The sequence below is a fragment of the Callospermophilus lateralis genome, chromosome 9 (assembly GCF_048772815.1).
Source record: "Callospermophilus lateralis isolate mCalLat2 chromosome 9, mCalLat2.hap1, whole genome shotgun sequence".
NCBI classification, from domain to species: domain Eukaryota; kingdom Metazoa; phylum Chordata; class Mammalia; order Rodentia; family Sciuridae; genus Callospermophilus; species Callospermophilus lateralis.
Genome location: NC_135313.1, coordinates 102,005,569 through 102,114,744, shown reverse-complemented (window position 1 = coordinate 102,114,744; position 109,176 = coordinate 102,005,569). Strand labels below are relative to the sequence as shown.

Genomic DNA, 109,176 nt, shown 5'->3' with positions numbered 1-109,176 from the left:
GAGCCACCATCTTGCACTTTTGAACCACATGCACTACATCCCCTGGGTGCCCTGGGCCCATCAGAACAGAGGTCCTCTCTTTAGAGACCACCCACTTGTCACTCAGGCCTTTCTGTGGAAGTCACTAGATAGTCTCATTGTAGACAGAGGAAAAGAAGAAACCCACAGGCAGAAGCCTGTCTTATATCTAAAACCCATTTCCAACAACAACCAAAAACTGGTTTCTCCATCTTGAGTCCATGGTATGTGCTATCTACAGAAAGAGCCTTGTCCGGAGAATAACTTCCCTTAAAAAATGTTCAAGGTGAAAGCAATCTCATGCTTGGGGCTTTGCTCTTCTACTCTCTGTCCCCCCCCCACCCTTAATGCTGGGAGAGTGATGTTGGCTAAGAAGTAGTAAAATCTGTGGGAAGTACCCACTACTCAGAGAGCTCACACGAGAACTAAGGATTGTCCACAATGCTCCCCTCAGTTGGAAAGGGAGGTACCGTTGGGCTATTGGGCAAGTGGAAACTTTTCCTAGAACAGTGGAGTTGGCCCTTGGGAGTGCAGCTTTCTGGTGTTGGGCTGCTTCCCTGGTCTCTGTATTAAGAGTAAGTTGTTACCACCAAAGCACAAATTCTCAATTCCAACAGACCAGCTCTGGGCTTTTCTAACAAACATTGAAAATTCCTGCTTACTCAGCTGGAGTGAGAAATATAAATTACAGAAATAATATAACTTAGCTGTACATATGATTTTTAATCCAAAGATCTAAAACATAAGCTAGGAATAAAGTTGATTTATACTAAAATATGCCTTTAAAATAGTAGTAGCAACTATTATATGGAACAATAATCTTACAGTAAGTTGATTTTAAGATGAATACTATGATATTCAACTAAACATTGTTGATCAACCTAGAGGAAGAAAGTTAGGTTTGGGGGGGCATGCCCTTAAAGAATACTATTAAGATCTCAGCCCCTTCCAGTCACCCCCCCCCCATTTCCTGGCTGCCATGAGGTGAACAGCCCTCTCTGCCACCATGATGCCCTATGTTAGCACAGGCCCAAAAGCAATAGAGTCAACTGGCCATGGACTGAAACCATGAGCCAAAATAAATTTTCCTCCTTATAAATGAATGACCTCAGGTATTTTGTCACAGTGACAGAAAGCTAACAACCCTCTTGCTCTATAACTGAAACTTTAAGATAAAGGGTAAAGAAACGTGTGTGTGCGTGCGCGTGTGTGTGTGCGTGTGTGTGTGCGTGCGTGTGTGTTGAAAGTTATGAAGAAGTCAAGTAGAGCAAAACCCAATCAATATCATCTGGATTTGGAAATACGAAAACTTAATGGCACAGATTTCAATAGATCATTGGTGGTAAAATTTCAGATTGAAAATGAGTATTAAGAAGCAAAGAAATGAAGACAGGAATTCTGGACACCTCTTTTGAAACTTGGCTAGAAAGAAGGGGAAAGAGAAAAGATGGTAACAGGAAAGATAGAGGGGCGTTGAAGGAGGGTTGGTTATGTTTTCCATGGTTCTAACCTGAACACGTTTGAAATGTTTCTGGAACATACTATGAAACAGGAGTGGTTGAAGACCTAAGAGACAGAAACAAAGAATGAGAGAACATCGAAGTCCTAGAGGCCACCGGAAAGGCTGAGAGCCAGAGCACAGGTGACGTGTATGTTGTGTGGCAGGTGGGGGTGACAGCTTGTCCTCTAAAACTAGGAAAGAAGGAGGAAAGGGGAGGTGTCAATGGGGGGAGGACTGACTTTGACTATGGCAGTTCCCTTCCAATGACATTTCTATCTTTTATGGAAAAATAAGCAATGTATCTACTGAGACTGACAGGGAAAGAAGGCTGGGCTTCAAGGGTTTAGAGGTTAAAGATAATTGTTGGAGAAAGTGAAAAGGGAGTTGATAAGAGACACCTAGTAGGGTTTTAAAAAAACCTGATTTTAGGTTTTGTTCATCTTTCTTTTTTGTTGTTGTATTGGTTTGGTTTTTTGGTTTTATGTTTTTGGTTTTTGGTTTGTTTTTTGGTCTAAAGAGAAAGGCATCTAATTGTGTTTCCTGGGAAGTGTGCAAAATGGATTTTGTTCAGTTAAATTGTTTTCTCCCACAAATTACCATAATTCCAGAGAGTTTATTTTTTCTGGGTTTAGTCTCTAATAGTTACTCAAAAACACTTTGGCTGTGTTCTTGTTTTCCTAGATCAGAAGTGAACAATCACAAATGGACCCTTTGATGCACTAAGCAACCCAGTCCTCCACTGCCAGCCCTCCCGTGAAGTCAGCCATCAACCCCGTGTTTACTGAGTGTCATATTATTTATGGGACCAGAAATCTACCTTATTTCTATAATTCCCATCCTGTGCAGAACCTACTCTTGAAAATTTAATTTTAGTCACTGGTGAAAACTTTTCCCTGACCAAAGAACTCATTAGGGCTTCCACTTTCTGAAGGGTCTTCCTGCTGCAAAACAGCTATAGTTTCTGAACAAAAGACATATTTAGAAAGCGCTGCTGAACTCTCAGGAGGTAAGAGAAATCACCAGGGCAGAAAGCGAACGGGAACACACAGATAAACAAACAAGACAAAGCTCTCTTTGGCTCATGGCAGGAGCAAATTCAAGTCCTTTCTGGTGAAAAACAACCTGGGTTCATGCCAACTAAAGAGGAACTTGGCATCTATGATCAACAAACCGTTGGTGATAATCCACAGAAACCACCACTGAGGACTTCAAAGGAAAACTGTCAAATTGAAAATGATGATATATTAACTACCTAAAGAACTAGAGTCTTGAAAAATAAGTATCGATAAGACACTATGAAGAACCAGGCATGATGAAAAATAAAACCTTCAGAAATGAAGAATTGTTGGAAACAACCCAAATTTGTTGACTGGAAGAAATTAGTACATTCAAAAATGGAGCTGAATCCGGGCACAGTAGCGCTCACCCGTAATCCTAGTGGCTTGGGAGGCTGAGGCAGGACGAGTTCAAAGCCAGCCTCAGCAACAGCAAGGTGCTAAGCAACGCAGTGAGACCCTGTCTCTAAATAAAATACAAAATGGGTCTGGGGATATGGCTCAGTAGCCCTGATATGGCTCAGTGCCCCTGAGTTCAATCCCCGGTATCACCCCTCCCCACCCCCACAAAATGGAGCTGAATAAATGACGTAGAATACAAAAAAGGACAAATATATTGAAAATATAAAAAGAAAGTTAAAAGAAAGAGCTATTAAAATGAAATAGTCTAACATAATAATAACTGGAGTTCCAAAAGGAAGAATAGGGATACAGGCAAACTTTAAAGAGACAAAAACTTAGGATTTTTTAAAGCCAACAAAAGACTGGATTCAAAAATGTAGAAAGCCCAACATATACCACAAGGTGGAAAAGTGAATTTAAAAGTAAAGCCACACTTAGACATACTGAAAAGCTCTTAGAGGCAGCCAGCAAATTAATGAGATTGCCTGGTGCAGTGGTGCACGCCTGTAATCCCAGCTGCTCTGGAGGCTGAGGCAGGAGGATTATAAGTTTGAGGCCAACCTGTGCAATTTAGTGGGATCCTGTCTCAAAATAAAAAATAAAAAGGGCTGGGGATGTGGCTCAGAAGAGCACCCCTGGGTTCGATCTCTGTACTGCAAAGAAAATAAAATCTCAATTTCAAATAGTTGAGGATGCAGCCAGAATTCTACTTAGAAGGAAATCAGTAGGCTTGCTAGGAATCAAGGCACAAAGAATCCAACCCATAGAATGTAAATAGAAAGATATACTAAATATAAGAGCAGAAATTAGTGACATAGGAAACAAAGATAGAGAAGATGGCAAAGTCACAGGTTGGATTTTAGATAACTGATGGATGACTCTTTGATAAGACTGACCAAGAAAATAAAAGAGAGAAGAGGCTCAAATAAATAATTTTAGGTATAAGACAAAGGTAAAATGATAGAATAAACAGAAATTTAAAAGATAATGAGAATATTACACATGAGGTTATTAAAATAAGTTTGAAAATTCAGATGGAATAGACAAATATATAACTTACCAAAACTGTCTCAGGAAAACAGAAAGCTTTAATATTCCCTGAAATCACTAAAAAACTTAAATCAGGAATTTAAAATCCCCACTAAGGCCCAGATGATTGTGCAGCAATCTAAACTTTCAGGAATTGAGTACTTCTATCTTTATAATTTCTTCCAAAAACTATTTTCTTATTCTAATATTCTAATATTTCTTATTCTAAGAGGCTATGAGAGATAATAAAACTAGACAAGAAAAATATGATAAAGGAAAAATCACAGGCCAAAGTCACTCCTTACATAAATCCAAAAATCCTAAACAAAGGTATTAGCAAATTTAATCTTGTGATAAATATAAAGGATCACAAGTTATGACTCAGTTTGAGTTTTATTACAGGAAAGCAAGTGTGGTTTCCCATAAACTCTATGAATATCACATTAAAATTTTTGATTGTTTCAATAGCTAGAAGAGAATAAAATTCAACAACCCTTTTGCTAAAGGTTTTCATGATTTGAAGGTGTCTTCCAAGGGTGCAGGTGTTGGAATTGGTTCCAAATATGGCACTATTAAGGAGAGGTGCAGAAGGGCATGGTGGCACATGCCTGTCATTCCAGCAACTCTGGAGGTTGAGGGGGAAGATTACAACTTTGAAGCCAGCCTGGGCAACTTATCAAGGTCCTAAGCAATTTAGTGAGACTCTGTCTCAAAAATACAAAGTAAGCCGGGCACGTTGGCGCACGCCTGTAATCCCAGCGGCTCGGGAGGCTAAGGCAGGAGGATCCTGAGTTCAAAGTCAGCCTCAGCAAAAGTGAGGTACTAAGCAACTCAGTGAGACCCTGTCTCTAAATAAAATACAAAATAGGGCTGGGTGTGTGGCTCAGTGGTCAAGTGCTCCTGAGTTCAATCCCCAGTACCACACCCCCCACCTTCAAAAAAACAAACAAAAAAAGAAAGAAAGAAAAAGTAAAAAGGAGTGGGGATATGACTAAATGGTAAAGTGACCCTGGGTTAAATTGCTGGTACCAAGAAAAAAATGGTGCGGCTTGTTAGAGGAGAGGCCTGGTGGAAGGTGGTTGTATCATCACTTGGAGAATTCCTCTTGGAAGGAACTAATGTAGTTCTTGCCCCATTAGTTTCTATAAGAACAGGTTATAAAAAGAGCCCCCTGACCCCTTCCAGGTCTCTGGTTTCCAGTCTGACCATGGGATTCTTCTCTCTACACATGTTCCTGCCACTGTGATGCCATCCACCATGAGCCAAAATTGATGGAGCTGCCTGATCATGGACTCTCAGCCTCTGAAACTGTGAGCTGAACAGCCCTTTCTTATTTGTAAATTACTGAGCCATGAGTATTTTATTATAGCAACAGAAAATAGACTAAGACACAATCGTGATTTTTTTTTTTAAGCTTCTTAACAAATGGGAAATAGAAGGCAACTTCCTTGATCTGACAGAGGTCATCTATTAAAAACTTAAATAGCAAATACAATTCAATTGGTGAAATATTAGTAGCAGCTCACCTAAAATAAGGATTGAGGACTGAGGATATAGCTCAGAGAGATAAAGAGCTTGCTTAGGCAGTGAGAGGCCCTGGTTTGATACTCAGCAGCGCCACAATAAAAACTACAACAAAAATCAAGAACAAGACGAGGATGTCACTATCACCATTTCTACTTAATTATACCAGAGGTCCTAGCCAATGCAAAAGAATGAACTAATAAAAAAAAAAAAAAAAAAACAAAAGATAGATAGAACAGGAGAGGAAGTTATAAAACTGTCATTATTTACTGATAACCTGATTACCTGCGCTGAAAACCCAAAAGAATATAAACCTTATTGGAAGTAAAAGGAGAATTAAGACAGGTAGCTGCTTTAAATGCATATGAAAATATATTGAATTCTCATACACCAGCAACAATTGGTAAGAAAACATTAAAAATAAATGCCCGCTGAGTATAGTGACACACACCTGTAATCCCAGCAGCTCGGGAGGTTGTGGCAGGAGGATCACAAGTTCAAAGCCAGTCTCAGTAACTTAGCAAAACCCTAAGCAACTTAGCAAGACCCTTTCTCGAATTAATTTTTTTTTTTTTTAAAGGGAGGATGTGGTTAAGTGCCCCTGGATTCAATTCTCTAAAAAAAATAAATAATTAGAGTAATTAATTAACCAAACAACTTTTATAATATGATAAAAATATAATTCCTAGAATAAATCTCATACATCTATGGGAGGACCATAATGAGAAAATTATAAAATTATATAAGTTATATAGTTTTATTATAAACAGTAAAGAAGAGCAAGATATATACCATGTTCCTGGAAATGAAAACTTGGTACTTTAAAGTTCTCAGTTTTTACTAAAGTGATCTATAGATTTAATACAATAAAAATCCAATAAGCTGTGTGTGTGTGTGTGTGTGTGTGTGTGTGTTTTGCTGGGGTTGAACCCAGGACCTTGTGCTTGTAAGGCAAGCACTCTACCAACTGAGCTATATTCCCAGCCCTCCAGTGAGCTTTTTTTAAAAAAAATCTGGTAAGCTATTTTAACAGGCTTATTCATTATTTAGGTACAGCACAGCCAATAGAACAAGAGAACTGCTGTTTTTATCCTCACAGAATCCCAGGGGGCCCTTGGAGAAGCACTGGGGTGGGTCGGGAGATCATGGAATGAGAGGGATGTGGACAAGTGCCCTCACTCTGGTTTCTGTGGGATGGAACAGGCAAGGCAAGGCAAGCAGGTTCAGGATTGCAGAAGGGTCTGGGGCACAGGGGCTGTCTCTAGTTGTCTGGTACCTGGCCTAAGGTGAGTAGAGTAGTTGTTCAGAGCCCTGAACTGTGAGAGGCCCAAAGAAAGAGTATCTGGGGGTACACACTTTTAAATGTGTTTTAAAAATGTACCCCCAAGAAGAGAAGTCCTCCCAAGGGACAGGTGACAGAAAGGCAGGGGGCCAGGGCAAGGTGACTCAGTCATAATATCAGGTTGTCCAGAATTAGGTGTATCGGTCATGAGTGTGTAGGACAGATATGACAGTTTTGGGTTTATACAAGCTAGAAACATGGCTAAGGCATAAACTTATCCCAAAATTTCTGTGGAAAAGTGAAATTCCAAACAAGCTAAGGTAAACTCATGATGAATAAGATGTGGAAACTTGCCCTACCAAATATCAAGATGCATTTTAAAGTTATACTAATTAACACAATGTGGTAGAAGCCCAGGAATAGATAGAACAGAGAACCTAAAAACAGACCTGCATGACATGGAAACTCGAGACACCATATTTTATTGATTTTTAAGACACACATTTTGCATATTTTAATTTCTCTGAAATTGGAATGCCACTTACAATTGATAGCATCTATCATCACTACTGGCCAGGGAGCAGATGCTTCATTGTTATGACCCCACAAATACTCAAACTAGACTTTGATTCCCATTGACTTACTTGATCTTTCAGCCAACAAATGATTTAAAGAATATTAGAAAAAGAAGTATGAGTCCTGGTGGTTTTTATAGCTACCTTCTGGTAAAACTGAGAAAGTATTTTTACTACAGCCTTCAGAATAGGTATCGGCAACATGGAAGACAATTCCAGAAAAAGACACTGCAAGCACTCTTCTAAAAAGTCCTGCATTATAAAAAAAAAATGGACTATTAATACACAACAGCAGCTTTTGTGGTTCATCCACAAAAACTTCATGCTGATGCAAAAAAAAAAAAAAAAGCCAGATATAAAAAAAGTACATATTGTGAATCCATTCATATAAAATTCTTGAACAGGTAAGTTTAACCTATATGTAGTAAAATGTTAAGGGAATAGAACTCAATGGGGAGAGAAATCAGAAGGGAGGACAGCTCTGGGAATAGAGATTGACTGGGAATGTGCTCAAGGGATCTTTCTGGGGTGAAGGAAATGTTCTGAATATTGATTCGACTGTGTGCTATGTGGGGGTGTACAATTGTAGAGCATCAACAAATCATAGATTTCATATCTGTACTTTTCAGCTGTATGCTTATTAATGCTTTAAAAATAAGTTTGAAAATATGTATCAACAATGTTCTTGATGGTTCAAAGTTTCATATTCTGTGGAAAAACACGGAATCAGTTACTCCAAGGAGTGTCCGGGAAATGGTGGATAAGGACCTCTGAAATTCTCTCTCCATAAAAGCCAGGGGATATGAGCAAATGTGGTCAGAATCAACATTTTCTGGACTCTAGAAATTAACCAAAGGCTTACAACAATCTAGGGAATATTTATTCTTGGAAATTGCTGGATCTCAGTGAGAACAGAGAGCTGTGTGGTATTTGGACTTGTCTTCCTCCCATCCCTGACACTCCAACATTGCACTTGAGAGTCAGCAGCCCACAACCACACTGAAACCAGCGCCCGGCAGCCACTGGAGAGCCCAGAAGAGGAGTAGAGCTCCTTCAAAGCCACATTTCTGGAGAGCAGTCAGGAACGTGATGAAGACTTCTAGACAGCAAGACTGCCTTTATTTGACCTGACTCCAAGTGCACTCCGTGAAAAAAAGCTCTTCCCGGGCATTTGTTGAAATGACTACAGGCAATTATTTAACTTTGTGGCTGCCTGAGAAGTTGGATAACAGTTGCAGGGAAAAAGACACAAATCAAAAAGCTTAGACGGAATGGTTCTGCAACTGATGTGATTCTGCAATCTGTATATGGGGTAAAAATGGGAGCTCATATCCCACTTGAATCAAAGTGTGAAATATGATATATCAAGAACTATGTAATGTTTTGAACAACCTACAATAAAAATTAATTTAAAAAAAAAAAAAAAAGCTTAGACGGGGCCAGGCATGGTGTCTCAGCCCTGTAATCCCAGCAATTTGGGAGGCTAAGGCAGGAAGATCGTGAGTTCAAAGTCAGCCTCAGCAAAAGCGAGGCATTAAGCAACTCAGTGAGAAGCCGTCTCTAAATAAAATACAAAAAGAGCTGGGGCTATACAAATATTTAGGAAAGAACTGATGGACCTTAAAGCACTGTGCAAGAGTGAAGCAAGGGTCAAGACTGGGCTATGTGACTGGGAGACTTATTGGTTCCAGACATTTAAGCTATTCCCTGTCCAATCATTAGCTGACAACTAAGCTAACCAAGCAGAGACTTCACGTGCAACAAAGGATGTAGTCTTCACTGAGTTAAATCAGATGGATCACCAAGCAAACAACAAGGAGAAATAGCAACCATAATAAACTATAGGTAAGGGGAAGAATCCTGTCCGTCTATTTGTGCTACTATAACAAATAACAGAGACTGGGTGACACACACCTGCAATCCCTGGGACTCAGGAGGCTGAGGCAGGAGGATTGCAAGTTCCAAGGCCAGCCTCAGCAAAAGTGAAGTGCTAAACCACTCAGTGAGATCCTGTCTCTAAACAAAATACCAAATAGGGTTGGGGATGTGGCTCAGTGGTCAAGGGCCCCTGGGTTCATCCCATTACTTGCCCCCCACCACCAAAAAAAAAAAAAAGAGAGAGAGAGAGAGAGAGAGAGAGAGAGAGAGAGAGAAAAGAAATGTATTTCTCACAGTTCTGGATGCTAGGAAGTCCAAGATCAAGATGCCTGCAGAGTCTGCTTCCAAGATGGTGCCTTATTGCTGCATCCTCCAGAGGGAAAGAACACCACATCTTCACACGGCAGAAGGCAGAAGGGAATTTGGGCTGAATGCTACGTGAAGCCTCTTTCCTAAGGGTCTCAATCCCACTCACGAGGGAAGAGCCCTCCTGTCTAGTCACCACTTGAAGGTTCCACCCTTCAGTACCACCACACTGCCCATGAAGTGTTAACACTGGATTTAGAAGTGGACACATTCAAACCAGAGCAAAGTTGGCTTACAGAGTTGACACATTATATTATTTAAAATATGGAATCTTTGAGAAAAAAAAATTATGAGACACATTAAGAAATGAGAAAGTATAACCCACATTGTGGGGGCAGGGAGGCAATGAATGGAAGCAGTGTTTGAGGAAGCCCAGGCATTGGACTTAATGGACAAGACGCTCCCCATCCCCCCTCCCAGTGCTGGAGGCGGAATCCCATGCCTGCTGGGAAAGCATTCTACCATTAAGCTACATCCCCAGTGCAGAGACAAAGACTTTAAATCAACTATTTCTAATAACAAAGAACTAAAAGAAAAAGTTTTGGTTATTAAAATAACTCTGCACACAAATGTGTGCACAGTGTGTAAAACAAAATGAAAGGTTAATGAAATTAAAAGATGAATGCCTTTAAATGCTCTCATGGAAAGGAAACCATCCCTGACCCCATAAGCCTGCCACCTCCCCTTCCCAAACACAAGCTCTCTTCTCCACCAGGAGTCACCTCTAGCCTGGCCGTAGTGTCAGATGCCTCATTTCTAAGCAGTTGTGCCCTCCTTTTCTAAATACTACCGTTTTATCCTTCCTGTCCTCGCTTTTCTGTCCTCCCCTGTCATCTCCTATCCATCTCCCCTCCCCGCCCCTTGCCATTCCACAGTGTTCTGAGCAGTATTGTTCATAATTGCTCCAGACTGGAAACAAGATTCCATCAGAAGGGGCTGTGTGAATAAATGGTACTATTCAGAGGATGCCCCATTTTGTAGCAAGGAGAATAAATGACCTGTGGCTTGAAACCTATGAGCTGAAGCAAAACTTAGAAACATGGCGTGGCACGGGGAAAAAGCAACATGAAACGATTGTTATAAACCTCAGACACCAAGCAAAAACTGAGCAATATCTTGCATACGGATAATATTTTTTAATTTTTGTTTGTTTTTTGATTGGTTGGTTGGTTGGTACCAGGGATTGAACTCAGGGCACTTAAACACTAAGCCACATTCCCAGCCTTTTTTTGTTTTTGTTTTTTTAATGATTTTTTTTTCTTTTGCTTTCTTCTTTCTCTTCCCCCTCCTCCTCCTCCTTCTACTTCTTCTTCTATATTTTTTAGACAGGATCTTGTTAAGTTGCTTAGGTCCTCATTAAGCTGCTGAGGCTGGCTTTGAACTCATGATCCTCCTGCCCCAGCCTCCCAAGTCACTGGGAGGAGTACACCACAGAGCCCAGCTTTTAAAATTATTTTTAGAACTATATTTTAAGGAAGCAAAACTGGTAAGCACAAAATTTAGGATAGATAATATACTGATGATTCTCTTTTTATAATGATATTAGAAACAAGAAAAAACTAATATTGTTTAGGAATATGCATATGTGGTTTTTTTAAACTATATACAAGTAAGGGAATGTCAGACTCAAAATTGAAGACAGTTTTTATTTCTAGAGAAGCAAGGAATATATAATAGGAGAGCTACACGCAAGGTTGTTTTTCTTAAGTCATAGGCTGGGTTCACAGCACATTTTTTATTATTGTGTTTCAGAATTTACAAATGTTTTATATGAAGAGCTTATTGGATCTGCACACAAATCATAAAAATTAAATTCCCCTTTTCACCAACCATTCAGTTACTCACAAACAGCTCTTGTGAGCCAGGCACTGTGCTGGGTTCTAGGGGCAGGTAACAAAACAGATACCACTGTTGCCCTCCCACAGGGGACAGCCCCCTGGACTTACTGCTGGAGAGGGGGTGCTGAGCATGAGGGAGCTTTTTAAAAGTAAGAGCCAGGACAATTGATAATCAGAACCATCAGTTTCAGGAGACTTAGGAGATGCCTTCTTGGTATCACTTGAAGGAGGTGATTTTAAAATTAAGATAATTAAGGCAGCCAAAAGGAGATAGCAGAAACAGTAGACAAGCACTCTAAGGAGTTCCCAGACACTGCCGATTCACTTCCATGAAGAAGTCTTAATTTGTCTAAGGTATTTATTTACCAAGATGGGATCTTGCTGTGTTGCTCAGAACAGCCCACAAACTTATGGGCTCAAAGGATCCTCTGAACTCAGCCTCCCTTGGAGCTGAAACTACAGGTGTGTGCCACTGGGCGTGGCTTTCTTTGTCTTAAGCAACATGAGATCCATGCATATATATATACACACATACACACACACACACACACACACACAATTCCATGTTTACAGTCTCCCTCTGTGTCCCTTCATTGATGCATTAATAGTAGCAATAGGTGGTTGCTTTAGGAAAGCAGAGTTTGTTTTTACTGTCCTTACCTCCTAGAGTGCATGTGATGGAATTCCTCAACAAAGCAGGGGTTAGGATTGGGCCTGGTGGCAGGTGCTTGGGTCATGGGGGCGGAGCATTCTCCAGGAATGGTGGGTGTGGCAGGAGTTCCGACCCCTTCTCTAGCCCAGGCCCACTTGCCCTTTCGCTTTTAATCAATGGGGCTCTCGGTAAAAGCTATGCATATGTATCCACCTGATCTTGAACTCTTCGGCTATCAGAAACCTGAGCTCGATAAATGTCTTTTCTTCATGATTCCCTAGTGTCAGGATTTCTGTTACAGTAAAAGCAAATAGTAAGACACTTAGTAAATCAAAGAGGGAAACCCAAAGTTCTGATTTAAATTCTTGAGTATTTAAACCCCAAAGTCTGAGAAGCATGGCCCAAAGTCATGCTAAGACCCAACACTTTCTATTTTGAGAGAGAATACTGGAAACCCGAGTTCTCTTTCTAAGAGTCACTGAACAATGGGTAAGATCTCCCTTGTCTCCCAGCCCAGCACCACCCCTGTCAGGGGCCAGTCCCAGACAAGTCCTGCAGCTCAGCTCTGCCCAGCTTCCTGACCTGCAGGGGGGATGAGAACCAGCCCATCCGCTTTCATGAAGACTGACAGAGGCCACTATGCTGTCTGGCTCAGTTCCTGGTACATAGTAAAAGAAGCAGTGTATGTGTGTGAGTGTGTCTGTGGCTGGCATGTGTGTGTAGGCACGTACAGATTATTACCAATATGGTGACTCCTACCAGACGTCTCCACAGCAGACTCCGCTGCAGGAAGGTTTATCTGAAGCTCCAAGGACCCTTTTGGGAGTGTGCTGTGGCTGAGGTCAGTTGCTCAGTCCCATCCACGTTCCTGTTAGTCTGTGTCCACAATATCTGCCATTGCCACCTGGTGCTTTCCCTTGTTTTCTTAATATCAGTGATCCCTCAAACAACTCACTTCCCCCCTTTCCTGCAGAGAGGCAGGTGGCAGGGTCAGAGGTACAGAACACACAGCCTGGAGCTGCGCTGCCTCTGCCAGAGATTCTGTGTGGCTTCCGCCCCTTCCCAGCCCGATCTCACCCCCAGCTACCTCAGTTTCCCCATCTAGAAAATGAGGGTGACTACAGTTCTCACTGCAGAGACTTGTTATTAGCATATGAGAATCACAATTTCTTTTTTGGAAAACATTTAAAACAGACCATTCCCAGAGTAAGTGCTGTAATGTAAATGGAAACCATATACTTTGCCACAAGACTTGGAAAGAAATACAATCTTAAAATGAATTTTTAAAAATTATTTGAGTCTGCCAGGCATGGTGGCGCACACCTGTAATCCTACCACCTTGGGAGGATGAAGCAGGAGGATCACAAGTTTAAGTCCAGTCTCAGCAATTTAGCCAGACCTTTAGGAACTTACCAAGACCCTGTGTCAAAATAAAATTTAAAAATAAAATAAAAATTTTTATAAAGGACTGGGGAATGTAGCTCAGTGGTAAAGTACCCCTGGGTTCAATTCCCAGCACCCACTCACCCCAAAAAAGTTATTTTAATTTCTTGAGAATTAAATTCTAGCTAAGTATTTACCTTCTTGGGGATGGGGGTCCCCCTTGAAGACCTTTTGTCTCTTTTAAAAAATAAAACAGAAAGTAGAAGTCTAGCAAGTCTAAAGATTTGCCTTGCCAGCACCAAACTGTGAGATGGCCTTTTCCCTCAACAGGAAAACCTGCAAGAGAATCAGCAAGAGTAACTTTTGCATTATACCACCACCCAAATCACCCCCAGACCCACTAGGAGTGGGTAGTACATGTTCTGGAAAATTCTAGAAAAGCCATTAAGATGTAAAAAGTTGCTGAAGTGAAAGGTGTCCTAGAGTAGCCCATATAAATGAAAAATGAAAGCAGCCATCCCGTGTCGATCTATTTATCACAAACATCCCCGAGTTGAGAGTGAAGTATCTTGCACCGGGAGGTTGAATCTGTTTTCACTTTGAATTTGAAGCTGTGTTGTCCTAGGCACCGCCAGGGTGGGACTGTCACTCACCAAGCCTCCTTTCTGTCCTTGATCTGGGGTGACTCAGCGCTTCCGGGAGGTGATTCCAGGTGACAGCCTACAGCCAACTTGCCTTCTCTTCTCTTTCACAGACAGAAGAGAAGGCTCTTCATTTCCATGCATTTATTCTTTAGCCACCTGAGACAATGGCTAGAGGGGTGGGAGGCAGATTCGGGATCTTGGCCCCTCCAAGCCTCCTGTCTGGCATGATCCAGGTTACAAGCACCTGTAACGCGTCAGTCTTGGTGCACCCTGACGGACAGGGTGAGCACCCCGGTGCATCTTCCCTCCTTAAGAGGATTAAGGGGGATGTTTCAAAAGCAGAGCTCCATCCCTGGAGGGCAGGTGCCATGGAGCCATCAACACACAGTTCTGCATAATCAGTTCAACACCAGAACAACAAAATGGGATGGGAAGATTAAAAAATAATCCAGATTTCATAGCACTGAGGGGTATGATGAAATGGGGAATCGGTGGGAGCATTAAACCCAGAATCCCAAAGCACCCTCATTTCACTCTCTTAAAACCTCAAAGCTGAGATTGGAAACAGCACGCTTGCCCTTGAGAGACTCCTTCTCAGTCCCTCCTGAAACAAAGAAGGTCCACTCCTGAGGTTCTCTCTGAGGATGAACACAGGAAAAGCCCCGAAAATCCAGTTACCTTGAAAGGGTGTCAGAAAAGATCAGTTGGACCGTTTTCAGTGAGGCAGGGTCCTACTTAGTCCCCTTCCCCAGGAAGTTTCTCCACTTCCCTTTGTGAGATACTCAGGTACCTGAAAGGCACCACCTCCTTTGAAGTTTTGTCTAGGGGCCAGAGGGGACTCCAGGGAGCTGCTTGAGAGCCAGGGCACACAGAGAGCTCAGCCTGCTGGCCTCCTCTTGCCCTCCTGCTCTGTGGTTTATGTAATGTGCTTGGCCCAGGAAGCATGGAGCCCGCCCCCCAGCGCTGCAACCTCCCCACGATCCTGGGCATTCAGCCCAGGGTCTGCCTCGGTTCCAACTTTCTCCCCGCTCCATCATCCTTCTTGAATTCTTTTCTCCTGCTCTCATGGCTCCTTCTTCCTCTTCCCCGTGTCCATTTCTATTTTATGAAGTCTACATACCCAGACTTCTACATTCTTCCACAACCAGATCCAAAAACCAGAAATGGGGCTTTGGCATCAGGTCTGAAGTCTGGCCACTGGGTCTGCCCAGAAAGTCCACGTCCCAGCTGGCCCTCAGTGAGTACGTGATGAAGGGAGCCCTGCCGGGATCTTCCGTGTTGGCTTCCTGGCAGAATCTGGATTTCATCCTGCTCATTTGTGAGAGGAAAGCAGTTTCAGACACCAGGTCTCTAAGCCACATCCTTTTCTTCCCCTCCAAACACTGAGGTTCCAGAAGCTTCCATGATTATTAGCCCGCACCAACAGCTGCACGTCCTCAGTCTTCACAGCCAGGAGAGTGGACCTCGTTAACCACGAAGGGTGCGATCCTGCCATGACAAGAGCTCCCGTCCTTGGCGGGGACACGCGATGGACAGGAACAGTGCCAAGTGCTTGACAGACATCCCAGCATTCAATCCCGACACCCCAGAAAGTAGGAACTAGTAGCTTAATTTCACCAATGATGAAAACGGGGCTCCAACTCAATTACCCACAGTCATACAGCTCGTTAAGGGCAGAAAACATTTCCACAGCAGGTCTCTGGTGACCCAGGGCCTCTGCCCTTAATTACGGCACCACCGTGTCATTGTGCACATAGGATCCCCAGGAGGCCCTGATGGATCACTGGGCTGGGGTAATTTTGATTTAGGTATATATAGCCAAATTACCTCCACCCCTAAAATATTGTTCCAGGTTTCCTCACACTATTGCTGAATAGAAATACTGATATAAATCAGTCTGTGTCTATTTTGTATTCTCATATTCTCTCTCTCTCTCTCTCTCTCTCTCTCTCTCTCTCTCTCTCTCTCTCTCTCTCTCTCTCTCTCCCCCTGACTCTTGTCCTCTCTTTTGCCACCTATCAGCCACAATATTTTTCATGTTTAAAACAGAAATATACATGCATGGGTAAAAACAGTTTTAAAACAAATATATCACAGATATTTGCCAACTGGCTGATAATTTTCTAAAGAATTTAACCCATAATTTCATGTGAGTGGATTTAGATTTGAATATCTATAGGTGGCATGTTGCGGAAAACCTAAAATTTGAACTCATACTCTGTGGCATGGGGCTATGGAAGGGACCTTCGGCAGATTAACCTGAGTTTTGGTTTTCTTACCTGCTAGGAGGGGACATAGTATCTATGGAGATCAGACAAGGACATAGACAAAAAGCCCATCAGGGTTCCTCACCGAGCATCATTACTCTTCTCAGGTCCTTTTCAGGTTTCCTTAAGTAGGGAATACAGACTTATTTATATGCTCTTACTAAATTCTTAAAAATTGAAAATGTGGTCCAATCCAAATTATACAAATATATAGAAGATAAAATTATCTACCGTGCATAAAATCCTTTGAAAAGAATGACACAATAACTATCAACTGACATTTTATTTAACATGATATAGTGCTGTGGCCTCAGTATAAAGTGACCTTAACTGCTTCCAATTCCTTCCTTATTTTTACTGCAACAAATCATATGGTGAAGGAAGACCTTCATCAGGGTCACACAAGAGCTTCTTGGAGATGTGTTTGGGCATCTCTGGGGATGGTGGAGGAAAGCCTCGTTAATTGACTTTAATGAGGCTCCTCCCCCCACAGGATCTGTCCTGTCTCCCTTCTGACATGTCAGATCCTCCATAGCTGTGACATTTCCTCTGTCTTTTGTATCCTTCCCCCAAAACCCAGCCAACCCCAATCAAATAAACTATAAACAGGTAGCTCATACCCGATACTATATCATGGCACACAGAGAATAAAAGAGCAGCAATTGCAGTTCTACCTGGAGGGACAGATAATCCTGTCAAGCACTCCGGGCAGAGGCTGAGCCTGGATATGATTGCTGGTATCTGAATTTTTCAATATAAGTTCTGCAAAGCCCAGAAACTTTTAGAAGACTACATAATGCAGCAGGAGGAGCCAATCCACTCACTCGTCCACAAATAGAGCTGTACATTTATTAATTTCCTGTATGTGTCAGGGAGTGGAGAGACAGCAGCAAACAAGGCTTGATCCCCTGACTCAGGGAAAGCCCCATGGGAAGAGAGGAAAGCAAGGTCACAACCTATTACAAGTGCCATGACAGATGGCCCAGAGCATGAGGAGGACCCAAAAGGGAGCAGAATTCAGGCTACAGGCCATGAGCTAGAGGGAAGGATGGAGTAGGAAAGGCCTTAGGGGCAAGATGATTCTTGGTAGTGTCTCCCAAGATAAACTTGAATCTGAAGGGACATGACAGAAGGATAAGTCCAAGGGATGTGATGGCCCTGTGCGTCCAGAGGGGACAGTAGAGAACTATGGGAGGCAGGAGAGGAGTGCTAAATCACAGAGCAGGAGAAAAAGTCAGGTGTGGTGCTTGACTGTAGTCCCAGCTGTAGGGGAGGATGAGGCGGGAGGATGGTGAGACCCGTCTCTCTCTCTCTCTCTCTCTCTCTCTCTCTCTCACACACACACACACACACACACACACACACACACACAGGCAGAGGAAAGGGGGGAGATCTGACTACAGATTAAGTCAAGCAAGTGCCCAAACCCTGTGTGCACTTATCCAGAAGGAAGCAGGGATGGTCAGACGGTATTCAACAGAGCTGGACAGTTGGAGTCGCATTTTTAAAAGATGGCTGGCGCTGTGGCAGCAAGCATGAAGGATGGACTGGCCAGAGTCTGCAGGGAAGGAAACCAGACAGGAGCCTGTCTCCGAGGTCAAGATGAGGAATGAGAATCCCCAACCAGGACAGGGGAGAAGGAAAGAGAAGGGGAGGGCGCTCTCGGGAGACAGACGTTAATCCCGGCAGGCAGGTAGCAGCAGGTAGTGAAAGGCGAAGGACAGGGCAGTGGTTCTGGTACCCTTGAAGTCCCTCCCGATAGCTGGTCATGAACAAGTCTCAGTGGCTGGGTAACCTTGCACAGGTGCTCACCTTGCAGTGCCGGCCCTGCATCTGTGAGATGGAGATAGTGTCCAACAGAGCCCACCTCACTGGGTGGTGTGAGCACCAGTGAGCATGCGCTGTCAGCCCTGTCCGCAGGCTGCGCATCGCTGGATTCCATCAACCACAGATAGAAAACTATTTCTTTTTAAAATTGTGTCTTTATCAAATATATACAGACTTTTCCCCTTGCCATTAGTCCCTAAAATGATACAGTATGACAATTATTTGCATAGTATTTACATTGTATCAGCTAGCGATGAATCAGAGGGAGGATGTGTGTAGGTTATGTGCAGGTACTACACCATCTTGTAAAGGGACTTGAGCAGCCACAGATTTTGGTATGGGGTGTGGGGGGCGGGCAGGGGTGGTCCTGGAACCAATTCCCCTGGCCTCCAAGGGACAACTGTATGCGCAAGGGCTTTAGCAAGGCTGAGCCTAGGAAGCACTCCATAAATGCTGCATGTTTTACCTCAGTCTCTCTTCCAATAGCTTAGCCTGTTAGGGCTTGCTGATCTTCATTGTGGGACAGATATTAGGAATTTTTAAATACATCTTTTTTCAGTCTCGGAAGGCCTGTCCAAGGAAGTCCCCCAGAAGGGAAGAGAATCTCAACTCAGCCCGGCAGGTTCTTATGCCACAAAAAGGAATTTCAGGACCCATCGGAAGAGGCACTAAAGTTTATTTAGGAAGGCAAAGCTATTTATTCAGAAAAGCAACAGGGCAGGATATGCACTCAAAGGGAGGAGTGCAGGCCCTGAAGAGTGACAGGCACTCTCGGGGTCACAGGCTCTTCTTTGTAAAGGCAGCTTTGTGGACAGTGAACCTGGGAAGCACACAGGGTGACCTCAGACTGCTGAGCTCAACTCTCCTGCCTGCAGAGCACAGGGCAGCCACAGAGGTCTGTTCTTTCAGGATCTCTAGGTTGACGTCATCCAGGCAATAGACAATGTTTGGAATACACCTATATTATGAGTCTCTAATGATACTTTCCCTTGGCCTTATTAAGAAAATACATTGCATGAACTAGCAATGTGTGTAGGCATCAATCATCTGGACTCACAGTAAGATTCAAGGGCTTTTTATAACTTGGGGAATAAAGGTGGGGTGTTCCTGGAGCTTTTTAGATTTAAAGGTTCAGCTTCTTTTCTCTTCCCTTTAGTCTCCTTTCTAGATATCTTTATTTCTCTGTCCTACCTCAGGTCTACAGGAACCTGGTAAGTGGGACACCTAGGTCCTCAACAGGTTGACAGTTCTGGTTCTGTCTCATGACCAAAGATCTACTCTCCTCAGGGGGGACCTGTACTCACATTGCCCAGACCGTCCACACAGTGCAGATGGTGATTTGAAGGGAAGGCTAATAATGTGGGGGGTTTATATATATATATATATATGAGGTCAGACATACATCTTCCCTCTGGGTTCAATCTTCCCCCACCCCACCCCCAGAAATTGAACCCAGAGGTGCTCCACCACTGAGCTATGCCCCAGACTTTGATACAATTTGTGAAGAATGAAAGTGATAAGAGGAATCCGAATTGATGGAGCAGAGAGAGCTCCCGCTACAGGGCTGACAGAAAGCCACTCCTGCCTGAAGCCCGCCTTGTGCCCTCAGAATCCCAGGAGCTTCAGGCCTTGCCTGGGTTGGAGCCTGGGTATTCTCTGTAATCCAGGATTGAAGCATATTAGAGAAAAGGGGTAAATCCTATGCCAATTCCCTGACCCTGCTCTCAGAGGGTAAATAGATAAATAGGATTGTTCTGAGGAGAAACTGATTAATGGCTGAAAAAAGTCTCCAGAAATGAACATTAAAAGTCTATAAGTTGATCATATATTAGTCAGAGTAGTCTTAGCTATGCTGTGATCACAGATTAATTTTCAAATCTCAATGGCTTAATCATCAGATGCATTCCGTGAAAGCAGAGGTCTCCTCTCTGCAGCAGCTGTCCTTGTCCATGTGGGGCCTCAGGAATTCAGGCTGTTCCATCTCCTGGCTCTGTCATTTTGTATGCCACTTCCAGGATGGACAGAAGACAGAACTGCACTCATTGGCTTGTAATTGTTGCACTGGGTAGAGCCCAGTCATGTCCCGCCCAGCCATGGTCCGCCCACCAGCAGGGAGGTGGAGAAAGGGGGGAAGCCAGGGGAGCATGTGGACATGCTGATGGTTACCATCCCCGGTGAAAGTGTCCTAGCCCCAAGTGCCCTGCAGCACACCTGCCCTGCAGCAGCCCACCCCTCGCTTCCTAGTGCATACGCAGACCAAGTTCAAGCAACATTTGAGAAAAACCCTCCAGTACAACAAAAGACGTGACCAAAAAAGAAGGAAAGGAGAACCAGAAGAATAAAGGTAATGCAGGAGGCAGATGAAAATAAAAACAAATAATATAATCTGCAGGTCCTTAAGGAGCATTTAGTAATTTAAGCTTAAATATAAAGAGACAGACATTTGAGAATTACCTCTACCACATAACAAAAAAGCCAAAGTAAGCAACTGGGAAAAGGAACCCAGAGGAAACAGAGAAAACACAAGGAGCAGAATAAGATGTTTTAATAAAACAACATCCTTAGTAAAGAGATTATAGCCAGGTGTAGTGGTGCATGCTTATAATCCCAGCCGCTGGGGAGGCTGAGGCAGGAGGATTTGGAGTTCAAAGCCAGTCCCAACAACTTAGGAAGGCCCTTAACACCTCATTGAGATCCTGTAACTAAAACAAAATAAAAATTTAGAAAAAGAAGAAAGAAAGAAATTACACCTATAAAATAAGCTTATTATTATTATTATTATTATTATTATTATTTGGTAGTGGTACTAGGGATTGAACTCAGGGACATTCTACTACTGAACTACATCCCCAGTCCTTTTTTGTTTTTATTTGGAGATAGGCTCTCATTAAGTTGCCCAGGCTGGCCTTGGAACTTGCAATCCTCCTGCCTTAGCCTCCTGAGTCACCGGGATTACAAGTGTATGCCACTGTGCCCAGCAAAACAAATGGTACTTTAAAAATTTGAGAACTAGAAATAAATTGAAAACATAAAAGCAGAAATATTTACCAATCAATGGAAAAATAGGAAAATAAAATTCAGTAAATTTCCTAGACAAAAAGGAATACCAGAAGACAAAATTAAAAGTTCTACAGGATAAAATAAAGATGTTGTATCCACTGAAAACTAAAAAATAAATATTAAAAAATTCTCTCTCTCTCTCTCTCTCTCTCTCTCTCTCTCTCTCTCTCTCTCTCTCTCAAAGAAAAAAAAAAAAAAAAAAGTTCTACAGGAACAATCCAGGAAGTCCAACCTCTGGCTAACAGGAATGTTTATTACAGAGAAGAAAAAAATCATCAAAGAACCTCAACAAGAAAATTTCCTCAAACTGAAAGCCCTGTTTCCAGAGTGAAAGGGATCACTAAATATTAAGTTCAAAGCCTGAAAACACCCCCTTACTGAAGTATACTTCAGTACCCAGGAAAAAGAGAATATCCTAAAAGTTTTTAGGGAGAAAAACTTGTTTATATACAAGGAAATGAAACTAGAATAGCTGTGGCTACCTCAGCTGCTTCCTGTAAGCAATGGGCCAGGGCTTCCACCTCAAATTCAACACTCACCAAAAGTTTCCAAGAGGAACACACATTTCAAATATGTAGCTTCCATGTGTTCATTCTTAGGAAACAACTAGAAACTAGATTACAGTGAGTCAGTGAAACAAGGCAGCCAAAAATGTAAGACTCTGGAAACCAGAAGCAAACAAGGAAGAGAAGCCCCAGGATAAGGGCAACACAAAGTCCCAGGGTAGCTTGGTCCTCCAGCAGACCAAAGGACCAACCCATCCAAATGGGAACACACAGATGTTTCAGAAAAGGGGGTAGGTGGTGTCTGACAGGCTTCAATAGCTGGGGATGGGGATGGGGGTAACAAAAGTCTTATGACCAGTCTCCTGGGACAAGCTTACTGTAAGTACAGTGACAACTATGCAAGTGAGGGGGAAAGCTTATTTTTTAAATGTCCAAGAAAAGGCACAACCATAACCTGTAAACACTGACTGTTAACTGAAAACCTTCACAATGTAGGGTGAGAGCAGGGGACAGGCCTATGAAGAGTGTGGGCTAAATCTTCACCCACCATAACAGGAAGTCAACAGGTTCCTCCTGGAATGGACAAGTCAAGCAATGGGAAAGGATCAGGTAAAATATGGAGAAAGCAGAAGAAACTGCTAAGAGAAGTATAAAATAGTTGCTTTGGAGCCCTGAGACCAGGGAAAGGAGTTAAGTTAGTATTATTATTTTTGTAGTGCTAGGGAAGGAACCCAGGGCCTGGCACATGCTAGACAAGCACTCTACAGCTGAGCTATATACCCAGCCCCAGGAAAACCATTATATGAGACTTTCAGTCCTATTAGATTTTTAATTGGGTAAAAATGAAAAAGGTATATATTTTTTAATTCTTAAAAAAGGGAGATAGATCCTCTTGATAATTTGGAAGTAGAAATTTGTACTACTCACCATTTTTATTAAATTATTCTTTTTGTTCAAAAGTGAATCCATGTGTTTGTGTTACATTGCCCTCCCTTAACTACTAGGTTAGGCCAACTAGTACCTTGTATGTGAATTTGCAATTATAAACACATGTATGAAAGAAAATTCGCATTTTTTTTAAAAAAAATCTGATTCCAAATTCCCATCTAATTTGTAATTCAATATGGGACATAATTGGCCTTCCCTATCCACCTGTACCTCCCCATTATACAAAGATCCTGGGGCAAAGTACTCCAGGGGACTCCTAGTGTTCAGTTCAGTTTCCCAGAGATGTCTGTCATCTCAATCCATAGGCTGCGCCCATGCTGAGCAGAGGCCTGGAGTTTTGGTCTGAGTGGGAGCAGCATAGGGGCAAATATTAAACCCCTCTGATGTTGGTCCACTTCCCCAGAATGCAGACACCCACCAACGGTGGACCCCACAGGCCTCCATCCCCTCCCAGCCTAGGGGAACTACTCCAGCTCCCATCCCTCCTGTCCCTCCCCTGTACCTCAAGTCACTCAACAAAATCTCCCTGACTGGCTAAGACTTTCAGGCAAGACTGAATTTGCCTTCAAGCTGCTTTAGCTTTCAACCCTACAAGTACTCCTGGGCTAGGACACCAAAGAGCCTAACTTCTTGCAAAGACAGGAAGAGAGAAGGCAGAAAACCACATGCAAATTGTTGTCTCGTAAGCTACTCTGCCCCCATGAACTGGGGACCCAGAAGATCAGTACCAGGAACTTGCCCAGCAGGTCCCAATACATTCCTGCCAAATACTGGGAACTTGAGACTGTAGAATGTGTACTAGGTAAGGGGAGTCCTCTTCAACCCAGGACGGTAAGAATTTGGAAGACAGGGACCTGGGAGGAGTTTGCATGCTGTGTTCTGCACCTACCACAAATAAGCCTTCTGTGATTCTCCTTTTTAGCTTCCATGTTTTGTTTTACACTTAACCTTGTTTTCTCCCCAGCATCTTAATCTAGAAGCATCTGTAGCTGTGGAGCATGCATTAAAGAGCTTCATGGCATTGCCAGGACTGGGACTGAAGATAGATACCAAAGGACCCTCCAAAACTGTAATGAGACCCTGCCACCTCAGGCTTATTCTCAGGTTCTGCTCCTAGCCTCAACTCAATCCTCTACCTATAATAGTTCTATATCATGCCCAGAGTCAAGCAGAACCAGGAAGAAAACCTAGGGAGGCACTATTTTGTACTCTGACAGATTAGTTTTTACTGTGTTCATGACCTAAAATGAAATTGCTTGATTTTTACATCAAGAAACAGACACAAAGTCTTATGTACTTATGTACTATGCAAAGAGTTAATGGCATTGCCTGATCTCACATGAAAGTGTCCAGTCTTCAGGAGAAAGAGGAACATCTCCTCCTGCAGAGTAAGTTCTATGTCCCTGCAGTGGGAGTCACTCTGCTCCCAAAGCTCTGGCCACTGCTTGAAGGCTTACTTTGCTTGTACAAAAAGACAGCTCCCAAGACCCTCTGCCACTGCGCGGAATACATTCTGCAATTGGTTTGGGACAGAATTTATTTAAGCATCTCACCCCGGCCAAACAAAGCAAGCTGCATATAATGCAGTGTATTTGGAAGCATTTAGCAAAAGATCTATTAAAATTTGCTCACTGCCTTTCAATCCTCAGCTTTAAAAAATAATCCTCAACAAATAAGCAGGGGCATTGTCTGAAGTGTTAACACGTTATTGGTATTCTACAAATAAGTAAGACGATAGAGATACAATGACTACAGTAAGGTATTGGATTTGAAGTAATTAGGCACTGACTTAAATAAGATTTTAGGCAGTAGCAATCTGCGATGGCTTTAGAGCACTAGTACAACATGTCACACCATTTATAAGCTGAAGGCTTTGACTTTTAGCTTAAGGACTGACTTGCAAGTGGACAAATCTACCCTACCATGCACTGTCATGAACAAATGACTCACCATCTCTGCCACCCTGTCCTCCAGACCTCGGCAGACTCTGCTGCCACCTGGTGGTTGAAGTTGGAACAAGAGGGTGAGTCCAGAGCGGATTTCACTCCACCTGACCTCATTAACTGGACTCTATTCTACAAAGAATATTGGCTAAAACGACAGGAAAGTTGTCATATTGGAGGAACAGCCAATTTACACTATCTGTAGGTTAAAAGCTAAGCATTTGTTGGCTGGTGCTTGGGCAGGTATCTGGAAAATTCAGGCTGCAAAACCAGTCTTTGCAAGACTTTTTTTCCCAAAGAGTCTATCTGGACTCCTCGGCACCCATTCATTCCTCCACTATACTCCATAGTGGTTGAAGCAATATATGCCCAAAAATAAAGGGGTAGCGGGGCTCGGTGGTGCATGCATACAATCTCAGTGACTAGGGAGGCTGAGGCAGGAGTTCAAAGTCAGCCTCAGAAATTTCGTGAGGTCCTAAAGCAATTCAGTGAGAAACTGTCTCCAAATAAAATATTTAAAAGGTCTGGAAATATGGCTCTGTGGTTAAGCACCACTGGGTTCAAACCCTGGCACCAAAATAAATAAATAAAGAGGTGACTTTATTTTTACAAAAAGGACATTTAATTTTTCTGCTGTTGTTAATGAGCCCATTAGTCCTAACTGGGAAACATTCCTAGCAGAAGAAGGGACATGTAAGAGAATCACTTGACAGGTAGCATGCTCCTGGTTATCCTCATCCAATAACAAGCCACCTCGGCAAAAGAAGGGGGAAGGGAAGGATTCTTGGAAAACAAAATAAGTCCTTCCCTGGGTCCCAAGAACATTGCTGGGCTATGTGGCAAAGCTGACAGGTAGATGAGAAAGAACTATCAGGCAGCAGAATGCACCTGCCTGGTAGCAGAAGGCCTGTCTCCACTACAAATATTCAATGTGAGCTATAGCATCTCACTCAGCATCTAAATTTTCTGTGTGATGGGATTAATATTCTTTCTAAGCAACCTATCATTGTAGGAGGATGGCAAGTTCAATGCCAGTCTCAGCAACTTAGCAAGACCATACCTCAAAATAAAAAATAAGGAGGATTTGAGGATGTAGCTCAGTGGTAGAACATGCCTGGGTTCAATCCCAAGTACCAAAATAAAAGTTTAAAAGGCCTTTCATTGTGATAGAAACTGTCCCCAAAATAGAGTACACACATGATAGGCACCATGCTAAGTCATTTTGCTGTAGCCTCAGAGCAACTTTGTGAGGTCACTGTTATCCCCATTTAATGGAGTAAGAAACCGAGTCTTGGAGAGGCTGGGCTGCCTGCCCAAGGTCAGACCTCTAAGCTAGCGACAGTGTGTGCAGGCTTCCAACCAGGGCTGTCTGATTCAGAGCCAGGGTTCTTTCCTCCTCATCACGCCTGCCTAAAGCAAACACACTAAGATAAATAATTCCAACCCATGCAAAAGCACACCATTTGCCTTTTCCAATTTGTATAATTTTAAATGTCACCGCAAGTTCACTTCTAGGTCACTTTTAAAACAAGCAACTTTGCTTTAAGGCAAGTGGGGAAAAATATTCTGCTGTAATTTGTACAGTTGTAGAATCCACTGTTCAGTTTTCTACTCAGCTTTCCAGGGACAGTTCAAACAGAAACAAATGACAATGTAGGACACTTATCTTGCCTATTGTGAATAACCGCCATGGCGGGGATTTTTAGATTTTTTTTTTCTTTTTTTTTTTTTTTACTAGCTGGTTAAAAAAAAAAAAAAGTCTTCACAAAGCCAGGATTGCCTCTGGGCATACACAGGAACTCAGCAGCAGAGAAGCAGTCAGACACGTGAAAGTGCAGGTGCCAGAGTACAACTGGATTCAGAACAATACAAACTAGCTTTTAACATGATTTTTAAATCTTATTTCCTTAACTCTGAAACACAGGGCTGCTAACCCATTTATTCCAGAGCCCAGTCTACATCAGTTTGCAAATCCAATGATTATAAATTAATCCAATGTACTCAGATCTACTGCATGTACTGGGCTATGCCATGAGCTTCAAGAATCTGTAAAGTTTTTTGCTTTAAAATTCAAATACAGCTGGTTACTGTGGTGCATGCCTGTAATCCCAGTGACTCAGGAGGCTGAGGCAGGAGGGTTATAAGTTCCAGACCAGCCTGGGGGAATTTAGTGAGACCCTGTTTCAAAATAAAAATTAAAAGGGATGGAGATGTAGCTTAGTGGTAGAGTGCCCCTAGGTTCAACCCCCAGTGCCTCCCCCCACACACACACAAATTAAATTCAATATCAAAATACAATAGGCCAGCATTCATCTAAGAGATGAACACTGGGAATGTTGTAATAGCAGAAGTCACAGCAGAAAAAGATTTTTTTTTTTAATACTGGGAATTGAACCCAGGGATACTTGACCACTGAACTATATCTCCAGCTCTTTTAAAAAATATTTTATTTAGAGGCAGGGTCTTGCTAAGTTGCTTACGGCCTCAATAAATTGCTGAGGTTGGCTTTGAACTCATAATCCTTCTGTCTCAGTCCCCCTATCCACTGGGATTATAGGCGTGCACCACTGCACCCAGCCAAGAAAGACATTTTTAAAGAGTAACACAGAGTTAAAAGACCAGGAAATCCTGCAGGATGTGGGTGTTAGCTATTTTATATAAGGTGAGCAGGGAAGGTCTTTTTGATGGCATTTGAGCAGAGAAATGAGATGACAACTCATGTACATAGATGTAGAAAAGGCCTCACAAGCAGAGAGAAAAGCAAGTGCAAAGACCCCAAGGCGTGAGTGTTTAGTGTATACTGGGAGAAGACGAAGGCCGAGGTGCCCACTGTAGGGCAAGGGGAGGTGCTAGGAGATGAGGTCAGAGAGGTGGCAAGAGCCGGTCACCTAGGACCTTGTAAGCCTCAGCAAGAAACTGGCCTTGACCCTGGGTGAGAGTTTTGAGTGGAGGCAGGATGGGATCTGACTCATGTTCTGGAAGAAACACTCTGAGGGATGAGGGAGAATTGTAGTGGCTAGGGGTGGAATGAAGAAGCCCAGTTAGAAAGCAAGCTTGACCATAACCCAGAGTGGGATGGTGGAGCCTCAGGCCAGGTAGTAATAGTGTCAAGGCTGGACACTGGGTAGACTTTGACAGTGGAGCCAATAGGTCTGGCTCATGGACTGGATGCGGCTCTAAGGTTTGGGGTCTGAACAGATGGAGGACTGCAGGTCATTTCCCTTCATAGGAAAGACTGAGGAAGGACCAGAGGTGGGTGTGGATGTTCAGCAGCTCAGTATTAGTGGATACTTAACAGCCACCTTCACAGAGACTTAGCGTAGCCAGAGGGACACAGGGGAGAAATCTGGGCTCTGGTATAAAACAGGAGTCCACAGCATCTGGTTATTATTCAAGGATGGAAGACTACATGAGGCCATCTAAGGGGTAGATTCAGTTACAGGAGTCAGAGGATTTGGGGGTGGTCCAGTGTTTAAAAGTTAAAGAGATGAGAAAGAACCAGCAGGGGAAGTGAGGACTGGCCGGCGAAGCCAAGTGAAGAAAAGTCTTTGCAAGAGGAAGGGTATCTTGGTTTTCTGCTGCTGTAACAAAATACCCAAGACTGGGTAATTTATAAAGAATAGAGGCTTATTTGGTTCATAGTTCCAAGGATAGCTAGTCCAAGAACATGGCCCCAGAATCTGCTTGGCATCTGGTGAGGGGCATTTTGCTGCATCACAACATGGAAGAAGGTAGCACACAGCAAGACAGAGCAAGCATGCTAGCGTAGGTCTCTCTTCTTCTTAGAAAGCCACTAATGCCATCATGGGGACACACCCTCATGATCCCACTTAACCCTAGTTACCTCCTGAAGACCCCACCTCCAAAAAAACATCAACATGATGGCTTTGGAGATTAAGTTTCCAACACATAAACTTTTGGGAGACACATTCAAGCCATAGCAAAGAGTATCCACTGATTCGGTCAAAAGTTGCTCAGGGGTGAAATACTTGAAGCATGTTCCTGTGACAACATGGGTGACTTTGGCAAGAGCTGTTTCAGTAGAGGGCTGGGGACGGAAGCCCAAATGGGGAGTTCAAGAGATCATGGAGGAGAAAATGGAACTAGGAATGTGAGGTTTACTCTGCTAGGGACCTCTGCTGGGGAGAGGGGCACGTGTCATGGGGGATTAGGATAGAAGATGCTGCCTTGCATGTGCACACTGGGGAGAGGGTCAGGGAGGGGAAGCCCTCCATGCAGGAGAGCTGGAGTGGTGCTCATGCGTATGCAAGAGGTGGAGGCCTCTGTGCACACATCAAGGCTAGATTTATAAACAAGCACAACTTGATTCACCCAGTGGCTCAGGAAGGCAGACAGGGCACACAGGTGCCACCGCAGGAGGGGACACAGTGTTAGAGTAGGTACGTGACATCTCCTGATAGCCTATACATACTCAGTGAAATAGGATGCAAGGATAATAGCTCAGAGTGAGAAGCAGAGGGCTGGTAGACGAAGGCCCAGGAGAACCCAGGACAGGGAGACAGAACCAAGGAAAGACAGCGCCATTGGGTGGCATCAGGAACCCCCTGGGGCTTAGTGGTTGCAACTGGAAGCACCAGTTCAGCATCTTGGCCGGCTGATGTGTCCTTCTCCAGTCACATGCAACTCCTCCAGGGTGGGCGTAAGGAAGATGGAGAGCAGCAGAGGTGATCCTGGGGCAAGGGGAGGTCAGGAAGTGAGGTTCTACACAAAGGAATGACAAAGGACCAGAGACTCAGTTAGGTTAGGGGGAAGGAGAGTGAGAGGACAAACGGATGTGAGGAACCACTGGAGGAGGGCCCGGAGATGGAGGAAGGGGGAGATGGAGGCAGCGGGAGGAGAAGAGGCCTGATGCTGAGGCCATGCTGTGGATGCAGGTGTGGTCAAGGGAGGTGACCTAGGGAGCAGATGGCCAAGACGGAGGAGACAAGATGTCACAGTTGTCAGTGACCCAAGAGGTCCCAAGACACAATAAGGCCTGTCTATGTCCACCCTGAATTACAGCAGGAGTCTTGTCGAAGAGAGTGACAGAACCATCATCAAGTCCTAGGGAGGTGCCAGAAGAGTCTACAACAGTGTGGCGGATGGGTGGGACGAGGTGTGTGGCATGATGATAGCCTAAGACTCAAAGCCAAGGCTTAGAACAGGAGGAAGGGGCAAAATCAGGATATCAAGTGAGGGGGTGATTTCTGCCAAACAGAATTCAAACTGGCAGAATTGAGGATGACTGTCCCTGTCTTCCCAGCTCTACCACGTCAGAAACGAGGGGAAGAAGCCCACCTCCTCCACACCCACGCCACTGGAGATGCTGGAAGCGCACAGTCCTCATCCCTGCCATGCCTCAGCTCCACGAAAGAATCAGAGCCTTCGCCAGGCGTGGTGGCTCACACCTGTAATCCCAGTGACTTGGGAGACGGAGGCAGGAGGATTGCAAGTTTGAGGCCAGCCTGAACAAAATTGAGACCCTGTTTCAAAATTCAAAAAATAAGTCACTAAAAGAGCCGAGGATGTAGCTCAGTGGTTGAACACTCCTGGGTTCAATCTCCACTACTAAAAATTAAAATAAAATAAATCAGAGCCTTTAGAGTACTCTGGTCACTGCTGTGATCGACGGGATTTGACTGATCACAGAATATCATCACCAGCGGTGGCGTTTTCCCTGTGTATTGAACTGAGTAGGAAGAAGGCCAAAATCAAAAGTGTGAGTCTCTCAGGTGGCAGTCCCCAAACAGTCTGCCTCTACTTATTTCAAAGGAGTCACACGACACCCTTGGAGACACGAGATGGATTTCTCTTAACTTAAATCTTGCAGCCTATGAATGGCTGATCATTTACTGAATCCTCACAGGGAGTGCCACCAGAGCGGGACAGAGAAGGGTGGCTGCCCTTTAAAAAAATACCTTGTAACAGCAGCATGACACACCTCCTGGATGTTTCTTTTAAGTCATTACACGTTATATGATCCTCTCACTGAGTAATGATCAAAAAATGAGTCTCCAAAGGCCATTATCTAAACTCTCATGTCCGTATTCTAACCCAAAATGCACATTTGGGGATGGGAGGGATGGATCTCAGGTCTGCTTCATTGAATAAACGTGTCTCCTTTGATGGAAAGAAATGACAAGGCTGTGCCTTCCTCCTCCACACCCACGCCACTGGAAACACTGGAAGCGCACAGTGGGTTTAATGCTGTGGGGTCACCTTGAGACATGGGTACTTTCTAGAGTGCTTTCCAGAGCCCCCCATCCCCTGCCAGGATGGTGGAGTTCAAGACATTAACCTCAAACCCATTCATCACCTTCACGAGTCCGATTTATCAGGAAAGTTTCTGAGTAAAATAAGGCAAAGCCTGAGCAATCAATCATCAGCACTCAGCTCCCAACACGCATGTGCGCACATACAGTGATAAAAAGATGAGTCCAGTCCTTGGACACTGCTGTACCAGGACCCCTCTGCCCACTAAAGAAATGGTCCAGCAATTTCAGACCCCCAAATCACATACACACCTTAGCAGAAACGAGGAAGCTCCACTCGACTCTCTCTTTCCTGTCCTTAGCAATCAGCAGCCATTTCCCAAAGGGGTCCAGGCCAAGCCACTTCCCGGGGTGTCTCATATGGGGGGGCATCATCATTCCCCTGCCTGTGTCTGGAGCAGGAAGAAAAAGAAGGGAAGCAAGCACACTTGCCATGGCCGGAAATTTCCTCCGCCTGGTTAGTCAGGGCCTGTACCTACCTTCCTGTGGCCCAGGAAGCCAGCACAGGTTTTCTGCAATCGAGAAGCACAAATGCATGCAAAGGTGCCAGGCCACACAAACAGGAGCTGTCTCTTGGTGCCTGGAGACAACCTTCCTACCATGCCTCTCCAGTGCCCCAGACCCCAAGTTTTCAAAGAGTGGCAGAAAATGGAGTTTGAAGCCAGAATAAAGAAACCTTTCTCTGACTTAACGTGTTAGGGGCTGACCATCAGGGAGAGTCAGAGTTCTCTGCTCAGAAGCAAAGTGGATGCTGAGCACTGCCCTGCTCTCTGTGAGCACACAAGTCAGGTAAGGAGTGCTCACTCTGTGCCAGACCTGTCTATCAAGTGCCTCGCAGGCAATGTCTCATTTGATCCCCAAACCCAGTGAGTGGTCTTGTCTTCTCCATGGGGAATCCAGGCTTCCCCAGGGCTTGACCATAGGTCTATGTGAGAACTGAATGAACAGCACCCTGGCACACAGTGACAACTGGAAAAAGAGAAGACTTCTCATATTTAAGATTATGACAATTGTGGGGCATGATGGCGCACGCCTGGAGGCTGAGGCAGGAGGATCTTAAGTTCAAAGCTAGCCTCAGCAATTTAGCAAGGTGCTAAGCAACTCAGTGAGACCCTGTCTCTAAATAAAATACAAAGAGGGGCTGGGAATGTGGCTCAGTGGTTAAGTGCTCCTGGGTTCAATTCCTAGTACCAAAAAAAAACATAACAAAACAGATTATGCCAATCCTTTATATCTACACACACAGAAGTTTTGAAAGGAGATCTCTTTATGTTGCCCAGGCTGGTCTTGATCTTGGGTTCAAGTGGTCATCCTGCCTCAGCTTCCCAAGTACTGGTTTTACAGGTGTGCAGCACCGTACCTAGTTCATATCTACATATCTAAATAATAATATATGTGGAGAAGAACATCTGAAAATATATAATCAAGCTATGGAATGGAGAAACTTTTGAGAAAGAGGATTTTCACCTCTAAGTTGGTTATTTATTTATTTATTTATTTTTTTGGAGAGAGAGAAAGAGAGAGAGAGAGAATTTTTTAATATTTATTTTTCAGTTTTCAGTGGACACAACATCTGTATTTTGTTTTTATGCGGTGCTGAGGATCGAACCAGCGCCCCACGCATGCCAGGCGAGTGCGTTACCACTTGAGCCACATCCCCAGCCCAAAGTTGGTTATTTTTAACAAGCAAATATAACTTAAAATATCAAAAAGATCAGAAACACTAAAAATGCAAACAATCTAGATACAAATATGCCAAAAAATATTCATGGCAATTGCCTGCTGGGGTTTTTTCCTGATTCTTTTGATTTCTATATACACATCAGGCTTGTTTTTCTTAATTTTGGACACAAATACATTCTCCTGATAAAGTTAAACATCATAGCAAGGTTTCCTACCACCCCACCTCCCAATCCTATTCTCCCCACCAAAGGAGTCACTGTTATAAGTTCAGTGTGTACCCTTGTGTGGACATGTATCTCATTGTGTATATTCATGCTCACATGTATTCTGGCTGCAAGCAAAATTCCATAGACTGGATGGTCTATAAACAACAGAAACTTATTTCTCACGGTTCTGGAGGATAGGAAGTCTAAGAAGGTGGCACTGGCAAATTCAGGATCCAAAATGGGCTGGTCCTCATGGAGAACCAACTTCCCATCCTAACCTCACATTTGGACCATAACAACATACATTTCTATATGCATGTATTTACCATTCTGTGCTTTCTCTTAAACAGTAACATCACATTTTATGAGTCCCTCTGTCATTTTATCCAACAATATCTCAAGGTCCATGACAGTGAATGACCTGAATGTCCTTCACTGTTTTAGATTAGAAGCCCAGAAACAGACATGGCATAGTTTGTTTAACCTCTCTTAGTAATATCATCTAGGTTGTCTCAGTGTTTTTGTAACACATAGTGAATTCCCTTATAAATGTCTCCTTCTACAGGCATAAGAGGGTTTCTTTGGAATAAATTCTAAGAACTGGATCTGCTGGGTCAATATAACACACACACCTGTTATTTCAATGGATAGCATACCAAATTGCTTGCCTAAGTGACGATGTGCAATTCATGCCCCCCGGCAGTGCAGACACAACAGCGCTGCCATCGCTTACTGCCAAACCCTTCACTTTTTGCCAATTTGATAATTGAAAATGGTACCCTGTACTTCAATGTGAATTTCCTGAAAAAACGGGATGTGCGCCTTTCTACATATCTGTAAGCCACGACTGTTTCCTTTTATATGAATTTCTTTGTACGATACGTTTGTTCTTCTGTTGTATGCTTGTCCATTTCTCATTGATTTGTCAGAGTTCTTCACAGATTCCAGAAATCAATCCTTTGTCTGTTTGTATGTGTGCAAGTAGTTTCTCCAAATCTTTACTTGTCTTTCAGCCTTTGTGGTTTTTTTCAATCTGGTTTTTCAAATATGGCAAATTACAGCAGTCACATCTTGTGTTTTGAGAAGGCCTTCTTTATCCCAAGGTTCTGACATACTCCATATTGTAATGAGCTCATCGTTTTTTTTCCTGTTTCTTTAATCTGTCTGAAATGTTAGGAAATAACATGAAGTAGGGCCCTTTACCTGTCTATGCCTAGCTGTGTGCCAAGTGGTTTTCTTTTCTCTAGTGATTCAAATGCTACTCTTATTATAAGTTGTTGCCATACACAGTGGTCAGTTTCTATCCTCTATTCCATTGATCTTTTTTATTAATTTTTTTTATTTTGTTTGAATTAATTAGTTACACATGATAGTAGAATGCATTTATGCATTTTGATATATCAAACATAGATGGGGTATAATTTCTGATTTCTGATTATACATGTTATACAATCACATTGCTCTGTTTCTCTATCATTACCAAGCTCTTTGGATTACTATAAATTTAAACGTATATTGTGACCTCTAAGCAACACCTCACCCCACCCTGCTTTGTGTTTTTCCAAATTGATCTTGGATATTCTTGCACATTTCGTTTTCCAAATGAACTCTCGAGTTCATTTGTCAAATTCCATGATAAAGTTCCTTTGGGATTTTGATTAAGATCACACTAAATTGCAGGTTAGGTACAATTCTATATCTTTATATCTTCCATTTATGAACATGTAATATCTCTCTCTCTCTCTCTCTCTCTCTCTCTCTCTCTCTCTCTCTCTCTCTGTCTCTCTCTATTTAGGTCATTTATAGCCCTCTAATAACACTTGATATCTTTTGCGAACAATTCATTTTAGGTTCATTATCTAACGCTCCTGAAGTCTCCAAGTTCTAATAACTTGTCCCTTGATCCTCTCGCAATCATGTTGTCTGCAAATGATTGCTTTGTCTCCACCTTTCCCACCTGCGGTTCTTATTATTTTTCTTACTGGCTATAATGAGACCCAGAGAACAACACTGAGTGGCATCAGCAGTATTGGCCACCCTTGTCCTATTGTATTTAATAGATTTAATAACCACTTCTCCATTAAGTAAGTCTTCTATGCATAGCCTTGATCAAGCTAAAGGCATTTCTTTATTTTTTTTTAAAGAGATAGAGATAGATAGAGAGAGAGAGAGAGAGAGAATTTTTTAATATTTATTTCTTAGTTTTCGGGGGACACAACATCTTTGTTTGTATGTGGTGCTGAGGATCGAACCCAGGCCGCACGCATGCCAGGCGAGCGCACTACCGCTTGAGCCACATCCCCAGCCCGCTAAAGGCATTTCTATCCATTACTAATATGTATTCATGCATGGAGACAAATATCATTAAATGCTTTTTTATGAAGACAAGCATGACTTTTTTCTCTTTTAATCTATAGATTTTATAAATTACACAGGTAGGTTTTCTATTCTGGTAAAAGTCTTCCATTCCTGGTAAAAGTCCTTTTTGTCATAACATATTTTAAGTCTCTATTCACAAGTAAAAACAGTCCATATATATCTTTCATAATAAGGAAAATACACACCAAAAAGGCTTTATATATATATATATATACACACACACAAAAATTTTTGCATTATTTCTTAGAAATAAAATATACAGGTAAAGAATGCTTAATGCCACATAAAAGGAAAAGATCATATGTAAACTGAGTATCTGCAAAATGAAAAAATAATATATTTGAACTTGATCTACTTACTGAGTTCCTGCTTGGGTTAATGCTGTCACCATCAGTCCAGCCACTCATTCCAGCAAGTCACTTAATCTCCACTCCTCCCTCCCCACTGTCCACAGGTAGGAACTCACCAAGTCCCAAACTTCCCAGGTCACTCTACCTTGCATCCTGGCCATAGGCTGGAACAAGCAAGGTCAGAGTTTTAAGGCAGACTTGGCTCCAGTCCTCCCCATCTCCAATTTCCCATCTATAAATAGACACAACGCTATCACTTTTGGAGAGCTGTGGTTAAAGTTAAATGAGTAGTTAACGTGTTAAGTACTGGCCACCATGTTTGCTCTCATGCATGATCCAATGTGAGCACTCTCAAGATCATCTCCTCTCCTCAACTCGCCCTCTGTCCTGACCCTAGGCCAGGCCCTCCAGTCTTCACCTTGTCTGTTGTTAGAGTCTGTAAACAAGTCAGGATGGCGCCTGACATTTTGCCAGAGAAATATTAGAGTCTGTAAACAAGTCAGGATGGAGTCTGACAAAATGCCAGAGGAAGTGGTTTGTGAAGTAACTCCAGCGAGCCATTAAGTGTGAAAATTTCTTATTGGTTGACTGCTGTATCTAGTTTATGCTAATTAAGATAAGCTGTGTGAAATGTATAAATACCTCTGTTGTCCTACAATAAACGGCTCCCACTCCTGCTGTATCAAGGTACACAAGTTGTTCGTCACCCCCCGGTTATTTTGCCCAGCCAGCCAGGCTGTAGCAGTCTGTGACAACTGTCTTTTAGTCTTTCCACCATCTGATGCTGCCACCAAAGCTCACTTTGCTTTTTTTTTGTTGTTATTGTTGTTTTTCTCTTCCCAGTATTGGGATTGAACCCAGTGGTGCTTTACCTCTGGGCTACATCCCTAGCCCTTTTCATTTTTTATTTTGAAGCAGGGTCTCACTCATGTGCCCAAGTTGATCTTGAACTTGTAATCCTCCTGACTCGGCTTCCCTGGTAGCTGAGACAACAGGCAGGTACCGCCATGACCAGCCCCAAACTCACTTTATAGAATTAAAAACTGAATCATGTAATTTAGTTGTTTAAATCTTGCCTTGTCTCCCAACTACCTACCAGATAAAGTTCTAAGTTCTCTGCATCACTTGAAAGGCAACTTAGAGAGAAAATGGGGGTAATTTTAGAGCTAAATCTTTCTAGGAGATCCCATGAGACACATGCTGGCTGAGAGGCCCCCACAGAATTACTTCTGCTCAGACACTGTCCCTGTCATCAGCCTCTCAGGAACCAACAGTATTACATTATTTTGAAAGAATGTATCTTCCAGGATGTAGACTTGTTTCTAAACACTTTGAGAAGTACAAATATCTGGCTACCTCCTTTCTGCAAATAAATTGCCTTTGGATATATTAGGGTTGCTGTAATGAAAGTCAGAAAACACTGCTCAGAAAAATAAAAAATTTCCAGCAATGTTATTTGTACAAACCTAGATAACTGTTATGGTTTGGATATGAAGTATCCCCCCAAAATTCACATTAGGCAATGCAGGAAGGTTCATAATATTTGGAGATGAAATGATTAGATTGTAAGAGCTGTAACTGAATCAGTGGTTTAATCCACTTAATGGATTAATAATTTCAAAGGACGTCTGTACAAGGGGGTAACTGTACTCAGGTGGAGTGTAACTGGAGGAAGCAGGCTGCCCTCGAAATTACATTTTAACCCTGGCACCTTATTCCCTCTGCTTCCAGGTGGCTGTGAGCGAGCAGCTTTCCTCCACCACGCTCTTCCGCCATGATGTTCTGCCTCACCTCAAGTCCGCAGTGGAGCTTGCCAACCAGTTTCACCTCTGAAACTGTGAGCTGAAAGTAAACTTTTTTTTAATCTCCTCTAAGTTGTTCTCATCAGATATTTTAGTCATATCGACAAAAGCTGACTAACACAATGTCTAAAAAAGGAAAGTGACCCTTACATCATAAGGCCTCCGTCATGTAAACACCATTCAATGTCACTTGTGGCGGGAACATCATACACTCCCAGAGCTAAAAGATGACACCACAGTCCTAAGAGCCTCTTCCCATCTCTGGCAGCCAAAGACAGTCACAGCTGTGCTAGCCAGAAACTATGGAAAAAATATAAAATAAACAGTATGACCTTGACCTTCTCTTTTAAAAGGACCCAACATGCAAACCACTAAAAGAATCACTAATTCAATAACAATTTTTTTCCACTTAAAAAAAAATCACGTTTTTCTCATATTATCAAAAGAAGGAAGGAAGGAAGGAAGGAAGTCCAGTCTGGCTAAAGAGAGAGAAATCACCAAATTTCAGTTCAAATAGCAGAGCCTGGGATTAATTTTTAAAGATTTATTTGTCAATTTCAAAAACTCACTAGTGGAATAAAGAGCTTAATACAGGTATGCAAAGAGGAAGCCCCGAGGTGAGCCGTTGTTCACCAGGATGAAACGGGATTAGCTTTGTAGTTCTTATAATCTTCTTCACAGAAGAATGCAATTTCTGTTTCGCTGGCTGAAAAAAGAAAAACAGAAAATGGAAAAGAGATTTTAATGTAAAACTAAATTTTAAACAAGTATGGAAATCCGCATTACTTTGGTTTGGCATTTTGGAATGGTTTCAGAAGCCTGCAATGAAAAATATCAGTTAGTTATTGGATGATACAATACATTTCACCAAATCAGCAAGAAGTTTTAGGTGTAGTTGTAAGAATCTAAAAATCAAATAATTAAAAAAATAAATTAAATTAAATTAAATTAAAATAATTTAAAAGTCGAAAGAAAAATAACCTGCAAAATTAAAATCCAGAGTTAACACAAGAACTAAGATTTTTCAGAAAATCATGAAATCGCTTATTTATAGTCTTCTTTGCAGTCCTGGAAACTAACAAACCTTGATATTTTTTCCAATATGCTACTCAGTTCCTGAGGGGGGAGGGACTCTCTCCCCTCCCTGAAATTAGCCCGTAGGTATAATAATTTAATAGTTAGAGGATCAGTAGAATATTTTACAGATCACTTTACATTCTCCCTCATGACCCATCAAAATATGTGTCTGAAGAAGTTAATTTTTTGCCCTGCTTATGATTAATTCATGAGGCTTCAACAATATGCAAAGTGAAAGACACAAATTGGCTTCTACCGCAATACCTTCAAATACCTCTAATTATTCACTGGGGAGATGGCACAGCTAAAGGACCCACAAAGGTTCAGAGCAGTCACAATTCTTTCAACCTAGCAGGTCAAGGACTCCATCTTCTAAAACAATAAGTCAGCAACATTATTAATTCAGACTGGAGACAAATCTGATGGAAAGCCTTCCAATTTATTAAACATGCGATTCTTTAAGGTGTTGCGCCAACAAGTTCCACATTGGTTTTTTAAATTAAACCAGAAGTTAATACAGTCTGCTTGGCTTTTACAGAAAGAGCAAAAGGGCCTTTGGAATCCTGAAGAGAAAACAGAAGAGATTATTTGTAATGAATACTGAGTATGCAATTAACATATACTCTAAAAACAGGCAAGTAAAACTCTTCAAGCCAAATAAATACGATGATAAGAAGGGTGCCATGGATTACCATTGATGTGTGGTTTACAGCTCTAATCTCATCATTAGAACTTATCACAAAAGAAAGAAATTAACAAGATTAGCATGTCATCTCATTAAAAATGTTTTTACCATTTGCAAGAATATCAAATGTAGTCTTTCTCCATCATAAGCTACTGTGCTCACTATAGAAAACAAACACATGTTCGGAGAAAAAAACAAAATGATGTTTTCAGTGCCTACTATGTCTTCAAGATTAAATGTAATCTGAGTGGATGAAAATCAGATCACAAACTCTTACCCCAGGGAGACTGTGGGGGAGACATCAGAGAGAATGGGAACCAATGAGGAGGGGCTGTAAACAGAGGCACCCTGAGCAAACAGGTAAGTGTGCAGGACAGCTTTACAAGAAAGAGCATTTAAAAGAATGGGGAAGAGGCTCCACACTTGAAATCAGCAACATATTGAAAAGGGGGCATCAGAAAATTCAATATTCAAAGAAGATATTTGGAGAGCATCTTTTTAACAAAAAGCTCAATGGGTTTCCTTTGTGAAAGGAGGTGTGCTCAGAGGTAGATGTAGGTAATTTGCAATAATGGAGAATGAACAAGAGGGACCCTCTTCCTGAAAATCACAGAGCGAGGCTTTGTCTGTGATGTGTTATTTACACATGGAACTTTACACAGTTTTTGCCCGGCCAGCACTTGGCTCAAGCCACGCTCCCTGTAATTACAATTTTCACTTACTGCAGTTGACATTTATCTGTACTCCTTTTGAGAAGCTAATATGTCACGCAGATCTGCAGTACAGGAAGAGCAGGTTCAGAATAAGCTGACAGAAAGCAAAGACTGACAATGCAGTTTTGTTGCGATGAGTCTAATTAACTTAGAGAGCGACTTGTTATTTATATAAAGTATTGAGGCCATCTCTCATAGGCGCCAAATGAAATCATCCAGGGTAATGATTTTATTCTCATATGAGTCTGTTCTTTTTTCAACAAAGCTAGGTTGACAAATGGGTTAAACTCAAACATTCAAGGTGATTAAAAAAAAAATGCTCACCCTTATATTGGAAAACATACACATTCCAAGTTTCTCTGAAACTCAAAAAATGTAAAACAAAATGGATTTTAAAACTTCACTGACAGAAGTAGTAATGTTTTTAAATCCATTGAAAATATTAGAGAATGATTTCCTGGATGTAATACTGCAAACTGATTTGCTGATTTAAGTGAAAACAAGTTACAAATGATTTTCAAGACCTTTACACAATGGCTCTTTTCACCATTATCCCTTACACTCCTGCTGCCCAAATTCTATTTAAAATGGCTTCTTTAAAAATGGTGGGGAAAGAACCCTCAGGAAGTCTAGCATGTGCTGGTCCCCTCGGGCACCTGGTTTTAAATTAAATGTGCTGCAGGCGGCAGTGCGGTCAGGTGCAGAGCGCCTTGGCATGGGAATCTGAAATGAATGTGCAATCTAAAATCCAATAAATACATCGCCACTTCATCCCTTCGTCTTACTATCAAATGAAATCAAGTCAGAGCCCTCCAAATACATTTGTGGATCAGTTTTATACTGATGTTCTAGTTTAATGAAATGAACACAAGTCAGGACATCTGAACTTTGGCTATGAAATTAACAATTATATAATGCTTCCTAATGGGTCAGACAGATAGGCAGGTGCACGCGTGCATACACACACACACACACACACACACACGCACACACCATTTAACAGGAAAATAGTTAACAACGACTTGAAAACAAGAAAAAACAATTTTAAGTGGGTAATCCCAAAATAAGTTAAATGCAATGTTTTTTAACTCCTTCACTATCTCAATGAACTTATCTACTGACAAGGATTCGCTGCTTGCTTTTTAAGCCTCAAGCTGGTTGGCCCCAAAGTAGTATAAGGGTCAGCCCCTGTGGGCTAGGAAAAGGAAACCGAGAAGTGTGCACTGGCTTTGTGGTATGATCAGGACTAGTTGTTATGTGACAATCACTGCATATTTTTAAAAATTATGCGCACACACACACACACACACACACACACACACACACACGTGTGCACTTAAAGGAGATTCATGGGGCAATCTGAGACCAAATCTGAAACAAAGTTTCACCCTCTGCCCTGCTCCAGGAATCCACCATATCTTTCCAAACTCCACAAAACCCCAATCTACAAATCAAAGAGATGCTCTGAGTTGAGTTCTATTTCAAAGTTTTCACCAAAGAAGCTCACAATCCAGCAAAGAGAGCAACTCCTGGGCTCTTCTTGTCATACCTGCTTCAAATGTGTTTTGGATCAACTGGTAAGAGATACTAAACTACAGACCTAAGAAAACAAATGGTAAAAACTGACTGGACTGACTGAGCATGTGCCTGCAATTTCCATAGTGGCAAGAGGAAAGTAAAATGGGAAGGACAGTCATACACACAATGGAATATTATTCAGGCATAAAAGGGTGAAATCCTGTCATTTGTGGCGACATGGATGGAATTCGAGGACATTATATTAAGGGAAATAAGCCAGGGACAGAAAGAATAGGCAGACAAATACTACATATTCTTACATGTGGAAGCTAAAGAATGTTTTTATAGAATTACAGAGTAAAACTGGGAGGGAAATAGGTTAGGGAGAGATTGGTCAATGGGTATAAAGTTAGTTAGGTAGACAGAATAAGTTCTAATGTGCTAAGCCCAGTATGGTGACTGCAGTTAACAATAATTTATTGTATATTCCAAAATGGCCTGAAGAAAGGATTTTGAATGTTCCCACCTGAAGAAGACATAAATGTCGGAGGTGATAGATGTGCTAATTACCCTGATTTGATCATTACACATTATACATATGTATCAAAATATTCATTTTTACCACCAATATGTACAATTATTGTCAAAGATAATTTTTTTAAATGCAAAAAATAAATAGAAGTCAGGGAAGAACAATCTGTGCAGTGCATTCTGACTCCTTGTTCTGAAATCACTGATTTCTAAGCAAGTCAACTGTTACAATGAACATTGCTGTTACAATGTCAGCATGAAGAGGAGCCACTTGGGGCTCTGTCAAAGAAGAAAATGAGGACGCCTCAAGATAGGGAAAAGGCCCAAACCTTAAGGAAACACAAGTCAAACATGGTCCTGATAAAGAAGCAGGAAGAAAAGAAACCTGTTTTAGCCACATGGAGGAGAAAACCAGAGATGTTCGAGGTTCTAGTCGGGGATAGATGACAGGAGCAAATGAAAACAAACCACGAGGGAGTTTTGGAATTATTACAGGGACTGGCTTGACAACAACTCTTTCCTCAAATAAGTGCATACAGTCTGGCCTACTGTAACTTGCTTTAAAACATTTCCAAGAAAACACAACTGGCTTGAGAAGAATTTCTCTCTTATACCAGAGTGGATTCAAAAGATAAATAGTAGCAGGATGCAGCAAAATGAAAGATAAAATATCTCCCACCCCACAACTTACATGCAATTTATTACTTAGAAAAATTAATCCATAAACTATTGTTAAAAACAAGATAAAAATTTTTCTATCTTAAACTACATTTCTAGGTAAAATTCTCCTCTCTCTTCCTTCCACAAAGGAAATCATTTTTATTTATGTATTTCTGCACCAGGGTAAGACGTGGACTATACAATGGGGATCTGTGGTGCAGATGAAAGTCTCTGAAAGCAAGTTTCCCCCCTAATTTCCCCCTCCCAGCCTTTCTTTCCCTTTCATGACTCCTGCAGAAGAGTCATGATGATAAATTTGCTACACCGGCATTATTCCCATGGCAACTGGCCGTGATAGCAGAGTGACAGCTCTCCAGCAAGATCAAGTGGTGAAAAGGGAGAGAGGGATGACTTCGAATTTTTCTCTTAAACCTCTCAGAAACCTAATCAGACACGGCATGGAGGGAGGGAGGGAGGGAGGGAGGGAAAATTCCCTAGAAAAATCACATACTTCAAGCATCACGGTTTTTGTTTCTTTGTGGTTTTGGTGTGGTACTTGGGATTAAAGTCAGGCCTACACATGCTAGGAGAGTGCTCTCCCACTGAGCTACATCCCCAGGCCTTTTTATTTCATTTTTAGAGAGGGTCTCAGTAAATTTCCCAGGCTGGCCTTGAACTTGAGATCTTCCCGCCTCAGCTTCCCAAGCAGCTGTGATCACAGGTGTGCACCTCCATGCCTGACTCTCAATTATCATTTTTTGCAACTCAATTCCTACTTAGAATTTTCTGTTGCTCTCTGGGGATCCTCATTTCTTTGCCTGGGTACCACCTTGGCTTGTTGCCAGGAGGACAGCAACAAGCTGCTAGGAAATAGCAGAGGAAACAGCTCCTGGCAGGGACTGAAGTCACACCATGGCCAAGGCCACTGCTCTGCCTGGGTCTCAGGGGTGGTCTGCTCCCCATACCACCCTGACCCAAGTGGAGAAACCATGAAAAGGATCTGAATCTGATCAAAGTTCTGTGGCCTGAAAACAAGAATGACAAAAAGAGGGATTTGATTCTTGCTTTTAAAGATGGTTGGTTACATAAGTCAGTCTGAAATAAATGAGAACAAGGCAAACTCTGTCCTAACAAATTCAAAATATTTGCCAAATGACATCTCCAAAATGGGTTCCAAATAAAACAGTTATTTTGTAGGGCCTTTTCCATGTATTGTCCTGGACACCTTCATTCTTTTCAATCCGTATGAAACCTTCTGAAAGAGGTTTCATTATTCACATTTATACAGAAAACAAAACTGAAGTTCAGAGAGGTCTAGTGGCTTCAGAAGGTCACAAAGCAAGTGATTAGGGATTTATTATTCTTTTAAAAAACTGGTTCCTTAATTATAAGGAATACTTATAAACTATGAAAAATTTTGCAAATCCCAATAATCATATTAAGATAATACAGAGAAGAAAGGAAAAACTCAATTTACTGGTGATACCACCACCCTGAGAAAGCATTTCTATAATTGTGGTATATGATCTTTTCTCTGTGTACAAATACAAACATGTCTATGGATACATTTCCAAATGATCATGGTATTACATATTTTTCTTTGCTATATAAAAATTCCTGTGTCCATGATTCACAAACAGGGAAGGTAAAAGAGAACCCCACCATCGATCTGAAGGCAGACCACAACCTCAGAGTTGGAAGAAGCACATATCTGATTTAGTAACAAACACAAGAGAATGTTCAACTTGATCTTTGGAACGCGAGAGGCAACATACATTCCCAACAGTGGTACTGAGAACACCATTTCCTTATACCAGGGGCTCCCCTGGGTACTGCATTTTTTTTTTTTTCCACAACCACTAATCTTGTACTAACTGCTACTTGACCAAGGTCACCCAGAGAGTGAGAAGCAGAATCGAGGTCTGACCCCCCCACGCTGGCTCTGGGCTGTTATTCTTAACCACTAGACCATGATAAAAAGCAGTGTCTATTTTAATGTGCATCTCTCATTACCAATAAGGTACAACTGTTTTTCCTACGTTAGCTAAACCTTCTATCAGATTTCGTATCCTTTCATACTAATACAAGAGTTCTTTACAAAAGTCTGGCTAATAACTTTATCTTTCATTTATGTTTCACATAATTTTCATGGGGTTTATTGTTTCTCCTTTAATGGTTTATAAGTTGGGGGAGGTTATTTGGTCAAATCTCTTGCTTTCCCCTTTTACGGCACTGGCCTTTGGAGTCCTGTTCGGAAAGCTCTTCTCTCTCCAATATTAGATTATCACTGAGCTGCATATTTTGTTTTCTTAATTTTTACAGTATAACATTTACTTCATCTAGAATTCCTTTTGGAATAAAGACTGAGATAAAATTTGAAATTTATTTTCCTGAATATTTTGGCAATGGACCTGATGTAATTTTCTGGTTAATTCAATCTTTTCCCATTTATATGAGATGTCGACTGCATCATCTCATTAAAAATCTTACCTTTCTTTCTTTTTTTGGTTTGTTTTTTGCATTTTCTAACCTTTTCCACGGAGCTATCTGCCAATTCCCACAACAAGGCCAGTCTATTATATTCATTATAACTTTATGCTTTTAAGACAAACAGGGCTACCCCTAGGTGCCACATGTCTCAATAACACAGGAGCCACCTGATACAATAATGTAATAACATTTGAAGAAATAAGTGCCAATTAAATAATGTTTTTCAAATAAAAATCCATCTCACATATTCATTATAGGGAACGACACTGATCCTAGCAAACAGCACAGACTTATACACTGAAACAAGTCTGATTTTACAACCTGTCATGTAAAATTCTATTTAAATAGAAATGCCCGTGTCAGAAATTCACATTATTCACATGAATCATTTCAAATGTGAATTCCTGCTGGGTGAGATGGTGTACACCTATACTCCCAGCAACTTGGGAGGCTGAGGCAAGAGGATCTTAAGTTTGAGGCCAGCCTTAGCAACTTAGCAAGAACCTGTCTCAAAATATGAATATTTTATAAAAGGACTGGGGTTGTAGCTCAATGGTAAAAACACTCCTGCATTTAATCCCCAATTAAAAAAAAAAAAACTCAACAGAATAAAACTAACAAACAAAAAATGTACAGGTTCCCAGTGTGGACCTCACCTTGCATGTTTTGAAGCAAGTGTGATTTGTGACGTTGCATCATGGTCACAGACCACAGAGGTGTGTCCGTGACATAATGCCTTCACCTGCTCAGACCTCAGTGCTAATCTGTACTCCTCCATTGCCAGATCAGCTTAAGGTGACCGTGTAAGTAGAATAACAGTGACATCTAATGGCCACAAGATATGTCACATAACATTTTTTAAAAACCGGAACTATACACACATTCTAGGTTTAATAGTTAAATCAGGCAATTCTTCAACTGCACATACTAGGTCCCTATTTAAAATTCTGTGCCTTGGTCAGCCCTGAGTGACTTGGATGACTATCAGAAGCCACGCTGCACGTTATACAAACAACATCTCATTTCATTATTCCACATTAGTTCTACTACGTCCATTTCTCTCACACCATCGGCTCGAATGACACTGAGGAGAGTAAGTAGACATGGTACTAATAGCCTGTCAATCATTTAAAATGACCCTCAACAGGATTCTGAGCAAACCTTCTGAACGAACTATTTGCATTTTGCACATTTGGTGAGAAGATAACGACTGCCCTCGGTCAAATGATCAGAATGCGTTTTCTTCTTCCTTTGAATAGGGACGGGAGAGTATGAAGAGCAGCAAGCGGCATTCAGATCACAGGGAGTCATCAAATATAACCAGCCAGGCCTGGCCACATAGGCCGGGAATGTGAGTGCCCCTTCAGCAAGATCATTCCCCTTCCTCACCAATTCCGGCTGCTTTCAGGGTGCTGTCTTCTTTTAGCAGGAGTCTGTCGTCATCTTCCAAACTCAACACCAGTTCATTTGTCTAAAAAGAAAGAAAACATGCATTTCATCAATACTGATATGCTTCTGCATTCAGCAAGACTTCCCAAAGAGGTGGAGCTGAAGTTGGAGTCACAGTAATAATCTGAGTCACATCAAGTCACATTCTACTCCCTTAATGGCATTAAGGGATACACAGTGCAGACCTACTAAGTGCACACACTGTGCACTGTGACAGCCCTGGCTTTCCAGTTAGAGGTGGGTTCAAATCCAGACCCCCCCAGCACTCAGCTGTGTGCAAACAAACCACATAAACTAAGACTCAGTTTCCTCATCTCTAGAAAGGGGGAAGAGAAATGTACCTTCTTCTTTACCTCCTGCTAACTTATTTTTATTGAATAAGTTAATGAATGAAATAAAATGTCAGTCTTTTATGATTGCTCGGTTTCTATCATATTTCGAAAGACTTCTCCACTGCAAGATTATGTTTTAAATTCCATGTTTTCTTCACATATTTTTATGAATTTCATTTTTAAAACTTTAATTGTGGAGAAATTCAAACATATAATATATACAGAATAGTGTAATGAACCCCGCCCCATACCCATTACCCAACTTGAACAAATTATCAACTCAGGTTCAACCTGTTTCTTCTCTAACCTCATCTATGAATTTAAATTTTACATGAATCATTAAAACAATGAGGATTTATTTTGGCATAAAGAAAAAGATAGGAATTCAACTAGTCTTCTAGATGTCAACCCAGCTATTTCAATACCATTTATTGAATCCTCCATCTTTTGTCCATAGATTTGAAATGCCATATTTACTATACACTAAATTTCCATGTATATTTGAGTCCATATTTGGATTTTTAATTCTGTGCCACTGAACTACCAGTTCATGTGACAGTACCACACAATGTTAATTATTAGAATTTTATAATAATGTCTTAATATATATTAGGACTAATCACTCATTTTTTTTCAGAATTCTTCTCTTCTTACTTTTAATGTATTAACTTTTTAATAAGCTTCTATAATTTACATATATGCAACTATTAGTACTTTATTGAGGTACTATTAAAATTGTAAATTAACCAAGAATTGACATCTTCATACTATTGCACGTTCCTATCCAAAATATCATAAATATTTCTATGTAAGTCTTATTTTAGATTACTCATAGTATATTTCACATTTTTATTGTTGTTGTTAAACTAAAGTGGAATTTAACATAATAAAATGCAGAGATCTTAAGAGGAGCTTACTTTATGAGACTGAATAATTATTCCCAGAGTTTGGATTCATTTTTCAAGTATGTTTGTGGTGAAGATGGGAAAGAACAGTAGCATTTAATTTTCTTCTGGGTTTGGGGTGTAGCTCAGTGGTACAGTACTTGCTTAGCATGTGTGAGGCCCTCGGTTCAATCTCCAGCACAATAAATTAATAATAAAAATTTCCTTCTTGAAGATTTTGCACATTTCTTACACAGTTTATTCTAGGATATGATTTCTTCCTTTAATAAGGATAGCTATTTGATTTCCAAACCCACAAAATGTAAGATGGAGATCAAAGTTTTTATTTCAAATCTTTCTAGCAAAAATTATTCTCACTATAATATAAACAGCCTACTGATTACAATCCATAATACTCATACACACATTTTTATGAATTTCTTGATAATCATAGCACAGTAATATTATGATAATCATTTGCATTCTACTTTTATTCATTCACTAAAAGACACTTAGCTCATAGTCCAAACAGGAGGCTTAGTTAGGTGGGCAGGGTCCAGACAGCCTTTTTATTGGTGGTGATGAGAAGAAATTTTTGAGGACACCTGGTAATTGCAATTAGGAAAGTCTCTAGACCCTTATGTGAACGAGTTCATTAAGGGTTAGCTGGAAGTCTCTCGCTTTGGCTGAGGAAAGAAATTAAAATTCCAACTGGCCTAGAAAACTGACAAGCTTGGCCAGAGATGCTATAGACCTTGCAGACGGAAACAGAAGATAAAAAGACAGCAATCACTTGGAAATGAGAAAAATGTCCTGTAGTCATATAAGGCACCAATAAGAACATGTAGGTGAAGTTTTTCTGAAGTTTTAAAACTGTATCTGTAAAAACAGATGTTATCTCTTAGAAGCTTCAAGAAGCCTCTCCAGGGTACAGAGTCTGGACTTGGATTGTTACGGTTAAATGAAGTTTTATAAAGCCAGAGTCCAGAAACATTCTAAGTGACTTCATTTCTTTTGGAGATCTACCAAATAATTAAACAAATTATTTGTTCAAATGAAAAAAAATTAGTCCTAATTTTGAAACTACAGCTGGTCTTCTGTATGGAAGGTTGGTCATCTGCAGAGTCAATCAGCTGCAGGCTGAACACATGGTTTGGACTATGCTGGTTGCATCTGAACTGAACCTGTGGAGACTTTTTTCTTGACATTATTCCCAAAACAATATAGTATAACAATCATTTACAGTGCATTTACATTGTATTAAGTATTATAAGTAAACTAGAAATGAGTCAAAGTGTATGGGAGAACACACATAGGTTATACACAAATACTATACCATTTTACATAAGGAACATGGAGAATCTGTGGCTTTTGGTATCCACAAGTGTCCTGGAACCAATCCTGAGGGATGACTCTATATATAACGCACCAGGGAGAGACATGCATTTTAAGTGTAAATAACACTGCTAAGATTTTTTTTTTCTAAGTTTTTATTTCAATTTTTTTCCTGAAGGAAAATTTCCTGATTTTTTAAAAATAATTTTTACATATACTACTGTTTATTTGAACATGATGAACACGGTCTTCATTACAAAGAATGAAGAATTTGCCAATTCCTCTTTCTAGGAAACATAGGCTTACAAGCAAGACCAACAATTTAAAATTAACACTGAGGATCCAACATGGCGGCTGGAGCAGAGAGATCAAGTCTCTGACCTCTTCAGCTGTGCGGGCATAGGGAGTCGTAAACCCTCTAAATGCTGTTTGCTCAGGATCACTAGGCAATGCTGAGCTGACGTGGATCTGGGGCGAACAGTCTGGGCCTCTCAGAACACACACCGAGCCCCGATCGGCTGAATTCAAGCTCCCGTTCGCCTGCGTCTCGCAGGCAAACCGCTGTGACTCAGCACTAAATGATCCCGCTGAAACAACTGGTCAGCCCTTCTGAACCTGTGGAGGTTAACACCAACCGAGCCTTCATAGGCAGTGGCCACAGGATTGAGATGGAGCTTGGGAGAGCCATTCAGGACCCACCCGTTGCATCGGTCACCCGGCAAAGGGAACGAACTGTCGCCATTTGCATGGGATACCACCATGGCAGAGAACTAACGTCACCAGAATGCGGCGGAGGAGATAACTTCATTGAAACCAGCGGCGACAGGTGTGTAACCCCCTAGCCTTCCCTCTCCACACAGCGGGGAAACCTTAAGGGCCCCTCCCAGCTCTCCCGTGAGCGCGATAGTCAGATCGAGGGAATCAGGACTGGTGCGGTACCGGCGGCGCGAAACTCCCGGCTACCGCTCCCACCAGTGCTGACAACTGAGGTCTCTTGCACCAGCTACTGGGGGTGTGGCTACCGGAGGGCAAGCAAAATTCGCTGAGGGTTCTCAGCCCCAAGCTCTACAAACTTAGGGTCTGAGGGAATGGCAAACAAGGAGAGTGTGCCCAGTCGTTCATGAAAATAGGGTTCCCGGGAGCAGCAGACCTGGTGTCTAGCCAGTATTGTGGTGAGCATCACCAGTGAGCAGGGCCTGGCTTGAGGAAAAGTGGGGAAGTGACTAGACACAAGAGAAGGCCCTAGGCACTCAGGATTGGAGACCCGTCCAGTCTGGGAGGAGGAGCTGCTGCACAGGGATTGGTTCCCGCATATTGAGAGGAAAAGCTTGGCCCAGTGGGCACAGCTCCACCTACTGGAAGAGAAGTTAATCAAACTCTAAGAATACATTTATTAACTTTTTTTTATTTGGGTTTTTTTTCATTTTCGTTTTTTTTTGTTGTTTTTTAAACTTTTTTATTTTTTATTTTTTTAAATTTTTTATTATTTTTTTAATCTTAATTTTAATTTTTTTCTTAAATTTTTTTTTATTTTCTATTTTTTTCTTTTGTCTTTTCATTTCTTTTCAATTTCCTTATTCCCCCTTCCTTGAATTCTACCTGCTTACTCTCATTCTCTTTAGTGACTTCTTCCCTTCCCTTCTAATACCTTTCCTCCCAAGCATCAAATAAATTTATAGGAGTAAACAGTAACTCAGCAGTCAAACAGAACAAGAAGTAACATGAGCAGCATGAAAAAGCAAGGAAGAAAAGGAGTACAAACAATGCAGGACAGCCTAAGTATTCAGGAGGACCTAGAGGCATCAGAAAAATGGTCAAATGAAGAACTCAAGGAATACCTTAGACAGATGGAATGGAACCTTAAAGAGGATATGAGACAGCAAATTCAAACAGTGAAAGAACACATTGAAAATGAATTACATAAACAGATAAAAGAAGAAGTTAAACATCTTTATCAGGAGATAGAGATTATAAAAAAAATCAAACAATAATTCTAGAAATGAAGGAAACTATAAACCAAATTAAAAACTCAAATGAGAGTATCACTAACAGAGAGGAGCAAGTAGAAGCCAGAACATCAGATAATGAAGACAAAAATATATCATCTTGAAAAGAGTCTAGCCAACTCAGAAAGGCTGGTAAAAAATCGCGAGAAAAACATCCAAGAGATATGGGATAACATAAAAAAAAACAAACTTAAGAGTCATCGGGATAGAGGAAGGTATAGAGGTTCAAACCAAGGGAATGAGTAACCTGCTGAATGAAATAATTACAGAAAACTTTACAGAAATAAAAAAGGAAACAGATATACAAATTGTAGATGCATACAGGACACCAAGCACACAAAATCACAGTAGACCAACGCCAAGACACATTGTTATGAAAATATCCAATATACAGAACAAAGAGAAAATATTAAAAGCTACAAGAGAAAGGAGGCAGATTACATTCAGGGGTAAACCAATAAGGTTAACAACGGATTTTTCATCACAGATGCTGAAAGGGAGAAGATCCTGGAACAACGTATTTCAAACACTGAAAGACAATGGATGCCAACCAAGAATTTTGTATCCAGCAAAATTAAGCTTCAGGTACAACAACGAAATAAAAATCTTTCATGATAAACAAAAGTTAAAAGAATTTGCAGCCAGAAAATCAGCATTGTAAAGCATCTTGAGCAAAACACTACACGAGGAAGAAATGAAAAACAATAATCAAAACCATCAGTGGGAAGTGCCTCAGTAAAGACAGAGGGCGGGGGGAAATCTAATCATGGAGAAACAAACTAAATTTTTTAAAAAAAGATAAATAATCAAACATGGCTGGAAGTACAAACCATATATCAATAGTAACTCTAAACGTTAATGGCTTAAACTCTCCAATAAAGCGACATAGGCTGGTAACATGGATTAAAAAAACAAATCCAACAATATGCTGCCTCCAGGAGACACATCTGATTGGAAAAGACATACACAGGCTGAAGGTGAAAGGTTGGGAAAAAATATACCACACACACGGTCCTCGTAAGCAAGCAGGGGTGGCCATCCTCATATCGAATAAAATCAACTTCAAGACTAAGTTAATCAAAAGGGATAAGGAAGGACATTATATACTGTTAAAAGGAACCATTCACCAACAAGACATAACAATTATCAATATTTATGCACCAAATAATGGTGCTGCGACGTTCATAAAACAAATTCTCCTCATGTTCAAGAATCAAATAGACCACAACACAATAATTATGGGTGACTTCAACACACCTCTCTCACCATTGGACAGATCCTCCAAACAAAAGTTGAATAAAGAGACTATAGAGCTCAATATCACAATCAATGACCTAGACTTAACTGACATATATAGAATATATCAACCATCATCAAGTGGATATACTTTTTTCTCAGCAGCACATGGATCCTTCTCAAAAACAGACCATATATTATGCATTAAGGCAACCCTCAGTAAATATAAAGGGGTGGAGATAATACCATGCATTTTATCTGATCATAATGGCATGAAACTGGAAATCAATGATAAAAGAAGGAAGGAAAAATCCTACATCACATGGAAAATGAACAATATGTTACTGAATGATCAATGGGTTACAGAAGACATAAAGGAGGAAATCAAAAAACTCTTAGAGATAAATGAAAATACAGACACAACATATCGGAATCTATGGGACACAATGAAAGCAGTTTTAAGAGGGAAATTCATCACCTGGAGGTCATTCCTCAAAAAAAGAAAAAAACAACACATAAATGAGCTCACACTTCATCTCAAAGCTCTAGAAAAGGAAGAGCAAAGCAACAGCAAATGTAGCAGAAGGCAAGAAATAATTAAAATCAGAGCAGAAATCAATGAAATGGAAACAAAAAAAACTATTGAAAAAATTGACAAAACTAAAAGTTGGTTCTTCGAAAAAATAAATAAGATCGACAGACCCTTAGCCATGCTAAGAAGAGAAGAAGAGAGAGAATTCAAATTACTAACATACGGGATGAAAAAGGCAACATCACAACAGATACTACAGAAATACAGAAGATAATTACGAATTATTTTGAAAACCTATATTCCAATAAAATAGAAGATAGTAAAGACATTGATAAATTTCTTAAGTCATATGATTTGCCCAGACTGAATCAGGAGGATACACACAATTTGAGCAGACCAATATCAGTGGATGAAATAGAAAAGCAATCAAAAGACTACCAACCAAGAAAAGTCCAGGACCGGATGGGTATACAGCAGAGTTTTACAAAACCTTTAAAGAAGAATTAATACCAATACTTTTCAAGTTATTTCAGGAAATAGAAAGAGAGGGAGCTCTTCCAAATTCATTCTATGAGGCCAACATCACCCTGATTCCGAAACCAGACAAAGACACCTCAAAGAAAGAAAACTACAGACCAATATCTCTAATGAACCTAGATGCAAAAATCCTCAATAAAATTCTGGCGAATCGGATACAAAAACACATCAAAAAAATTGTGCACCATGACCAAGTAGAATTCATCCCTGGGATGCAAGGATGGTTCAATATACGGAAATCAATAAATGTTATTCACCACATCAACAGACTTAAAAATAAGAACCATATGATCATCTCAATAGATGCAGAAAAAAGCATTCGACAAAGTGCAGCATCCCTTTATGTTCAAAACATTAAAAAAACTAGGGATAACAGGAACTTACCTCAACATTGTAAAAGCTATCTATGCTAAGCCTCAGGCTAGCATCATTCTGAATGGAGAAAAATTGAAGGCATTCCCTCTAAAATCTGGAACAAGACAGGGATGCCCTCTATCACCACTTCTATTCAATATAGTTCTCGAAACTCTGGCCAGAGCAATTAGACAGACGAAAGAAATTAAAGGCATAAAAATAGGAAAAGAAAAACTTAAATTATCACTATTTGCGGATGACATGATTCTATACCTAGAAGACACAAAAGGGTCTACAAAAAAACTACTAGAACTAATAAATGAATTCAGCAAAGTGGCAGGATATAAAATCAACATGCATAAATCAAAGGCATTTCTGTATATCAGCAACAAAACTTCTGAAATAGAAATGAGGAAAAACAGCCCATTCACAATATCCTCAAAAAAATAAAATAAAATACTTGGGAATCAACCTAACAAAAGAGGTGAAAGATTTATACAATGAAAACTACAGAACCTTAAAGAGAGAAATAGAAGAAGACCTTAGAAGATGGAAAAATATACCCTGTTCATGGATAGGCAGAACTAACATCATCAAAATGGCGATATTACCCAAAGTTCTCTATAGGTTCAACGCAATGCCAATCAAAATCCCAAGGGCATTTCTTGTAGAAATAGATAAAGCAATCATGAAATTCATATGGAAAAATAAAAGACCCAGAATAGCAAAAGCAACTCTAAAAAGGAAGTGTGAATCAGGCGGTATAGCGATACCAGATTTCAAACTATATTACAGAGCAATAGTAACAAAAACAGCATGGTACTGGTACCAAAACAGGTGGGTGGACCAATGGCACAGAATAGAGGACACAGAGAATAATCCACAAAGTTACAACTATCTTATATTTGATAAAGGGGCTAAAAGCATGCAATGGAGGAAGGATAGCATCTTCAACAAACAGTGCTGGGAAAACTGGAAATCCATATGCAACAAAATGAAACCTAATCCCCTCCTCTCGCCATGCACAAAAGTTAACTCAAAATGGATCAAGGACCTTGATATCAAATCAGAGACTCTGCGTCTGATAGAAGGAAAAGTTGGCTCCGATCTACATATTGTGGGGTCGAGCTCCAAATTCCTTAATAGGACACCCATAGCACAAGAGTTAATAACAAGAATCAACAAATGGAACTTACTTAAACTAAAAAGTTTTTTCTCAGCAAGAGAAACAATAAGAGAGGTAAATAGGGAGCCTACATCATGGGAACAAATTTTTACTCCTCACACTTCAGATAGAGCCCTAATATCCAGAGTATACAAAGAACTCAAAAAATTAAACAATAAGATACCAAATGACCCAATCAACAAATGGGCCAAGGACCTGAACAGACACTTCCCAGAGGAGGACATACAATCAATCAACAAGTACATGAAAAAATGCTCACCATCTCTGGCAGTCAGAGAAATGCAAATCAAAACCACCCTAAGATACCATCTCACTCCAGTAAGATTGGCAGCCACTAGGAAGTCAAACAACAACAAGTGCTGGCGAGGATGTGGGGAAAAGGGGTACTCTTGTGCATTGCTGGTGGGACTGCAAATTGGTGCGGCCAATTTGGAAAGCAGTATGGAGATTCCTGGGAAAGCTGGGAATGGAACCACCATTCAACCCAGCTATTGCCCTTGTCGGACTATTCCCTGAAGACCTTAAAAGAGCATACTACAGGGATACCGCCACATCGATGTTCATAGCAGCACAATTCACAATAGCTAGACTGTGGAACCAACCCAGATGCCCTTCAATAAATGAATGGATAAAAAAAAAAAATGTGGCTTTTATACACAATGGAGTATTACGCAGCAGTAAAAAATGATAAAATCATGGAATTTGCAGGGAAATGGATGACACAGAGCAGATTATGCTAAGTGAAGCTAGCCAATCCCTAAAAAACAAATGCCAAATGTCTTCTTTGATATAATGAGAGCAACTAAGAACAGAGCAGGGAGGAAGAGGAGGAGGAAAAGATTAACATTAAACAGAGACATGAGGTGGGAGGGAAAGGGAGAGAAAAGGGAAATTGCATGGAAATGGAAGGAGACCCTCATTGTTATACAAAATTACATATACGAGGTTGTGAGGGGAATGGGAAAAAAAAAACAAGGAGAGAAATGAATTACAGTTGATGGGGTAAAGAGAGAAGATGGGAGGGGAGGGGAGCGGGGATAGTAGAGGATAGGAAAGGCAGCAGAATATAACAGTTACTAATATGGCATTATGTAAAAATGTGGATGTGTAACGGATGTGATTCTGCAATCTGTATTTGGGGTAAAAATGGGAGTTCATAACCCACTTGAATCTAATGTATGAAATATGACATGTCAAGAGCTTTGTAATGTTTTGAACAACCAATAAAAAAATTAATAAAATAAAATAAAATAAACACTGAATGGAGAATGACATGCACAATTTGTTTTGCAACTTTTTCCAAGAGCTTATTGCTTCTTCAACTTTATTTATATTTTTATAACAAATTTACATATGTTTATTCCATATAAAATAGAACCACAGTTGCTCTTCTCTACATTTTAGGGACCAAGTTGAAAACATTTCAGACCTGGAGAAGAGAAAATGGTTGAAGTCTGTGGCCAGATATAGTGGCAGAACTTTCTAGTACCCAAAGGAGAGGAAGATGCCACACTTGATCCCTGACACCTGTGAGCATGAGGTACTTGACAATGGATATGATAAAATTTGCACATACAAAAGAAAAATCCCACAAAGTTACTAATCCAGAGGCAACAGACACCCTCTTTGTGATCTGTGGCATACATCTTTTTGAAAGCTGATTGAGTTCATTGAGTGTATCTATGACTACACACAGAATGAAACAAAATGAACTTTATAAATACTTCATTCAAAACTTGTTTTGGAAAAACTCCTGTGAACCAGGCATTGCCCAAGGTACTAGAGATACAAGAGGCATACAGAATTAGACATGGTCCCTTGTCCCTGTGTGAACATCATAGGGAAGGCCACTGAGAAAAAAGACTGCTCTGTAATCAGAAGCAAACCTTTGATTGTGGCTTAATAAAACATGACTAAAGTAAGAGAAGAGCAATGTAAACATATGGTACACACACAAACAGCTAAAGGACAGAATTCAGATTGCAGATGGCGCCCTCTGTAGAGTGAGCTGTGGTCCTGAACCTTCTCTTACAGCAAGCACCACAGGAAGCAGATCCTCTGGGTCAGCTTCTAGCCCAGTTCTTCTGTGCACTTAAGAAAGTCGAAGAGACTAGACTGACAGATAATAAGTGGCTTCCTTATATTTCTTTATTGTTTTATGTTTATGTTATATAAATATACGGTATGCTTTTGTGTGTGTGTGTGTGTGTGTGATGCTGGGGATTAGAACCCAGGGCCATGCAAAGCAAGCACTCTATTGAGCTATATCCCCAGCCCTGGTATGCTTTATTTTATTAACACTTTTTAAAAGAATCTATGAGCAGGTATATACAGCTTAGTTTTTGTTTGTTTGTTTGTTTGTTTTAATTCTCTAATCAGAAAGTAAGGCTATCGAAAGAGTACCTATAAGATAAAAAATGCTATTATAATGGAAAAGACTTACATGCACATTCACTTACTCACCAGTTCAACTAATATTGATTACTGCTAAGTGCCAGATACTGCACAAGTGGAACGTACCTTTGATTTATGTGCTTGGTGAATAATCTTCAGTTTATCTAAAAGAAAAAAGCAAATTGTCTCTTTTCACAGAATATTCTAAGATTTCTTTTGACATTATTAGAGAGACAAATGAGTACCTATGAAATTGAGAAATTCTAAGTTCTTTATAATTTTATGAACACATTTACTTAAAAATCTGTTGTAGAGTAAAAGGAAATTTACTTTTGAAAATCATTAAAATTAAAGATAAAATTAAATTTTAAAATTTAATTTAAGTTAAGGGAACTGAGGGTGTGCGGCTCATTGGTAGAGCACTTGCCCTACATGTAGGAGACCCTGGGCCCCATCCCCAGCACCAGAAAATCACACACACACACACACACACACACACACACAAAGATAAAAGTACACAGAGAAGCCAAGTGTGGTGCTGTATGCCTGTAATCTCAGTGACTTGGGAGGCTGTGGCAAGAGGATCACAAGTTTGAGGCCAGCCTCAGCAACTTAACAAGATCCCATCTCAAAAAATAAAAAAGCACAGGATGTAGCTCAATGGTAAAGCACCCCTGGGCTTCATCCTTGGTAACAAAAAAAAAAAAAAAAATGTACACAGATATTTTAAAGCCTTGGGCTTTGACACACAACTCTGTGTGTGTGTGTGTGTGTGTGTGTGTGTGTGTATGTGTGTGTGTGTTTGTGTGTGTAAGATATAACCTGAAGTCACCTCAACTCATTTTTTCCTTTGAACAGAAGACAAGCAAATCACATTACTCCATTTTGTTTTTTAGAGTCACTAAATTTTAAGATCAGCAGATAATATCAAAAATTATATCTATATAATCTTATCTACAGGTTTAATCTTATGCATTTGTATTTATATATTACCTATAATCATTTATATATTATATATAATCACATTTATATAGTATATATAATTATATTAATATATTATATATAAAAATAATGACAGACAGTAACAAAGGCAGTTTAAAAAACTATTAAGCTCTCAGGAGGTTCAATGATCATGCTGAAAAAGTGTGACCGCTCCAGATTTCTAACATTACCTGGGATCACCGGTAATCTAAGCAGGACTGTTAATGACTAAAGAACACCAAGATCTGCTTCTTGGTTTTCAAATACTGCACAGGCTTCCATGGTCCAGTATGTTTTATTCAAACCCAATTTCATTCTTTAATCAGTTTATCCTGAAGTCAGGCCACAAGGTCCTTTTGCAACAGGCAATTTCTTCACACTTGGGTAACATTCTAACTCTGAGATAATCAGCCCCTAATTACATAGCAGATGCAGCCATTCAACATGTTTAAATTCCAGAAGTTTCTGATTCTTTACTCAGTTTTATTCAGCCATTTATTGACTAAATTATAACTTTATCTGAATAAGCTCTAAAACTTACACTAAAATTCATTTCTATCAATAATGCTATAACAAGAAATTCCAATATTGATATGAAATAAAAGGATATTATTTACCTCAATTTAACTATGCTGTCTTAGTGCTGAAGAAAGAATAGGGTACCAATCACCCAGTTAAGAACTGGCACTCGACATAACCGATTATTTTAAATAGTCCACTTTCAACTATCCATTGCAATTTTTTAATTGCGATTTTAAACAAGATCTGCACCCTACAACTATATTTTTAAGAAAATAAATAAATTTAACCAAGTAAAATATGCACATCAGGAATGTAAACATGCCACAGATGCTAAAGATAAAATTACAATGGACATGAGAACATAAACAAATGTGACTTTAGGATTATCTATTATTCTGAGTTGCCTATTATATTCTCTTTCTCACTATGAATAGGTATTGGTTTATTACTTGAGACAAGTTAGAGAAGTCAACAGTAATTTTTTTAATAAAAGAGGTTTAAAGTCTGTTATAATCAAGTTGCAAAACTACAGTTTGACCTTATAAATATTAATCATGTTCTATATATTTTGCTAATAAGCCTTTAAATTTGAAATAACTTTGCTCTTATATATCTAGCAAACCCACAATAGAAAGTCTACATTTAAAAGAAAGAAAGAGAGAGAGAAAGAAAGAGAGAAATGCTGTGATTGGAAAAGTTCACCTGATTTTTCTCCCCGACAGAAATTGGTAGGACCCAAGAGGAGGACAAGGAAGGAAAAATGACATGCTAGCAAAAGATGTTGTATTAATGTCTCTTTCTTTGTTGAATAATCTCCTTTACTTGTTTTAACTTCTTAAAAAATAGACTCAATTTTTTTAGACTTGCTATTAACAAAAACAACATCTGTGGGCATTGTTTTCTTAATGCAAATTCCTTGAGGAAAGGAACCTTACATCATTTGTTTGGGGGACATTTAACAAGTTGGCCCATGCATAATTTAAAAATATGAAACAGGCAGGGATTAGCAGCCACATGCTGTACATCAATCAACATTAATGTGTGCACAAATGTATTACGTCTAGGTAGTAAGGATTTAAAAATAAGTAGCATAAGTGGTTAAATCAATAATAGATGATGATGACACAATTAAATGGAAGAAGGGTTTCTGAGAAATCTCAGACAGTGGGTGGCCAAGATCACAGCCCTCTGCCCAAGGGCACAGAGACAGTAACTACTTTACACCCTTTCTACTCCCCACCACCCAAAACAGTGTTCTATTCCCAGGAGCCATGCAGCATACTGAGGACAATGACAGGCGAAAAGCAACACTCTAGCCTTCCTGCTCAACACAAAGCAGCAGATTGTTAAAGAGCCAAACTCAAAGAAAGAACCATCTGAAGTCTATCAAAACACTAGTGGTTCTATAATTTCTTCTCTGACAAATGTATTAGCTTTTTCTGCCAATTCACCTGAATATACAGAAACACCAGGATGAAAGGGCGTTAATGAGATGGGATAAGCTAAAAGGTACATTATCTACCCCAATGATGCTTAGCGACTCAGATACTCTGATGCTTTCATTATTTAAAATTTATCTTTTGAAACAACTTGCATGGAACACAGGTTTGCATATAGATACACACACCATGCAAAAAGGGAAACCATATGTAACTATTCTAATTTGAAATGGCATCTGTAGGTTGATTCAAGTTTAAGGTTATATTTCAGGGCATTACACTTCAAAAGCCATGAAAGCTACAATTGAGAAGTTTCATATTTACCTTAATCATGCTTTTTATTCCTTTCTCTTATTCAATATTGAGTATGTAAATTCTTTAGGGCCAATAAATCAAAGTACTTTCCACTCAGTGCCTTCAACTTCTGCTTGACTACCCCTTATGACCTCACAATTAGTCTCTGGATATTAAAATGCAGACACACGGAGAAGATTGTGATTTCAAAGGACTGTAGGTCACAAGCTGCCCTATCGAATGGGAACAGAATGAAAAGCCACTCCAAAAAAATGATCTGAAGTAATAAAAAATTTATGCTTTAAAATGTCTGCACCAATTAACAGAAATATGCATTAGGTGCACCATAACTTTCAAATACAGTCTCGAATTCTAGTCTGCTGAATACCATATTTATAGTGAATAATTACAACTAGCTTTTTACTATACTTTTAAAAAACCAGTTGCATCATATAAAACTACTACATTATATTTAAAATATTAAATTCTTAGTCCTCATTTTTCCTTCTGATTCCCTGCAAAGAAACCCATCTTAGATATAGTTTTGCCAAACATGGTATTCTTCACCTATATAGCACTTCCCTATATAATTACAATAGACCTTTACAACATTATAGAATTCTTATATTCCTAAATAAACTTCCAAAATGGTTTTTATTTGCAGATAGTAAATTCATTTTTGAAAACCAAATGTGAATTTGTGTCAACAAAAAACAAATGCCAAATTATATGAATATACATATTTAAAGAAAAAGAAAAATCAGTTACCATATTTATAATTTCTGAATGGTGGTGGAAGGCTGGTCCTCAAAGGGACATCTACAAGAGAAAGAATGTTTTTATTATAAAATATTCAAACAGCACACATAGTCTTTTGGTTCTTTTTGCCTACATCCACAGACTAGGTTACTTTGAAACAACTGACAGAGACAAAAATGGCAGCAAAACATCCATGGGCCAAGGAAGACAAGGGCACCATCAAAAGCTGCTGAGCAGTTCCTAACAAAACGCAGGCACACGCTATTAGAAGAATCAGTACTCCAGCCAATGCAGCAGTCTCGATATGCCCTTGAAACCTGTAAAATGAATCTATGAGACAAAGCTGATGTTTGTTTAACATGTGAATCCAAAAACCCCTTGAGGATCTTCGGCCATTACTGGGAACCAATGATCTAGAATAATCTTCATACTCTTATCAAAATTCAGGCAGCCTATAACATGAATCCTCTGACTCATCAAAGAAAACTAAACAAAACAGAATAAATATTATTTTAAAAACATCTCAAATATCACATACGTTACTAATGACACAACCCTACAGAGAGCAATTTAGTACCACATATCAAAATTACATATGTGTATACGCCTTACTCTAGCCCATTCCACTTTTTTAGGAATTGATCATAGAGATAATGACATATATGCAAGAGATCCAACTGCAGCATTATTCTCAGTAGCAAATGTTTAGAAAATTCCAAATGCCCTTCAATGAGGTACTCTTTAAATAAATTATAATATGCACAAACAATAAAATATATTTTTTCAACTGTGGGGAAAAAAAGGAAGGAAGCTCTCTATTAATATAAGATCCTCAAAATATGTCAAGGGTAAAGAGTTGCAAGGAGAACGTTATTTTTAGTAAGCCACTCTTAGTAAGCAGTAAGAAGGTAAAATAAGAATAGTTGTTGGTGTTTGCTTGTACGTGTCTGAGGGGTGGGAGGCCCCTGCACTGGTCAGAGAGGAACAGAAGGAGGAGGCAAAATTTCTATCATGGTTCTTTCTACATTTTGATCTTAAAACCACATAAATGGTTACTTATTGAAGAAAACGAAACAACAAAACCCACCTGTCTGAATTCGGAAATGTGTTGTTTTATTTTCAAGATGTAACTCATTCTTTTATTCTACAAGTATTTTAAAATTAGTCCCATGATGGGCCCAGGCCCCAGAGCAAACAAAACCAACAAGGAATTTGTGTTTTTTAAGTACCCGTGCCTCTTAGAGATGAAATATATACTCAAATTAAAATATGCTTTATTTATTTACGCTATAAGCATTTCAAGTGCCTACCACCAGGCAATCCAGGTACAGGATAAATAAGCAGTTACCAAGAGAAGTTCCCAGTCATGAAAGTCCTCGTAGCAGGCTGGCCCTGCTACGATACAATGCATGATACAATCCCTATGGAAACACCAAAGATATCCTTCGTAGAAACACAAAAACCAATACTAAAATTCACTTGGAATAACAAAAGCCCCCAAATAACTAAAGTAATCTTGAGCAAAAAGAACAAAACTGGAGACATCACATTCCCTGACTACAAAATATACCATAAAGCTATAGTAATCCAAAGAGCATGGCACTAGCACAAAAACAGACACATAGACCAATGGAACAAAATAGCCTAGAAATAAATCCAGGCACTTACAACCAACTGATTTTTGAGAAAGGTGCCAAGAATACACATTGGGAAAAGGATAGTCCCTCATAAATGGTGCTGGGAAAACTGGCTATCCATATGCAGAAGATGTTTAAACACACACACAAAAAATCCTTCACAAGATCAGATAGGTAACCATGTCACTGGACCCAAATTAGTCTGCTTGCCACACACTGGCCAAACAAGTCTAGAGATATGGTATTGAGAAAGGAGGAGACTTTATTCTAAAAAAAAATTATTTTAAAATTTGCAGGTCACAGGCCTCTCTGTTGAGGCCATTCAGACTTCCTGAGGTTTCTGTAGCTGTTTCTTGTTAGTACAGATGGCCATCCTGAGTTATACATTAATAGACCATCTGCTTCCTGCTACCTATACGTAAGAACGTAGACCTCTTGAAGGCAGTGTTTATATCGGCTCTGTGTTCTGTGACGTTAGTGGTGAGCCATTAAGTTTTAGCAAGCCTCTATCTTCAAGGGCTAACACTTTCCAATATGGAGGCAATGTTGCTAGGACAAAGTGAGGTAAGCAGGTCAGCAAGAGGGAGCTGAGATCTGAGAATCATGGGCCACAGAAAAGAGGTATTCATTAAACATCAGAAAGGAACAGCAAGTCTATTTAATGTTCTGCCATTCAGAGTCCCTGGATTTGATCATGAAAAGCCCTGAAGAAGGGGGAGAGGTGAAGAGCAAATGGCTGCATGAAGCTACTATCATTAGAACTTGAGAGAGGCAATGCCGGGACACACAAGAGCTCCTTTTCTCTTTCTTCCCTTAGACCTCAGCTTCAGTGTCGCCTCCAGAGAGAGGCTTCTCCCAATAATACTGCCTAGAGGAGCGGTATCCTCCCATGTTGTTGCCTTTGTGACATTTTTTTACAGTTGTAATTTTGTCTACTTACCTATCATTGCCTCTATTCTCTACTAATTCATAAATTCTCAAAACCTAGGACAGTGTCCAATACAGAACAGATTAACAAATACTGATCCCGTGAAGGCAAGGTCTACAGTTTGTTCTCTTTATTGTGCTGTCATGACCTCAAATATTGCCCGGCACATCACATGTAATCAGAAATATTCACGAACAAATTAATATAATTTAATCACTTCAACTAAAAATTGAGAGCACCAAGGTCCCAAGAAGGTAAGTGGTCAGCTACACTGTCTAGGACATGGAGAAAAAGCAAATAAGCCCGGACAGTTATCAGGAGGAATACAAACAATAATAAATGCTGGAGAGGATGTGGAGAAAAAAAGAACGCTGTACACTGTTAGTGGGACTGTAAATTAGTATAACCACTATGGAAAGCAGTATGGAGGTTCCTCAAAAGACTAGGCATGGAACCACTACATGAGCCAGCTATACCACTTCTCAGTATTTATCCTGAAGAATTAAAGTCAGCAAGGCTATAGTGATTCATGCACATCTATGGTTATAGCAGCACAATTCACAATAGCCAAACTGTGGAACCGGCCTAGATGTCCATCAATGGAAACGATATATATACACAATAGCATTTTTCCCAGCCATAATGAAAAATTAAATTATGTCATTTGCAGGAAAATGAATGGAACTTGAGACCATTATGTTAAGTGAAATAAGCCAAACTCAAAAGATCATGGGTTGTATGTTTTCTCTCAAATGTGAAATTTAGAGAGGAAAAAGAAAAAGAAAGGTGGGAGGGGGGGCAGGAATCTCATGAAAATCAAAGGGAGCTCATTAGAATAGAGGAAAGGGGTTTGATAGGAAGGGGAGTGACACTGGCCAAATTATACTGTCACATTTTGTGCATGTATGGATATGTAATAACCAATCCTACCATTAAGCATAATTGTAATGCACCAGTAAAAAATGGGGGGAAACCCCCAGATAAACCTGGAGCATCCTGTCCTACCAGAAAGGAAGACTGTACACAGACATGACGCGCGTGTGCACGCACACACACACACACACACACACACACACACACAGCATATGTCAAACGGGTGGTGTATGTCAGAACAGCATAGGAGCCAACTGAAAGAACTCCCAATGGCCAAAACTAGAGCAATTCAAGCATATCAAGAATTGAACAGCAAATAAAATCCCCCATGCAGAAGAATTATGTAGATGTTCCACCCTAAAGGAAGGGAGCAAAACCTTTCACTCTTTAACTGTGGACTATGCACAGGATTTGCTTCTGAAGAGCATGGTATAAAGTAGGAGGGGGTGGGGAACTACTGTGGCAAAACCTAGCACTCCTTCAGCCAGGAGATCAAGGGCAACATCTCCAACCACGAGCCATGTGGAAGTACACACCCTTGTTCCTAGACAGTAGGCTCAAGAGCAATTTAAATGAAATGTATGTGCTCTGATAAGTCTAAGCCACACTTATCTTTCTTATCTTACTCTCAAAAACAGACGACTCCATCATAATCAGAAGACAAACATAAAAAATATTCCAAATGAAGGAGCATCCTACAACATACCTGACCAGTACTCCTCAAAATTGTCAAAAAATCATCAAAAACAAGGGAAGTCTGAGTAAATGTCACAGCCAAGAAGAGCCTAAGGAGTCATGAAAATCAAATGGAATATGGGATTCTGCAATGGAAAAAAGAACATTAGGTAAAAACTAAAGAAATCAAAATAAACTATGGACTTTAGCTAATGAGAATGTGTCAATATTGGTTCATTAATTGGAACAAACCCAGCATACTAACATACATTGTTAATAATAGAGGAAACTGGGAGGCATTAGACAGGAGGAAATATGAAAGGTAAAAAGGTAAAAAGAAAACCAAACCATTTAGCACTTCCCCAATAGAACAGACTGCTTTACAAAGCAACAAGCCATAGGAGGGAGAGGATGACAGAGAGCAATGGAAGCCAGAGGGCTGGACAGCTCCTCGGGGCACTCTTCTTTTTTCATAGGTGAGATGACTTGACATTCAGAAGACCTGAAGCGAGACAAAGCACTGAAATACTTCCAAATCAAAGAACAATGAAAATGTCTTATAGCTAGATAAATGGTTGTATACTATTCTGAATCTAGAAAATTAGTCATCTTTTCAAGGTAATACATTATGGTACCTCTGTAATCAAAATATCTGATTCATCTATTCCTTCTTTGTCAACAATAGGTTTATTACATTTACTTATTATACTTACCTAAATACAGCCTATATGTTTATATTTACTTATAAATACACACACTTATTGTATCTATACAACTCCATGTTTAATGGCATAATGCTTTTAAGTCCAGTGGTTCTCAATGGAGAGTCAATCAAATTTAACCAGCACTCCTTGGCTGCAGGGCAAATACAGACAGACTGTGGCAGTTAACTAGGTTAAGCCACAGATGACAGAAGGGACTAGGGTAAGCAAAGAACAGGGAGAAAAATGAGTAAGGCTTCTAAAATAACCCCAAAAGGTCACTCATCACAGTGACCATTTCTGTCTGTGGGCAAAATTCACTATGCCACAGTGTCAAACTAACCTTCCAGCTTTCAGTGTTCAAAATCCTAGATCAAGATCAACAAAATTCAAAGGCGCTTTTGACACCAAGTGAATCTACTTATTTCAAAGATCCTACTTAAGCAAGTGACACACAAGAGAAAAAGAGGCAATTTGGGAGAGTGTTTAAGAGCACATATTTCATAATTAAACTGCCTGGGCTGATTTGCAGCTTTGCCTTTCACTAGCCACATAATCTCAGGCCAGTTTCTTGGTCTTTCTGTTCCTCAGTTTCTTCATAGATAAAATGGGGATAATGACAATTCTTACCCTAAAGGGACAGTGTGAGGATGAATGAGAAAACCCTGGTAAAATTCTCGGCCCAGCACCTGACCCAGCAGTGTTAGCTACCATTTTATAGTTTCCAAAATGTCTCACTGTCGATCCATTTGTTTCTAGTTACATGCACTATTCATCAAATGCAAATATGTGGCCTGCCAACTTTTCTGAATTCCACAGGACCTCAAATCAGATGACAGAGATAGGCTTGGGCACAGACCTCACAGCTTAAGAATCTGTACCCCAAAAAGTTGGCCTTTGACAGTCTGTGGAATATGCTTCCCCAGGTGCACAACTGAAACAAGCAGTGGTAACACTCCTGCTCACTCAGGTGAAAGACCTAGGCGGCAGGCCTGAGCATCCAGTGGGGCTGGGTACCACGGCTCTGCTGGGGAGGCGTTCTGTGGCCCCTCCCAGCAGGTGGGGGCTCCACAACTTCCCCCAAAACCTTGCAGCAGCTTGGAAATTACATTTTCTTCTCAAGGATTTCAAGAGGAACCTATTCTGCCTGTACCAAGAATATCACAGCACTTGCTGTATCAATATCAAGAAGCATCGTAACTCTCAGTACTTGGAAAGATTATGAAACAAAAAGGTAGGGACTCGTTTTTAGTTCAAAACCTGAACATGTTGGGTGAAGAACTCTCAAAAGCAGCACGCTTTGTAATGGACTTGTGGGGGACCAGAACATGCTACCTCAAAATGTGCCTCTTTGGCAAAAGGATCGTTTTGAGCTATAGGCTCAATTAAGAAGCAGATGTAAAAATGCTCTCTGCTTTTCCTCAATTTATCTAAAAGCAGGATTTATACAGATTTACAAAGGCAAAGGATATCCCTCTTTCCCTCTCTACTAGGGAGAACAAAGGGCAGCCACTGAAGACAACTTTAACCCTTACTAGTCTGCAGATGGCACTAGAGGGGATCCACATTAGAAAACTAGCTTTAACCTGCTCCCTCCCCAAAGCTGCCACCCCCAAGGATTCAAAGTCCTTTTTATTTGTGTCACTTCTTTAAAAACTTACTCTTCTTTGATGAAGATGCTATATGAGCTAGAATTCAAAGCCTTCTCTTTCAGAATGACTCACTCCCTGGGCATCTGCAGTGCATGTATGAAATCTACTTTTTAATAAACTTTTGCTTATTAATCTGTATTTTGTTAAAAGTGTCTTTCCATCTAAGAACTTATGAGGGTTGAGAAAAAATTATTTTTTCTCCCCTACAACATTACCTCTTAGTAACAACTGTTGATTCTCCCCTAAGAACACGGCAAAAACATTTACACTCTATGTAAGTCAGTAAAGTTGTCTTATAAGTAATTATGTCCTTTCTATAAAATCCTTTAAAAATCACTACAAAGTAGACCTGTTCTGCAACCCAGGTCTGTTTACTCACCACTCTAAAAGGACTCAACAAATCATGGACAGGCTTCTGAAGGGCAAGAAGAAAGATGTATTCAGAATGCCAGCAAAACAGGCAGCACCCTAGGGAAAGACCCATCTTAGCTTAAGTTTCAAGCTCCTTCCATCCTTGGGCCTGGAGGAGAGAAGGGGGCTCAGGTCAGGGAAGGGCTGATGACTGAAGACTTCAAGGTACCACTGCCATGGATGGATGGAACTGGATACTGTGATGCCTGGCAGTTGGAACATACCTAACCACAGGGTCATGATGCCCTGCAAATCTTGAAAACATCATGCTTTTATCTCGGTGTCTTCAGCTTGAAGTGGGAGGAGAAAGATTAGGTAAATTTAGGGTAAAAATCAATCTTGTACTACCAGTTCCATACAAATGTTCCCTAAAGGGCTAACCTGTCTGCAGGCAGGGTTGAACAGAAATCTGGGTTAAGGCAGCAAAGAGGACAGAGACAACATGAAGCAGAGATTCCAAGCTTTTCACTCTACTTTCGTTCCCCACTGGACGCCCGCTCAAGCCCAAGGGAAGAGTCACTGCTTTCAGCAAAAAAAGCCGCCTTTGCAGGGTGTGTTGGCACACGCCTGCATCCTAGCAGCTCGGGAGGCTAAGGCAGGAGGATCACAAGTTCAAAGCCAGGCTCAGCAAAAGTGAGGCACTAAGCAACTCAATGAGACCCTGTCTCTAAGTAAAAAAAAATTAAAAAGGCTTATGATGTGATTCAGTGGTTAAGTACCCCTGGGTATAACCCCTGGTACAAAAAAAAAAAGCAACCTTCAAGTCCCTGAAAGTAATGTAGACAACCATATCTCATAATCCACCCATTCAGAGGTGTCATCCACATCTATTACTAGTGGGGTCTACTAATATATTGCTCAGGTACATGAACTCCATTTAAACTTATTTGAGTTTTAAAGTCAAATAAAATCAAGTGAAAACAGGGGGGCTTATTTAGGTTTTCCTTCTGTTACAGATCAATCTAATCTTCTTTCTTTTATTTATGATTAAATAAAAGAGGCAGAGAACATACAAAGCTCTTCCTTTCTGTAGATAGCCAATTAGTATATGTATATTCTTTCTAGTACTCCTTATTCTAATTACTAGTATAAAACTACCTAAAATTCTAAGGGGGGATTTAAAAGGTTAAAATGAAGAGTTTTGTTTTGTTTCCAAAGTCAAACAGGAAGTGAAATGTTAATAATCCACTGCATTTTATAAGGTTAACTAGGGCTAGAGGTATAGCTCATTGGTAGAACACTTGCCTAGCATGTGAGAGGTCCTGATACCTAGCACTTAAAAATAAATAAAAATAAAAAGTAAGCTATATACACACTGCAAACATAAAAATCAAAACCTTCATTTTCAAATATCTTTCTCCTAAAGTCTAACAGAATTAGACTTTCAAAGATAAATGGCTGAGCCCAGGACTGGAACTGAAGAACAGGCCAAGTCAGGAACAATTTGTTCCACCAAAAGTAAGGAAGTATTCAAAGATGATGGGGACATGTTAAAAGGAAATATGAGCCAGAATGAAAGGGCTTCCAATGATAATAAAGAATTATAGCCCTCTAATGTAGAATCCATGCTAATCATGATGGCATAAACCTGTAATCCCAGCCACTCGGGAAGTGGAAGCTGAGGCTGAAGAATCACCAAGTTCCAGGGTAACCTGGACAATTTAACAAGACCCTGTCTCAAAATAAAATAAAAAGGAGTGTGGATGCAACTTAATTCAATCACCAGTACCAAAAAATAAATAAACAAGAAAAAATACATATAACAAATACATGAGTCCACAGTGACATAAATGAATGATTAAATAAAAGAGGCAGGGGACACAAAAAGCTCTTCCTTGCTGTAGATAGCCAATTAGTATATGTAAAAGGAAGGTTGAAACTGGAAAAGTCACCAGCTGCCAATCATCATCATCATGATTAAATCAGGCAAAAATCATCAAAGAAAGCCAACATGGTAGATGGTCTCAGGCTACTTCCCTACAAGTTACTTTTCAATGACAATTACAGTGAAAAAACCTGGCAGACACTACCTTAACCAAGTGGTTGGTGACCACTGCCTGATCAGTGGTACTCATCCTGGTGTGACACTCCGAGAAGACTTCTAAACCATGGAAGAGATTAGACAACCAACTGCAGAGTATGCTGAAGAACAGGCTGTGCTATGCAAAACTGTCCATGTGATGAGACACAAGGAAGACTCCAGAAGTATTCTGAATCAAAGGAACTGAATGCAATGAATGACCTTTGTCACACAAGACCCTATTGATTCAACTGAAATCTCAACAAGGCCTGGAGATCAAAGAGATCAATATCAAGTTCCTCAGTTTGATCACTGTATTGTGGTAACATAAGAGAAAGGGAATTCCTTGTTTAGGAAATACACAGTGAAATATTGAGGGGTAAGGGGGAATTATGTCAGCAGTGTACTTCTACATGGTTGTCATGGTTTGGACATGAGGTATCTTAGCAGCTCCTGTGCTATTACAGAAATGTTCAGACGTCAAATGATTAGATTATGAGATTTGTCACCTATAGAGTGGATTAATCCACTTGGTGGATTAATAATTTGAAAGAGCTACTGTGCTGGATGGTAACTGTGGGCAGGTGGGTTGTGGCTAGAGGAGGTGGGTCACTGCGGGCATATCCCCAAAGACTGTAACTTATTGTCTGGCCCCTTCTTCCCTCTTTCTCACTGTTTTATAGCTGCCAGAAGTTGAGCAGCCTTCCTCCATGATCCTCTTCCACCATAATGTCCTGCCTCCATTCAGTTGGCCATGAACTAAAAACTCTGAAACCTTGAGCCAAAATAAAGTTTTCCTCTAAGTTGTTCATATCAGGAAAACCTAACTAATACAATGGTTCAGAAAGAAAAAAAAAAATAAGGAATTGGGCTGGTAAGGAGGATGAGAGAATAAGGAGAAAAGGAGAAAGAAGGAGAGATTAAAAAAAAAAAACACTGTAACCCTGTTGTATATAACCTATATTAACAGTATTGTATTCTGCATCAAGAGCAGCCAGGGCCACTCTGCCCTGTTCTTGCAACTTTTCTGTGAATCTGAAATCATATCAAATTAAAGAAACTAAGGTTCATATAAAGTGATATTTTTGTCAACCCTAAGAACCATACAGTGAAGTGTATCCATTGTACAATATATTAATGATGCTTCATTAAAATAATAAAAGCTTATGCTAGCTGTTTTATCAAATGTTGATGATTCAATAGTGAAAATCAAAGGTGAGAAACCCATCAAAGACCTATCAAAATGAAGACTAATTTAATGCCTATTCGAAGTTCGAAATGATAAACCACTACCATCAGAACGGTCACCATTTCTGTGACCTCAATGACTGACAGCGGCATGATCTGGCTGTGCAGGCCTCTGCTACCTTCCTGCCACCCTCCCCAACTTGGCCCTGTGTGCTCAGCTGGGTAACAATTAGCCACACTGCACTTCCTTGTTAATCAACCTCCAGAGACAAAAGTCCATTGTAAGAAAACAGATCTTGGGAGAGCTGAGTGGAGCTTCCAGCTGCCCTATGGGTTTCGCTTTTTGGGTCGTCCTGGCCGCACCAAGTAAGCGCCGGTAGTCGCCCCGACTGCGGGGGCCCTGGCAGTAGCCTTCTCCTCCGCGGAATGGCCCGCAACTGAGCGAAGGACCCCCACCACCGCCTCCGCGGACTGTCTTCACGGAGTTATGAGGATTACCATGCTCGGTCTTGGACGCTGCCTCCTCCTCCCGCCCGTGCAGGTACCCTTTGTCTGCTCAGTCCGCCTCAGTGTCAAACTGGAAAAGAAGTAAAATTCAACAAATACTATGTATGGAGCTCTTTCTTAATAAAAGAAAGTGATTATTGAGACTATGGATCGGAGCAAACAGAATTCAATTTCCCAGACGTGAGGAACATCTTGAAGGGTTTGAAGGTGGTGGTGGAGGGGATGGAAACATGACTCAGGCGGGAAGACTTTGGCCATCCTCATACAGAGCTCTTATAAGTGCCTTTTCCAGACTGACTCGTTTGGATGACTTCAACTGTGAAAAAATAGAGGCTGGTTTCTTTTCTGAAGTGTTCAAGGTGCGCCACCAAGCTTCAGGTCAGGTGATGGCTCTCAAGATGAACACATTAAGCAGTAACCGGGCAAATATGCTGAAAGAAGTACAGCTCAACTTTCCCACCCCAACTTTCTTAGGTATGTGGGTGTATATGTACATGAAGGACAGTTGCATGCACTTATAGAATATATCGACTCTGGGAACCTGGAACAGTTGCTAGATAGTAACTTGCATTTGCCCTGGACTGTGAGGGTGAAACTGGCCTATGACATAGCAGTGGGCCTCAGCTACCTTCACTTCAAAGGCATTTTCCATCGGGACCTCACATCAAAGAACTGCCTGATAGAGAGAGATGAAAATGGTTATTCTAACAGTGGTGGCTGACTTTGGCCTAGCTGAGAAGATTCCTGATGCCAGCAAGGGAAGTGAGAAGCTGGCTGTGGTGGGCTCACCCTTCTGGAAGGCACCTGAGGTTCTCCAAGATGAGCCCTATAATGAGAAGGCAGACGTGTTCTCTTATGGTATCATCTTCTGCGAAATCATCACCTACATCCAGGCTGATCCAGACTATCTTCCCCGCACAGAGATGGACCCCAAACTGCATCCATCCTTTGTGAGATTGAGAAGACCCTAGAGGAAATTATGAATCGCCTACAGGAAGAAGAGCTGGAGAGGGACAAGAAGCTGCAACCTGCAGCAAAGGGACCTTTAGAGAAAGTGCCTTCGGGGAAGAGGCTGAGCTCACTGGATGACAAGATCCCCCACAAGTCACCACGTCCAAGACGTACTATTTGGCTGTCTTGAAGCCAGTCAGACATCTTTTCTCGTAAACCTCCAGGTCCAGTGAGTGTCTTGGACCCTTACTACCGGCCACCAAGAGATGGTGCTACCCGTACCCCCAAAGTCAATCCTTTCAGGGCTCATCAGGCCCTCAAGGGCGGCAAGATCAAGCTGTTTGACCTACCCAGCAAGTCTGTAATCTCCCTGGTATCTGACCTGGATGCACCAGGGCCTAGAACTACACCCCTAGCTGACTGGCAGGAGCCCTTGGCCCCACCTGCTTGCCGATGGCGTTCTTTGCCGGGTTCACCAGAGTTCTCACATCAGGAGGCCTGTCCATTTGTGTGCCATGAAGAATCACTATCTGATGGGCCCCCACCACGACTCAGTAGTCTCAAGTACAGGGTAAGAGAGATCCCGCCATTCGGGGCAGCTGCTCCAGCCCATGAGGCCATGGACTGCTCTACTCCCCAGGAAGAAAACAGTTTTGGGCCCAAGCCCCAGGAGATAAGCCCATGTTGCAGAAGTGTCTCCGATGAAATGGAGATAGAAGAAGGCAAGCCAAGAAACTTGGCTGCAGTCCCCTAATCTATCTCAGGCATAGGACTGCAAGTCCAGGGAGAACAGGATGGGTAAGGAGGTTTAGTCCCTGTCTTTCCTTGGGGATGACAACTGAAGCCATAGGGACCCCTTGGTGCACATCCTCCACTCATCCCTGGGGCCTGGAGAGCAGGTCAAGCCAGGCTAAACTTTTGGGTTCCTATTTACCCAATGGCTGCATGAGAGGGAAGGCAGCAGTGAGAGGCCTTCCTAGTTAGGGCCAACTGGTGATGTTAAGCAAGGAGCTCTAGTTCCTACCTGACCCAAGTATACTTCCCCAGACAGGACCAGAGAACTCTTAGTTCTAGGTTGAGCTGACAGGCGGTATTACCCTAGTTCTTCTACCATCCCAAATCTATGTTGCCTTTTTGGGGGGCATATAAGCTACTGGATGGAACTTGGAGCTGACCAGGAAGTGATAAAGGGCTGAAGACTGGGGTGCTTCTTGCTGGTATGTCTAAGACACTTGAATAATTGCTGTTTGTACTTACTGCATGGTCAGACCACATCACTACGTTTCTATGCAAGGGGAGGGCAAGGCAGCGTGGTGGTCATGGCTCTTAGCTAACCCATTTAAAGAACTTTTCCAGTTGATTAATCTATTTTCATATTTATAAAGGAGTCTTAATGTTCTGCCTCATTATGAATTTCAACCTTGTGGTTGGGAGTGGGGCTGGTTTTGTAGGCCCTAGGGCCTGCTCTATGTTATCAACAGGTGATAAACACCCAGTTGGTTAAATGGTTTATACTTGGACTGATTTTTTTTTTCCCTTCCTGCTTTAGCTGGAGCTTCAGGAACAGCCTGTCCTTACAGAGCCGCAATAAGAAATAACCAAAGAATAATGTTGGTCAAATATTTTCATAACTCGTTTCTGTTGATTTTTTTGTAAAACTCTCCCAAGACACTTTCAGATTTAAAAATACAGTTGGTGTTGCAGGTGAAAAAAAAAAAAAGAAAGAAAGAAAGAAAGAAAAGAAAACACAGATCTTAATTTTTTTTTTTTTAAGTCAAGCATGATGGTATCAATCTGTGGTGAGGACACACACGTAGCTTATTAAAAAATCTTGGGGCAGGCTGATGCCAAGGCTCAGAACAGGAGCCAGCCTAGCACCTGGCTCAGAACCTAGATTAATATCTTCCAAGTACCTCTGTGTTTTAAAAAGATTACCATTAACATCACAGCCAGCTATATTTTCAAACCACCAGTAAAACAAAATGACTCTACTGTCTCATACCTTGCTTTAGAAATACTATAAAGTCCCTTACGGTTTGATCCAAATTAACTCCATGATACACTACGGGCTTGAAATTGCGGTGCTCAAATGAACGAATGAGGCGCACTGTAATGGTCACTTCCTCGGCAGCCATGTGAAGAAATTCCTGTGGCAAGAGGCAACAGAAAAATCCAAATGAAATCAACTCACAATATCTACGACCGACCAGTCGGCATTGCCGTCATCAGGTCTCTGGCACACGGCCCACCTATCCCATGCTGTATCGTTATTGACTGGGTTCCCAAATAGAGCCAGATTGTGGGGCACACAGAAGGGGCCTGAGGTTGTGCCCACCCACCACTATGGGTGGTCCCATACAGCTCTATCACTGCCTTCTGACAGGGCATAGAAGATGAGCAGGGTATACAGGGAGAACTAAGACAGTCCTATGCAGACACTTGATAGTTCTGGATTTTCTGTGCCAATGGTCTCCTTGATTGAGATTAAAGTACATTTATATTAGAGTCAACTATCAACACATGCTTCCAAATATCAGGACTGATCCACATTTATACCATGGTATCACCCATCTTTCATAATATTGAAGCTGAGTATGTATATTTCATCCTAAAACTATGTACTAATCCTATGTGCTAGGTGTTAATGACATCTAATTTTGTCATCAAACCATAAGATATACCCATTTAAAAGATGAAGAGGTAGACACTCAGATTACATAAATAGTTGAAGGTCATATAGTGATAAATAATGGAGCTGTGTGTGATTCAAGCATCAATCCAAAGTACATGCTTTTTAAAAATATATAATCAAGAAACCACCCCAAATTATGTCTTCCAAAAAATGTGCAAAACTGCCAATATTTCAAGGATAATAGTATGGTATAGTTCTATCTATCTACGCTATACTTTCAAATTTTCACATCACTTTCAACCATTATATACAATAAGTCCAGTAAGTCCAGTCATCCCTTGGTGTCCTCAGGGGACTGATTCCAGGACTCTTCGCCCCCATGAATCCCAAAATGTCAAGATACTAAAGTCCCTTATATAAAATGACATAGTATTTGCATATTATACTGTATACTTTAAGTCATCTCTAAATTATTTATAGTGTCTAATACAACATAAATGCTATGTAAACAGTTGTTGTGTTGTATTGTTTGGGGAATAATGACATGGAAAATAAAGTCTACATAGTTGGGCACAGTGGGAATTGCCCATAATCCCAGGTATTTGGGAGGCTGAGGCAGGAGGATTTCAAGTTTGGGGACAGCCTTAACAACTTAGTGAGACAAAAAATAAAAACAGAAAATAAAAAAATAAAAAGGAGTGGGGATGGAGCTCAGTGATAGAGAATTTACCTAGCATATGGAAGGCCCTGGGTTCTATCCCCAGTTCCAGGAAAAAAAAAAAAGAGTCTGCATATTCAGTACAGATGCATTTTTTTCCCAAATGTTTTCTATCTGTGGTTGATTGAAGCCACCGATGTAGAACCCACAGATATGGAGGAAAAACATAATAGGATGAAATATCTATATTATTAATAAACACAAGAAGAAAAGGTCAACCTCAACAATAATCAAGAAGATTCAAAACAATAAGATATCACTCAATGGCAAATTAAACTTCAACAATACCTAGTGTTGGTAAGGGTATAGAACAATGAGAGACCTAATTGGAAAAGGTGGGGATCTTAGCGGGTACTACCCTTGGTGACAACTTGACAATGTTTAGCAAAAGTGAAAATACACATACCTTTTGATTCAGCAATTTCATTCATAGAAAAGTACTCTAGGGAATCTCTCACATATAAGCACAGGGAGACCTGTAAGACAGCATTGATAACAGCATGTTTTATTAAGTGCAAAAACTGGAAACAACTACCTGTCCATCAGGAGAAGAATGTATAAGTAAATGATGACATGCTTATAGATCATAATATTACCAGCAGTAAAAATGAACAGACTAGAACTACACATGTCAACATGGGTGGATTTCAAAAATATCATATTGAATGAAAAAAAGTAAATTGCAGAACAATTAGCTTATACTATCATTTACAAGGTCCAAAAATGGTTATTATATTTTAAAATAGACAATAAGTTATTTCTGAGGCAGAGGAAGAATCAGGCACTTGAAGAGCAGTACAGAGGGACTTCAGTTATACTGGTAAAATTCTATGCCTTCAATAATATGTTAGATATAAGGATAGGATATTATCTTTATGCCTTTTAGTGTTTCTCAAGTATTTTATAACATACACAAACAAGCCAATTGATTTGCCTGGAAAGTTTCTCTGAATCACAGAATGCTACTTTACTAAGTAAGAGAGAAATATATATATATGAAAAGCAAAGGGTTCTGCTGTTTGAATGAATTTTTAAAATCTGTAATAATAATTAGCATATTATTTATAATTGAGTAGTTTTAAAGGATCTGAAAATAGATTTCCCCCTAAAATAATGACTCACCTTATAATCTTGTCTTGTTGTTAATAACCTTAACAAATCTTTTGATAATTTCAATATTTATTATATTATTCTTATTAATCCTAGTTTATAATACTCCCCAGAAAACTGATCCTAGAATCTACCAAATAATAGCAGTTCACTAAACATCTACAAAATAGAAGTTTAAAACATAATGAGGTAGAGCATTTGTCTAGTACTTGCAGAACATAATGAAGAATAGTTCTTGAGAATGAGATGGTATATTGTAAAAGTCGTCTGTGTTTTAGAAGCAGTGCCTTCAAGTTTGCTGAAACTGACCACTTCTCTCTCTGCTCACCCCTCCAAACAACAAAAGTCCTCCAAAATGCAGGCGCATGCGTACATCTGCACACACCCACAAATGGCAGGAGTCTGTAATGTAATCTGAGACCTCGATGAGTTGAAGTCTCACAGATTTAACTTCACTATCAATTCACCTCCTATCTGCAACATAAGAAATCCTTAGAAAGCTGTTCAGTGAATTAAAGAAATTAACATATATTAAATATGTAAGATGGAGAGCCTAGCACATAGGACAATCTCAGTAAGTAGTAGCTGCTTTTATCTTTACTACTGTACTTTGGATAAAACAGGTTTGAGCATTAAGACAGCTCATACAAGCAGCAGAAAAAGATAACAATTCCCAGGTACAATGAAATAGATCCTATAAATAGTCCAACCAAGAAAACTGGCAGGCTAGAAGACACATGCCTTATGAAAATCTTTTATAATTGTAGGTTCACCTTGTGACTTAATAAAAAGTTGCCTAAATGGTGTAATGAAATAACTGAAGTTTTCAATTTAAAATTCCAAATTTGAATTAGCCTTTAATTTTGATCAACAATGTATTATGTCTTCCTCAGAAATTTGTTGTAATTTATACTTAGTAACTAAACAATAGTGACTATCAGAAGGAAACTATGTCTGAATTTGCCTTAAGGACAGTGGGAAATAGAGCTTGTCGGCTTAGGGAGCAGCTTAGAAAGCTAATATTACAGATAATAAAGTCTGACATTTTTCCCAGAAGGTATGACCTCATTAAAAAAAAAAAAAATTGAATCTGATCAAGTTTAAAAGACATTCCTCAAACAAAGGGACAGAGAAACTAACAATAATAAACTTAGAAAAAGGTAATAAAAAGTACTCAAGGACACAAAAGATGACTTAAATGAATGAAAGACTACATTCTTAACCATGAGAGTTTAAAATTATAAAATCAGTCCTCCTTAAATGAAATATAGAAGGTATTTGGAGAACTTTACAAATATTTTCAAATCCACTTCGATCAATCTGTGAGCTCTGCCAGCAAAGTCATAAAATAAGAAAAGAGACAAGCAATCAAATATTAGAACATGTCACAGTGTCTAGGGACGTAGCTCACTGATAGAGCATTTGTCTAGTACTTGCAGGGCCTTGGGTTTGATCACTAGCACTGCAAAACCAAACAAAAACAACAACAAAATTAAACATTATAAAGCAATTGACATACAAGAATAAGTTCATATAATTTTCAAAATTTCATAAATTCCGGTAACAAAAATGTTAATGGAAAATCAAGCTGTGGTAATATAAATTGTGACAGGAGACCAGTCATAGACCTATCAGTGGAACAAAATAGAAAACTCAGAATCAAAATTACAGAGAACTAAGCATAAAAGTGGTATTCCAAGTTGTAATCAAGGGTAAACCTTCCAGCTTCACCTGCTTGCAGCTGACTTTAAAAATCACGAATTTTGGAAGCTACACCATGGGGCAATGCATTATTAGTTTCCCACGAGCCTTGCTGTAGATAACACTTCTGAAGTGTGTGTTATGATGACACAGTGGCTTAGGGTACTTCTCAGGGACTTGGAGAATGCTTTTGTAGAAAGCACTGACTCTTCACTTAGGCCTGCACAGGTGTCCAAGGGGTGACTGAAACAGGCTAAGAAAGCCTGGCCCTTCTGCCTTCAGATCTGTTGCTTCACTAACCTTTGGGTCAGACTGCTTCTGCTCAGATTTGCATGGATGCATGGTAGTCATTTAAGGAATCTTGTCTAGAATTGGTAGTACAAGGCTGATTTACTAGAAACTTCCCTAATCTTTCTCTTCCTGCTTCAATGCTGAAGATGCCAAAATGAGAGTAACTAAGATATTTTCAAGATTTTTTCAGAAGCATCATGATTAACAGATTGCCAACCACCAGGTCTCACAACACCCTGTTCCTTAACACAGGAGTGGCACCTTAGGTCTCCAGTCATCAGTCCTTACCTGATGCAAGCCCTCCTTCCGCCCTACCCCACCAAACCTAAGGATAGGAGGAGCTTGAAATTTATACTGAGTTAAGATGGATTTTTAGGGCACTGGCCCACTATATTCTTGATTTCACTGGCTTACTGATACACTGGGCTTCTTTTTGAGTGGCCCAAGTAAACAAACTTGGATTTGGTAACAAAGTTAGTGGGTAAAGATAACTTATTTAATACGTTGGCATTGGGAAATTGGTCAGGCATTTGGGAAAACGTAATGCTGCACCTTATTTCTTACATAAAAACAAGCTCTCCATGGAACCAATATTTAAATTTAGCTATAATATTTAAATATTTAAAGGTACTAGAAAAAATAAGTACATATTTTTATAACTTTAAGGTAGGAAAGAGTCTAAACAAATAGAAAGCAGAAACCACCAAGGAAAAATACTGATAGGCATAACAACAGAAAAATATAATAAAAGACTAATATCCCAATAGAAACACAGGTAAAGTTAATTAACAGACAACTGGCTAGTTTTTTAAAAAATTCAATAATGTGAAAAGATCAATTCTAACTAAGCGCTGCAATAGAAACAGTAAAATATCAATTTATCATCAGATTGGTAAAATTAAAAAAAAATAAAAATAAAAAACGGGCCAAATCAGTATTGGCAAGAATATAGAGAAATAAATATTTTTATATATTGGTAAGAGCACAAAATGGTATGATCTTTCTGGAGGTGAGAAATCAAAAAAATCAAAATTTTAAATTTGTCTACCCTTTCACAGGACTTCTCTTCTAATAATTTACCTTGAGAAGATAAACACATTAAATTTTTTTAATCCATGATTTCATGATGATACTTAAAAAAAATTGCTAATTAGTCACTCTGGAGGCTGGCAAGGCACAGATCTGTTTTCTCTCTAAAAACTGGCTTAAGGAAGGGGGATAGAGAAACAACAACAACAACAACAAAATGTTATTCTTCCTTTCTTCTACAGACTATTTCAGAGTCACCAAATAACTGAGGAACAAGAGTTCTTTATAGAAGAATTGCAACTGAAAGTTAGTAAAAGAATGAAACAATTTAAAAATAATCATTCACAAAGCTATCAGAATGACTAAAATAAATACAGTGATAACCCCAAAAGCTGGTGAAATTAGATGTCTCATTCACTGCTGGTGGAAATACGAAATGGTTCAGCCACTCTGGAAAAAGAATATGGCAGTTTCTTACAAAACTAAGCATGCTTATTATATAACCCAGCAATTGTGGGGGTTTTGTTGTTGTGGTGGTGGTGGTTGTTGTCATCGTGGTTGTAGTATTAGGGATTGAGCCCAGGGTCACTCTACCTCTGAGCTACACCCAAGCCCTTTTTATTTGGAGACAGGCTCTCATTAGTTTGCCCAGGCTGGTCTCAAACTTGTGATCCTCCTGCCTCAGCCCTCTAAGTATCTGAGATCACAGGCCTACATCACTGCACCCCCATTCTTGGGCATTATTCAAGAGGCAACCTGTATATGAATGCTAGCAGCATATTGATATACAACACCAAAACACTGAAAACAACCCAAATTTGCTTCAATACTTGAATGGTTAGAAATGCTAAACAATAAAACAAAATAAACCATTGATACATGCAAACGTCTGGTTGGATCTCAAAGGAATTAAGCTGAATGAAAAAAAGCCAGCCTTAAAAGGTTGCATACTGTATAATTCCCTTTCTTATAAAAACAAAATTACAGAAATGGAGAACAGATTTGTGTTTCCTGGGGTAAGCGACAGGGAGGGAAGGAGATGGCTGTGGCTCCAAAAGGTAACCTAAGGGATCCTCGTGATAGATCTTGGTCCTTGCCTGTGGCTTTATCCATGTTTGCCTATACATGTGATGAAATTGCATAGAACACCTGAACACACACACACACACAGGTATGTAAAAGTGAAATCTCATGGATCACATTAGTGTCAATTCCCTGGCTCTTTCTATATACTCAAGCAGAATGTTACCATGGGAGGAAAGTGAGCAAAGGGTGTAGGGATCTCTCTTATTTCTTAGAACTTCATAGTAAAATACAATTATCTCACAAAAGTTTCTGAAAAGTATCATTCCGAAAACCCTAACAAAACTAAGGAATATAAGCAACGCATCAAATGACAGGATGCCAAAACTGTCAGGTGGAAGACTGATGGGGAACTTTAGAAGGGAGTCAGCAGGGGCTGACAACACCTGAACTTCCCAACTATTCCTAATGAATGAAAGGAGGAGCCTCCAGATCTCCCAGGCTATGTGGGGAGGGCTGTGGAAGACTGGTTAAGTGATACCACAAAGAGGCCACCAGCCAAGTTCAATTGGTGAGAAAGCCTACTAGAGAAATGACTCAGCTTCTTCAACAAATAGATCACATAAGAAATGAAGAAAGGGAGGTAGGTTTTAAACTAGAAGAGACTAGAGGAGCTGTTTCAAGCAATGCACCATTTAGGCCTTGTCTGAGTCCTGATTTGCATTGTATTAGATAATATTAAGAAATATGTTAATTCTGTTTAGGTGAAATTATGTCTTAAAAGACTAAGGGACATATAGGTGAAATGATATGATACTGGTATTTGCTTTCACACACTCTGGCAGAGAAAAGACAATTATGGAAGTATAGATTAAAAACTAGGACAGGCCTGGGCATGTAGCTCAGTGGTAGTGTGCTGGTGTAGCGTACACATTCAATACCCAGCCCTGAAGACAACAACAGTAAAACATCGTTAACTGTTGAAGAGTCAGGTATATATAAAACCTCATTATCTCATTATCCTATTCTATTTTTGTATATGCTTGAAATTTTTCACAACAAAAATATTTTAAGATAAATACATAAAGATGTACATTCAAGGAAGATTTTCTTTCATTGAATATATTTCTAATAGTTAACAAAATTAGAATCCATCTAAATGTCCATCAGTGGAGAACTAGTTAAGTGAATGTGTCACTCCCTAAAATAAAATATCCTGTGCACATTAATGGGCGAAAGTCACTGCGGTTTAGATATGGCTTAAGTATGTGTCCCCAAGGTTCATGTGTTGGAAGCTTGGTCCTCAGTGTGGTGATGAGAAAGATGGGGGCAACTTTTGAAGGCAGCGTCTAGCCTGGAGGTGTAGCTCAGAGTCAGAGCCCCTGCTTAGCATGTGTGAGGCCCTAGGTTCCATCCCCAGCACCACCTGGTTATACTTCTGATGTATTGAGAAATAACAAATAAACCCAAAAAGCATTCAGCAGTCAGAGGCATGAGAAGCAGGTCACATGGCCAAAAGGAGTTGGAACTTGTCTAAGATGGCACAGAAGGCTTTCCATGCTCAGCCCCTCCCTGACTCTCAGATGGTATCTGCGACCATCACAATCTACTATTCACATATCCTTCCAGCTTCTAGGACAGCAATGATGGCTCATAGCTCCCCACACCTACCACACTGCTGCCAAGCCTGTGCCACACCTTCCACCCTAGCTTCTCTCAAGCCCCTTCCACCCTCACCCACCTTACCTTCCGAAACAAGCATCCTTCAAGTCTTGACCCAAGGACTATCTTCTGTAGGACACCTTCAAGGTCATCTGCTCCTCCCTACCGAGGCTGAGTTATAGACCCCTCTGTCTGCTACCATACTGAAGTCACCTATCTAAGAGGTCTAGCCTATGGGCTCCGTGAAGAAAAGAATGCTGCATGGTTTATTTTTCTGTGCCCAGCAACTTGTGTAGCATGGGGTACATCAGGCACCATGTTTGCAGAACTGATGAGCAACCAAAGGGCTAAGGAAAATCTGAATTCTTCCTTTTCTGAAGGACACATTGATGCAGCAATCCTGCCCTAAAGACACAGAACACAGGAAAACAAGCGAAAGCTGCAGTGTGGCTCAGTGGTGGAGTGCTTGCCTAGCATGTGCAGAGGCCGTGTTCCACCCCAGCATGAAAGAAACAGGGAGAGGGAAAGAAGGAGAAAAAGAAGGGAGTCAAGGAGGGATGGAGGGAGGAAGGCAGGCAGGAACAAAAGAGAAAGTGAAAGAGAGTGAGTGAGAAACAGAAAACAAGTAAGACTGAACTTTGTAGAAAAAAATTTATTCCTTCAGAATATGAAAATGTTTTTTAAAATCAAAACTATGATTTAATTGAATATCTACAAAAATAACATTTCAACATCAACTTAATCCTTTTCAAAATTAACATAGGTTCAATGTAATGTGGGTATGGGCATGTTTTAATGCATTTCATACGACACAGGGTGGGGCTTTGAGAAGAGGGATGAGAGCTAAGGAGGGTCTTTAAACCTCCCTGCCTACAAACCTCTTCTGGCTGCTACTTTACCCAGTGGTCTGAGACAATGAAGAAAACTCCATATTAAAAGCAACACAAAACTCTTTCAAATAAATAAATAAATAAAATAAAACAAAACAAATAAAATCCACGTAGGAATTCCCTCCATGGAGCTCCAGTTCCCCAGCCAGTATCACTGCATCAAAGAAGCCTGGAGACCCACCTCCTGGTCCTCCCTGGGAATTAAGAACTAGAGGTTCACATGGCTTGGGACACATGTTTTGGGTCCCTACAGCTGAGATGAGCTTTCAGCCTCCAGTTCTCAGCGCCTATGGTAGAAACTCAGCAACCAGAGAAAGCCAGGCAAGCTGACACCAGGCTCCCTAACTTTCCCAACTACTGCCCTTCCCAAGCTGGATCCCCTCCTGGTGGCAGAATTCCCAGCTGAAAAACCATAAACCAGGAAGAGGAAAACTAGCCCAGCACAGAAAACCTCTGAACCCAGCATACAATAAACACAAAACATGCCTGCTCCCCAAATACTTGATTCCTGACTCTGGACTGATCTGTATCAGTTTAAAAAACAAAATGTAACTACAGTCAACTCTGGTTATTTGTAGTAGTTACATTCACTATATCACAGTGAACAGTGAATTAGCATATCCTGAACCACTGCTTCTAGGGGAAATATAGGGTAAAGTTCCTAGAAGATTCTGGTCGCAACAGTTCAGTCAATCAATACATAACCTCATTTCATTCATGTTTCTGTTTAGACTTTAGTTATGATATACAGGTAGATCTATCTACCTACCTGTCTTTCTATCTATCTATATAGTTGATTCATTTAATATTGAATTCACAGTCAATAGCACTGTAACTCACAGCTTATCCAGCACATGTATTTCCTCCCTACGGCATACTGAAGCCCTCTTGCACTTAAGAATATTCAACAGCACTTTAGCACTACACCTAGCAGCATTATATACAGCAAAATTACCAATAAAAAACAAGAAATGCACTACATAGACTACAAAATGGATGCTTGTTTATACTACACAAGCTAGAACTAGAAGGCCAAAGGCAGCTTGGATTGATCTCAGATAGTCAATCAAATGTGAGCTTTGGGTGACTCAAACTTCACTGCTCTGCACATGTCCAAGAATGACTGAGAAAACACTTTGAGCACTGCTTTGGGTTTGGATTGTGAGTAAACTTTAGTGAACAGATGAATTTGCAAGCACAGAATCTGTGAACAATTAGGACTATCTTTCCAAAATAACAATACCTCTGCCTTCCAGTGTTTGAAATAAGGATGCCCTTAACTTTTCTCTTGAGAATGGAATCAAAAATGAGCTAACGATTAGAAACCAGAGCATTAGAAAAGCACTCAAGCACTGAGCAGTTAAATGGAGAAGACTTCCATAATAACTGGGTGGGAAAGCACCCTGGCTGACCTTCCTTCATCCCACAGAAGCAGGGTTTTAACAGACTCCTGGAAAGAATTATTTGAAAAACTGAAACATTTTACAAAGTTATATCTATTCCCTTAAGTACAGTAAAATCAAAATTGTCACATATGAAGTTTGCTTTAAATCTGGTCTTAACTATATGAAAAAAACAACTTTCAAAAAAGTATGGTTCTGGGCTGGGGATATGGCTCAAGTGGTAGCACGCTCGGCTGGCATGCATGCGGCCTGGGTTCGATCCTCAGCACCACATACAAACAAAGATGTTGTGTCCGCCGAAAACTAAAAAATAAGTATTAAAATTCTCTCTCTCGGGAGGGGAGGGGGGATAGTAGAGGATAGGAAAGGTAGCAGAATACAACAGTTACTAGTATGGCATTATGTAAAAATGTGGATGTGTAACCCATGTGATTCTGCAATCTGTATTTGGGGTAAAAATGGGAGTTCATAACTCACTTGAAGCTAATGTATGCTGATGTATGAAATATGATATGTCAAGAGCTTTGTAAGGTTTTGAACAACCAATAAAAAAATAAATAAATAAAAAATTCTCCCTCCCTCCCTCCCTCCCCCCCCCTCTCTCTTTAAAAAAAAAAAAAAGTATGGTTCTAACCACATACAAAAATATACATGCATCTTACCCTAATGTTAGGAACCAGCATTGTGGGTCAAAAAGGCATTGCCTTCCTTTTAAAACAAATAAAACAATAAAAAGAAGACAGTATTTTCTTCTATCATATTAGGTATATAAACCATCACAGAACAGCAGGGATAAAAGTAGAAAGAATACAGGTGTGGTGGCACACAGCTAGAGCCCCAGCAACTTGACAGGCTGAGGCACAAGGATCACTTGAGCCCAGGAGTTCAAGGCCAGGCTGGGCAACATAGTAAGACCAGGTCTCAAAAAATGGGTGGGGCAGAAAGAGTAGAATTCTACTGAGAGGAGAACCACTGAATATGCAAATGATTCTGGAATTACACCCTAATGATTTTGGAGTAAATAATCCTTAAGTTCTATATCATTATATCATTCGAATGTCATTACAGGAAAAAAAAAAAAAAAAGGTTAAAGCCAGGGTGGTGGAGAACCTACATTCTTTTTATTACCCTTTCTAAAACTACTTGGCATCCAGCACACTGCTAGTAGGTGAGTGATAAGTGTTCACCTTTTAAAGAGAACTTAACCTTGGCAAATTAATAACTTTATATAAAATTCCAGTTTAAAGTTCAAAAGAATGATCAATTATCATTAATTCACATTTAAGACTATGACTAAAATGGAAATGTTCATTTCATTTTAAATCTATTCTGCCTTATTTCAAAAGCACAGTTTTCTTTTAACTTTTAAATGGAGAACAAATTTTTCCTCTAAAAATGGAAATTGGACCAATGAAAAACCAAAAGTTGGTCATTATGATAAAAAGAAAAAAAGTACCAGGAATTTGCTTTTAAATTTTTTCAAAAGCATAATTTTAAAATATGAAACTAAGCATACATTTATAACTAGGACCATGTAAGTAGTACATAAACATTTTAAAACTTCTTAGCCTTTTTCAAATTTGTATCATACAAACCAAAGTGCCATTATTTTAGGGAATTCAGTTGAATCAGTTTAATAAAACTTTTGAGAAATGTTCTGTCAATGATTAATTTATGAATCATTTTAAAGTCTCTGACCTCAACCATTTTTTAGGTAGTTTAAAACCCACGTTTGGACCCAGCAGGTCCAAAATAAATATGAACTAAATCTGAGAACTATACACATGTATTATTTTTTTTATTGCACAGTGACCTTAGCAGCCAGCTCTACCTGAGGACAGATCATAATCAATGCTAAATAAATAAACCCATGATTACTGCCCACACCTAGAATACACCACCTGGTGACAACCATTTCCAGTTCCACAAACCTGCACTCATTGAGATAGTCTGGGGAAAATATCCAAAAGCATGTGAGAGTCAGGAAATTATTCTGACTCTCACATTTTTCTAAAGTGTTAGAGACAACCATTTGAAAAACTATTTTCATCCTAACCCATTAAGTCCCAAGCTTCCAATTCTGAAAATATTTCAACAAAATTGACACAGGTGCATAAAAATAAGTTGGAAATTATAATCTACAGCTAATATATTATGTTTTCTAAATCATTCACTTATTTTTCTCAAAAGAACAGAACTCCAGAAACAATATTTATTTCAAAAGTTACCATGAGTGGTATATTTGTTAGGTGTCCCACATCTGGGACTATAGGACTTATCAGTTAAACAAGGTATACTGCATATAAATTTTATTTTTCTTGATTCACAATCATCAGTGAGAGTGTTAATCCTGCCCTGCTTTGGGGGATACATTTCTCTGTGGGCCTCTGGCACTTCTGCGTGTCTTATGAGCAAAAGTGTCTGCTTTTGTTCTGTGGTGGCTGCTTTTGGTCTAAACTTTCTTTGGATGATGTGCACATAGCGAATAGCCCAGCAAGACATAAGATCTTCCACCAGAACCAAGAGTAGATTTGCTTACTGTCCGTAAAATAAAGACAATATCTCCCTCTTGAGTAAGGTTGCTTGTAGCCCTTTATAAAGAATTTGGATCACCTATATCTGTGACACAAATGTACTCCATGTATAGTGGCCACCTAGGCCTTACACTGGTTATAAGGGACTATTGGTGTAAGAAGTACTGACACAAACAAGCTTATGCTATTGGCTCTACCATGAGTAATACAGTCCTTTGTCTCTGACCCAGGAGTCTTATGACTTCTGCCAACACAAAGATTTGGATTATTTAAATGCAAGGCACCTCAACAATGACAAAAACCCACTACATGGACAGCGTTCATCATTGTCCCTGTGCGATTTAATAAGAGAAGAACTAATACAAACACGAAGGTTTTTGAAGCAAATAAGGGAAGCAAGTAGCCTAAGGTTGTCTCTGTACCAAAATTCTTATGTGAAAAAAAACTGGGAATTTAATTTGGGAACATTCTAAATAAAACAACAACAAAAACACAAGCCACAGCCTATCAACAGAACAGTCAACTACTGATTGGTTATACAACTGGGATCTCTGCTAGGACCACTTTCAAATAAAGAAAATGCCTCATTATACCATACCTAATAAAGCAAACACCTCACTGTAGCCAATCAGAGATTTCTATAGTTTGTATGTTGGCCTACAAAAGCTTGCTGCTCACACAGATAGAGTGGAGCTCTCTGCATTTTTTGTTTCTGATGCTGCCCAATTCATGAACATTCTTTTTTTTTCAATTATTTTTAATTGTAGTTGGACACAATACCTTTATTTTCTTTATTTATTTTTATGTGGTACTGAGGATAAAACCCAGCACATCACACTTGCTAGGCAAACACTCTATCACTGAGCCACAGCTCCAGCCCACATGAATCATTCTTTACTCAAATAAATCATGTTAAAGCTTGTCTCAAGTTTTTCACTTAACAAGGTCACACTGTTGGCTGTGCCATGAGCAATATAGTCCTTTGTCTCTGACCCAGGAGTCTCATGTCTGCTGAAAGCATCCAGTAAACTGCCAGGCAGAGCTGTCAGCTTGCAAACAGGATAAAATCTCAGACCTCTCCCACTTCTTGACTGTTGATACAGGATGGTTTTCTAAAACAGAACAGGTTTTCTAGAACAGAACTGACAGAGGTCTACATGTTTGGGAGATGAGAAGATTCTTTAGGGTTCAGTAGCAAATGTGGTAGGCATGGGGGAGTAAAATTAATTAATGTCTAGTGGGTAAGCAGTAAGGGGTAGGATTTAAACAAGCTGCTCCACCAGTGGGTACTTGTTTATTGTTCACTCTCCTCTGGGTGAATAAGCACCTGATGAGAGGAAATGTGGCTGCACGTTTGAGTATAGTCCCCAAAGTTGAAATGAATGATGTCAGCAATGAAAATAGATGTCTTCGGGTGAATGAAAGGGGCATTATGTCCGGCCAAGAGTATCCATCAGACTACATGAAACTGAAAGCTGACGGAGCAAAGTCAAGCTCCTCCATCCCTCCCCCAGTCCTCTAGCCTGACATCTGCTTTAAGGAGAAAGATGATTAAGGATGGACCACACTTATCCTGGTCCCTAAGAGGAACTAAAGGCCTTATGCACTTATCCAAGTATGCTGAGGGGGGGGGGGAGTGGGAGAGGGCAGGGAGGACTCAAAACTTTCATAGTTCTGTGGACATGGGCATGTCCTGTGGTGACATCCTGGCCTCAGGGGAAGAGAACTCAGATTCAGCTAATGGGGTTTGAACAGGATTCACAATTGAGGAGTATATTAGTCAACTTCCCATTCCTCTAAAAAATACCTGAGGAAATCAAACTATAGAGAGAAAATGTTTATTTTAGCTCACAGCTTAGAGGTTTCATCTCATGATTTGTTGGCCCTATTGCTTTGAGTCTACAGTGAAACATCATGGTGGGAGTACATGGTAGAACAAAATTGCTTGATTCATGGTCAGGGAGCAAGAAAGAGGGAGGAAAAGACTGGGGTCCCATATTCCCCCTCAAAGCCATACCCCCAATAACCCAAAGCCCTCCCTCTAGGTCCGATCTCTCAGAGGTCCCACTGCTTCCCAACAGTGCCAAGCTAGGGACCAATTCTCTCACACATGGGCCTTTGGGAAACACTAAGATTCAAACCCTAGCAGGGAGGGAAACATGTCCTAGTTAACAGGGTCATTTGTGCCAATGCAATATACTGCTGTCAATCCTCTCAATGCATAGCAGGAAATGACCTGTTAAATATAGTTGCCCTTTTCATGGTGCCACCTGTTACCAGTGGGTAGGTCAGGATTTAGAGCACTTGTCCCTACCCTCCAATGTCCCAAGAATGCACTATATAAAATGATGCTTAGAATGGCTTTGTGATGTGTCAGCTTGGCTAGCTGAATTGCAGTCTTCAAAATGCATTTTCTAGAGTGTTTCTGATGCAGATGGACAACAAGGGACATTCTCTCCTGAGAGAGACTGGGTAGAACAGTGGCCATTTTGTAACATACCCACCACTGCCCATTTTTTAATTAATTTTGAAGGACTGCTGAGAAAGGATGTTGCTGGTATGATTCAAGGCTCCAGTAAGGTGACTAATGTAAGTTAGTCAAAAGGGAGATTATCCTGGTAGGTCTGACTCACTTGACCCTATAGGGGGATGTAGGCTTTCCCTGACCTAGAAAAAAAACAAACCGTAGCTGGCTCTATCATTGCTCTCCCTTTTCCTTGGGTCCCTCTCCTGACTACTGCCTGGGACAACAAGCATCAGCTCCTGCCTAGAGAGCATAGTCTGCTCTTTATCAACCCTTGTGACTGCCAGTCTGGACTTCAGACTTGCTCGGCCAGTACCCACAAATGAGTAAGTCAATTCTGCATACCTGTGTGCATACATACAAGTGTCTTTTGTTTTTTTCTTTACTGGTTTTGCTTCTTCCATTGAACTCTGACCACAACAGTCCACATCTGAACATTCTATGTGGTCATTTATATTGGCTAACCCACAAGCAAGCATCCTGAATGGTGTCTAAACCAACTATTGGAAGCCACACAGCAAGCTATTGCACATTCTCTTCTTTTGGTGCCCCTCAACCCTAATGATCTCTCTGAGGTACCAGGCTCTGTGGCTGATGATTTTGTCAACTAGAGTCTCTAGCAAAGGGAGACAGCTTCCACCAAGATGTGCCCCTTTAGGTCTTAGATGCCTCACCTCCCTGACATCGCATCAAGATCATGGCTTCTGACAAGCTTCTATGAGCTTATAACCAGCTCTGGCAAAACTCAATAAATTACCCGTGCAACTCTTCAGCATAGAATCCCCATTTTGGAGCAAGTACTCTAACTTGTAAAGTGGGAAGGGCCAGACAAGCTCACATGTTAAATGGAAATGGTATGTTTGTCCCTCCAGCTTGATGTGCAGGAACAGCTGCACATAGCTACAGTAAGTTAGTCAAAAGGGAGATTAACCTATTGTGCCCCATCTCCCACTTGAAGCAAAGCTTCTGTATCCTAAGGACTCTCGATTCACCAACGTTCAAAGGCCTAAATCCTTAGGCCACCCTTAGTCACAGGTGGTTTGGCTAAGCTGGAACCCAATGACATCCACTGGTCCACTGTGGCTATTCAACCTCAGTTCCAGGCACAAAGAGCTGAAAATGGATGTTATCACTTGATTCAGTGGACAGAACTCCCCCAAAACTTATATGCTGAAACCTAAGTACTAATGTAATGGCATTAGGTCCTAAGGATGGCTTATAATCTCTCTGGGTGCCCAGAAAGCTGCCTTGCCCAGACTACCACATGAGAACCCAGCTACAAGCTATCATCTATGAACCAGAAATCAGGCCTTCACAAGATACCAAATCTGCCAGTGCCCTGGATCTTGGACTTTGAAGCTTTCAGAATCATGAGACAAATTGCTATTATTTACAAACTACCCAGCCTCTGGTATTCTGTTATAGTAGAGGGTACAGACTAATCTAACATGACTGTTGTCCTTACAAGAAAACAACCACGTAAAGACAAACACACAGGGACCATCATGTGGAGCTGGAGACTGAAGTAATATACCCACAAACCGGAGAACAACTGGGGCTCACAGCAGCCTAGAACAGATTCCCCCTCAGTAACAACTCTTCCGACACCTTGATTCTGGACTTGCGATCTCCAGAGCTGTGAGACGCTGAATTTCTGTTGTTTTAAGCTGTCCTGTGTGTGCTACTTTGTTCTGGATGCCCTAGGAAACTAACCCAAATGCCAAATTGGAAAGATTTAAGTGAAAGAGACTCTAAGGGGTGATGGAAGGGCTAAAGGAGGTATGAATGGCAGTTTTAATATTGTGTTTCTTTATTTAAATTAAAAATACCAGGTTCGGGGTGTAGCTCAGTAGCAGCACGCTTGTCTAGCAGGCATGAGGTCCTTGGTTCAATCCCCAGTACCAAAAATAAATAAATAAATAAAACTTTCATTTTCTTTTAAAGTAACCTATTAAAATATGGGACTATCTTACAGTGAGGCCTCACTACCAGTCCCCCCTACCCACAAAAAAAAAAAAAAAAAAAAAAAAAAGAAAGAAAATCAGGCAAATATCTTATTACATCAATCCATGCTAAAAAAGAATAGTTCTTGACAAATCACAATGGTGTCAATGAAGAAAGGCCACAAACTCTTTAATCTCAATTCTATGACTTTATGATAAGAACCACAGCAGATTATTTGACCTCTGGTTTTGTTAAGAGTTTGCTTCAAGGCTGCAGCTTCAATAAACTTCATCAATAATGGTAATAACAGTGACAGTGACGCAGTGTGTGACAGAGAAAGAGAGTGTGTATGTGTGTGTAACATAGTGCTAAATGCTTCAGATGTATCACCATAAGCCTCACTTAACAATACAGCAAAGTTAGTTACTGAATGATGCTAATTCAGTAATTCTGTAAATAAATACAAATCTTCATACTTCCATCAAGAGCTACCCACTATATTATACCAATAAAGTATCTGACACACTATAAAGAACAATTAGTTTCACTGCAGCAATCAGAAAATATTATTAGGAAAGATAAATTCAAAACTTCCTTTTGGCAACACACATGCCAGAAAGGATGCCTTTTAAAATAAACTATTTCTACAGCTAATACTCAGAAGTGGATGTTTTATTAAACGCTAGTTAAAATTAGATTGGCTTTACTGAAACTCATGTTTAATGAACAAACCAGTAAATACCTGACCACATGGATTTTTTTTAAGAAAATAAATCTGCTATTATATTTAGTAGATAACAATCTTCAACCTTTGCCACATCTTGCCAATGGCCAAACCAACACTAATGTTCTCCCAAAGAAAACAGGGAAACAATGACTCTTTACTAGACTTAACAGCCACAACAAAAGTTACTAGTTCAGGACCCAATATATTTCATGGAAATAACAAAAATAAATTATAAATGGTGCTGTCCTATATGTGGAAGATGTACTTTTCCCTATTCTTCCTGCTAAGTACAACTGAAAACTGTGGGCAGTATGTATAAAACAAACATAAGAAGACTCTGAAAGATGAGAAGAGGGCAGACAGGTTAGGGAACTCCAGACCCAAGGCCTGACATGGTGGTGAGTTTCCTGGGTTTTCCTGGGTCTCAGACTTGGAGTTAAGGGAATTAGCAACTGGAAACACCAACAGGTGTAGAAAAGAAGAGCCTCAACAAAAGCCTGTTCTTTCTAGCCAAAGGACCAGGAAGGGGCAGCCTAGCAAGTGAGAAAACTCTCAGATAGTAACTGTTCTACTCCAGCCAGGAATCAAGAAAAACTGTGGTCCCACCGCCACCCACACCAGCAAAGCCTGTGTGGGGAGCTTAGACCTCCACCCTTGCCAGGCTCCTAACGAGGCATCCCAATGACCCTGCAGGGGTGGTGCCAAAGAAGGCCAGAGGGAGCCGAGCCATAACAAGCCTGACTCCCGCTCTTCCCTGTGTCGGTGAAGACCATCTGAGGAACACATACTTCTACCCTGACTCCCAGTAAGAAGGGCTTCTTTCCCTCAATGGGTGGGCACAGGTGAGGCCTACTGGAGAGGCAAGATGAGGCCACCCTCCCACACCTAGCTCAGTGTCCCTGGAAGACATGTCAGGATCAGTAGCAAGGCACTCCTATCCTCCCAGAACCATCCACCTCTGCCAGAACTCCCACTGCCACCTCAGCTGTCAACAAGAAGCAAACAGAGAACCCAAATTTCTGTCTCTGCCTGGTAATAACAAGTAAGCTAGCTGTCCCCTTCCTCTGCCAGAGTGTCAAAGAAAGTCACTAACACAGGAGATTTAAAATTGATCCAGAGTCTCAGAACCCAACAACAAATGTCTAGACTTCAAGTGACAAAAATCACTTGACACATTGAGAAGTGGGAAATCACCTGAACAAAAATTCAATCAACTGAGGCCAACACCAAGAGATGTTAGGATAATGTGGTAAAGGTTTAAAGCAGCATAAAAATGCTTCAACACACAATTACATATAATCTGGAAATAAATGAAAAAGAGGTTTTATCAAAGAAATAGATATAAAGAACCAAACAGAAATTTTAAAACTAAAAATCGCAATAACCAAAATTTAAAAATTCCATGGGCAGGCTCACACCAGAATGGAAGGAACAAATTAAAGAATAAGTAAACCAGAAGATAAAGCAATAGGAATTACCCAATCTGAACAATGGAGAAAAAAGAAGACTTAAAAAATAAGCAAATAAGCAGAACCTTGGCTATGCTTTTGGGATAGATTAAAGTTGCCATGATCTGAAGAGGATTTTTCAAATGTTCTCCTTCTATATGAAATAACTGAGCAGAGGGGGGGGGCAAAAAAACATCTCCTGTGGAACTGTAACACTCTTGTCATCAGAGTTCAAAAAGATGGGACAAAAGGGTGGACCTAAAAAGATAAGACTGAAAACATCCCAAATTTGTTTATAGACATAAACTTATAGACTTGAGAAGGGAACTGTAAACTGAACAAAATCAAAGAAATCTACACCAAAACACAATACAAACTTTTCATTACTAAAGGCAAAGAAAAAAAAAATATTGGAAGAAGACTTACAGCAAAAGAGTCTATTGAAAAAACAATTTAAATGACAGTGGGGTTTTCACCATAAATTATGGAGGCCAAAAGGAAGTGCACACACTTTGAATGCTGAGAGAAAAAAACCTGTCAACTCAAAATTCTTTGCCCAATAAAGACACTTTTCAGAAATAAAGGGGGAAATCAAGATATTCTCAAAGGGAAACTAAAAGAATTCATCACCAGCACATCTCAACTGAAAGGATGGCTATAGAAAGTCTAAACAGAAAAGAAAGCAGTTAGAAAAGGCACCTTGAACCAACAAGGAGGAAGGAAACTAAGCAAAACTGTGGGCAAATACATTCCTTTTCCTCCTGAGTTTTCTAAATTATAACTAAAAATGAATATTATATGCAAGTATGCAAAGAGAAAAGTTGACACATTACCTGATAAGATTCAAAACGTATACAGAGGAAATATTTACAGCAATTATCAATTGTGGAGGGGGCAGAGGGTGATAAAGGGAGGTAAACTTTCTCTATCACTTTTCTCTATCACTCTTTTATCACTCAAGCTGATAAAATGATGACACTAAGACTATGACTGCAAATAAAATGCATTACCAAGAGCAACCACTAAAAAACTACACAAGATACACACAAAAACACGACAGATAAATAAAAAAAAAAAAAAAGGAACTCTAAAATATGCTCAAGTAACGGTCAGAAAAGTAAGAAAAAGAAATAAAATAGAACAGAAGCAACAAAAAAGAAAATGGCAGGCCTTAATATGTCAATAGTTACATTAAATCTAAATAATCTAAATACACCAACTGAGAGAGAAGGTCAGAGTAGATTTAAAAACATGACTCAACTCTATGGTAGTAGCTCCAGTAATCAACACTGTGCAATATTGGTGGAGGAACAGGAGAAGAGATCAATGGAACAGAACAGAGAACCCAGAAAACACCACATAAGCATGCCTAACAGATTACTGACAAAAGTGCAAAAGCAATTCAACAGAGGAAAAATCACTTTTGCAACAAATGGTGCTGAAGCAATTGGACACCAAGGGGGAAAAAGAACCTTAAATCTAAATATTTCCTTTAAATCAGGGTCTAGCTATGTTGCCCAGGCTGGCCTTAAACTCCTGGGCTCAAGTGATCCTTCTGCCTCAGCCTCCCAAGTGGCTGGGATTATAGCTCACACCACTGGGCCTGGCTTTTAACCTAAATCTTAAACTTTATACCAAGAATTAACTCAAAATGCATCATGTTAAATATAAAATACAAAACTACAGAATGTTTATGAAAAATGGAAAATCTTCAGGATCTAGGATTAGGCAAAGAGTTCTAGACAACACTAAAGTACAATCCAGAAAAAGAAAAACTGGTGAAGTGTACTTCATCAGAATTTAAAAATTTAGGCTCTGTGAAACAATGCTAGGAGGATAATAAATAAATAAATAAATAAAACCTGGAAGAAAATATTTGCAAATTACCTATACAACAAAGGACTGGAATCTAGAATACATGAAGAATTCTCAAAAATCAACTCTAAAAAATCAAATGAGAGTATTGGCAGAAGACACGAGAAAACATTTCCCAGGAGAAAACAGATAAATGGCAAACCCAAGACAGTGCTAGAGCAGTGTGAAGAAGAGGTAAGAACACCTCTGAACTGACCAAAACTGCACAACACTGCGTTTCTGCATCCAGTGCCTGCAGCCCATCGCTGTCTCCACCATGCCCAGAGGAAAGGCTGGAGGAAATGCTAAAGGAGATAAAGCCAAGATGCAGACGAACCACAGAGAAGACCCTCAAGGTTGTCTGCTAAACCTGCTTCTCCAGAGCTCAAGCCAAGGGCCCTGCAAAGAAGGGAGAGAAAGTACCCAAAGGGCAAAAGGGAAGAGCTGACGCTGGCAAGGTGGGAATAACTCTGCAGAAAATAGAGATGCCAAACAGACCAGGCACAGAAAGCAGAAGGTACTGGAGATGCCCAGTGAAGTGTGTGCATTTTTGATAACTGTGGACTTCTGAGGACTGTAAAGTTTGAAATACTATTTTTTTAATCAAGCTTTATAAAAAGGAAGAATTTTATTTTCTTTTTAAGCTATGTTGCTAGTACACAGAACACTTTCATTGTTATTTGGAGGAAAAGGAATAGACGGCACCGATAGAATGTCTCCAAACCTGGATTGCTGAGGAGGAAAACTGAGAAATTTCCTCATGGCTCAGAGGAAGAGGAATTCCCTGATGTTGGCACACATAGCCACCTTGGCACAAATGCCTCGTGGTATGGAAACACTCAAATCATCTTTATGTCCTCCTCTCCTCTCTGCCAACTGCATAGACCTAACTTCCCTGAATTCGTAGATCTATTGAGACCTGACACCCACCAATTGGGTTTACAACCAGGACTTCCCAGTGACATCATTGAGATAATGTCCACTAAAAGAGCAGCAGTTCCTTTTCTAGATTGCAGTTCTTCAGATTAATAATTCTGCCATTTTCATTTTATTTCCTGGAAGTCAGGATCAATTCAAAAGTAGTTAAACAATATGCTGAAGGTGAAACATCAACCCTCATTCTAAACTGTCCTTATTCAGAGGATCAGATGAAGACTTCATTGGGTTTTATAGTGGCTCTAATTTTAGTAGTCCATCCAAGACAGGAGTTTGAAAGTTGTACACTGTTAACAATTATCTGCCCATGTCCTGCCTGAAATATCATGATTGTTTATGAAAAGTATTTTTAATAAAGCTGGATAGTTTGACTTGGGGAAAAAAATAGTAATAACGCCATGTTTGCAAGGATGTGAAGATTCACTGTTGATTCACTGCTGGTGAGAATGTTAAAATAGTGCAACCACTCTGGAACAGTATGGCGGTTTCTTACAAAACTGTACATGAAATCACCACCTAATGACCCAGAAATTCACTCTGGACATCTATTCCAGAAAAGGGGAAATGTGCACTCACACAAAATCCTGTATATGTGATAGCAGCAGCTTTATTCACAAAAGTCAAAGAGTAGAAACAATCAAGGAGGGAATGGTTAAATGGACTGATTCATCCAGGTGTCAGACCTCTCTACAACAAAGAGGAACAAACCACTGATAACACCCGACAAGGTAGAGGAATATCCAGAGAACTACTGAGTGAAAAACCAAGCCCAAAAGGTTACACACTGCATGCTTTCATTTAAATAATGTTCTTGAGGTCTAAGGAAGAAGAGAGGCAGGAAGGAAGTGGTAACAGCTTTAACAGGGCAATACAAGGGGTCCTTGTTGATGGAAGTGTTCTGTTATCTCCAAATATATCAATGCACTGTTAGGTCTTATACATGGTTTTGCAAGATGTTACTGTATTAGTCAGCCTCATATCACTACAACAAATACCTTACACAGCCTACTTATGAAGTAAAGAGATTTATTCTGGTTCATGATTCTAGATACAAGTTCAAAATGGGGTAGCCCCATTGTTTTGGGGCTCCGGCAAGAGCAGAACATCATGACAGGAGGGCATGTTGGAGCTAGTGGTCACATCATATGACAGAAAGCAGGAAAAGTATATGAAGTTTCACAGTCCCCAATGACCTAAGTACCTGCCACTAGGATTGCATTCCCAATGCAGCCACCCTGGGAACCAAGCTCTTACATTGAGTTTTAATGACCTTTGGGGGACATGATCATATTCAAACCATAGCAGTTATCATTGGGAGGAAGTAGGTGATGGATACAAGGGATCACTCAGTATTATTTCTTACAACTGCATTTGAATCTATCTCAAAAAATTAGCTTTTGTTAAAATGGCATTATTTCAAAGCAGTTTCTTTTTAATGGTATTTGCCACCAGGTTTTAAACATTTCTAATTTCCTTGAAGGCAAGTGATAAAAGAGGTAGGAAAATTCATCTCCCTGATAGTGGTGGTGTACTCCTGCAATTCCAGCTATTTGGGAGGCTGAGGCAGGAGGACTCCAAGTTTACGGCCAGCCTGGGGGCAACTCGGAGAGACCCTATCTCAAAATAAAATTTAAAAGGGGAATCCAAGTCAGGGGTAGAGCACTTGCCTAGTATGTGATGTCCTGGGTTCAATCCCAAGTACCATCAAAAAAAGGGGGGGCCTAAAAAATTCATCTCTAATAGCTTAACTTGGAAGCAGTTACCAAGTGCTTGTCATATGCAACTAGGAAACAGGCAAAGATGCAGAAAACAATGTAGAATATATGTTTGTAGTGAGGTTGACCAAGAACTATACTATTAAACTCAAAACATTTTACATCATGTTCCATTATTCCTGCCCTGTAATCATAACTATTTCTAATCAAGAGTACAGGAAGGGCCTGACCAGTGGATGACAAACCTGTGGATAAGCAATTCTATAGGGAGTTTTCTTTCCTTCCTTACCCCCAGCCAGCCTAGGAAACTTCCGTACCAGAATCTCCCACTGGAGTTTTCTCCCTATCTCTCCTCAATCATCCTACCACCCACCCCCGTTGCCTGGGTAGAAGGAAGGGAGGGAAAAATGACACATGGGGCACGCCACCCACACACCCACATTCACTCTCATCTCATGCCCCTTGCTGCAATTCCTCTAAAGAAGAGGGTATAAATGGCAAAGAGGGCACTGCCCAGCCTCTTCTTGCCCCATCACTTTCAGCCCTGACCTCCCTCAGCCGTCACACAACCCTCCACTCCATCCATCTTTCCCCTCTGTAGTCCCAGAAGCATTTCCCGAAGCCTCCTCCCAGCTTTGCTGAAGCCCTGCCACAGGAGTCACATTCCAAGAAAAGGAAAACACATGCAGAATGAACATAATTCATCAACTGTGAATGCATTTCCTTCCAGTGAATCTCTCTTGTAACTTCTAAATAATCCGATTACTTTTAGAAATTAGAGGTTTAGGGCTGGGGATGTGGCTCATGCGGTAGCGTGCTCGCCTGGCATGCGAGTGGCGCTGGGTTCGATCCTCAGCACCACATACAAACAAAGATGTTGTGTCCACTGAAAACTAAAAAATAAATATTAAAAAAAAAATTTAAAAAAAAAGAAATTAGAGGTTTAGTTTATACCAAGACACCTAATATTAAACTATTATTCACCCATGGGGCAAGAACCACTTGCCCTGTTAATATATCTTACCTATCAAGCTGAAAGCCAGCAAGTGAAGTCTATGGGCGGTCAAAATGGTATCCCACAGATGCAAAAGCAAGGTACAACAATGACAATGGCCTCTCTATGGCTGGCTAGGTTAATTTGGCTGTCAAGTTGGCTGGGCAGGTTGCCCATCTTCCTTTAACCCTCCAGGCACTCTGCTTCCAAAGTTGGACTGCTACAAAGAGATCATGGGACCTTGCAAAAGAGTTCATCTGCTTTATTCAAGCCCATAGTTTCACATTTGTTTCTAACAAATTTAGTTGGTTTTCAAGTTCACAGCTAATCAGAAGGGACAAATCTTCAGAGAGAGAAAAGCACTTCATTCATCCAACAATCATGTTGAGTACCTAAGCACCAGGCACTTGAAGATAAGGCAGTGGCCAATACACAGTGACCCCTATCCTCCCTAGTTTATGTAGGGGAGAAAACTTAGTTGTAGAAAATTAAAATAATTATAAATAAAATAATCACAACATGTGTCAGTTGCTCATAGAGACATAAACAGAGCTGAAGATCTTATACTCTCCCCATCTATCCCACACTAGAGTACCAATGAGCTACATTCCCAGCCCTTTTTATTTTTTATTTTGAGACAGGCTCTCATTAAACTGTTGAGACTGGTCTCAAATTTGCAATCCTCCTGCCTTAGCCTCCTGGGTAGCTGTGGAGATCTTGCACCTTCTCAGGATTATGAAGAGTAATGATCCTTTCCAGGCCTATAGAAATACAGAATTAAAAACTCACACAATCCATTGACCTCAAATATACTCTAAAATTTATATTTAAAAATGAAATCCAATGTGTATGTAAGGGAGAAACCAGGGCTCAGCCCTACACCTGCTGCCAGGGCTGTTAGATATCCAACACAAGTATCTGAACCCCCAGGACACAGGATGCATGCCTTATTTTAGGTAACTTAGCCAATCCATCTAGCTTGTTTTTACTATTTATGAACTGAAAACAGAAGTCATCAGACTTCTTGAGCCTCATGAATGGAATAATATGCATGGTTGAGTTTTATAAACAGCACAGTTCGAATGCTGCTGTTGTTGCTAATGTTGCTAAAAGGTTGATAAACATCCTGCTTAACACCCACCCAGACCCCAAAAAATGAAATCCCAGGTGGCAGCTTGAATGCCATCCCTATTTCCTAGAATATAAGAACCAACTAAAGGGCTTAAGGTGGAATTTCCCTAGACAGAAGTAACAAAAATAATCACTGAGAAGTGAGGAAAGGAAGCAGAAAGTATGCTAAAAGAACACCTCCAGTTACTTTGAAATTTGGCCTAGGATGCACGCTGCAATAAGCAAAAGCACTCTTCCTTTTCCTAGTCAAGTTCACTTAGCATCCTCCTCCCTGGGATCTATAACCCTTACTCATTTCATACTTCATTTACTTTAAATAACTTTTGTAGAATTAACAGGGAAGCTCAAAACCACAATGTGGGGAAAAAAATTCTTTTGGAAGCGTGAAATGCATTCCAAACAAACAACCAACAATCAACCCTACTGGAACTGGAGACTGTATATTTCAATGTCAACACTCTCACTAGCCTTGCTTTCTACATTTGACTCCAGTCAAATGTAGATCAATCACACCACTGATCTTGGAAAAATGATAAGGAAAACAAACTATCCAAGGTTATCTAATATTTTCAATCTGCCCCAGTATTCACCTAGGCCTCAATAGGGAAAAGAAGTTTTGAAGAATCACTGTGGACGAAGTCTGCATTTTCTTACCGTTGGAATAAAATTTTCCCAAATTCAACCCCAAGGTTCTTGTTAATTTAGTTTTGCTTTCTCAAACAATATTATTCATAGACTAACAACTCTAGATTTGTTCCCCACAATTAAAGTTCCACTTCTTCCCATTTATAAAGCCTGACCTACATTAAGTTATGAAGTGACATCTAAAAGCTTCTACCTGGCCTTCCTTTCTGAACACACACAGCTGTAAATGGGGGGGGGGGGGGGGGTAGAAAAGGTAGACATCTGTAGCCCTCTTGTCACACATCAGGAATTTGCAGAGAAATAATAATAATTATTATTATTACTATTGGTACTGGGAATTGAAACCCGAGGCACTTAACCTCTGAGTCATGTCCCCACCCCTTTTTGAGACAGGGTTTCACTAAGTTTCACGGGGTCCCACCAAGTAAGTTGCTGAGGATGATCTCAAACTTACAATCCTCCTATCCTGCCTCAGCCTCTCCAGTCACTGGGATGACAGGCATAGGCCCTGTGCCCAGTCATTTCTTTTTCTTATATGCAGTGCTAGAAGCAATGAGGGGGGAGACACCACCTTAATCCCTGGTATCTGATCAGGTTCCTCTGCCTCAGCCACCCACCAGGTGATGCCTCTGGTGGCTCTGACCTGCCTTTGACAGAGAATTCTAAACCTATTCTCAGAATGATCTCTTTATTAATGATCTCCAAGGCATTTTCCATCATTTCCCTTCCTTCACCAACTCCCTTTTAACCACTGCCTGAAAATTCTTCCCTTAGCCTCCAAAGCATCAACCCTCAAACTACTCTATCCACCAGTGCCTCTCCTCTGTTCCCACTAAGATCAGCCTCTGTACCCACCTTGCAAAGATGGATCCCTGATCATTCATCATCTCTGCTCAAAACCCTCTGATTACTTGTCATCTCCATCAGGATGAAAGTCCAATGTAGAATGGCCAACCTCTGCATCATCTAACTGGTCTGCCACCTCCCCAGCCTCATGCCTTTCTACTCTCCTCCTTTATATCCTGCCCACATTTTGTTTTGCACTTGTTCTCTGCCAGAACGTTCCCTCCCCTCCTGTGGGACGTGCTCAAATGTCAATTTCCCTACGCCCTGCCTCCAACTTAAAATGTCCAACTCTATGTTCCTAAAAACTCTCTATATAATTGATTGCATTACTAACCCACTGTAAGTTCCATGATTACAGGGATTCATCTGTTTTGTACAGTGATGTTTCCACCAGGTCTAGTACAGTGCAAGTTAGCTGACAAAGGTTCGACAAAAATCCGGGATGAAAAGTCACTTAATAAAGGTTTGCTGAGCACCTCTTCCTGTCCAAGTTCACTAAGACAAGCCACTGTCCCTGCCTTTAACGCCCCAGATGAAGCATGGCACCACAAACGTGTTTAAAATAAGGATTTCAAACTAACAGGTCAAAGAACGTGCCAAAGTTCAGAGGAAGAGTCCTGGGCTTAGCCTTTCTGGGACCAGTCCAGCTTGCTACCATCACACAGTTCACCCGGGGCCATTTCCGAAGGATCAGCCCTGGGAGCAGCGGGTCCCACTTGCAATCCCCAGGCCTGAGAAGTTATTTATTCGGATTGGCAACTTCCGGCCTCTTGGCGCCGGGCATGATTTTAAAACCGTTAAGGCGTCTGCCCTCGGGCCTCAGCCTCCTCCAGTTAGACCCGTGTGCAGCCCCCAACATCTGTTGGGAGCGCCACCCGGCTCCGGACCTATAACCCGCACCACCGCACACCCATCACTTCGGCGTTCCCCACCTGCTCCCGACGTCCCCTGCGGCTTGCCCTGCGCGTGCGCAATCTGCCTTTCGTGGGCTTGGGCGGAGCTGGCGCGGGAGACGAACCTAAACACGCCCCCGACGTAGAAGCCGCTTCTGATTGGCTGTTGATGCTCGCCCGAGCGAGACTGGGACTCCCGGGGCTGTGCATTTAAAGGCGCTGGCCAGTCCGCTGTTAGCTGTCGCTTCCTGCTCTTGCCGCTTCCACTGCGAGGAATCCTTGTAACCCCGCCAGCATGTCTCAGGTACAGCGCGTGCCCTGCCAAACTGCGAAGGTGGAGCGGGGCGGGAGGCCAGAGTGGGGATCTCGTCCGGCTGGCAGAACCCCGCGGAGTCCTTCCCACGGATGCCCTGCTCTTGCTCCTGGACCCATGCCCAGCCCTAATTCTTTGCACCGAGCCTTGTAAGCGGAACTTTCCGTTTGTGGATTTCTAAAACAGCTACCCACTCCGCAACTGCTGGAAAGTTGCCCACGGGGTGGACTTTTCGTGGCGAAGCAGGCTAGAGTGGGAGGCTAGGGGTTCTCGATAGAAAGATGGGGTGATTGACGGGACGATGATTGCATGTACTGAAAGAGCAAGGAGACTGAGCCCCACACTTGGAAGGATCTGGCGGGACTTGGCGGTGGGGGAGCGAAGTCACGGCCAGGTGGGAAGGCAAAGAGACCGTAGCTGGGTAGTGGAGGTCAGGAGAAGTAAGAGCCAAGTGTCTGGCGTGCGGGGAGAGGAGAGTGGCTGCTCAGGTAGAAGTGACCTAGAGGCCTTTCCGTGCCCTCTATTGTAGACCCTTGTCCAGCACCGAGCTATGTGGGGCGATCTCTGGCTCCTCCCACCTGCCTCTCCCCACTCTGGGCACTGGGACAGAGGTCAGCGCTGAACTCCCAGGCCCCATGGGAAAAGGGGCCAGCGGAGTCCTGCTGGAGAACACTGTATTTGTGTCCTGTTCCTTTATCAGATGTTTCGAGCACAGTGTGCCACCCCTCTCCTTAGGTTAGGGCTTCACTGGGACCTCAGCCATTCCCTAGTCTGGCCCAGTGGTGGCCAGGCAGTTGGCCGTGCTACTTTTCCGCAGTGTCCACCCACCGTGGGCCAAGTCTTGTCCTGCTTCTCTCACCATTGTATTTCCAACTCCTGATGTTTCTGTTGTAGGAGCACCAGATAGTAGTTGTAGGTTGAATAAGTGAACTAATGTACCTCCCCTCTTTATTTTGCTGAATCTGTAGTGGGGAAGGGAGACACTCTTTAGGGGGGCTGCTTTTCCTGTCCTGCATGGCACTAGGAATGCTGCCTTTCCATCCTCTCATCCTGTCCCTGGGCTCCATTCAGGCCACTTTCTGCCCTTTCCCACTTGGAATCCACCCTCATTCCTCTCCTCTCCCTCCCACTTAGGCTGAGTTTGACAAAGCTGCTGAGGAGGTTAAGCACCTCAAGACCCAGCCAGCAGATGATGAGATGCTGTTCATCTACAGCCACTACAAACAAGCAACTGTGGGCGACATAAATACAGGTATGCTGAACTGCTCATCAAAGCAGGGGCTTGCCAGTGGCTGGGAGTCCTTGAATGGAAGTCTGTGGGAACTTCAATTTCAAACTACCAGAGGCTCTATTCTTCAGGCATGGCATGGTCACAGTTCTTGGGGTTTAAGCTAGGGAGTTTCCCCAAAGACCATATTCCTGGATCCTCAGTGTCTCAGGTAGCAGAATTCCAATCCTGGTTTTAGAAGGGCTTATCTGATTATCACCAGAAGTTTCTATCTACTGGGGAGGAAATAAAACCCCAGGAAAAGAGCTCTGTTCCAGGCTTTCAGCTCAGAATTACTTTGTTGAGCAGTATTGCTTCCACCCGGGGTGGACAGTCTTCCCACCAAGCCTTATGGAGAAGCAGAGAAGCACCTGGTGTCTTGGGACGGTCAGGAATGTTTTTGTGAACTACAGTCTGTACCTTCCTGATGATTTCTGTTCCCTAAACAAAAATCTTGTTGCAGATTTTGAAGCTAGCTTTGTACCACTACCATCTACAATGTTATCTTTCCTGCCTTGGGCAGTTTTTAGACAAACTAAGTTCCTGAATTAACAGCTGCACAGTGAGGCGAGAGCTTAATGCGTTCCATGCAGGGACTCAAAAGTCAGTGGTCATGTCAGCATCAAAGGAATGACCCTCGGACCCTTCAAGAGGAGGGGAACCCTAGCCCCAGTTCCTCAGGAGCTAGGGTGGAGGGTGGAGGGTGGAGCTGGTAGGCTGGCAGCTGGCCAGCTGCAGCAATGCCCAGAACTAAGGATCTTGGTAAATGCCAAATGAGGCTCTATGGTTCACATCAAGGGCTTAGTTAAGGAAGGTCTTGTAGCAAAGATGAGTTTTACAGTAGGTGTATAAATTGTCTCCTCCCAAATGGGGAAAAGAGAGTGGAATGGGTGTGGCCAGAGGGGCTGAGATGCTTTTCTGTCACATAGTGTTTTCACAGAGCGTGGCCTCTGTTTGAGCTAAAGGGACTTGCCCTCATATAAATATAGGTAGATGGACATGGAGTCTATCACTGCCTGATTGGAGATATTGGCTCTCTCTAGAGCTGTACTTTTCATACAGTAGCCACGAGCCACTGATGACTATTTACATTAGAACTGAAAATAGTTAAATAGTATCTAAAGTTCAAGTGCTGGCCACATGAGCCTTTTTCTGGGAAACTTAGTTGCCACAAGCGGCAAATGATCCTGAATTGGATATTGCAAATATACATTTCCACAGTGGATAGAGGGCCCCCAGCGGATAGAGGGCTGGCAGTGAGTGCAGCTTGGGATTCTGGTGATTACTATTGACTGGGTATAGTCTTCTTAGGTCCCCCGAGGAATGCTGCCTTGAAAGCACTCAGGAGCACTCGCTATTTTCTTCAACACAGTGCTCCAGGTTATGGACACTGCAGTCACTCCTCTTGGCAGTGAAATAGATCATCAGGGAGGAAGGGAATGTTTCCCAACTACAGATGATTACCCATCTGGAAATAGTCTAACAACTTGCTAGAACAATGGGACCAGGATATGAACAGACAGTTCACATTGCAAGAACACCCAGAAGACTGATAACAATGATGCGTTAGGGAGAGAAATTGGGTGACGGAAAGCAGAAGTAGGAGGAACTTTGATACTGCTAACCTTTGTAGCTTTGAATTCTGAGCCATGTGCATAGATCTTTAATTTTTTTAAGTGATTTTTTTTTTAAAGGATAAAATTTGAAGGTGAACTTGCAATTCAGAAACTCTCCTGTAATGAGAACAGTTTTCCTCCTGTTTTCTCTAGATTTTGAAGTTTGGATTTCTGTATACCTGGGTCTGTTAAGGCAGAAGCCACTGTGCAAGACTCATTAAACTCCACGAGAAAACCTAGAAGGAATCAGTTTAATAAAAGATGACTTTCGTGGAAAGAAAGTTGATGAAGTTCAATGTTAGAACTTGAGCAAATCTAATAATGTATTCCCTTGTCTTCTTTAAGAACGGCCCGGAATGTTGGACTTCAAAGGCAAGGCCAAGTGGGATGCCTGGAATCAGCTGAAAGGTAACTATTTCAAATCAGTTTCCCTCTTTTGTGAAGCCCAGTAATGAGAGACTCTTCGTTGTAGAGTACACACGGGCAGGAAGGAAAGAAAGTACAGGAGGCACATGCTGGAAATCAGCCTGACCTATACCCCAAAGTACAGGAGGCACATGCTGGAAATAACCCTGACCTGAGGGGAAAACTAGGCCACCTACTTTCTCTCCAAATATTCTTCATGCCTTTTCTAAAAGTGCCATCTCTGCAAAAGGGTATCGTATGGAGGGGAAGGGCTAGGGGTCTAGGCCAGTGAGAATGGGCTGGGAGGTAATGTCTTTGGATACGTTCAGAATAAGGGTGGATTCCACACCCCCCTCTCCACAGGAAGGCCAAGCAGTGACCCCTTAAGTGGAATGGCCCTCCCCAGTTCCCTTCCAGCCAGAAAGGCACATGAAAAAAGGGGATGAGGTAATGCCTGGCCAGCCACTGGTAGGCTCAGTGAATGAAGCTATTATTTGCTGAGCCCCAACAGCCGAAAAGTATCCAAGTTTCTATTGAATCACGTGTCCCCATGGCAGCAAGACCCAAAGTTGGCATCAAAGCTCCTGGCAGCTTTTGTGTCCTCACTAGCTAGTTGCTGAATAAGCCTGCTGTCTTCCTGCAAATGAGAAGTCCATGAATTCAGAAAAGACCATAATACAATAAGTATACTCCTAGGATTTGCGAGCGGGGTGGGGGAGGGCGATGCCCGTCTAATTGTTCATTTTCATCAGGCACTTCAGAATAAGTCCCAGAGGGCCTCTCTTTTTACCAGAGAATCCAGGGAACTGGGTGTGACTGTCTTAGAAGATATATTCAGTGTCTTTTATGCTGCAGCAGGGAAAAGAAAGATTTGCCTCATTCCCCTCCAAGAATCAGCTGCCTTTGCTCAGACTCTCAAACCTCTTCTAGCTTCTCTCTGGTGAGAAGAGTGTGGCTAGCTTTGCTCTTTCGCTGCCAGCTTAGTAGCTCTAGGAGATAAGAGCCCAACACAGAAATATTTGATTGAATAAAGCGAAGCATGAAATCATCAGGACAAGTAAAGTCACCATGGTGACAGTTGCTTGCTTGACTTGGAAGGCTAAGGCTCACCCTGTCATGGGAGACACATGGGGGACAAGCATTGGATCTGCCCCTCCATGCATGATGAGTTCAGTGCGTTACAGAGCATAACTCAGGGGCATAATTCTCAGGTGTTTTTAAGTCTGATTATCAGCAGATCTCTGAGATGTGGGTAAACCCCCTCCACATGGAGGAGAAACTCAGCCCTGGAAAATTCAACTGGAGCTGATGAGGGCCTTAAAACCTGCTGCTTTTCTACCACACTGCCTCCCTGACAAATAATCCTATTGATTCCTTCTAGGAACTTCCAAGGAAAGTGCCATGAAAGCTTACGTTGACAAAGTAGAAGAGCTAAAGAAGAAATATGGGATGTAAGAGACTGGATTTGGTTGCCAGCCACACATTGAACCTAAAATGATATAATGCCTTTTTTTTCTTCTAATACCATGAATGATGTGAAGAGTGAAAATAATCAGTTAACCCAGTTTATCAAGGCTTCCCAGCATGTGGCTCTAACAAATTAGGGGCAGAATTGATGACTGACCCTCCCTGAATAGTTTTTATCTGAGATTATTAAAAGTATGTTTGTTACTTGAAGTCTTCGGTAATCTGGATTCTTGAAATGATTCACCCTGTTCCCATCTCTCATCCTCACCTCCTGTTTCTAAAGATGTTCTCTGGGAGTACTTCCACCTGCCTTCCTCTGTATCCTGGTGGTCTCACCTGTTCCCGGGCCCCTGGTGGACTCAGCCTTGGTGGCGAGGAAAAGGGTTACAGAGGTGGCTTCTTCTATACTGAGGAAGATTGGGTGGGCTAGCTGAGACTTCCGTTTGCAGATACTTCCAGCCATCTGTCAGGGACATGGCTGGCCTCAGGTTGGAGGGGAGTAGGGTTGAAAAGTTTTAAAGTTTTTTCCAAGGGCCAACCAGTCCATGGATCCAAATAAACAAAGAGAGTGGGGGAGCCCCTATCAGGAAGAGGGTGCACATCTGGCATGA

At 40.9% G+C, this 109,176-nt stretch overlaps 2 protein-coding genes, 1 non-coding gene and 1 pseudogene across 4 annotated transcripts; 3 read left to right on the top strand and 1 right to left on the bottom strand.

The window, feature by feature from the left end:
* Positions 1-37,919: 37,919 nt before the first annotated feature.
* On the bottom strand, positions 37,920-103,607 carry C9H2orf76 (chromosome 9 C2orf76 homolog). 2 transcript variants are annotated; one of them, XM_076866093.2, is made up of 7 exons: positions 103,537-103,607; positions 76,604-76,673; positions 74,850-74,994; positions 61,314-61,364; positions 57,436-57,473; positions 46,454-46,535; positions 37,920-38,096 (listed from the first exon to the last, which is right to left on the bottom strand). In XM_076866093.2, the coding sequence occupies exons 2-7, from the start codon at positions 76,622-76,624 to the stop codon at positions 38,020-38,022; spliced, it is 414 nt and encodes a 137-aa protein (XP_076722208.1). In that variant the 5' UTR covers positions 76,625-76,673; positions 103,537-103,607; the 3' UTR covers positions 37,920-38,019. The 2 variants fall into 2 exon arrangements, with proteins under 2 accessions (XP_076722208.1, XP_076722207.1); XM_076866092.2 differs by lacking the exon at positions 37,920-38,096 and adding an exon at positions 38,104-39,030.
* On the top strand, positions 72,042-73,649 carry LOC143407457 (dual specificity testis-specific protein kinase 2 pseudogene; annotated as a pseudogene).
* LOC143407631 (small nucleolar RNA SNORA29) lies at positions 94,510-94,664 on the top strand. Its single transcript, XR_013092382.1, has one exon. It is a non-coding gene; the product is annotated as a small nucleolar RNA SNORA29 (small nucleolar RNA).
* Positions 103,608-103,693: 86 nt separating the features above from the next.
* On the top strand, positions 103,694-108,775 carry Dbi (diazepam binding inhibitor, acyl-CoA binding protein). The gene is made up of 4 exons (XM_076866094.2): positions 103,694-103,801; positions 104,945-105,062; positions 107,039-107,101; positions 108,480-108,775. The coding sequence occupies exons 1-4, from the start codon at positions 103,793-103,795 to the stop codon at positions 108,551-108,553; spliced, it is 264 nt and encodes an 87-aa protein (XP_076722209.1). The 5' UTR covers positions 103,694-103,792; the 3' UTR covers positions 108,554-108,775.
* Positions 108,776-109,176: the final 401 nt, after the last annotated feature.

Excerpts from the sequence above, each read along its gene's own strand:
- C9H2orf76 (XM_076866092.2), bottom strand. The coding sequence starts at position 76,624 with ATGAAATTGCTGAATCAAAAG. Across the intron at positions 74,995-76,603 it reads TGAAATTGCTGAATCAAAAG|GAATTTCTTCACATGGCTGC; the intron begins GTATGTGTATTT and ends CTCTTGCCACAG. Across the intron at positions 46,536-57,435 it reads ACCAAGCACATAAATCAAAG|ACAAATGAACTGGTGTTGAG; the intron begins GTACGTTCCACT and ends CTTTCTTTTTAG.
- Dbi (XM_076866094.2), top strand. Across the intron at positions 105,063-107,038 it reads TGTGGGCGACATAAATACAG|AACGGCCCGGAATGTTGGAC; the intron begins GTATGCTGAACT and ends GTCTTCTTTAAG. Across the intron at positions 107,102-108,479 it reads TGCCTGGAATCAGCTGAAAG|GAACTTCCAAGGAAAGTGCC; the intron begins GTAACTATTTCA and ends GATTCCTTCTAG.